Source organism: Macrobrachium nipponense, chromosome 1, assembly GCF_015104395.2.
Source record: "Macrobrachium nipponense isolate FS-2020 chromosome 1, ASM1510439v2, whole genome shotgun sequence".
In the NCBI taxonomy this organism is placed as follows: Eukaryota; Metazoa; Arthropoda; class Malacostraca; order Decapoda; family Palaemonidae; genus Macrobrachium; species Macrobrachium nipponense.
In genome coordinates, this window is record NC_087200.1 from 21,884,643 (window position 1) to 21,986,570 (window position 101,928).

The following is a 101,928-nucleotide window of genomic DNA, read 5'->3' on the forward strand; positions in this document are numbered from 1 at the left end:
ATTTCACTGTGGAAGAGTAATGAATGCTTGTTTTTCTTTTAAAGATTAACACCTTTTTAGTGATCTCTATTTCTAGTCAGAATTGAAACTTGTTTTCTTAGATTTTCTCAGTCAACCTGATACTGTATAACATATACATTTTGAGAACTAAGAAGAAATTCCTTCTTATTTTGATAGATAAGAATAAAATTTTCTTTGCTACAATACTTCAATTTTTTTGTAGAATTAATTATTTTTCAAGGAGACCAGAATTTTATATTATTTTTATGATTTTATTTTACTTTTCTGACAGTATCAGTGAACCTTTACTTATATTTCTGTATATTTAAGTTCATGAATACATAATGTTTCATCATTTCAGATATCTTCTCAATTAGTGATTTTTTATTTTTCATTAGTTAATGTAAAGATAAGAAATGGAGGAAGTTTCAGGGGTCTTTTTGTAATGTTAATTTTATTTTATAGACTGGGAATTTTTAGTTTTAAATCTAGTTTTATATGCATTGATGTCTACCTAACTGCCATTTTGTTTCTTTAGCTGCTGTCTTCTACAGCTTATTTGATAGGGAGATTGTGAACTTCATGCACACAAAACATCTAGAAAAGTTTTGAGTGAAGATTACATACAATGAGTGGATGCAGACATCAGCAGAAGAATTTTGTGAGGGACTGTAATCAATGTAAACAGTTTTACTTATTTTGTCAGGCATTTTGAAGAAGAGCTGACAGCTTTTGGTCAAACTCCAAAGGTATTTTTTCAATTTTATATGTGATGCAACATGACTGGGGTATCAACATTGTATACTCACTGAGCAGCAGTGGATAGATTTATGATGAAAGGTGGTAAACTTTGCTAAATTAAAAGACCAGAGTAATTTTACCGCTGTTGTTTATGTAACATGTACCTCTGTCTAGTGGAAAGGATTCCAAAATCTTTCTGCATCTGTAGACAATATATTCCTTCTTAGTGATATTAATCTTGTAAATTAGGTAAATAAATGCTTTTGTAGGATGTGTCGAATGCAACAATGTTCTCTTCAGAGTTGATAACCCTTATGGAAACACTTATTACTGGATTACTGTTTAAAACTACTTGCAATGATACTAAGTGAGAAAATATGGTTTATCTTGATGATATTGTTGAAGATAGGGATGTAATGTACATACTGGCAGATTTCTTACACCAAAGATGGGGGTAATTTTACATTAGTGTGTAATTAATAAACAATAAGGAAACTTTCAATGGGAAAACACTGTATTTCACAATGTCTTTGAAAAAGCTTTTTTGGTTCTAATGGCTACTGTTGCAAATATTATTGAATTATTAAAAATAACTGTGATGCTTGTATAGATAAGAACAGGCAAGATTAATGATGTATTGTATTGTTTGCAGCTTGTAACTGATAAAGACCAATGAAATATATCCTTCCAGGAAGCAAAAAATGTGCACTTGATAGCTTAGCTTGTATATTTAAGTGAGATAGCGCATATGTTTCTTACTTATAACTTTAAGCTTCAAATAAAGAAGATATTGGTAAAGTATTTGTTTTTATATTTATATTAGCTATATAGCTTGATGGTGAAGTGTTGCTCAATTTTCTTCCTATTCACACAAACATGCTGTAGACTTCTTGGACCTTATTTTGACGCTTTGTCACTCCCAAAGACGTTAATGTGGATAAAAGTTAAGTAAGAAGGAGACTTTTTAGACCATGTACGTAATTGCAAATTTCTAGCCTGTTGAAGGGTCATGAAGGATTGGACTTTATGAGAGAAGCATAGAAATGGACACTCACTTTACCTAAAACAATTTTTTCGTACTATGGTAAGTAGTCACAAATACACAAGTAAGTTTTATTTCAGAGAATGAAAAGGTATGTATCAAAAGGTGGATATAAACAATGATAACTTTTCCACCCACATGACTATGTAATACAGTACATACCTAACTGGTGAGTGTCGAAACATCAACTAGACTAAGTATATATTGTCTGGAATGTTAGAGTGAGAAACAAATATATTCACCATCCTGCTGAGGGATTATCTTTGTGAGATGGTCTATAACATGCAGACATCTGATATTGCTGAAAATTGCAGCACTCGACTAAAATAGAATGCGGAAAGATAAGTAGTACAATGTATGGTCCTGAAAGAAGAGAGAGAGAGAAAAAAAAAGGATAGAAAAAATATATGGAAGGGTGTTATGAGGAGGAAAGGGCTGCCAGATGGTCAACTGGGAGAAAATAGTGATTAATATCAAGAAATGGATATCATGAGAGAAGATACTTAGTCCAAAGGAGGGAGAGTGGTGCTGGGTGGGTGTCATGAAAGAAATAAAAAAATAGTTTCTGGAAGAAAAAATTAAGGGAGATTTGTAGCGAAAGTAGAAGCTGCATCACGAGAGGGAAAGAGCAGGGGCATTATCTTCAAGGGGCTGGTGGAAGCACTTGCCCCGTTCAGGACAGTGATGGCCCCCCAAGACTTACTTCCCGCCCCCTAGCCTTTGAAAAAATAATGATAACATTAAAATTTATGCCAAGGTGAATCTCACATGGCTTCAAAATGCACACAAATTTCTAAAATTTTCCCTGGGAAGCTTACAGCATCCCCCCTACCCACAGATGACAGGGCTTTATTCGCTCCCTGCCCCATCCCACCCATACCATAAGCTGTAAACCTTTGCTCCCAAGAATAATCTAAAATGATGGCACTGAGAGAGAGCGAGAGAGAAGCATTACAATTGTCACGAAGAATACTATGTTTTTTTTATCAGTATAGCAAAATCCAGTTTTATATATAGTATTTAAAAGTCTTGCATCCTTACTGGAATTGTCTTTATCACTACACACATGGGGTAGGGGAAATCAGCTTGCGCTGAAGGTAATTCTTAAGTCCGTGGTTTGTATTTCTGTATGAACAATTATAGATTCTGTTTATGAGGAACTTGAACACTGAGTATTGGGAGTACTGCAGGCAAACACAGAACAGTAAAAAATGAATGCAACATGTTTCGTGGTCTATCGGAATTTTCGATTACTCGTAACTCGCCTGTCGCAGTAGGTCTTCCAACAAGAAGTACTGCTAATGGAGCGCAATTCTCGTTCTGTCTGATTAGACGTACCTACCTAACGTTGAGCTAAAAGCTTGTTATTTTAATATTTTTATACTTGTAGATGTAATTTATGAATGGAAATACACGAAAGCTTAGAATCGAGGACCATTTCCTAATATTATGCTTTATAGACCTTCATTTCCAAAGTTACATTTGGAAAATCAGACTTACATTATCTGGCAAATTACATAATTTACAGTCTTCTACGTAACGCAACTTGTTTATATCCTGTCGGATTATTAATGCAACAAATCTGATGCAATAATCATTCGTATTACATCAGGTGTCATGGCGCAGCCTTTGCCGCAGCTGCGGTAATATGGTTTGATCGGCGCCTTTCTAATACTCTCTCTCTATGTCAATGTGTAGATGTTGGGCCAAGTCCCAAGTGGCTCGCTCGAAAGTGACGTCTCGTCGCAGTCTTCTTCTTCTTGCGAAGTCTGGTGTCACTCATGCGGTTGTGAACCGTGTAGAGTTTCGAGCGAGTCAGCGTGAAGTTGGACTCGTCTTTGTCAGTTTGACGATACATGCTTCATTTTTTCCGGTATTTGAAGTAATCCATAAGGTGATTAGGTCGCTGGTGCACGTGTTTTTGTTGTTCGAACTGACCAAACATGCTTGACATCGTTTTGTTTCGGGTTGACCAGGTAAGGAAGTCGGAAATTAGCAATACTTTGTATGTAATAGTTATACTACTAGGTTAATGCAACTAATTCCTTTGCCACATTTTGAAGTTTCTTTTATCATAAGGCTAGCTGAGCTATTCTATACGTAAAGCGAGTTAGCCCATGGCTTTTAGCTGCTACTACTACTACTATTAGGCTACCTTATGCTAGTTTTTTACCGGTACGCCCAGCTAGCTATTTATGAAAGATTTTAATCAAATGAATTTATTTTGGTAAAAACTACTCAAAATCAATGATATACCTAGCTAGTAGGTATTACTTAGCTGTAAGAATAAAGATGACTTAGACATATCTAGTAGGTATAGGTAGGTATAGCCTAGGTAGGTACCTACTAGGTATAGTACCTACTAGGTAGTGTTAGACGTAGGTTAGCTATGTTAAACTTTGTTATGCACAGGAAACGTTCCCCTACCTCAAATGTCAAGGGCGAGATCATGCCTAACCTGATGCATGGTAGCTAGCCTAATATAGGCTACCTACCTATTAGAGTATTTAGTCCATTAATGTAATTTATCACCAAAAACTAGGGTGGTAAAACTACAGAACTGCTTCACATGGACTAGTATATAGTATTGGTACTAACTACTAGCACCTAGGCTAATAGGGTAAAATACTGAATGGCCGGCCTCTACTGTAGTTTGACCACCTTTCTGAAAAAATACTTTAACCTGTCCTGTAACTCAGGTTAGACATTAGTCAAGAGCCAGCATCCTCCGAAGTAACACTGAGACCTCCGCTTTCCTCTCGAAGTAAGTTTTTTTCTCCCAAGTCACAAATTATGGTCATATAGGTAGGTAGGTAATATCCGATTTTTGGGAAGGTGGTCGCACTATGGTAGAGGCCAGCCATTTGGTATTTTACCCTAATTTCCAATTTTAGGGAAGGTGGTCACGCTATGGCAGAGGCCAGCCATTTGGTATTTTACCCTAATTTCTGATTTTAGGGAAGGTGGCTGTGCTATGGTAGAGGCCGGCCATTCGGTATTTTACCCTGTTACTTTGGAAATTGATTTGGTCCACGTGGGTAGCCTATTCGGCTAGCACCTTGGAAATTCACTTTTTCTACATAAGTATTCTGGTTTCTTATTAAGAATTTACCATTTTATTTTGTTTGTCGACTGTAATTACTAACTGCAGAAGTTGTATCATCCTGGAAAGCTGTTGCGCATGTGCAGTGTTATCCTATGGGGGCCTTTTGGTAAACAGTAGTTTCTTCACCCAGGGGCTGGCCCGGCTAAAAAACACAGCCTGCTAGGTTAGTTTGATAATAAGTAATATATACAAAAATCATATATAAAAATGTTTTACATTGAAAATCTCATACTTCTTAAGTAGCGTGGCTGTACACTTTTAAATATGATATTTTTACCTGAATACTAGTTTCACAGGTTAGTTAGGTAATATTGGAAGGCTGAAATTTAATCTGAATGAAACATGTTAGCATCCTTGTCTACACACTTTACCCATGACCTTCTGGGCCTTCCTATGGGTTAGCGTCCTTCCACTCTCATATGCGTAAGTTTTTCACCACACACAACAAGGAGATGTGGCATCTTTGAATTACAGCAAGGGCTTTTTGATTTGGGCTTTTTGGTATCTTGGATTGAAAATATAGCACCTGCAATTTATGTATATAGAAATTTTACCTTTCATATATTGCTGGAATAGGCTCAGTAAATTTCCAGGATTTACTACAGTTTACCCCCAATATTCGAGGAGAATACTTACCACCCCCCCCCCCCCCCCCACGAATAACGAGAATCCGTGAATAGTTGAAACCCCTATGAAAATGCTTAAATCTGCCCATTTTGTTAGTGAAACTCAAGAAAAAACCATCAAAAAAGTTTACACCTGATTTTTTAAAATAGTTTTATCACAAAAAGTGTAATTTATGATGAAATTGATTTAAGAAAAACAGGTATTTGAGGATACTTCTCATGGGAAAATTCTGCAAATATGCAAAATTTCCTTGAATTATGGGTATATGTATATGTTCCTTAGAGAAATCCTCAAATACATGAGTCCTTGAATCCAGTGTGCAAATACGGGGGTTTCAGTGTATTTACTGTCACAGCCTTAAGAATCTTATGTTGTAAACCATGTTCCATTTTTATCTAAACTTAATTATTCAGTTCATATCTTTTGTTTGGTGCTTTCAGTAAAATAATTATACTAAAACTGTATAGCTGATGACTACACAGCTAGACATGACATACAGTCAACTGCACACATCTTGTACATACTTTTAGGTGTATTCCATGACTGCATTTCCATGAAGTCATAGGCAAGTAAAAGTACTGATAGCCATTGTTTATCATAAAGTTTTAGATATTCTTATGATAGGCATTAAGATATAGGGTGTCTTTAAGATTGATTTCCTTATACAGGCCAATTCACTCTGAGTTAGCAAAGCTTTACAGCATATTTCAAGGGATTGAGTTATCAAAGCTTTACTTTATATTTTAAGGGATTTTTAGCGATTAAGATATTTGAGGTATGAGAAATAATGTATTTATCTAATGAGCGTAAGTTGTTTGCTATATGAATTTTTATTGGCTTCTTCCTATTATCAGGGTGGTAATCCTGATCTCGTAAGGGAGTCTCAAAGACGACGTTATAAAGATGTTGGTGCCGTTGACAGAGTTATTGAGTTGGACACCAAATGGAGATCAGGTAATATTTTAGTAGGTGTTGTTTGCAGTAGGCTTACATGATATACTGTATGACAGTTCATTTAACTTTTTGTCTTTTTTTCTTGGGTGCTTGGTTAAAAATATTGCTGTAGTTACAGCAGTTGCAAGTTTCTTGGCCAGTGAAATATACTTTAGCTAATGGAATAAACAAGTGGGTAGTATGTATATATATAAAAGAGCATACATATTTAGATGTAAAATGCTTTGTGTGTGTTCTTTGAAAGAATACAGTGTACAGGCAGTCCCCTGTTATGGGTGGGGTTCCATTCTTGACGGATTGCTGATAAGCAAAAACTGCGATTTATGGTACCGATAACCAGTTAATGGCACCTCTGTTAGGTATGCTATGGTGCCATAACTCTATTATAGGCTCCTTATGGCGCCTATAATCATAAGCTGTATTATGGCGCCTATAACTGGAACATGCTGCATTATGGTGCCAAAAACTGCCTGGTTTTATGGTGTTAGACAAGCGCCATAAAACTGGATCGCAATTAACTGAGTCTGCTGATAATCGGGGACTGCCTGTATGTATGTAAATCGCAATTGAGCAATATAGTATATGTTAGAGTAAGACACAAGAAAATGGCACTGTAATTACTTCTAAACTTGACAAGTAACAAGATGGAATTGTCAGGAAGATAAGTCCTTGTTGATACTATAGGCATTGTTATTGGTTGATAATTTATAACTAGCAAAAGATGTTCCTTGATCTGTAGTGACCTCTTTCATTTTCTGTGCTTGCTCTTTGTGGTCTCAGAAAAAACATGGAGCTCTATCTATCATCACTGCTCATCAGACGCTTTTTACTTTGTATTTTGTTCATGAAACTTACCTGTCAGATATATATATAGCTGTATTTTCTGAAGTCCGACAGAATTTAAAAAACTTCCGACACACGCAGTGGTCGGCCAGGTGGTTAGTACCCATTCCCGCCGCTGGGAGGCGGGTATCAGGAACCATTCCCATTTTCTATTCATAATTTTTCTGTCGCCGGTGCTGAAAACACCTGTTTTCAGTACCTCCGTCTTAGGATTTTGGAAACTTCATTGCCGCTAAGTATCCTAATTGTCTTTTTGATTTATTTTACTTGGATTTGTGGCTAGGCATACGCTTTATAAATTGATTTGAATTTGATTCATTTTTGCATAAGATATCTGAATCTAGTTAGGCTAGTTTCAGAGGGTGTTGTCTGCAAAGATAGGGTGTGGCTACCGAAAGCTTCGGTAGATCCGCACTTGGTATGCACGAGGGGTTTGGGTCTTGCTTCTTTGTTGAGATTTGTCAGGTAAGGAGTGTGAGACTTTGTCTATTCCGTAAGGAAGACGTATGATTCGTATGTACGCAATTAATCAGTAAACATGTCTAATTCCGTAAGGAAAAAGTATGATTCGTATGTACGCAATTAATCAGTAAACAAAAGTCAGGGTAGTGAACCTGCTAACCTTCCTGTAGACTTTATTTTGCCTAACCCTATAGTATGGCCTACGGGTTATGAATATGTCTGCGAGAGGTGATCGCTCTCCTTCATTGTTGTGAAGAGTGCTACTTCTGTTATTGTTACTCCTAACCCTGTAATGTTGCCTTCGGGCCCTAAAACAGTGTCTGTAGAGGTTATTGCCCTTTTCTCTTATACTCTTTCGTTTCGTAACTTAGAATCGAAAGTGCTTGCTTTAGAGAGCAATAGTTAAGTGGTTAAGTGCAGTGACAGTGCCCCTTGTGTAGTGGAGGGTGCGTCAGATCGGCCTTATAACGCCTCTAGGTCTAGACCTCTGTCGGACTCCCAGGACCACAGGGAGAGGGCATGTCGAAAGCCGAAGGAGGGTTACGAGGAACCCCCACCGATCTGGCGTGCCTTCGGCAGTTTCTGATGAAAATCCCCAGACTGCCAAAGTTCGTGCACGTGCACGAATCCTGAAGGATTGCTTCTCGTCCTCCGAGGCGTCCTCCCTGCGCAAGGGTTGGAGCTCTCGGAAGGACTCGCGCCCTCTAAGAAGCTTTAGAGAAGAGGACGCTTCACGTCCTCTCTCTCGTCAGGAGGGAACGTCAGATCCGCCCCATAACGCCTCTAGGCCTGGACCTCTGTCGGACTCCCAGGACTAGGGAGAGGGCATGTCGAAAGCCGAAGGAGGGTTACGGGGAACCCACATCGATCTGGCGTCCCTTCGGTAGGACCTGTTGACGTTTCCCAGGCTGCGGAAGATCGTGCACGAATCTCGAAGGACTCGCGCCCTCTAAATAGAAGCTTTATAGAAGAGGACGCTTCACGTCCCCTCACTCTCTCGTTATGCGTTTCAGTGAGAAGTAAGAAGGCGAACGTCGCCTGATCACGTGTACGTCTTTCCACCGAGAAATATGAAAAAGAATGCAGTTTCTCTCGCTTGTTTTGACGCCGGTCAGGAGCGTGACGATTTTCTGCACGCTTCTTTTGACGCTCGGCTTGAACGGGACGCTCGGATGGACGCCAGGCGCGCGCCAGTGGACGCCGAGCGTCCTCGCCAGTGGACGCCGAGCGCGCGCCAGGACGCCGAGCGTCCTCGCAAATGGACGCCGAGCGCGCGCCAGCGCACACCAGGTTTGTCTCCTGGCTGAACGTTTCTGTTGAACTCTTCAGACTTCAAGCTCTTGTTTAAGATTTGAGCCTCAAGAATGTGAAGTAAGCAGTGCTTCGGAGGAAGCTTAAAGTGAACAGACAACTTCGTCTTCGAAACCCAGCAAGACCTCGGGTTTCGTGAATTCAAGAGGTCTCTGTCAATATTATATTGCTTTTCGCAAAGGTGGATGGAGTTAAGTTTCGAAAGCTCAAGGGAAGATCTCGTTTTCTCTACCGCAGTCAAGACTTTGCGATAAGGCAGTTACGGGTTATGTAAAGGCTCGACGTCTCGCGACGTTCAGTAGGATTCTTGCAAAGGCATTCATCAAAAGGACGCTTTTCAGGAAAGCGCAAGACAGGACTTCCTTTGCCACCTTTGCCATACTGCCAATAAATTTTAAGCTTTAGCAGGCATTAGTTGTGATACGGGAGAGGAAGCTGGTTGGAGAGTTTCTTCCTCTTCCCAGGATAATTTTGCAAGCTTTTTAGCCCATCTGAAAGGGTTTTTCAGATGATAGATTTTGTTAGTTTCTAGTCGGGACTACGCTGCCGAATTGAACATCGTCGTTCTACCTGCCGTAAGCCCTGTCTCTTAACAGGATTCTTGCCCCTTTCTCGTTTGAGACGGGAATCGGAAAAATAAAATGCTCGACTTCCTGGATTACGTTTTGTCAATTCAGTGACTTTCCCCCATTGACAATATACTATCGTTTTGTCAAGTAAGTGGGTATCCCCTCATTGACAAAATATCTCTTTGTCCCGTAAATGGGTTAGTTCTCATTGACAAACATCTCTTTAACTTGATATTGCGTAAGCGAATAAGCTCTTATTGACAAGATTCGGAAGAGCTCTCATTCGTCATTCGCAGACTCGTACAAGAAATAGACTTGTAGACTACGTCAATGAACGCTTATGTCCAATAACATAAGAAGCTTGAGCTGTCTGCTTCGATTCTCTAAGTTTTGTTCATGAAACTTGCCTGACAGATATATGTAGCTGTATTTCCGAATTCAGCTATATATAGGTCTGCCAGGTAAGTATGAACAAACTTTATTGTGATATAATAAAAATATTTTGCCTTGCGTTATTTTTCTACTGGTTGGTTCAAGTCATACACGCTTGCTGTAGTTACCTCTTCGGATGGCAACCGAGAGGTCTATTGTCCATTATTTTAAGGACATTTAATCGTTACTCCCTGCAGCCTTCCAGGAGTTTCCGATTTATCTTTTACCGTTGTATGGTAGTGTTCTGACGACACAAACGCATCTATATATTTTAGCGTTTTCTGTTTCGCTTAAATATACCAGCTTGAGAGTCTCTTTTTGCTCAAAAATAACGGACCTATTTCTTCGTAGAATAGGGTAGATGGCAACCCAGACATAAAGTTAAGAAGACGACGTTCGTAAGCTGCTGGCTGCTGCTGTGTCTGACTGTCCAAGTTCCAACCGAGCCAGTAACAGATCGTGCGCTGTCATGCGCCGTAGGTTACGTCTCTCTCTCCTGCGGGATTGACTGACTAACCGTATCTCTGCTGGCGGTTACGTCTCCTGCGGGATTGACTGACTAACTGTATCTCTGTCCTACAATCACGGACTTTAGCCTAAGATTGAGGGGATTTCTTACGTGAATGAATAAACGTTGCATTCGTTTTGCCTTACTATGTTCAACAGAGTTATCTCAATCCTTTCGGTGCTCGTTACCGCACGGTATCTAGAACTAGTACGAAGTCTACCGCAACATTGCACTTTTATATGCTCTCCTGCTTAGGCAAAGCGCAGCCTTATAGGGAAGTAAGCATACTCGGGGAGGGAATGGATGAGCTTGCTGGGACCATTTCCTTCCTGAAGAAGTTTTGTTTCCCCGAATAGACTGCAATTCAGACCACAGTTTTTTCCTACCGGGAAACTGAAATATTCTAGATCTAGGAATTATTCTGAACATCTCTCGGTGCGTCATGATAGAAAGGTGCCGGACATCTGGATAGTGTTTCAGATGTCCTGGATCTTAATCTGAAAGAAGTAAATGCAATTCGGTCGTCCCTCCAGTCCTCGAAACGAGTTTTTGGAACCAGTGGTCCACATCAACTCTGATATTCCACAGCTCTCTCATATCTTAAGAAGTATCTTCTCTCGGTCCCTGCTCGAGTTTACGAGAAAGAGCCTATTATAACAACAGGCGTAGAATGTAACGATCCTCTAGAGGTTCATTACAGGATTGCAAAAGTCCGTACGAATCGTCTCGATCGACGGCAGCAACTTTTGACTTCCGAGTGGAATCTTTCTTTAGAAGTATGTTGAGAGTTGTGGAGACTTTAGGGACGCCCTTCATTCTTCTCTTCGATATGTTGAGGACGAAGAGGCTTCTTCTTCTCTACTCCCTTTTTCTCGATCCGGGATCGGTACCATTAAACGCCATCCTATGATATTAAACGGGGATGGATGTTTTAGTCTCTTTTCCCCTTTTTCAATCGCTTAGGAAATGTAATGAGGATTTATGACGTCACAGGGAGCGACAATGACGCTGATCGCCCCATGTTGGCCTTCAGGATCCATGGATTCACAGAGGCCACATCCTTCCTAGTTCACTTTCCAAGGACCTTTTCCGAGAGAGTCGGTCTACTCTAACTCGAAAGGTACCTATAACCTCTCCGCTCTGAGTCTGACAACGTTCAGACTATCGAGATGTTGACAGGAATAAGATTACCGTCTTCCATTTCCGTCTGAAGAATGGGATAAGCTGGCAGTCACAACTATTAAAGAATACGCAAATATGTTGTTGACGGCTTTTGGGCTCAGAGATTTGCGTCTGTCAACAACAAAGCCCTTCACGATCTTTGAGTTCTGTGGAATCTCGAAACTCGCTCACCATCTACTTTTTGTCTCACCTGTTTTCTCGGAGTCAGACACTCGTGCGAGATCAGGCGACATATAGTAGCCCTGAGTTTCTTGTTGACGAAGTCGGTTGCGTTTATACACCCACCCCCGATGATCGTGTAACATGAGACCAGGTTGGACTGTCAGGCATTCTTCCTTCGGGACTGAATCGCCTTTTTGCTCCTTGCTCCTTTCTCCTGGCACCAGAAGCTCGAGTCAGGAGTTGATTCGCTGACGACGTTGGGTTGCGGTTGATTACACCCCCCATAAGGTTTGCTTAGATTGAATCGCCCAGGCAGTCCAGACACTCATCCTTCAGCGAAGAATAGTGCCTTATGGTCTTCAGGGTACAGCCTTGCTGTCCTTGATTCGTCTGACTGGTCAACTGGTCGGTCACCTGACTTTAGTACAGACGGACTGACTGTGCATGTCCAGATCGAAGCTTTCAATATGGAACTTAGACGTAGTCTGAAGTTCTTGATGTCAAAGCATTCGAACCTCTCCTACCTGTTAACTTCTTGCATGTGATCAGGAAGGCCTTCTTCTAACCACCCTAAGATACGACAAAGAGGGTTAGTGAGATTTTAAGCCATCGTCACAAGTTTTGGCTTTAGAGAACACAAGGCGGTGTGCTCTCTAAGCCTTTCGTTGTGGCCTAAGAATGGAAACCCGTTTTGTCCTTGGGCCAGGAGCTTGGAAGCAAGGATGGCACAAGTTAGTGGGCAGGAGCCAGAGAGAGTCCTGTGCCCTGTCAGGTCTCTCAAGTTTTATCTACATAAACACTCAAGAAAGTCGAAGTCATTCGGGCAATCTGCAGTCCGAAAAACCGAAAAAGACCAGACTTGCCCATATCGAAGAACACCCTGGCTTTAGTGTTAAGGAGTTCTTTCAAAAATGCTCCTTCATTGTGTTTGCACAAAGATTTGAAATCTTTTTATCTGAATGCTCACGAGGTGAGGGCGCGGCCTCGGAAGCATTTCAACAGAGCATGGCACTCAGCAACATCCTGAGTACCATGTTTTAGCGAAGCAACTCTGTGTTCACTTCACACTCCCTGCGAGATGTGAAGATGGCATATGAGATCTGCTGCTCGCTAGGGCCATACGTGTCTGCAGACACAATCTTGGGGGCAAGAAGTACCACTCATCCTATCCTGTAGAAAATGGTTAGGAAGAGCTCTTAATTTAGTTGTTGAGTCGCCGACAACGGCGACTTCTTAACTCTTAAGCCTTAGTTAACACACCTTAACTTTGGCTAGGTTGGTCAGGTGGTGATATATATATTTATATATATATATATTTATTTTTTTTTACTTCTTAGCCCTCATGGTATGGTCAATATGGTCTAGTCACATTGTGGTCACGCCCCCGTTGACAGATCATCTGGAGTGCACCAGCTTTATAGGTCTCTACTTCGCTGGCAACTCTAGTAAAGCAGAAGCAGACTTGGGTGACAGTAATCACGAAGTCCGCTATGCTAACAGGTGGAACCAAGATGTAAATCATCTGCATGCATTTGTTTCCCAAAATCCTTCTATTCTGTCCCTTCCCACCTCCAACGGTGGGATTCAGCTATATATATATCTGACAGGTAAGTTTCATGAACAAAATGATATTGTTATGATACAATAAAGTTTGTTAATACTTACCTGGCAGATATATATAATCAGTACCCACCCACCTCCCCTCAGGGGACAGTGGAATAAAATTATGAATAGAAAATGGGAATGGTTCCTGATACCCGCCTCCCAGCGGCGGGAATGGGTACTAACCACCTGGCCGACCACTGCGTGTGTCGGAAGTTTTTAAATTCTGTCGGACTTCGAAGAAAAATACAGCTATATATATATCTGCCCAGGTAAAGGTATGAACAAACTTTATTGTATCATAACAATATCATTTTTTATGTACAAAAGTTTAATCAATTTGTAACAGAGTTGTATTAAAAATGTTGGTTGCATGAACTAGGATGTTTATTCACAGAAGTATCTTAGATTGCTTAAGCAGAAATTTTTGTACAAATAACTTACCAAATAATTACTTAGCTAACGATTATGCCTCACACAGCATCCTAAATTAAAAAATTTGCGAACAAGTGACTTGCAATGCAGGGGTGACAGGCCCTGCCCTCTGCAACAGGGGCTAGCAAGCAACCAAAGCCAACAGCATCATTCTTGTTTATGCCGCGCAATCGACAGCATATCTTGCTTGCTCCTGAATTCGTGTTTGCTGGTTTTTACTGAAGTCGGTGACATACTCTCTTTGATTTCCTTTTTTCAACTGTTGTCTTCGGCTTGGTTTGCTTTGCTTCTTTAGCTTTTTTCTCAGTTAGCTTAGTGAATTAGTACCGTATATTTTGGCGTATAAGTCGACCGGAAGATAAGTCAACCCCCCAATTCTGAGTCAATTTTTATGATTTTAACTAATATCGGGTATATTAGTCGACCTTTATTATAAAATGTGAGGCCAACCGTACGCTCAAAATAAGCAGCAGGGTAAAACGTATCAAATAAAATAACCTGAATGTTATTACGGTACATATTTTGCTCTACTTACCCTAAGAAATACAGGTAATATATTCGGTATATTAACAAATCTGTGAAATATATAAAAGTTGAATACCGGCAAATATGATTAGAAATGACGAAACGAAAGATACGTTACTCGAGTGTAGTGTAAACAAACAAAGTGCTAACTAACGCTGCATAACAGCCTACGTATATATGTATGTACAAACTGCCACTCAAGTTAATGTTTTAATTCGGTTGTTAAAACGACGTGTCGGTATTTTATTATTATGTTGGAATATTCCTTGACCATTGGTTCTTCTATGGCATAAACAGGCTCATTTGAGGGAAAACGAACATGCAGTTGATTCACCAGATTCAAACTGGGATTCTTTAGATGAAACCGTGAATGATAATTTGTTTGATGAATTGTTTAATTCAAGTGACGATGACTCAAGTAATTTTGAAGGATTTTAAATACATATTTACTATTAAATACAATTTTTTTTATTTAAAGTGATAAATAAAGATTTCATACCATAAATGTTTTTGAACAATACCCCGGTAAATACAAAACTGTCAGAGTGAACGCATCCTTCTCAATTACTGTACTACAAATGGCTACGCAATGTTTACGCTTGCTGTGCAATTGGGGTTTCTTCAAGTTACTTTGATTTTTTTCATTTTATTTAAGGTAATGGATGTTCTAATGTATTATTATTGTCGTATTACAGTGTGGAATGTTTTTAATACTGGTATTTACATACATAGTTACCTCAACAAGGCTGTCATTGTTATTAGCCAACTATAAAGTCTGGATTCCTGTACCGATATGCCAAAATATTAAAGATTCACTTTTTGTTACCGTTAGATAAGTCGACCCCCTAATTTTGGCATGATTTTTTGGGGCTAAAGGGTCAACTTATACGCCGAAATATACGGTATGTCTTGATTCTTGAGCTTTCAGCCTATCCTCAGCCCTCTCCCCCCTCCTACTCCTGTGCTCAGCTCCCATGCTTCTGAACCCGATGCCGTTACCAATCTAGAATCTAGGATTACAATAAGTTTGATAAGAATTTTAACCTAGTTGTAAGTTCTGTTTTGGATTTGGGGCTTCTCTTTGAGTTTTTATAGACAAAGTGTGCAGTGATAAAGTGCCCTAGTGTAATGTAAGGGGAGGAGGTAGTTTCCCATCCCTTTGGTTCTCCTAGATGAAGGTCACTGTCCTGCTCCCCTTCATTAGGGAGAAAACATACTGGAGGTCTAAGGGAGACTGATGGGGTTTGCCCACGGGTTGCTGGCCCCTCTATCGATCCTGTTGCGAAATCCCAGGGTGCGACCAACTGCTGTGGGAAAGGCATGTCAGTGGATGTGCACCATTTATCTTCCAGTTCAGGCTTGGAGTCCGATCATGGGCGTTGTAGACAGTACATGAACTCTTCTAGACCATTGAAAAGGCATATGCATGATTTGGCTCCCAAGTCTCCTGTGCTGGTCCTTTGTGTAGTTACGGGGTAGATCCCTCAGTGTTTGATCCTGTACAGTTGCCTCTTCATCCATGGGATTCACTTGTGCTGCTGTCTCCGAAGGACTCCAAGCGCCAGAAGCTCCGTGCTAGTCACCTGTCACCTTACCAACTGTCTTGTTGTGCAGCTCCCACACCTGAGAACCCAGTCCCAGGTGCACTTCCATCCGCGCTTCCTGCTCCCGCTCAACCTGTATCTGCCTGCTATGAATTTGCAACACTCGGTGTCTTCTGCTTTGAGACAGTGCACCCATCAGCAAGAGCAGACTCAAGCTTCTGAATCGGATGACCCCTCTCTTGTACCACTTGAGAGTCAGCTTGCGGAGATCCTGAGTTATATCAGGAAAGCTCCTCCTGCAGGAGGTTCCACCAAGGCTGCCAGTGACCTCTCTGGTTTCTTTGGAGGATGAAGAGGATACAGATCAAGATTCTGTACAGCTGATAGCTTAGAAGCCTTTGCTATGTTTTCTTTTGGAGAATTATCCTCGATTTTTCTCACCAGCTACTCCTCCATCTCCTGCCTCCACGTTCCTGATGTCGAAGACTCAGCTTGAACTCTCTCTCGTGCTCAAGATGGATCTTTCTACCTCTTCCAAGAAAGCCTTGAAAGTTGTTAAAAAGTGGCTCTTGATGAAGAGAGAGTAAGAGAAGGCTAATTCGCACGCCCTTCCTTACACCTGATCAAGAGGACCTATAGGCCTTACGACAGAGGAGAAGGCCCCCTCCCTGGGAGTTGCTGCCTCCTCCCAAGGGAACTTCTCCATCCTTATCAATTCTTAATGTTGCTGAGCTTTTACCTCGGCCAGGCCTTTGTTAAGAATATGTTCAAGATGTTCAGTTTCCTTTACTGGATAGTGGGTGCTCTCTTAAAAGATTGAGAACGCTACAGGGATAGTTGACTCCTTTTCTGCAGACCTCCTGGGGTGCTTTTGTGTACAGATAAAGCTGTTTGTGACGGTTTGAGAAACTTGTCTCTCTCTTCACCTTCAGGCTCCTGAAGGAGAGGGACCTTTGGTGTTCGCTTGCTTCGCGAGGGGTTACGCCCTCACAGAAGTCAGCCTTGCTTTTTGTGCCTCTGGGCCCCTCCCATCTCTTCCCACAGGCCATGGTAGAGCAGATTGCTTCAGATATGTAAAAGTAGTCCACACAGGATCTTCTGACAGTCTTCACATCCCAAGCCTTCCTCTTTGGTGCCCTTTCGTCCGAAGTTCGTCTCCGCTCCAGTAGCACCCATTTAATGGAAAAAGACCCCAGTCTCAACCTGGACCTCGCTCTGAACTGCACTTTCAGTCGAAGTCCCTCAAGAAACACTGCCTACAAACCCCAACCCTAAGAAGTGAGCCAGAAGTCCTTTAGCCCCAGTGGGAGCCAGGCTTCTCGCATTCTGTGAGGAGCAGAGCCATGGATCATTAGGGTATTAAATGAGGGCTACTGCATCCTGTTTTCGGAGACCCTTCCTTTAGTGTCCTCTCCCGTCGCATTGACGGCATACTTGAGAGGGTCCGAAAGGCATGTGGCCCTTTTGAAGGAAGTGTCCTCCCTCCTTCTGAAGAAGGCCATAAAAGTAGTAGTCGATGGCTGGAGACCAACACTGGATGTAAGTGCCCTCAATCGCTTTGTAGAAATGACCAAGTTCAAGATGGAAAAAAGCCAGTCAGTCATGACTTCTGTCCATATCCCCATTCATCCAACATCCAGGAAGTACCTCAGGTTTGTCTTCCAAGGGAAGGTCTTTCAGTTTTGGTCTCTCTTCTCCGGCCTCACCATGGCCCCTCAAGTATTCTCTTGAGTTCTCTATCCTCTCACCAAATGGCTTCACCTAGTAGGCATCAACATCAGTCTCTATTTAGACGATTGGCTTTTTCGCTTACCATCGAAGGAACTGCACAAAGGACCTTTAGACAATACTTCATCTCTCCCAAGAATTGGGAATCTTTCTAAATCTGCAGAAGTCCCAGTTCATTCCATCTCAGGAGATTCTTTGTTTGGGAATGATTCTCAAATCTTGGACTTCTCAGGCTTTTCTGTCCCCCAAGGGAGTCACAGACTGTTTTCAGTCGTTCAACAAGTTCCTCTCTCTCACATCATGCTCAGCCCTGCAGTGGATGAATCTTCTAGAAATGAAGTCTTCAACTGAGACCTTTGTTCCTTTGGACAGGCTGCACACGAGAAGTCTCCAATTCTTCCTAAAGGCCAACTGGGATAGGAAGACTTAACCGAACTGGACAGTCTTTCCTGTCACTCAGGAGATAAAGTCCAATCTCATGTGGTGGCTTCTAGAGACAAGATTTTCACAGGTGAGATCCCTTCTTCCTACCAACCCCGACCTGGATTTTTACTCGGATGCCTCGGATTATGGAGGTTTCCGAGGTGGCCTCTAGAAGAGATAAAGCCCCACATCAATATCAAGTAGTTGAAGGCCATTCATCTAGGCCTACATCATTTCTCCTCATACATGTGAAACAAGACAGTGGTTGTGCATGAAGACAACACCACGGCCCTGTCATACATCAAGAAACATGGGTACGCACTCCTTTTCCCTTTGTCAGACGTCAAAAGAGCTGCTTCTTTGGGCTTATCAGAATCGAGTGACACACTTCACCACTTTATTCAAGGAAAATTAAATGTCCTGGCAGATAAGCTGAACTGTCAGAGACAAGTCCTTCCTACTGAATGGACTCGGGATGAGTGTTTGCACCTACCTGTGTAGATTGTGGGGCAGACCCCTCGTGGATTTATTCGCAACATCAATGAACGACCGCCTTCCTTTCATCAGCACCCCACTCCCAGATCCTCTGGCATGGGCGAAGGACGCCCTGCTGATAAGACTGGTTTGGCCAGTACCTCTATGCTTTCCCTCCCTTCAGCTTGGTCAGAGAAGTCCTGAAAAAAATTTGCATCTCACAACAATGTGTCAACTCATAGCCCTGTTCTGGCCCACAAACGAATGGTTCCCTGACTTCTTCGTCTTCTGGTAGACTTACCATGACTACTCCCCCAAAGACGGTGGCTACTCAGACAACTGCATTTCAGGAGATACCACCAAGGGTTGCCCACACTCGCTCTGACAGGCTTCAGACTCGGGAAACTCGTCAGAGCGAAGGGATTTTCAAGAGCAGCTGCAGAGGCTATTGCAAAGTGCAGCCTCAGGTCTGCTTGCAACGTGTACCAGTCGAAGTGGGTAATCTTCAGTAGATGGTGCCTCAGACATCACATCTCGTTTACTGAGACATCTGTAGCCCAGATTGTGATTTCTTCTCTACTTAAGGACTTCTAAGAACCTTTCATCTTCCACGACTAAAGGTTACCAGGCCATGCTTTCCTGTGGTTTTAAGCATTGCAATCTGGATCTTTCAACTAATCAAGATCTTCATGACCTCGTAAGGTCTTTTGATACATCCAAACAGAAGAAGTTGGCAATAGTATCTTAGAACTTGAATGTAGTTTTTAAGTGGCTCGTGGGCCCTCCCTTCGAGCCCATTAAGAAGTCCGCTTCCCTCAAGAACCTTTTGCATAAAATGCTGTTCCTAGTAGCCTTGGCCACGGCTAAGTGCATGAGTGAGCTACACGCCATAGACAGAAGAGTCAGATTCTCCCAAGGCAACACATTCTGCTCTTTCACCTTGGGCTTCCTAGCCAAGAATGGTGATCCAAGTAAGACATGGCCTCACTCTTTTCATATAAGGAACTTGATGGATATCGTTGGCCCGTACGAAAAAGAACAGTCCTTTGTCTGGTCAAAATATTGAGGCACTACCTGGATAGAATGGAGGTCAGGAGACTTTAGAGTAACCTCAAGTGTTCTGTCAAAAATCGCTCTCATCTGCTTTCCTAGAACACCCTCTCATTCTTCATTAGAAATCCGATATCCAAAGCTCATTCCTGGATACGGCAGAACTCTCTGCCATTGCTTAAAGTCAGAGCTATTGCCATATCTGTCTCCTTCAAGCATAACTTGTCACTCTCTGTGATCCTCCAATCAACTTATTGGAGGTGTAAGTCCATATTTGCTTCACATCATTTGAAAGAAATAGAAAGAGCGTTGGAAAATTGCAGTATCATTGGTCTGTTGATGGTGGCTGGCATGGTGTTGGGTGAGGAATGAAAGGAGAGACAATCTCTCTTCTATCTTTTTTCTTTGTAAGGATGTTGAGCACCAGTTCGTTGGTTGTTTAGTAGTTTTTATAGGGGTAGTCCCTGGTTATTGGCAGGGGTTCCATTCTCGGCTGGGTGCTTATAAGCGAAAACCACCATTAACCGAAACTCTGCCTGTTATGACGTCATGAATAGCGGATTTTGAGGTGCTAGACAAGCTCCATTAATCGAGTCTGCCAATAACTGGGGACTGCCCGTAGTATCATTTGATGGTTGGTGACAGGTTGTTCTCTGGTCTTGTTGTTTTTGGTACTACCCCTAGGGCAAGGGCGTATATTCTTTGTATTACGTCTTGTTGACAGTCAGCCAGCTCGCCTGTTGCAAGACTTCACTGATGTAGGGGCAACTCCCCAGCCTACTGCCGCACTACCACAGAATGAGATGATCACCACCAGAGGCAGCACCTCCCGCTGTAGCTTTCTTGTCTGGTAAGTAGCAACAAACATATTGTTAGTGTTAGCCATTCATCTAGTTCAGCAATAACACTTCTTAGTGCATTGAATTATTATAGTCCATTCATCCCACCCCCCTTGCATTGTGGGATTCAGCTAAGTTGTTACTTGGTAAGTTATTTATATAAAAATTATGTTTTTATAATAAAATGATGTTTTATAAAAATATTTACCAAGTACTTATTACTAAATCAGAGCCTTCCCTCCTCCCCTCTTGTTTTTTCTTGGACTATATGGCAATGAATAAGATTGACAGTGTTAGCTTCGGTCGTTTGCTGGTCCCCGTTGCAGTGAGCGGGGCTTGTCACTACTGCATTGCAACAGTCACTTGTTCGCGAATTTTTTAATTTATGATGCCATGCGAGGCATAATCGTTAGCTAAGTATGTAATTATTTTTTTATAAAACTTCATGGCGCTAATGTAGCACCATAAAACTGGATCACCATTAACTGAGTCCACCGATAACAAGGGACTGCCCGTAAATGGTCTGTTTTTAAGTCCATTTGTATTTTGTGCATGAAATAGATCTCTGATAAACATTATGTTTATCTTTCCACAGCTCGTCATAGAGGAGATTTGCTTAATCGAATGGGGAATGTTATATCAAAGACAGTTGGAGAAAAAAAGAAGGTAAGAAAATTTTTGTTTCAGCAATATCTTATGTTGGTAGCACATCATTTCCAGACTTGTAACTTTTGGAGGTAGTTTTTTCAGTGTTACAGTACATTATCTATAAAAACTTAAGAATTACTGCATTTTGTTGTATTATTACCTGATGTTATCCTACCTATTCAAGTTGTGCTGCAAAGGTGGTTTGATCATGAAAGTATATTTTTATATATGTGACTTACCCAGTAATTATTGCTAAGAGTTTCTACTCAACAGCAGCCTTGATTTTATGTTTCTTTGCTAGGATAGAACTGATTGTCAACACTGACTTGCAGTATATCCTAAACGAGATCAACTACATGTGCACCACTTTCATGCTTTGCTACAAGGTCTTCCTAAAACAATCATATTCCTGGTCTTTTTTACTGAAGGGATGGCACTTGCAGCTTTCTTTGGCCCCATGATGGCTACTTTGCAATTAGTTTTTAGCAAAATAAGTACAAAACAAAACAAACACGTGGTGATTGAACACAGCTGGAAAAGTGTATTAGTGAGTGGTGCTCAGTTCTCTTGGCAAGAAAGTTACTTATTATACAGTGGTCCCCCTGTATTTGCAGGGTATGCATTCCAGACCCCCCCATGAATAGTTGGAATCCCTATAAAAATGCTCAAAACCTATTTTGTTAGTTAAAATTCAAGAAAACCGACTTAAAAATTTTTATACCTGTTTTTTTTTTATAGTTTAACAAAAAGTGCATTTTATGATGAAATTGATGAAAATAAAACTGGAATTTGTGGATATTTCTCAATCTGGACTCACACATTCATGGATTTCTCTCGGGAACGTTTCCCGGCATTATTTGTGGCATAGAAAAATACCACAAATAATGCTGGGAAACGTTCCTGAGAGAAACCCACAAATGCGTGAGTCCGCGAATCCAGAGAACATGAATACGGGAGGTCCACTGTACTTGATTAGTATTAATTTTGAACGTCCTGTACTAGCACCTAGATGTTTGAAGCATTTTAAATCGCCTCTTGCTTCTGGTAGCCAGTCCTCTCCCAGACTTTTGCCACCAGGCGTGTTGACTTGCTTGCCTTCTCATATACGCTCTTATAGGGGGAACTACCAACATGTTGTCCATTGAAGAGGAAGTGGATTAGAACCCTGATCCTGCTATGGTATTTTGGAGTTTTGTACATGAAACTTACCCAGCAGATATATACTTAGCTATAGACTCGGTCGTCCCGACAGAATTTCAAAACTCGCGGCACACGCGACAGGTAGGTCAGGTGATCCACCATTCCCGCCGCTGGGTGGCGGGGTCTGGAACTATTCCCGTTTTCTAAGCCATAATTTCTCTGTCGGTTGAACGGACAACACCTATTGTTTGTTCCTCCATCTTGGATTTCTACTTGTTTGCCGAGAATTTGGATTGGTTTTTTGCTGACGTATTCTGTTTTTTCTCTGGCTTGTCATACGCTTATTGTGGACTGTTTTTCGACTTTGGTTTTGACTACTCTTTCACGATGTCTGACGCTAAGGCTTCACCTATGTTTAGAGTTTGCAGTAGGGAAGGTTGCAAGGTTAGGCTGCCTAAATCGGCAGTAGATCCTCATATTATTTGCGCTAAATGCAGAGAGAATGAATGTTCTTTTAATAACACCTGTGTTGAATGCGAGAACCTTACGGAGCTTGAATGGAAGGAGTTATCGTCATATGTTAGGAAGCTTGAGAGAGATAGAGTGAGAAAGGCTTCAGCTAGGTCATCTAGTAGATCTTGCTCCTTAGAACAAGAAGTTAACTCTCCTACTAACGATTTTCCCTTAGCCTCAGCTGCTTCTCCCTGTTCTGAATACAAAGATTCTTCTTCAGAGAGGGAAAATGTAAAAGCTTCAATCAAGAAACTTCAAGCTCAGCTACGAGCTCTAAATGAAGGTAAGAGTGGTGATAGTGACTTGTGCAGTGTCCCCAGTGCAGTGGAGGGGGCGTCTGACCGGTTCCTCATTGCTCCTAGGCCTAGACCGCTTCCAAACTCCCAGGACCAGGGGAGGAGGAATGTCGAAAGCCGCAGGGAGGATGCAGAACATCCCCAACGGTCAGGCGTCCCTTCGGCAGATCCTGTTGTAAAGTCCCAGGCTGCCTCGGATTGCCGCAGAAAAGGCGTCCTAAGGGAGTGTTTTTCGGCCTCAGACTCTTCCTCTCCTAAACGAGGATGGAGTTCGGCCTCTCTTTCGCGCCCTTTGAAGAGAGCCTGGAAGGCGCCTAAAGGAGACGCGGCTGATTCCAGCCCAGAGCGTTTTCCCGAGGATTGGCCTTCGGGACCTAAGAAGACGAAACAAGAGGAGCCTTCTCTTCAGGATCCTACGAAGAAGTTTTTGATTAATCTGCAAGAGCAGTTAGCTTCTTTAGTAGGCTCTTTGCTAAGGACTCAACAAGGAGGAAAGGAGGTTTGCTTCCCTGTTAAAGAGTTCCGCTAAGCGCCCCTCTTCGTATAGGAGAGAACCCTCACAATCTCCAGGGCGTTTATCGCCTTCGTCGAGAGACTCGTCCGATAGGAGTTGTTCTCCTGAGAGAAGAGTTCTTTCGCCCTATAGGCTGTCTTCTCCGAAGCGCGCTGAGACGCCGCGAATCGAGCAGAAGTCTCGATCGGTTTAGGTTCAAGGAACCGGAAAAACCAAAAGATTTAAGTATCAGGATCCTTTGGGTCTGCAGGACCAGGAGCCAGACAGGCGCAAAGAGGCAGCAAGACGCAAGAAAGGGCGTCAAGAGCCTCTCAGACCACAGGATTCAGGACGGCAGGATCTGCTAGAAGGCAGGAATCAGGACGCCATGAGTCAGGGCGCCAGGAAGCCAGGACGCCATGAGTCAGGGCGCCAGGAGTCAGGGCGCCAGGAGTTAGGACGCCAGGAGGCAGGACGCCAGGAGCACGTTAGGCGTCAAGAGTTAGGGCGCCAAGAGCCTGTTAAGCGTCATGAATCAGGACGCAGGGATCTTTTCAAGCGCCCTGAATCAGGGCGCCAGGAGCCTAGCAAGCGCCGCTAACCTGGCGAACCGGGCGAACCGCAAGAACCTAGACAACAAGAGTCTAGTAGGCGCAAGAGTGTTTCGGACAGGCAGGAGCCTCACTCTTCGTATAGAAGTGCTAATGTTCAGCGCTCCCCTTCTCGGGAAAGGAGTTCTTCTCCCGGGAAGAGCCAGATCACTCCCAAACGGTCTCCTTCGGTGGATCAGTTGGACCAGGTATCGGAAGACGACGAGCCAGTAGATGTAGCAGTTTCTGACTACAAGAGACTTTCACTTTTGCTGCTAAAGGAGTTCGGAGACTCCCTTCATCCTGCTGACCCTCCTTCACCAGGATCTTTGATGTCTAGCACAAAAGCTCTCAAGTCGTCTTCCTTCGTCAAGATGCGCCCCGCTCTTTGTATGAAAAAGGCCTTAAAGACCTTTTCAGAGTGGTTGACTTCCAGAAGGGAAGCGGGCAAGACAGTTTTTTCCTGCCCTCCTTCTAAGTTAACAGGCAAACCAGGAAGGTGGTACGAGACCAAAGAACCTATGGGGTTAGGCCTCCCTTCTCCCGCAGATGCGGATTTTGCTTCCTTAGTGGACTCTTCCAGGAGGAAGTCCTTGCTGTCTGCTAAGGCAACATGGGGCATGTGTGAGCTAGACCACCTTCTAAAGGGCCTCTTTAAAACCCTAGAAGTCTTCAATTTTATGGACTGGGCTTTGGGAGCGTTAGCTAAGAGAGCTCAGGACACTTTGTTTCCATGGAGGAACTTTCAAGCGTCCTGGCTTGCTTGGACAGAGCGGTCATGGACGGTTCCGTAGAAGTTGCCTCTCTTTTTGGAACGGGAGTATTAAAGAAGAGATCGGTCTTTAGCTCTTTTCTAGCAAGAGCCGTATCACCTTTGCAAAGAACATCTCTTCTTTTTGCACCGTTATCCCCGCATCTGTTTCCACAGGAGACTGTTAGAGAGGTTTCCAAATCTCTTACGGAGAAGGCAACTCAGGATCTCCTCACGCACTCAGCCAAGAAGTTTAGGCCGGCAGTGCCTATAGAGAAAAAAGAGAGACCCTCTTTTGTACAGCCCTTTCGAGGTGCCTCCTCTTCTAGAGCCCCTCTTAGAGGTCGCAGACCCAGATAGAAGGAGTAGACCCATCGTAGAAGGTCCTTATTCAGGGAAGTCTAGATGAGCAGGGAGTCCTCCAGACGAAAGCAGGCGCCAGACTACTCCACTTTGCAAAAGTCTGGGCGCAGAAGGGAGTGGACTCTTGGTCCCTCTCTATCCTGAAAAAAGGATACTTGATCCCCTTCAGGGAAAATCCTCACTTGACGACAACTCCAAGGGAGTTGACTGCAAGATACTCGGATCCGGTCCGAAAGCTTGCTATTTTGCAAGCAGTGGAACAGATGATTTCCAAGGAAGTGGTAGAACATGTTCAAGATCTCCAGTCTCCAGGATTTTACAATCGGCTATTCCTGGTACCGAAAGCATCGGGGGATGGAGACCGGTTCTAGACGTCAGTGCCCTGAATTTCTTTGTCTTGAAGAAGAAATTTTCAATGGAGACGTCTTCCTCTGTTCTATCTGCTCTTCGTCCAGGGGACTGGATGGTGTCCCTGGACCTTCAGGATGCGTATTTCCATGTGCCAATTCATCCGGCAGCAAGGAAATATCTGAGATTCATGTTCCAGGGAAAGTGTTTTCCAGTTCCGAGCGATGTGCTTCGGACTTTCGACTGCCCCTCAGTCTTCACGGACATCATGAAGAATGTAGCTTTATTGGCTACATCTGGAAGGGATCAGGATCTCGTTATATCTGGACGATTGGCTAATAAGAGCCCAATCGGAGAAAAATGTCTGGAGGACCTATTAGTTACTCTAAATTTGACAAAGTCCCTAGGACTTTTAGTCAATCGCGAGAAATCCATGCTGACTCCCCAGCAGAGTATTGTCTATCTGGGGATTCAGATGGATTCTCGGGATTTTCTAGCGTATCCTTCGCAGGAAAGGAGAGAACGCTGCTTAGAAAAGGTGGCAGTCTTCTTAAGGAAAGAACATGTTCCGCGAGGGATAAGGATGAGCTTACTGGGGACCCTCTCCTCGATGGAACAGTTATTTTTTTGTTTCCTTAGGAAGACTACACCTACGACCCCTTCAATTTTATCTGAAGGAGAAGTGGGATTGGAAGTCCAACAATCTAGGAGATACATTTCCAATCTCGAAAGGGATCAAGGAGAATATCCGTTGGTGGTTAGATCCACCAGAAACTAAGCAAGGGAATCTCCCTTCGCTTACAGAACCTTCGCCTAGCGTTGTTTGCGACGCCTCAGATTCAGGGTGGGGAGCGACCCTAGGTTCGGAAGAAGTGTCAGGCACTTGGGAAGGAGAACAAGTGTCCTGGCACATAAACAAGAAAGAGCTAACAGCCATTCATCTACTTTTAGTTCATTTCGAGGAACAGGGTCTCAGGTCTGGGGATTCAGATTCACTCGGACAACACAACAGCCCTCGCTTATATAAAGAAACAAGGGGGGACGCATTCCTTTTCCCTGTACGAATCAGCAAAGGATCTGCTGATTTGGGCTCAGGAAAGGAAGATATCTCTTCTCACAAGGTTTGTGCAGGGAGAGAAAAATGTCCGGGCAGATCTGTTGAGCAGAAAAGAACAAGTCCTACCCACGGAATGGACTCTCAATCCTCAGATTTGCCAACAACTTTGGCATCTGTGGGGAAGGCCCAATATAGACCTGTTCGCGACCAACAAGAATCACAGATTGAGACCTATTGCTCCCCGATCTCGATCCACAAGCATAGCAGTAGACAGCTTTCTGCTAGATTGGACGGGCTTGGACGCATACGCCTTCCCTCCTTTCAAGATAGTAGGGAAGTATTGAGGAAGTTCGCTTGCTCGGAAGGAACAAGAATGACCCTCATCGCTCCCTTCTGGCCAGCTCTCGATTGGTTCACAGAGGTGCTGGAGTGGTTAGTTAGATTTTCCAAGTATCGCTTCCACTAAGGAACGATCTTCTCAAACAACCCCACTTCGACAGGTTTCACAAAAACCTCCCCGCTCTAAGTCTGACCGCCTTCAGACTGTCGAAGGACTTGTCAGAGCAAGGGGTTTTTCATGAGAAGTGGCGAAGGCTATTGCAAGAGCCAGAAGAGTCCTCCACCTCTAAAGTATATCAGTCGAAGTGGGAGTTGTTTAGAAGATGGTGTAAAGGGAAAGAAAATATCCTCTTCCAGTACCTCGTAACTGAAATCGCAGATTTTCTCCTATATTTGAGAAAAGACTGTAACCTGGCAGTTTCAACAGTGAAGGGTTACAGAAGTATGCTGGCCTCAGTTTTTCGACATAGAGGAATAGATCTTGACGAATAATGAAAGAGTCTTCAACATCAGACCTTTAGAAAGGTTCTTTGAGACCACGAAAGACCATGTAATCAAGAAGCCTAGCTGGAACTTGGATGTGGTCCTCAAGTCCTAATGTCGGAAAAATTTGTACCGTCTCACGCAGCTTCGTTTAGAGACTATTAACGAGAAGTCATTATTCCTCTTTGCGTTAGCAACAGCCAAGAGAATTAGCGAGTTGCAAGCTTTGGAAGGTAAAGTGGGTTTTAAGAAGGATTCAGCGATTTGCTCCTTTTAAACCCATTTTTCTAGCAAAAAATGAAAATCCCTCAAAGCCTTGGCCAAGAAGCTTTGAGATAAGAGGACTATCTTCATTAACAGGGAGAGAACTAGAAAGGACTTTGTGTCCAGTCAGGGCACTCAAGTTCTACCTGGAGAAGAAGAAGTTGCTGAGAGGTACAGAAGAAAGTCTTTGGTGCTCTGTAAGAGATCCGAAAAGATCGATTTCTAAGAACGCCCTTACATACTTCATAAAAGATGTAATAAGGGAAGCTCACCTTAAGTGCGATGAAGAGCATCTCAAGGTTCTCAGAGTGAGAGCTCATGAGTGAGAGCCATAGCTACGTCTATGGCATTTCACAAAACATGGTCTCTTCAAGCTCTTATTAGAGTCGACGTTTTTGGAAGGATGTAAAATTTAATTCTGTGTTCGCCTCGAATTACTAAGAGACGTTAAAATTTTGTACGAAAAGAGCTTTGCTCTGGGAGCGTATGTTTCGGCGAATTCAGTGCTGGGAGAAGGGGCTGAGGCTAATCCTTCCTAATTTAGTTTAGTGTTTAAATTACTTTTTATTGGTGGTTGTTTTTTTATTGGTTAATTGTCAGAGGGAATAGGGAACCCTCTTGCAATTCATAGATTATAACAATACTAACATGGTCAGGTGATCGGGATTGGCTTCAGTGCTCTTTGTGATTTTTAATAACCTTAACTCTGTCATGTAAGAGGGCGAGTCTCCATTGATATGACAAAAGGTCAAGGCTCTACCATGTAAGTGGGTCAGCCCCCATTGGTACGATCCAGTATAGGCTCTGTCTCGTAAGCGGGCTAGCCCCCATTGACACGATCCAAAGAGTTATTCAACCATAGGTTCATTCCTCGTTGAAACTCTTGAGGCAGGCAGACTCATCGACAGTAGTCATGAAGTCTTCAGCCTAATCAGGTTAGGAACTATGGATTATTTTATCCAAGAACATAGGTTGTTTTTTTCCCTGTTTTTTAATGTATTTAGTTTAAGTATTATTTTGTTTTTAGCTGTCTCTTGCCCGCCACCAAGGGTGCCAATCAGCTAAGTATATATCTGCTGGGTAAGTTTCATGTACAAAAATGATATTGTTAAGATACAATAAAGTTTTGTACATACTTACCTGGCAGATATATACGATTAATGGCCCACCCATCCTCCCCTCAGGAGACAGGTGGAAGAGAAATTATGGCTTAGAAAAACGGGAATAGTTCCAGACCCCGCCACCCAGCGGCGGAATGGTGGATCACCTGACCTACCTGTCGCGTGTGCCGCGAGTTTTGAAATTCTGTCGGGACGACCGAGTCTATAGCTAAGTATATATCTGCCAGGTAAGTATGTACAAAACTTTATTGTATCTTAACAATATCATTTTTCTCAATGACTTTTGCCCTGGTGCTCATCAGAATAATAGCTATTCAAGCGTCGGTCTCCATTCAGGCGCTTTGCACCATCTCAGGAGCCGCACTCCCTTGCTCCAGCTCACTCGATGCTTTCCATGCCTCCCCTGCACCCACTGTTGATTGTTTGGTGCTAGCTGTTGAATGCCCAACAACACGGTCTCCTTGTTCATCTTCGTCAACGCTACAGGATCTTTCGCTTGCTCCTACGTGCTATCACTTGGACAGGACATCACTTGAGTCGTGCAGGAGGTTTTCTGTATAGTCCTCTTCGTGAGTTTTTTGATCACCGAGAAGGCATGTATGGTGGGATGTGGGCAGTTCTTGCCACCTTCGGTGCATTCAGCCCCACTCAGAACTTTTGCGTTTCCACAATCTTATTGTTTGTAGGAAGAGAAGGATCCGTTTGGTCTGTGAGAGCCTATGCTCTCCCTTCTGGAGGTGTTTTGCTGATGTGAATACATTTTCCTAAGTCTGTACTTTGCTATCATCACTGCAAGTTGATGATTGCTTGCATTACCGCCCCCTTCTTCTAGTTCTGAGATGGGCTGGAAAGAACAGTCAATCCTCCTCCTCTGTTTTTTCCCCCTACTTCCTGGGTTACACCGTGATGGATGAGGGAATAATAGGAACTCTACGGAGTCTTCTCCCCAGAGTTCAGATTCAAGAGCCTATGTTCCTGGTTCGATCTTAGGATCTCACCAGACGTACATTCCATATCTAAGGATGGGCATCACTAAGTAGTTTGAGCTCGACCTCTCCAGTGTTCCCATTTTGGGAACAACGAGTTCGTCCACTATCACTTTCACCATCTAAGTAATAGGTGCTTACCTTTAAGTAAGTTCTATTGTGTGACTGAGATGAATAGTACCTTCTCTTGATTAACCTGAAACTCAGGACAGCCTATCAAGCCTCCCAAAAGTTTCTGGTTTTGACTTTGAGACATCTAGTGGTATTGTTTGGCAACAACACAACATGGTTGGTATTATCACTGAACGTGAGGGTTGCTTTCCTTCTTGGCATCTAGGGAGGAAGCATAGGATGTTCTCCTGTTATCTCTTCATCTTTTCAGTAAGGTGCTGAGTTTGGAGAGCCAACAGGTACAGTATACCTGGAGTACCCACCACTCAATGGATGGGTCATGATGTTATTTCAGTGTAGGTGTCAGTGTTTTTTAGTTATATTTTGGTGCTGCACCCAGTGCAAGGGTGGGCACCTATCATACTTTGCTACCCATAGGAGCATTCACCTTGCTGCAAAGTTTCCCCAAGTAGGAAGTGACCCTTGGCTCTACCACCACGGTACTACGAGTTAAAATGAGCACAAACCAGTGACAGTCCTCATCTTCGTAGCCCTCTTAACTGATAGGAACGACAAACGTTTTTTTCACTGCCAGTAACTTTTCTATTTTGAATTCATTGTACATGATTTAATGCTTTGGAGTAGAATATGTCCATGATCCCTCCTCTACTCAGTGTGGAATCAGCAGTATGATTACTGGCTAAGTCACATATACAAAAATTATATTTTTATAAGAAAATTACATTTTGTATTTACTTACCCAGTAATTATATCATCAGAGCCCACCTGCCTCTCCTCTTATGGACGTTATGCATAAAACAGAATAAAGTGATTAACTAAGTTGTTCCTAGTATTGCCATTGGGGGACAGTACTGTATACCTACACTAAGCCATGGAAGCACTACCTGTGAAATTTGAGTTGAGGTCTCCATCAAGTAGGAACTCTTAGCAATATAATTACTGGGTAAGTATATACAAAAACTGATTTTTTATAGAAAATATAATTCTGTCTGGATCCTCTTATTTTGCCTTTCTATGAAATTCACTTCCTCATAGTTAAAGATAATGATTCTTTTAACTTTGGTTGAACCAATAGATCAGTGTTATTTAAAAAGAGTAATAATGTTTTGCATAATTTCCTGTAAAGAAGCAAAATCTAGCAGTTGTTTGTTTTGGAGTGTTAAACATTTTGAATATGGTACAGCTGTACTATTGCCAAATTTTAAGTTGAGGGGATTGTGTAGTATGGCTTAGATATCTTTGTGTAGTTTTTGTACTAGTTTATCCTGAAGTTTTAATATCTGTGCAACCTGAAAAAGAGGTCGAGGAAGAGTTTAGTAGGAGTTGAGGGAGGGATGGCATTAACTGTCTCAGCTGAAGTGAAATAGAGAGGCTATATTCATTTGGAATATCGAGGGAATGTTCAGATAAGATTCTGTAATTTCTAGTGGGGAGTTGTAGGTATTGTTGAAGACTATTTAGGCATGAACATTTGGGCTTAGGTTTTAAAGGTGCCAAAAATGAATTTTGTTAAGTCTGTATGGCTGAAACATGAGTGCCAACGAGGAAACGAAAGTTTTGAAAAGGTGTTATAGAATGGTCAGACAACAGTGGGGAATATGTATTATGAATGAGGAATTGGTGGAGAGGTATGGTGTCTGTTTATAGGTTGGAATATACAGTTGTTCCGACACGGCATACAAACCTTCGGTCCTTTTACAATAGGAAGGTACTAGCGGCAGCTGGATAGGTCGTAGCTTTCGAACAAGGGGTTCGGTAGTTAACTGCTTGTCCGACAGGGCGCGCGCGCGCGCGACTGGGAGGTAAACAAAATCACTTTTGCTTTCGGCCTGCTGGCGTGTGGACGTGTATCATCGCTCTCTGCCCGCTTCATCGTCGTTTGCTTTCGCATGATTGTGTTTTTCTTTTTATATGTATCTAGTGAAACTGAATGTAAGTACAATCATTTCATTGATTCAATTGTGAATTAAAGGATCTTGGTTCACAACGCCCTCCGATTACCCGAGTGCCGGGACTGAAGGGCGTAATTGCGGGAATTCATTTTCCCAGAATGATCCTCGGATTGGGTATGCTCGGTGCCGAGGGCGGGAGCGCTCGCTCCGAGCGTATATTGGGTTGGAAATGTGTAGATGAAAATCGTAAGTAATGCTCTTTTCATTTATATTTTTTTGACCTGTATGCCCGTTGCCGAACGAATGCGCTCGACACGGAAACTTATTCAGTATGAAAGTGGAATCGCAAGTACAGTATTCTTTTTCATTTTCATATATTATTTTTTATTGTAGCAATACTCATTTTGGATCAGTTTCCGAGCTTACCCGGAGATTGATCCTTCCCCCTTTTTATTTTTGAATGAAGTGAAATCGCAAGTGCAGTTCTTTTTCATTTTCATTTTTTTTATTGAGATTGCATTGTTGACTGGGATCAATGTTCCGCTATTCACGGGAATTGATCCTTCCCCTTTTTTATTTGTATGAAGTGAAATCGCAAGCGCAGTAGTCTTTTCATTTTCATATATTTCTTGATTGCATCAATTCATTATGATCAAGGTTTCCAGAACCTTGATCCATAAAGGTAAGGAATGAAAACCTTTCACCCTTGCGCTCGTGCCGAGGGCGCGAATGCGCTCGATCCGAGCCCTTATTCTTTGTGAAGTGAATCGTTTGCAAGATGCATTTTTCATTTTGTTCCTTATTATTGATTGCATCAATATTATTTGGTTCAAGTTCCGCTCAGTCAGGGAATTGATCCTTATGCCTTGTATTCGTGCCGATGGCACGATTGCTCTAGGGCTCTTATTTTGTTGTTGGGTACATGGGTACTGTGCGGGGGTGGGGAACGAGACCCCCCCCGCTCAGTTCCCACAGATGGCTCTTCCCTTACCCCTTAGGGGGGGGGGGTTATCGGCGTTCTTCTCCTCGCCCGATCCGTCGAGCGCGGGGGAGGGCGCTCGGTGCCCGATGTACAATTGTATTAGGGGTCTTCCACTCGTTCGGGAGGGATCAAACCCCGCACGAGGGGGATTTCCCCCCCATTAATCGCTACTACTATTATTTCCGCAGGTGCTACTGCACGAGAGTGGACGTTGGTGAGGTATGGGCGTCCTTCCAATTGCAGAGCGTGCTGGTGTCCAGGGGCTGCGGTTCTATGTCTGGGCCTACTCTGCGGTCACCCATGGAGTGTGACCACGCAACCAGGTGACGAGTCCCTCTCACCTGTGTACTCGCCCTCACGTGGTAACAGTCTTGCCTACAGCCGCTGTGAAGTGCCGTTCACCGTACCGAGAGGGGGGCGTGCCGCCGCCGCTCGTGGTTGCCGCGCTGCAGCGACCACACTTCCGCTTGCCCTAGAACTCGCCCCTGGACCTGCCGCCGGTACCATGATGTTGCTGGCTGTGCCACTTCCTGTGTTTCCGTGCTGCCTGCCGTACCTGCCGATTCTGGGCTGACTGTCCATGCAGTTACTGCGCTGGCTGTCCCTGCCGTTGCTGCGCTGGCTGTTCCTGCCGTTGCTGCGCTGGCTGTCCCTACCGATGATGTGCTGGCCGTGCCTGCTGTTCCTGAGATGCCCATACCTGCTGATGTCGTCCCTGTTCGTGGTGGTACTACCCCAGACTTTGGTCTGTCTGTACAGGTGCGTCCGGGCCCTGTGGCTTCGGCTACAGCAGCCCCGGCTCCGCCCTGGATAGCAGATCTTACGTCTGTCCTGAGGAAGCTGACGAAGAAGAGGAGGAAGGTGTCGTGGTCGTCGTCTTCATCTTCTTCATCGTCGTCGGCCGCCGCCTCTTCCCCTTCGACTTCTAAGGCTTTACAGCCGAGGAAGAAGAAGGTCGCCTCCTCCCTCCTAAGAAGCTTCCTCGGGAGCTTCTCGGGACCCGTCTCACCTCGGTGGGACGGAGGGTTCCTTCCGCTGGTCCTCCTGCTCCTTCGGGAGCGGACCCGTCTCTTCTTCCGCAAGGAAGAAGACTACGGGGACCAGAGGGGTACCGGCTAACACCGGTACTTCCTCGCCTGGTGTCAGTGGTTCTGCCACTGCATCAGGGTCCGTCTCGGCCTCCCGTTCGCGGGAGGTACCGAGTGTACGGTCGCCTACCAGCGACCGTGCAGCCAGGAACCAGACCTCTGAGTCCGCTCAGCGTCAGGTTCACGGCACGGGGCGGAAGACTGGTGACAGCCGCTCATGCGACTCTCACCAGACCAGCTCTCACTAATCGCGGTGAACAGCTGGCTACCCGGGGACGTGGCGGTCCACGACCGACACGGGCTGAGGCTGGGAAGAGGTCCTCCCGCCCGTTCGCCGGTGCCAGCCACGGCTGGAACCAGCGACGTGACGTGCCGTGAGGACAAGCACCGTCTCACTGCGACAGTGGAGCCTGCAGGTCGCCTGAGTCGCTCTCACAGAGAGCGATCGGTACGGCAACCAGCACCAGCTCTTCTGACACTCGAGATCAGTGCCGCTGTGCTCAGTCCAGCCGTTCTCCACAGCGAGAGGTTCGACCAGGCCTGCAGCTCGATCGTCACCGCGGGTTGACGATCGCCTGCAGCCCTCCAAGCCTGCTGGTCCTGCCAGCGAGCGACGAGGGAGCGTCAGGTCTGCCTCTCCCGTACCTTCAACCTCCTCGGGTTACAACCGGGAGGAGCGAGGTATTGAGGAGTGATCGTGGGGGGTGCGCCCCTCATGATCCCACCACGACGCCCTACGTGCCAGGCACGGTTCTTGGACCGGCCAGGCGTATGCGCAAGTGGATGGGGAAGACCGAGAGGGCTGTCGCTGTTCCCCCTTCTTAGGAGGAAGGTTCTCGGAATATTGCTCTTGTTCGAAGGGCTTAACGTCCCACTCTGCAAGATGCTGTGACTTTCGAGATCCAGAGGAACTTTGCCGAGGGTTACGGCGCTGATTCGTCAGCAACAATGACCTCGGGGAAGGATCGCCGCTTCCCACCAGCAGAGCCACGTCTCGGCTCGAGTCGTTTTGGGGCCCGAGAGGGAATCCAAATCGACGGTTGGGTCTGCCGCGATCGGAGCTTGCCGACTTGGGTTGAGCCAGGTAGTCTCTCGTCTCCGGACAAGGAGGCTCTCTCGGTTCTGGACGGTCGAACAAGCTCCCTTCACCTCCTCTACTGCGACAGCGTTTCTTTCTACGTGTCTTCGGACATCGTATTTATATATCCCTTCGGTCCTCCTGAGGTTTCGACCTCGACGAGGACTGGAATGAGTCGGAGCGGTATCGGCTCTCCTGTCAGGTCTCGATCAGCCCCAACCAGGACGACGTTCACATGGAAGGACGGCATTCCCCTCACCTGCTGCCGTAGTGGGGGTGTGCCTGCCAAGCCCCATTGGGACCGCGGTCCACAGCAGGCGTACGTTCCAGGGGCTCGAAGGACGTAGCATTGAGACAAGGAGATCAAGACCATGCTGAGCAAGAGAACTGTAGAAATCGGTATGGATCAGTCACCGGGCTTTACAGCCGACTCTTCCCTGGTGAAAAGTCTAACAGGCTGGCGCCCAGTGATAGATCTCTCTTCCCCGAACCGGTTGGTTCGCCAGACCCGGTTCACGATGGAGACGGCACGCTCAGTGCTCGACTCTATCAGGGAGAACGATTTCATGCTTTCAGTGGACTTGAGGATGCGGATCTACAAATACCCATTCATCAGTCCTCCAGAAAGTACCTCCGCTTCATCCTCGACGGGACGGTGTACCAGTTCAGGCCACGTTGCTTCGGTCTCAACCGCCCCACAGGTGTTCACGCGAGTGTTCACTCTGGTGTCTGCTTGGGCCCATTCGCACGGGATAACGTCTGATGAGGTATCTCGACGATTGGATAGTCCTGCGAGCTCCCGCTCGCAGTTGCTACAGGACAGGGATCGACTGCTCGAGTTCTGTCGCGATCTGGGGATCGTTCTGAACTTCGAAAAGTCCGATCTCGAGCACAAGCAGAGGATGAAGTACCTGGGTATGCTGATCGACACTGGTAGCAGATTCAGGGAGGCAGCCAACCAGTTCCTGTCTCGGCAGGAACAGGTAGCTCAGCAATGGCAAGTCGTGATCGGACACCTGTCGTCACTCTCGGGAAGCCAGTCCCTAACGGGCGTCTTCACCTGCGGTCTCTTCAGGGAGACCAAAGGAGAGTTGGTCACAGGCGACGGATCCCCCAAGCCTTCCATGGTCACTGACACAGGAGGTGAGGCAGGACCTAGCCAGGTGACTGGACGACAGGAACCCCTTAAGAGGAGTGCCCTCCGGCACTCTCCCCCCGGGGACATGCAGCTGCTCTCAGACGCATCGACCGAGGGATGGGGTGCACACCTGGAAGAGTTGCGGACTTCAGGAGTGTGGTACGAGAACGACAAGCACCTTCACATCAATGTACTGGAACTAAAGGCAGCGTTCCTTGCTCTCCAAGAGTTCCAGGACCCGCTTGATGGACACTCAGTGGTGTTGATGTACGACCAACACCCACGGTGGTGGCTTACGTCCAACAAACAGGGGGGGGCCTAGTGTCTCTCCACCCGTTGTATCAGGTTGACTGGCAGGTGCACGAGGTGGGCCGAGGGCACACTCAATAGAGCTGTCCGGCCACGCTACATTCCAGGGAACGGAATGTAGTAGCAGACACGCTCAGGCCAGGCCGTCCGGGATCAGGTGATAAGGACCGAATGGTCTCTACACCAGGACGTGGCGGAAAGGCTCTTCGACCTGTGGGGGCGACCAGTCGAGGATCTGTTCGCCATCCGGCAACATCAGGAAGCTCCAGGTGTTCTTCTCGGCCGTGCCGGATCCATGGGCAGCTGCAGAGGACGCTCTTCAACACCCGTGGGACAACCTCTTGCCTATGCCTTTCCCCCGTTCAGCCTGATTCGCAAGGTGATCAGTTCGACAGCACTGGTCATCCCGAATCTCAGGATGATCCTGATGGCTTCCAAATGGCCACAGGCCATTTGGTATCCGGACCTGCTGGCTCTTCCTCGCAAGAGAACCGAGAGAGATTCCCCTTGGCACATAACCTTCTCGGCCAGCCACTACGTCGAGCGGTACCACCGAGCAGTCCAGTCCCTACGTCTTCACGGCTGGATGTTTATCCACCTCTCTGCGTACGAGAAGCTTTTTTCGTAGCGCAGCAACAGAGATGACTGGAAACGTCCGTCAGTCCTCTGCAGCTGTGTACCAGGGGAAGTCGGCCGTCTTCGGTGGTTGGTGTTGTAGACGGGGCCTATCTCTTCTCAGAGCCAATCTTCAGCAGGTAGCGGATTTCCTCGTTTTTTCTTCGCCGAGGAAGCTCCTCTAAGTTTCCACAGTCAAGGATACAGAGCCGCCTTGTCGCTCCTCCTGAAAATGACGGGATTGGACATCTCGAACTCGTTCGAGATCTCCTTGCTTAGGAGCAGCTTCCACAAAGGTCTTGCCAACCCAGGGAAACTCAAATGACCCTCGTCTTGCTGGACCTGGCATCGGCGAAAGGCCAGAGTACGGGAGCGTCATGCAGATAATGATGTGGATGAGATGCTGCTTTGTCCTGGGAGGACGCTACGGCGCTATCTGAAGAGAACTCGACACCTCGGGCCTGAGTGTCGACGCCTCTCCGTTAGCAAAGGGGTCAACAAGAAAGAAGTATCAAGAACACTCTTTCGTCCTGGCTGCGTGAGGTCTTCAGGAGGGCGTAGGAGGCTGATGGTAGTGACGACATCCGTACGTCCCGTCCGAGAACTCACGAAGTCAGAATATTGGCCCCTTCGTTGGCGTTTCGTAAGAACTTCTCCGTGGCGCAGGTATGGAAGGCGGGGGTCTGGTACAACCAGACCACCGGCAACTTCCTTATACCTCTTGGATATTGCCCATAGGTCCTTGGATCGGTTTCCTTAGGACCCGTGGTGGCTGCTCAACACGTCGTCTAGCTAACCCAGACCCTAGCAGGCTGAACAGCATCGAGTCCTGGTGTGACTGTATGAATAGATAGTGATGAGAAAGTGACTGGCTTCTCTTTCTATCTTTTTCTTCCCCTCTACCTGTGGGTAGAGGGATACGGTCATCACCCTGCTGGATAAGGACGAGATGCCGGTGAGCTATATGACAGAGCCCCATCCTATCCCTTTCACGAGGGATGGGAGCAGAATATCCACCACTTCCTTCTACAAGGGGGTGGGGGGGAAGTGGATGCCTACAAGAGTCAAAAACCATGACTTAACTTTGCTCCTGTACAGGAACAAGTTCTTACATTGCTGGTACGAAGAGATACGCTTGCCTCTCTCTTAGTACTCGGTCCAGAGGTCTGACCATTGATCCTGGCGGTGCACACCCCGATCAATCGGACAGAGGCTTGGATCCCTCCCTCGCTCTTACGACCAGGGAGGCTTCCAAGGTTGGGCGACACCAGTCTGTTCACAAAAGACTCAGATTCCACCCACCAAGAAGTGAGTCTTCCTATTGTAAAAGGACCCGGAAGGTTTGTATGCCGTGTCGGAACAAATGACAATTTGTCTAAAATTGCATTTTTCCTAACTATACAAACCTGAGGTCCTTTTACACATACCCCAGTCCCCCCACCTCATGCCACCCCTGCACCCCTCACTCTGCAGTTTTTTGCTTGGGCCAAAAGCAAAAGTGATTTGTTTACCTCCCAGTCGCGCGCAGCGCGCCTGTCGGACAAGCAGTTAACTACCGAACCCCTTGTTCGAAAGCTTACGACCTATCCAGCTGCCGCTAGTACCTTCCTATTGTAAAAGGACCTCAGGTTTGTATAGTTAGGAAAAATGCAATTTTAGACAAATTGTCATTTCTCAAAGATTGAGATGGTTTGGCCATGTGATGAGAAGGGATAGAGAACAGTTGGTTAGAAAAGCCTTAGATATGGAAGCAGTATAGTGAAGACCTTCAAGAGGACCCAAGAAATCCTAGAAAAAGGGATATAGAAAGGCTTAGACCTAATGGAAGTTCAAATCAAAAGAGTACAGGACAGAAGAGAGCGGAGAGAACTCTTTTTATGTTCAACCCTGGAAAGGGAAAAGCTCATGTAAAAAGATGTATATGATGATGATACAATCTGTCTGTGAAAATGCTCTTGCTTTAAAATTTTAAGTAGTACTTTACTGTCTCATTTTTTTTTCTACATAAGTCTTATGCACTTACCAGCACTATTTTCAGTTGTTATACGTACAATATACACATTGAAATGCACAAAATTGCCCAAGAGTGAAAAGTATGCAGATGACGCAAACATTAAATGTTCTAGGGTTGGAGTTAAATGCACCAATAACCTCTGCTCAGCCAGGTAACCTCACTCAGCACTGTCTGTAAGCTGATTGGCATAGTGCTAATGCTTTGTGCTGTTTATATGAATGTCCAGGGGTCTGGTGGGTGAAAAGATTAGTTGAGTTTGGAGGTTTAGTAGTCATTTTGTTTTTAAATTATAATGGAAATGGATTGGCAGTGCAGAAATTTTTAGTAACTATTGCACTCCAATTCTGTTCCCCAGCATGCCATCATTTATAAAAAGAGCAACAAGGGAGGGGATTGGGTAAAATGGTGCATATTTTTCATGACTTGAACTACTAATTTAATTTTAAACAATGCCAGTTGAAAGCATATACTCTAGCATCAACAGTTAGTAAGTGGGCTTGTTTTCTTGTTATTGAAAAATGAATTGGGATCCTTTAACTTGACTAAATTTCAGTTTATCTGTGGTGGTTGTATTATTTGAATTTATTCGCAGATGTAAGTTTAATAAATACCACCTTTTTAGTTCTATGGTTTTTTTAAAAAAATACGGTAGTGCCTCAGGTTACGAAATTAATCCGTTCCGAAGTGGCCTTCGTAATCTGATTTTTTTTTTATCCAGAACTACGTTTTACATGTAAATTGCCTAATTCGTTCCAAGCCCTACAAAAACACCACAGTAAATTTTATAATAAAGCTAAATTGACCAATAAACAATAAAATACAACAATTACGACCATTCAATACCTAACCGTTACTGTACCTGTCAATAAAGTGCATTAGTGTACAGGGTACAAGAAATACTGTACATGTGTGTACGTACGTATGTAGTAAAATGTGGAACCTTGCCTTTCAAGTGAGGCAATGTCCAAAATTGGCGACAGAGGAGGAGGACAAACGGCAGAAAACATGAAGACTTAACTTTATGAAACATTAAAAAATGGCAGAAAACATGAACACTAAACTTTACGAAATCACTTACATGAATTTAAGTTAACGAACAAAATCTACGTGGACGAACGAATTCCACGTGTGTACGATAATGCTGCTGAAACGAAATGGTCGAGGAACTCCCTTACATAGATGCATGATTGGATAGATGGTGACCAATAGGAGAGCAGGATCTTACGGCAGTAACTAGCATCAGGAACCAATGAGAGAGTTGGAGGATTGTGGCAAGTCTACTGAGTTGGCGGCGCGCAAGTTTTAAAATTGTTTTTGGCGGCCCGGGTGAATCTCTAACTTTACTGTACACCCTTTTGCGACCTGAATTATTTTCATTCACAGAAGCAAAAAAATCTACGTCTTTGTGTTTGTAACCTGGATTTTTCGTACATAGGGACTTTCATATGTAGGGGTATGACTGTACTGTATTTGCTGGCATATGTGATGCACCCTTGCATAAGACATGCCCCTTTTTACAAGGATATTTAGCAGAAGAGAACTATTATAGTATGTTGCATGCATCGTACATTTATTGAAAGATATTGTAAAGTAATTTTGTAAGGAAAAATTTTTGATTTTTTGTATGAAATATATTTTGAGAGTATACTGGAATAGATACAAAATATTTGTGTGTTACTTTCATAAGTTTGTTATTTATAATAAAATATTGAAAACCAGCAGAATTATCAGTCTGTTATCACAAACTTATGAAAAATTACTTACGGTACGTTGGGAGTTAGCCTGAAAAATTACTTACGGTATGTTGGGAGTTAGCCTGTCAGCCGATTGCAGTGAGTTGATGTAAATAAAATCATACCTCCAGCCTGGTGGCCTGTAGTGGTAACACATAAACTTGGTTTATTTATGGTAAATTTCATTTAGTTTCCTTTAAAGGTAAGTGCAAATTTACATATGATTTCATACTTTATTCCATAACACAATTTACTGTAATAATTAGGCTTGCTTTTCAATGTTTTATTATTAGCAACAGTTTTTGTGCTTACCCACTAGGCGTAGCCTACAGTGCTTGGTCTCCCATCCGTAAAACGGCCGCATTGGACATAGGGCATTTTTTTGGTACATTTAAAAGTGAAAAGTGTGTGTAATACGCTGGCAAATACGGTAATTGTCCCAGTTCGGGAATACTTCTTGTTTGTATTGATTGACCTAGCTGATTTTAGTAAGGTGACTTTCCATATAGTACAGTACATAGTACCTCAGGATACAAAATTAATCCATTCTGAGGTGGCCTTCGTAACCTGATTTTTTCGTATCTTGAACCACATTTTACATGTAAATTGCTTAATTTGTTCCAAGCCCTACAAAAACACCCCAGTAAATTTTATAATAAAGCTTAATTGACCAATAAACAATGAAATATAACAATTTGGACCATTCAATACCTAACTTAAACTACATATACTACTAATATGTACTACATACCTGTAAATAAAGTGTATTAGCGTACATGGTACAAAGAAATACTGTACGTACATACGTACGTATGTAGTAAAATGTGGAACCTTACCTTTCGAGTGAGGCTATCTCCGAAAGTGGCGACAGAGGAGGAGGACAAATGGCAGAAAACTTGAACACTTAACTTTACAAAAAACTTAAAATTAAATTTATTTTTTAATTTTTGTCATTTTGATTTTCACATTTTTTATTTTTACTTTTTTATACTTTAATTTTTTTTTTTTTTTTTTTTTTTTTTTTTTTTTTTTTTTTTTTTTTTTTTTTTTTTTTTTTTTTTTTTTTTTTTTTTACAAAATTTCAATTTCTTCACCACCGAATGGATGCCAGTCCGTTTACGGAATTTATCAAACCACGCCCGAGAAGCCTTGAAGTCTGGGGTTGCCATTGATGTCCCTTCTCCTTCGTCGTCTTCGGCCTGGGCAATCAAAAAGCCGAAAATAGCGCTGGCCTTCTGGCAGATTGCCGTCTCAGTTATTGTATCACCAGCGATTTCTTTGTCCTTAATCCATAAAAGAAGCAGCCTCTCCATCTCATCATGCACATGATTCCTCTTGTTGGACAAAATAGTCACACCCTTGGAAGGTGTAGCTTCTTTGATGGCTTCCTTCTGCTTAAGAATGGTTCCTATCGTCGACGGATTTTGGCTGTACCGTATTCCTTAGCAATCACACTCAACTGCATGCCAGCCTCATACTTCTTGATAATCTCCATTTTTGTCTCCATAGAAAGCATCCTCTTCTTTCTGTGAACTTCAGCAACTTTCTTGGGACCCATGACTCTACTGTACATAATTAAGTTATGTACTAAAGTTCTCACACAACACGATAAAGTACAAAGCGAAATTACTAACACGAATTTACGTTAACAAACGAAATCGTATATGAATGAATGAATTCGACGTGCTTACGATAGCGATGCTGCTACCGAGTGGCTGAAGAACGCCTTTACATAGAGCGCTATGGGAGAGATGCTGACCAATAGGAGAGCAGGATCTTCGGCGGTGACTAGCATCAGGAACCAATGGGAGAGGGAGGATGGCGGAGAGTCTACTCAGTTGGCGGTGCGCGAGTTTTAAAATTGTTCTCGGCGGTCCGGGTGAATCTTGGGACTTTACAGCAACACCCTTTTGTAACCTGAATTATTTTTGTATGTAGAGGCAAAAAATCTTTTTGTTTGCTTTCGTAACTTGAATTTTTCGTAAGTTGGGACTTTCATATGTCGAGGTTCCACTGTAGTATATTCAGTTAAAATGAACTGAAATGCAGTTAATTGTTTTATAATTGCATTTTATTTGGTAATATATCGTCATTGTAGTATTTTGTTAAAATACTGTATTCACTCTGATCTGCTTACTCTTATCTGTAGTCTGTTCAATCTGGATATAACGTACGGACATGCCCCCTCATATACTATATGTTTATTAATATTTTCAAATAATAATAATAATAATAATAATAATAATAATAATAATAATACATAATAATATACCTTTAACAAAATGATGCATATAAAGAATTTTTTCCCTCATCTTTCTTTTCAACTCCACAGAAGCTTGAAGTCCAGAGCTGTCAAATATGTCAAGTACTATGACAGGAGGGAATGTTGCCCATTAGCAATGAATGATTTTTGCATAATACTCTCTCTCTCTTCCTTCTTTTTTCCTCCTCTCTTCTCTTCTCCTCTCTCTCTCTCTCTCTCTCTCTCTCTCTCTCTCTCTCTCTCTCTCTCTCTCTCTCTCTTAGTTAGCATAGGGGTTGATAATTTTTAATTTATCTTATCTATTTATAACTTCACCATCTAGAACTGTAAATGTGCTGTTTGAAAACACATATGATTAAGAGTTGTATTAGTCCAAACATAAAAGCAATGTTTGTTCATGAAAAAAGGAATTTCAGAACAAAGAGAAAGAGACAGAATGAAGAATTTCTTAACCCCTTCAGCACTGGGACGTACACATGTACGTCTTTTACGGCCCAGTAATAAAAGACTGCGACGTTTGCTTATATGTCTTTCATCTCTCCTCGAAAATCAAAGCTGTTTTCTTCAGCTTGGACAGGTTCCAGACACAGTATTGCGTACGAGAGAGGTTCTGAAGCTCCACCCACTATTCATTCTAGCCAATGAGTGTCAGATGGTCGTCATGATGTCATTTTCATATGGTATATTAGGAGAGGTACTGGCCAACACATGCCAGTGCGCCTTAGGCTATTATCTGAGAAGGATGATCATGTAGATTTGAATTCTAAACCTTTTTCCCTTTTGATTGCAGTTATTTATTTATTTATTTATTTTTTTCAGTATCATGTCAGTTGATAGTGTTTCAGAATCAGGGTCTGAGTACCTGCCAAATCTATCAGATGATGATTATAGTGATAGTTTCTTAGAGGATGACAGTGACAACAAGTGTTTGGAAGACATTGAACATATTGTCGATGAAGGTTGGCGGTTCATAACTGTACTGTATTTGCTGGCATATGTGACACATATACACACAACCCCCCCCCGCCCGATTCATGGAGGGCAACTATGGGATTCCTGCTTACACACCGGATTTCACCTGCTTTACGAAACACATAAAATAATGTAAGGAAAACTAAACTAAAATTTACGAAACACGTTAACAAAACTGTAACACTAAACTTTACGAAAAACTAAAATAAAATAAAAAAAAATTTTTATTTTTTATTTTTTATTTTTTTTTTACTTTTTTTATACTTTATGTAGGTTTTTTTTTTTTATACAAAATTTCAACTTTATCACCACTTTCAACTTTCTGTTTTTTAGTATCACTTGGTTCTTCCTTTTTACTTACACTTGCTAATACTAAAGGCCTCTTTAAAATATAACTATCCAAGGAAGATTGCTTCTGCCTACTTTTCACAATGTTCCTGAAACGACTCAAGCAAACGTCATCGAACTGCGCAAGCATACGACTTGTGTTAGCCTTTTCGGGGTGTCTTTAATCTACAAACGATTGCACTTTATGAAAAGCGGCTAGAACATCCTTAATTTCTGCCGTTGTCTTAGGGTTGTCCTCCTCCTCCTCGCCGCTGCTAGAGAACTCCTCTTGAACGACGTTATGTTGCATGGCCTCCAACTCCTTCAGGTCATCCGTCGTAAGCTCCTCTTGGTGCTCCTCGAGAAGGTCGTTGATGTCGTCCTCGTCGACGACCAGCCCCATGGACTTGCCGAGTGCAACGATCTTGTCAAGATCTGGTTCCAAAACAGTTTCAGGATCGTCAACTGTTTCTGAATCTGCAGCACCTGCTTCGCCCACATCGAATCCCTCGAAGTCTCGGGCGGATACGGCATCCGGCCAGAGTTTCCTCCACGAGGAATTCAAGGTTCGCCTCGAAACCTCCTGCCAAGCTTGGTCGATGAGTCGGATGCATATGACGATGTCGAAATGCTCCTTCCAAAATTGATGCAAGGAGAAGTTTGTGGTATCGGTGATGTCGAAACATCTCTTGAAAAGATGTTTCGTATACAGCTTCTTAAAGTTCGATATCACTTGCTGGTCCATGGGCTGGAGGAGAGGGGTGGTGTTAGGTGGAAGATAAAGAATCTTGATGAAGGAATACTCCGCTAGGATATCTTCCTCGAGGCCAGGAGGGTGGGGAGGGGCATTGTCCAACACCAGCAGACATTTCAGAGGGAGGCGCTTCTCTTCCAAGATTTTCTTCACTGTCGGGCTGAAACACAGATTTACCCACTCCGTGAACAAAAGCCTCGTTACCCAGGCTTTTGCATTAGCCCTCCACATCACTGGAAGCTTCTCCTTAAGCACTTTGTGGGCCTTGAAGGCTCGAGGAGTCTCGGAATGATACACCAGTAGGGGCTTCACCTTGCAATCCCCACTGGTGTTTGAACAAAGTGCGAGCGTAACAAAGTGCGAGCGTAACAAAGTGCGAGCGTAAGCCTGTCTTTCATAGGCTTATGCCCGGGTAGCTTCTTCTCTTCCCATGTGATGTACGTCTGACGAGGCATTTTTTTTCCAAAAAAGGCCAGTCTCATCACAGTTGAAGACTTGCTGAGAACTGTAGCCTTCCTTGGTCATCATCTCGTCGAACGTCTTTTTAAAGGCTTCGGCCGCTTTCATGTCCGAGCTGGCAGCCTCCCCATGCCACACCACCGAATGGATACCAGTCAGTTTACGGAATTTCTCGAACCACCCATGCGAAGCCTTGAACTTTGGGGTTGGCGTTGATGTCCCTTCTCCTCCTTCGTTTTCGGCCTGGGCAATCAAATTGCCGAAAATAGCGCTGGCCTTGTGGGAGATTGCCGTCTCTGTTATCGTATCGCCAGCGATTTCTTTGTCTTTTATCCAGACAAGAAGCAGCCGTTCCATCTCGTCGTGCACGTGGGTCCTCTTGCTGATGCAATAGTGATGCCCTTGGAAGGTGTAGCTGTTTTGATGACATCCTTCTGCTTAAGGATGGTGCCTATTGTCGACGGATTTCGGCCGTATTCCTTGGCGATCACACTCAATCGCATACCAGCTTCATACTTCTTGATTATCTCCATCTTTGTCTCCAAAGAGAGCATTCGCTTCTCTCCGTGAATTTCAACTTTCTTGGGACCCATGACTACGTTATACTGTACGTAATTTACGTATAAGTAAAGTTTTCACACAACATGATAAAGTACGTATACTGCAATGAAATCACTAACGAATTTACATTAATAAACGAAATCGTTAGACCGAACGAATACCGCGTGCATACGATAACGATGCTGGTACCGAGTGGCCGAAGAAGCACGCCGCTACGTATATGCATCATGGGAGGGACGCTGACCAATAGGAGAGAAGGATCTCATGGCAGTGACTAGCATCAGGAACCAATGGGAGAGCAGGAGGATGGTGGCGAGTCTACTCAGTTGGCGGCACATGAGTTTCAAAATTGCTATCGGTGGTTCGGGCGAATCTCGGACTTTACAGAAACCTTTCGTATCTTGAAAACTTTTCGTATGTAGAGCCGTTAAATTTTTCGTGTTAGCTTTTGTATCTCGAGTTTTTCGTAAGTTGAGCCTTTCGTATCTCGAGGTACCACTGTAATTGCTTTATGCCCCTTTTCTGTCACCCTTTTGTAACATTACAGTTCCTAAGTGAGAGATGTTACTGTGTGATATTCCTTAGGATTGTAGAACTTCATTAGATTTTCAGGTTTTTAACAATGTTGAACCCCATTATTAAAGATCTGAAGGTGGAAGTACATAATGCAAGTGTATGGGAAGATGATCTACTAGTGTGAAGGCTTCTGTTGTGTTTGCTAATTCCATTATCAAGGCAAAAATCGGATTAATAGTAGACAAAAACTGTAAGGCAGATACTGGAGTGGTTTTAAAAAAAAATTTTAGGGAGTGCTTTTCCTTTATATTGAGAAGTACACATCCTCAGTCAAACATTCTTATATTTGTTTTCAGTTCCATTCAAGACATTGAAAATTTTTTTTGGGTCATATAACATGTTTTATTTACTTCAGATTTTAAATCTTGAATAATTTTTGTTTGCGTTGTGTGCCTTTTTGCTCTTGATTGTGATGGCTATTCTCTGCTGTCATGAAGGTACTACAATATGCTTGAAATTTTATTTGTTAGTAAAGTGTTTGTTTGTTGGTGTACTGATGTTCAGTTGATTAATAGTTGGTGCAGTTTACAAAGGAGCTCCATTAAGTATGCGTAATCATTTGTACATATTTCTATTCAGATGTATTTGGTTTGTCCTTGAAGTTTGTTATTGACACTGCTGCTTTTTTGTTTCTTTTGAAGATGTTGATCATGTAGATGAATATGCCATTGCTATTAATATTACAGCAAGTTATCTTTATTACTGTATTACAATACACAGTGGTACCTGTCCATATTCACCATGTTTTATGTATGGGTTAGTTGCTCATAGATTCATATACGTATATTCTTTCTAAGTACGTATGGTACATTAGTTGCAAGTGGACAGATGATCAATAGCCCGCATAATTATTACCTTACCTCTTCTCCTTAACCTTAAGCACATGTGTCTACATTGAATGTTGGTGCTGCATATTTATTAGTAAAATGATTTTGTTGAATGGCATATGAGTTGATGCTAGCATAAAAATAAATAGTCCTTGTAATGTGTTATTAAATCGATAATGTGGAAAATTATGCAGCAAAAGCTGAAGAACTTAAGATTCTGTTACTTTTTGGGACTGCTATCCTCCTAACCCATCCTTTTGTTAAACACTAACAGATCTTGGACATAATGTAGGAGATTTTTACTAGCAGGACACTAGTGGTGTGAATAGCATTTAGAGAAGTGAAAGCAGAGGTTTTATATTTGTTTGTAGTGAGGCAGGATTCAGATTGAAACTAAGTGTATCATAGACCATCCATATCAAAACTAGGCCTTACTACAATAGGATTGCTAGGAAAAACAAAGAAGGGGCTGTTCTCACTGAAGATGAAAATGCTACGTGCCAGATCTCCCTAGACAGTAGAATGGCAAATATCATATCATAGTTACTTCATACGTTAAAGATAACTGTATGCATAGGCACAGAAGCTAATTAAAGGTGTGTGTGTGTGTGTGTGTGTGTACGTAGGCACAGAGGCTAATTAACGGTGTGTGTGTACAGGCAGATCCCAGTTATCGGCAGACCCAGTTAATGGTGATCCAGTTTTATGGAACTATGACTCACTGGGTTCTGGTAATTAGCGCCTTATAGAGTTAAGGTGCCATAACATACTGAACAGAGGTGCTATTGACAATTTTTTTTTTTTTTTTTTTTTTTCTACCAGTTTTTGTTTATCAGCACCCTGCCAAGAACGGAACCCCCACCAATAACTGGGGACTGCCTGTATGCATAAAATTACTGAAGGACATCATTTACAGCAGCTAGTACATACAATGAAGTTGATTAATAGAAATTTAGTGGATGGGTTTCTATATAACTATATTAGGTCTGCAATATTAAGTACAAGAATGTATGTAAATATCAGAAACTATTGCTTGAAAGGTTAAAATGGAAAAGTGAAGAAAGAGGACAAGACATTCAAACCAATATTTTCAGTCACTTTGTTAAGGTATTGGAATTTCAGTATACTACGTATATGTTTTCTTCACAAATAGAAAATGTTTTATCATTAACCATTTTACAGTTTCATGTTTACTTGATTGAAAAAATTTAAAGAGGGAGTTGCCATCTTTTCTTGTTAGCAATGTAGCTGTATGATACTGTCGTCTAAATTACTGTGTACTTAACCTGATGGCAAATTTTGCAGTCAGTTGATCCTTACTCTTTCTTGGCATGAAAGGAATATGTTATAACTAATTTGCATCCTGGTCTATTCTTATTTCTCTTCTGTGTCTTCTATTTTACCATTAAATTTCTTTTATGTAGAATTAGATTGACTCCTTTTAGGATGATATGTTACTGAAGTAACAACTAACATGGATGTTCCTAGTTAATTGTTAGTTTACGTAAGAAATTACTTTAGCCTGCTGTGGTCTTATACCAGGCAATGCGTAACACTGGTGCTGAAGAATCTGAAAAGCCCCACACTCCGCCAAACCTGGATGCACTGGAGCATCAGTTGAGGGAATATAGCTATGTGCATGGTCACATGCCTTGTCAGGTTGATTTCCAAATACGGGATCGTCTGGCAGACCTGCCACAATCAGAAAGCCATCCAGCTGTATTAAGATGGTACAGCCACTTGTCTTCTTTCTCTTCTGAAGAAATAAAAGCTCTTCCTGACTTTGAACACCTCAGTGGCAGGGTAGATCTGGTAAGGGTTTGGAAGATTTACAAGTACAGTATCTTAAAATTTATTTTGCTTTGTTTTTTGTATAGTTGTTGCTTTACACCTTTTTATTGCTGAGGTATAATTATTTTATTTTAGTATTCCACTGTGCTTGTATCTGAATGATGGTAAACTGGAGTTATGGCATGTGGTTTGTTTTAATGGAAAGTTAGTCTTGATAGTCTTACAAGTTATAAAAATATTTTAGTGATTAAACTATTGATATAGTTTAGATAAATGTGAGTACTAAATGTCTTTTTGATGAATGAATAGTTTTCTTTGTTTTTAAGTGGAGATTTCAAGAACTGCATGCTAGCATGTGATTAAATGTAATGTGCAGGCAGTCCCCAGTTATCGGTGAACTCGGTTAATGGTAATTCAGTTCAGTTTTATGGCGCTTGAATTGGCGATCTTTGGCAACATAACGTGCTGAGTTCCAGTTATCTGTGCCATAAGGTGCCAAGAAGAGAGTTATGGCACCATTAACCACTTATTGGCACCATTAACCGAATATCAGCGCCGTAAGCGCCATAAATGACCAAGTTTTGGTTAAGGGCGGCTTTTGGTTATCAGCAATCTGCCGATAACGGAACCTCCGCCGATAACCAGAGACTGCCTGTATTATGAAAAGTACTTTAGGCTAGTTTTACTTCAAAATAATGAGGAATCATATTCAGTTGATCATAGTTTTCCATTTTTCTAGTTTTACTTCAAAATAATGAGGAATCATATTCAGTTGATCATAGTTTTCCATTTTTATTATTTATTGTGTAGTATATGGTTTGATTTGTGTTAATATGTCCTTTGAGGAATGTTACTTTACCTCCTCTGGCTTGTCAGGTTTTCTGCAGAAACTATCTATCCAAGATTCATTGTGTTTTGAACTTCCATTTCTTTTTGTATTAATCTATTCTTCAAAGAGTGATTTCCTTTTGTATTAATCTATTCTTCAAAGAGTGATTTCCTGTGATTTATTAATTTTCAAGACATCTTTTGACAATATATGTTGTGATATATGTGAGGCTGATGCCTTTCCATTAAACTTTTGGATGATATCCAAATATGAAATATTTGAATTTATTTGCATTGAAGTTTCTCACCTATTTTAACCTGTTTCAAGTTTGCTTTATGGGTATTAATTGGAGAATAGACTACATACGTACCTGTGTGGAGTAGTTTATCATCTTTACAGTATATTCATTTTTATTCTTTGTTTGTACTACAGGCAGTCCCCAGTTATTGGTGGGGTTCTGTTCCCGGGGGTGTGCTGTAAAGCAAAAACTGCTATTAACCAAAACTCAGTGATTTATGGTGCTTATGGCACTCATAACCGGTTATCGGTGCCATAAGTACCCTTATGGCACATACCAGAACTTGTCCCGTTATGGTGCTATAAATAGACAAGCGCCATAAAACCTGATTGCCGATAGCCGAGTCCGCCGACAACCAGGGACGGCCTGTAATGAAAGGTTGTAGAGACACAATGCTTACGCTTCAGAAGGTGGGATAGTAATGATGAAATTGAGTTCAATGCAATTATGTCTCATGGTGCTGAAAATATTCTTAGGGAAAGTTAGAATATGCAGAGCTAATAACCTTTGTTTATGTTCATAAATTTCACATAAATACCTACCAAACCATTACATAGTTGTAAGGTTCCTTACCTGGCAGTCGAAAATTTTTGGCAGTGCTGCCGTCATTAGTATAGGTGGAAAGGGACCTGCCCACTTTTGGGAACACCGGGTATTTCTGAGCCAACTGTCAACAATTCGTTTTCTGCCAAGCACAGAGTAACATCATTGGTTTCCACAGTCGATTTCATCACTTGTGTGGTTCATCTGTATTTTTTCTGAAGTACTCTTATGGTGGTTGTTTTGGATAGCTGTTATGTATTTAGCTTTTCAGTTAGCTAAGTCAATTTACTATGTCAGACTCTAGTTTGTCATCAGTTAGGTTTTGCAGTGAGGCTGCAAAACTAGGATGGCCAAGCTTTTTCATGATCTGCTCTCCAAGTGCGTTATGTGTAGAGGGCAAGAGTGCAGTAAGGACTTAACTTGCATTGAATGTCAAGGATTAGACAACCAGGCGTGGAAGATTTTTAAGTCTCACTTTGAGAAGATTGAAAAGGATAGGAAGAGAAAGGTGGCTCTTAGAGCCGAGAGTAAATCTAACATGGAGGTAACTCCTTTGCCTATAGAGGCAAAGAAGTCTACTTTCTCCTCTCGACTTTTGTCTAATATCTCTCCCATCATTAGCCCTCCTACTTCATTACCACTTGCTCCTGTCCAGGTGTCTCATGCTTCCAAGCTCAACATGTTGCCAGCCTACAGTCCAAAATTGATAAAAAGTGTGAGTTTTTAGCTAAATCAGTAATGGATTTAGGTAAGTGTTTTTGTGCTTTTATTGAAAAATTGAACAGTGTCAAAGCAAGTGAAATGCCTAGTGTCAGTGTTGTGCCTTAGGAAGTGGCTGTCCATCCCCCCATTTCTCCTAGACTAAGTTCACTGTCCTGCTCCCCCGCACCTGGGATAAGACGTACCAGAGGTCGAAGGGAGTCTGGGGGCTTTGCCCACGGGCAGTCATTGACTGTCGTGCCCATGGACAGTCATTGATTGTTGAACTTGTCAACTCATGGGTTTCGATTAAGTGCCATTGGAAAGGCATGGATGCGAGTGAAGTGCGCTTTTCGTCAGATTCAGAAGTGTTGCCACGTGAAAAGAAGCGACATCATTGACGTGCTGTAGTCTCTCGTCCTCCCAAGAGACATGCTTCGTTTGCTGGGTGTTCGACTCCTCCAGTAAAGAAGATAGAGCATAGGAGTCCACAACCATCCTGTAACTTTATGCTTGATCCTATTGCTCAAGATTCAGATCAGTCCCTTACTTGGGAGTTTCTGCCTCCTCTCAAGACTTCTCTGGTCTTGTAGACACCAACAGGAGGTCAGCTTTCACTGCAGCGAAAGTTATGTTTTCGACATTGGGCTTCAACCATCTGGTAAAGAATTTGTTCAAGGTCCTGGAAGTATTTAGTTTCCTGGACTGGACGATTGGAGCCATGGCCAGGAAGATCAAGGAATGCTAGTCCTTAGATGAGGAGTTCAAGGCGGTGAGAGATGGCTTGTGAGATCTAGTTTCCCTTTTCACTAAGGGGGTGCTGAAGAAAGGGACTATGGTACTCCTTCTCATCTAGGGGAGTGACAATGACTCAGAAGTCAGACTTGCTCTTTTCTCTCCTTAAGTTGCACCTCGTCCCAGAGGAAATGGTCCAACAGGTGATGTTGGATCTTGAATAGAAGTCGACAGATGATCTTCTAACTCAGTCTACAAGGCGCCTGAAGGAGACTCCCCCTACAGGAGCGACGTTGTTCCCTCTGCAGAAGCACCCCTTTTGGGGAGGCATGAACAAGATACAGACTGGACCCAAGTCCAACTTACAACCCCCTAGCTAAGTCGACCAAGAATTCCTCATTCAAGTTGACTTATAAGTAGTCCGAAGGTCCTTCACACCAGTAGGAGTGAGACTCCATTTCTTCTGGGAGGAATGGAGCTAGAGAGGAGCAGAACCATGAGTCGTACAAGTACTTCGGAAAGGTTACTCCATCACTTTCCTAGATCCACCACAATCCAGTGCTCCTATCGCATGGACAGCATGCTTGGAGGGATCAGAGAAAGCTTTGCTTCAGTCAAAGAAGTAGAGGCTCAGATCAGAAAGCAAGCCATAGAGGAGTTAAAAGACTCAGACTTGAAAGGATTTTACAATGGGCTTTTTGTACTAGTCCAGGCCTGTGTTAGATGTCAGTGCCTTGAACCTTTATGTGTTGAAGACAAAATTTTGCATGGAAACCAGTCGTTTCCTCTCCATGTCCCTATTCACCAGCAGTCCAAGAAGTTTTTGAGATTCATCTTCAAAGGAAAGACATTTCAGTTCAGAGCCCTCTATTTCAGTCTGTCTATGGCCCCTCAAGTCTACTCAAATCTTTGCTTCTCAGGGCAAATGGCTACATTTGATGGTAGTCAATACTTCTTTCTATCCAGGTGACTGGCTCCTTAAATCCAAGTCAAGTCGTCAGTGTGTGGAGTACCTAAACAAGACTTTATGCTTAATGCAACAGTTAGGTACGTATAATGATAAACCACAAGAAATCCCAATTTACTTCAACTCAGAGGATTCCCTATTTAAGGATGATTCTTGCCTAGCTTTTCGGGCTTTTCTCTCCCCGAAGAGAACAGAATCATGTCTGAGGACAGTCCAAGAGTTTTTATTTCATCCATCTTGCTCAGCCCTAGAATGGATGAGTCTATTAGGAACTCTTTCGTTGGTGGAAAGTTTCGTAACCTTAGGTCGTCTCCTCATGAGACCTCTCCAATTCCTTCTTAAGGGGGTTAGGTGGAATCGAAAGAATCAACTGAACTTGTTCGTCTTTTTATTATAGAGGAAATAAAGTTAGATCTTCGATGGTGGCTTTCTCAGGAGAAACTTCAAGAAGGGAACTCTCCTGTCACTGAACCCTGATTTAGACTTTTTCTCCTTGTCAGACAGAGGCTGGGGAGCCCTCTTAGAGGGCAAGAAATATCAAGAATGTGGACAGACCAGCAGAAGAGCCTTCACATAAAAGGGAAGGAACTGAAGGCAATCATCTTTGGACTCCACGCCTTCTCTCCATTAGTCACTGGGAGAAATGTAGCATTTATGCGGACAATGCCACGGCCCTGTTGTATGTCTCAAAGACTTGGGGGGAATCACTCTTTCTCTCTCAATGAAATAGCCGAAGATCTCCTTTTGTGCGGACAGGCATAACGTCAGTCTGTTCCCACGATCCCAGATCTCTTCAATCTCCTTGTGGACTTCCCCAGGCTTCTTCCACAAGATCGATTTCTTCTCAAACAACTCTACTTATGCAGATACCATCAAGGGTTATCCACTCTGGCACAAACAGGCTTCAGACTGTCAAGAGTCTTGTCAGAGCAAAAGGGTTTTCTTGCAGAGCTGCAGAAGCTATTGTACGATGCAGGAAAGCTTTTTCACGCAAGCTATACCAGTCGAAGTGGAAAATTTTCAGAAGTTGGTTTAGACAAGTCATGTCTCTTCATCTTTGACCTCTATAGTGCAAGTAGTGGACTTTTTGCTATTTTTAAGAGACGAGAAAACTGTCTACCTTGACTATCAAGGCCTATAGATCTATGTTTTCCTTGGTGTTTAAGCATAGATGACTCGACATTTTGAACAATCAGGACATCAGTGACATAATTAAGTCCTCTGAAACATCGAAGGTGGAAAAAGTCTTGGAAAGTCAACTGGAACTTGGACATTTTCTTGAAGTGGTTATCAGGTCCGCCCGCACTTTGAACCATTACGATCTGCTTCTTCGAAAATCTTACGAAGACGATGTGATTTTTAGTAACTTTAGCAACAGCAGGTAGAGTGAGCGAAATTTAGGCCATCAGTAAGGAGCTGGGTTTCGTGAGAGACTGTTTTGCTATCAATGAAGATCCTCTGAAGCCTTGACCTCTTTCTTTTGTAATAAGGAACCTGATGGATATTTTTGGACTAGAGGAAGAGGAACAAATGTTATGTTCTGTAAGTTTCATTTTAGAAGCTCACTCTCAAGTACTAGAAGTCCTAACTGCTTTTAAGTGAAAGCTCATGAAATTTGAGCAGTAGCAACATCATTAGCTTTTAGACACAATATGTCCATGGCTTCCATTCTTCAAGCTAGGTTCTGGAGATCGAAGTCAGTGTTTTTATCGCATTATCTTAAAGATATTGAAGCAACTTGAAAACTGTAATAGGTTGAGGCCATTACCTGTGGCTGGCATGGTGTTGGGAGAGAAAGCATAGGGTGACTTCTTTTCCTTTACTATCTCCTTACCTGGTATTTTTGAGGTTGTCGAGTTTTTTAGGAAGCCTGGGGCTGCAATGTACGTGGAGTACCCTCCAGTTTTTATATAGTTAGGGGTGTGGATTTTTTTTTTTATGGTTAGTGTTGGTGACTATAGTTTGATTGGCTGTCTGGTCTTTGTCCAGGGCAAGGGGAAACTGTATGTATTTTGTTGACCATGGTTACAAAATCCTACTATTGGTAGGGATGAACCTGGTCATTGTAGATGATGAGAGCACCGACCAGATACAGTATTCATCAGTATATGCTCTCTCACCATGTAAGGTACTGCAAGTGTTAATGCGAGCAATCTTATTTTTTCTGAACCATTAATTTAATTAATGTTGTAAAGAATAGCTGTACATTTTTACACATGCAACTTACCCGGCAGATATATACTTAGCTTATGTCTCTGACGTCCGACAGAATTCAAAACTCGCGGCACACGCTACAGGTAGGTCAGGTGATCACCCCCTACCGCCGCTGGGTGGCGGTAATAGGAATCAATCCCGTTTTCTGACAGAATTTTTCTGTCGCCGGTGCTGACAACAACTTTGTTGGTAGTTCCTGCTTAGAATTTCTTGCTTGCTTCGCCGAGGATTATTTGGGAAGTATTTGATCTTTGGTTGTTGGCATACGCTGTGTTTTGGATTTAGTTGGTTAATATGTCCGATTTAACACCTGGAACTCTGTTTAGAGTATGTGTAGATGAGGGATGCAAGGTGAGGTTGCCTAAGGCTACTTTGGACCCTCACACTGTTTGTGTAAAATGTAGGGGAAGGGATTGTTCGGTTAAGGATACATGTGATGTATGTGAGAGCTTAACTGAATTACAATGGAAAGAACTAACTTCGTATGTTAAAAAGTTAGAAAAGGATAGGATTAGAAAAGCTTCAGCTAGAAGTTCAAGTAGATCCTGTTCTGCGGAACAGGATAGTATTTCTAACCCTGCAGTAGCTTCGCCATCTTCCTTTTTGGTTTCAGCTCCTTCCCCCCGCAGCGAACCCGCAGATGTGTCTGCCGAGAGAGCCGCTGTGGAAGCTTCAATCCGCGATTTGCAACAGCAATTGCGAGATATAGACCAAGGTAAGGGTGAAGTGTCTAGTGATAAGTGCAGTGTCCCCAGTGCAGTGGAGGGGGTGTCTGACCGACTCCGCATCGCTCCTAGGCCTAGACCTCTTTCAGACTCCCATGCCCAAGGGAGGAGAATGTCAAAAGCCGCAAGGGAGGGGATGTAGAGTATCCCCAACGGTCAGGCGTCCCTTCAGCAGGTCCTGTAGACTCGTCCCAGGCTGCTGTAGAGAGCTATAGGAAAAGCTTCTTAAGGAAGTGTTTTTCCGACTCTGATTCGTCCTCTCCTAAACGAGGATGGAGCTCATCTTCCAAATCGCGCCCTCTCAAGAGAGCCTGGAAACCTCCAGGAGAAGGCGCTCTTGACTCCCGGAATCTTCACCAGAAGGGATTCGGTCCTCTACTAAGAAATTCCTGTTGGACCTCCAAGCGAATCTCTCTTCTTTAGTAGGCTCTCTTTCTACTAGTAGGCGCAAGGAACTTTCTCGCAGGAAGGACGCCTCTCTTCCAGTTAAGAGGTCTGTTAGGAAGGAGGAGTATAATAGGCGATCTTCACCAGTAAGAACCTATTCTCCCCCGAGAGTAGACGACTCCTTTGAAACTTCGTCCTAGACAGGGAAGATGGTATTCTCCGCGCAGAAGCTCTGAGGCTAAGAGTCATAGCACAAAGCGCCAAGAAGTAGGCGCTAGATCCTCTCCTTGTAGGAGTAAGGAGAAAGTCCCTTGCGAGAAGGCAGCGATCGGTTCGTATCTGTCGAACGATCTCCTAGGAGTAGATCTCCTCTGCAAGTGGAAGGAAGGAAAAACGAGAGAGGGAACGCTCTGCTCAGAGGGATGATCGAATCCTCGTTAAGTTACTCGAGACCTTATGATAGGCTTTCTTCAAGGGAGTCAAGCGCCTCTCCTAGCAGGTTCCAAGATTCTACGAAGAACCTAAACAGGGGTTCGCGCCCTACTCCTGGAAGAGTATCTAGAGTGGACGCTTACCGTTCTCCTAGCAGGCGTCAAGAGCCTGAAAGGAGCCTAATCTTGGATCTGCGCCCTACTCCTGTAAGACGATCAAGAGTAGGCGCAAGCTCTTCTCCTCAAAGGCAGCAAGAGCCTAAAACGAGCCTTTCCAGGGATTTGCGCCCTAATCCTGGAAGATCAGGAGTAGGCTCTGACGCCTCTCCTCGTAAGATTCAGGAGCCTGAAAGGAGCCTTTTGTCAGACGCGCGCCCTACTCCTGAGAGTCACAGAAGAGTAGGCGCAAGCGCCTCTCCTCACAGGCGCCAAGAGCCTGAAAGGATCCTGACTTTGGATTCGCGCCCTACTCATAGTAGGCGCTCGAGAATAGAAACGAGTGTTTTCCGGATAGGCGCCAAGAGCCTGATGAGGCAGGCTCTAGATCCTCCCCTAGCAGGTATCAAGAACCTGGGGAGCGGAGAAAAGCGGAGGTTTTTTCTTTACCGAGGAAACATATCTCGGGTATTGAACTGGCGGCTTCTTCTGACGAGCTCTTGAAGGATAAGAGTCGCATACCTGCCAGGACTTCTTCACCTAAGAAGTCTCCCTCTCCGAATGTAACCTTGAGGAAGTCTCGGAGGAGGAAGAGACGAAAGAAGTAGGAGTCTCTGATTATAAGAGACTTTCTGCATTACTACTTCAGGAGTTTGGGGACTCGCTGTGTTCGGCTGATCCTCCATCTCCGGGATCTCTGCTATCGAGTACTAAGTTGGCAAAATCCCCCTCTTTTGTCAAGATGCGGCCAACTCTCTCTATGAGAAAGGCCATCAAGAATCTGGAGAACTGGCTCCTGGTTAAGAAGGAGGCAGGTAAGACGGTGTTTTTGTGTCCTCCGTCTAGATGACAGGTAAGCCGGGGTGTGTCTGGTACGACACGAAGGAACCCATGGGGTTAGGCCTTCCGGCTTCGCAAACGCGGATTTTTCTGCTCTAGTAGAATCATCTAGAAGACGCTCTCTACTTTCAGCTAAAGCGTCTTGGGGAATGTGCGAGATGGACCATTTACTCAAGGGTCTATTTCGCACACTAGAAGTCTTCAACTTCATGGATTGGGCCTTAGGAGCTCTAGCAAAAAGAGCGCAGGATCCGGAGTTTGTGACTATGGAGGTGTTATCAAGTGTCCTTTCGTGCCTGGACAAGGCAGTCATGGATGGATCCACAGAAGTAGCATCTCTCTTTGGAGCAGGAGTGCTCAAAAAGAGATCAGTTTACAGCTCGTTTCTCTCCAAGTCTGTTTCTCCCTTGCAGAGAGCCTCTTTGCTTTTTTCCCCACTCTCGGAGTACCTTTTTCCTCAGGAGACAGTGAGGGACATTTCTAGATCACTGTCGGAGAAAGCTACGCAAGATCTTCTTGCTCAGTCCGCCAAGAGGCTTAAACCTGCTGTGCCGATGGCTAAGAGAGAGGGAACAGCGAATAAAGTGTCTTTCCAACAGCCCTTTCGAGGAAGAACAACCTCAAGACCCGCACCTAAGAGTAGAAGGCCGTTTAAGAGAGGACGATCTTCTCGAAGACCATTCTCAAAGCCGCAGTGAGACAGGAGTCCTCCAGACTCCAGTAGGAGCCAGACTTTTGAGTTTCGCGAAAGTCTGGGCTCAGAGAGGGGCGGACAACTGGTCCCTCTCGATCCTCGAGAGAGGATACCTGATCCCCTTCAGGGAAAAACCTCCCTTAACCACCACTCCAAGGGAGTTAGCGGCAAGATACAGAGATCCTTTAAAGAACCAAGCACTATTACATCTGGTGCAACAGATGCTAGAAAAGAAGGCTATAGAAAAGGTATTAGGCATTCATTCTCCAGGATTTTACAATCGCCTCTTTCTGGTACCAAAAGCCTCGGGGGAGTGGAGACCAGTGCTGGACGTAAGCGCTCTGAATCACTTTGTGATCAAAACAACGCTCACGATGGAGACGACGTCGTCAGTTCTTTCAGCGCTAAGACAAGGGGATTGGATGGTGTCATTGGATCTGCAAGATGCCTACTTTCATGTACCCATCCATCCCTCGTCCAGAAGGTATCTAAGATTTATGATACAGGGCCAAGTATTTCAGTTTCGCGCCCTTTGTTTCGGTCTTTCCACAGCTCCCCAAGTTTTCACGGGATTGATGAAAAACGTAGCACATTGGCTACATTTAAAAGGAATAAGGATATCGCTGTATCTCGACGATTGGTTGATTCGCTCGCAATCCAGGGATCAGTGTCTGGAGGACCTAAGGTCGACGTTGGACTTGACTCAGTCCCTGGGACTGTTAGTGAACCTCGGGAAATCCCAGATGGATCCCCAGCAAAGCATTGTCTATCTGGGGATTCTTATGGATTCTCGGGTTTTTCAAGTGTTTCCGTCCATAGAAAGACAGGAACGGTGCATTCTAAAAGTGAAGACCTTCCTAGAGAAAGAACAATGTTCCGCGAGGGAATGGATGAGTCTTCTGGGGACCCTCTCCTCGTTGGAACAGTTCGTTTCTCTAGGGAGGCTTCACATAAGACCTCTTCAATTCTTCTTGAAGGAGAATTGGGACCAGAAGAATCAGGATCTGTGGGAATCTTTTCCTCTGTCCAGAGGTACAAAGGAAAGCCTCAGCTGGTGGTTAGAACCAGGCAGACTGAACGAGGGACTATCGCTGCAGTTACCGAACCCCTCCCTAGTGTTGTTTACAGACGCGTCGGAGACGGGATGGGGGGCGACGTTGGGCCCGAGAGAAGTGTCAGGCACCTGGAGTGGGGAACAGGTGTCCTGGCACATCAACGAGAAAGAGTTAGTGGCAGTGCATCTAGCTCTCAGGCAGTGGGAATCCCAAGTCGCGAACTCAGTGTTGCAGGTAAATTCAGACAACACGACAGCTCTAGCCTACATAAGAAAACAGGGGGGACTCACTCCCTCTCACTGTACAAGAAGGCGAAAGAGCTTCTTCTATGGTCAAAGGAGCTGAACATCACACTCTTGACGAGGTTTATACAAGGCGAGAAAAACGTCAGAGCAGACTTGTTGAGCAGGAGAAATCAAGTCATTTCCACGGAGTGGACTCTGTACTCAGAGGTCTGCAATCAAATTTGGAACCTATGGGGAAGGTCAAACATAGACCTGTTTGCAACTCATTGGAATGCCAGGCTGGAGAACTACTGCTCTCCGATTTCAGATCCAAGAGCAGTAGCGATCGATGGCCTCCTCCTAAATTGGGAAGGAATAGACGGCTACGCTTTTTCCCTCCTTTCAAGTTCATAGGAAACGTCATAAGGAAGTTTGTTTTGACGAAAGGAGCGAAATTGACCCTAATCGCCCCATTTTGGCCAGCTCAAGAGTGGTTCACAGAGGTACTGGAATGGATGATAGATTTTCCAAGGTACCTTCCTTTATGGAACGATCTTCTCAGACAGCCCCACTTCGACAGATACCACAAAAACCTCCCCGCGCTCGGTCTGACTGCCTTCAGACTGTCGAAGGACTCGTCAGAGCGAAGGGGTTTTCACGCGCGGCTGCAAAGGCAATTGCAAGAGCCAGGAGACCGTCAACTATACGCGTGTACCAATCGAAGTGGGAAGTGTTCCGAAGGTGGGCCAGGAATCAGAATGTATCCTCTTCCAGTACCTCTGTGACGGAAATAGCAGATTTCCTGTTATATTTGAGACTAAAATGTAACCTTGCAGTCTCGACTATAAAAGGTTATAAAAGTATGCTTTCTTTGGTGTTTAGACATACAGGACTAAACATCACGGATGACAAAGATTTACACGATTTGATTAAATCATTTGAGACTTCGAAGTCCAAGACAGCCAGACCACCCAGCTGGAACCTGGATGTGGTGCTAAGGTTTCTCATGTCAGAGAAATTTGAACCTCCCAATAACTCATCATTTAGAGACTTGACTAGAAAATCTATTTTCCTCTTTGCATTAGCATCAGCTAAAAGGATAAGTGAACTCCAGGCTTTAGAAGGCGCAGTGGGCTTCAGGAAGGATTCTGCAGTGTGTTCATTTAACCCCCTATTTTTAGCAAAAATGAGAATCCTTCTAAGCCTTGGCCAAGGACGTTTGAAGTTAAAGGATTGACTTCCCTGGTAGGGAGAGAGATAGAGAGAACCTTGTGTCCGGTAAGGATCCTCAAGTTCTATCTAGAGAGGAAAAAGCAAATGGGAGGAAATTCAGAGAGCCTTTGGTGCTCGGTAAGAGATCCGAGAAGAACGATGTCAAAGAATGCACAGGCATTCTTTATCAGAGAGATTATTACAGAAGCACATATTGCCTGTGAAGAGGAATATCTCGGGCAGTTGAGAGTTAAAGCGCATGAGGTCAGAGCCGTAGCAACCTCATTAGCTTTCCACAAGAATATGTCGATAAACGACTTAATTGGATCCACATATTGGAGATGCAATTCTGTGTTTGCGTCTAACTATTTGAGAGATGTACGTGTAACTTATGATAAGTGCTTCTCTCTCGGACCTTACGTGTCTGCGGATTCGGTGCTGGGACAGGGGGCTGAAACCAATCTAGCTTAGTTTAGATAGATTAGGAATTTTAATCTTGTGGTGTTGTTTTTTATGGTCGATTGAAAGTGGTCAGGGAAAAGTACCACTTTCAATTCGTAGTGTATAACAAAGTAGTGTGGTCAGGTGGTCGAGATTGGTTGTTTTCATGCTCCTTGTAATGTTTTGGACCTAGGCTCTGTCTTGTAAGAGGGTTAGTCCCCGTTGATACGACAAAGGTGAAGGCTCTACCATGTAAGTGGGATAGGCCCCATTGGTACGATCCAAAATAAGGCTCTGTCGAGTAAGCGGGCTAGCCCCCATTGACATGATCCAGAAGAGTTCTCAGTGACAGGTCTCATCCTCACTGGAACTCTTGAGGCAAACAGACTCATAGACAGTACTCATGAAGTCTTCTGCCCAATAAGGTAGGAATCAAGGTATTTAAGTTTATTTATAGTACCTACAACAAAAGTTGTTTTCCCTGTCTTTTGAATTGCTATTCATATTGAGTAACTATCTCTTACCCTCCTCCAAGGGTGCCAATCAGCTAAGTATATATCTGCCGGGTAAGTTGCATGTGTAAAAATGAAATTGTTAAGATACAATAAAGTTTTACACATACTTACCTGGCAGATATATACGTTTAATGGCCCACCCATCCTCCCCTCAGGAGATAGGGGGAAGAAAAATTCTGTCAGAAAACGGGAATGATTCCTATTACCGCCACCCAGCGGCAGGTAGGGGAGGGGGTGATCACCTGACCTACCTGTAGCGTGTGCCGCGAGTTTTGAATTCTGTCGGACGTCAGAGACATAAGCTAAGTATATATCTGCCAGGTAAGTATGTGTAAAACTTTATTGTATCTTAACAATTTCATTTTCCCACCTTCCTAGGGAATGTGGAATCAGTTATGTATTTGTTAGGTAAGTCACTTATGTGAAAATTACATTTTTATAATAAGATAAAGTTTCACATATACGTACTTATCAAACAATTACATAATCAGAGCCCTTCCTCCTTCCCACTGATGGATGTTGCGGCTCAATGAATTGTTGACAGTTGGCTCAGCAGTACCAGGTGTTCCCAAAAGTGGGTGGGTCCCTTTTCACCTACACTAATGATGGCAGCGCTGCCGCCAAAAGTTTAAATTTTTCGACTGCCAAGTAAGGAAGCTTACAGCTATGTATTTGTTTTGGTAAGTATATGTAAAACTTTATTTTATTATAAAAATATCATTTTGCAGTGTGCATTTTTCTTATGTAAAAGAAATGGGAGAAAGACAAGAACTGTTCATCCATTTTTTTTTTAACTTCTTTTTGATGGCTAAGGTAATTTTGAAGGCTAAGGTGTGGGCCATTATATTTAGAAAATAGCTAGATAATCAGATCCAAGTCTGGCTTTTCCTGGGATATTGTGTAGAGTTTATGGTGTTTATTAAATGGCTGGTCTGCCAGTGGGTATATGGAAGATATACATTTTTCTGTGAAGTTAGTGTCTTTAGTCATCTCAGTGCATTTGTTTGAATATGAGTGTTCATTGTATACCATTATCATTAGTACATATTATTATTACGTTAGTTAAAGTATACACGAGGTTGGAATAAGTTGAAAAGAAGCCATTGAATTTTTTTTTTTCATGTTGGTACATATACACAGATTAGGGTATGCCTTTTTGGTATGCCTGTTTGGAAACCATCAGTATTGTAGTCAGTAATTTCAGTAACACTCTGTCATCTTAAACATCAGCTTTCTGGATTTTGTTTGCTATAAGAAAGCTCTGAATGCCTAGATGTCAGAAAAAAAAATGGTATTGTCAAATACATTAAAAATTTGGTAGGCTCTAAAGGCATTTTGGATGCTGAAATGAAAGTACCCAGTGTTAGCTTGGCTATTTTGTAAGTGTGGGTTCGCCCATCATGCTTTAGGTGGTTATGCTCCAATTCTTTGATTTTGTGAGATGTGTGTGCTGCATAGAAGTCGTTTCCTGCACGGAACACTGTCCTCTGCTGTGGTTTTATGAAAAGATTTGGCAATTTTCTGAGATTTGTTGTGCAGCTGGTGGTAAAAATGTTAAACATGAGCATCACATGTTACTTACAAATATATAGAAATATATCCATCATTCCTTGTAAATTTTGTATGCATGTGTTCTACGAGTTTTAACATTTTTTTGGTTGTCACAACATGGGACATAACTGCTCCCAACTTATTGTCTGCTAGGCAACATTAAGTAAGAAAACGTATATATGCAGCATGTGGTGTTGGTTATTTGTTGTATGTATGTGGTACACTAGTTATCTACATGTGTACTGTGCTCTCTCTCTCTCTCTCTCTCTCTCTCTCTCTCTCTCTCTCTCTCTCTCTCTCTCTCTCTCTCGTGTTGTCATATGATACTGAGAAAGAAACTATTCTTATAAAAAATTATTTTGGCCTGAACCTTAACTACTGTTAAAGCTAGTTTATATCTTTGTGCCATTAGGTATGAAGATATAAGCTAATTTTAACAGTTGGTATCCAGATAATTCATTTTATCATAGAAATATGGATATTTTACAGAATTTTTTTATATTTGCATGTTATACATCTTATAAGCATATGTAATTAGGACTCCTCAACCATTTTATTATGATTTTTTTTTTTTTTTTTTTTTGCTATCAACCACTTTATTATGATGGATTTTTTTTTTCGCTTATATGTGCTATGTTATTAATTGTATGAAGAGTGTTAAATACTGGCTAGGTTAGGAAAAAGATGATTTGGAATTACTCTATATGCTATGTCTGTTTGCTGTGATATCTTGAATATTCAGGTGTAGGCAGTATTTAAGGCTCATCATTACATTTTGGATATTGCCATATCAGTCCAGACTCATTGAAATTTAATAAGCTTGGCTTATTTAGTAGGATATAAAGGATTAATTTTAGTGCAATATATATATACCAACATAAAGTTAGCAGAGCGCCAGACAACAACTAATTCTTAATGTTAGATAACTATGCTACCATCTACAAACTAGATAATGTTACTGGCATTAACCACAGAAAATAAACAATGGCATTAAGGCTGGAAAGCAAAATCTTATGCCTCAGAACAGTAAATGGTTAATGAAATATGTACAGCACTACTGTTACATAAACTTGAACACACAATGAGCAACAGGGTATAGTAAGCAAAGAATTGAATGACATTAACTTGAAATGACTTACTTGTCTGAGCCTTCTTAGTCATTCATTTCCTATATTCCAGAATTAAAAAGCAGGGGTGTTTAGAAACTGAAAAACATTTTTCGAGCCAAATGAATAGAGCACTTTCCCTCAGATCAAGTATAAACAGTAATTAGAATACTTTCCATATGAAAATATGATCCAGTGTATTAGAGGAAGTTTTAAGATTTTGGGATTGTACTGTTTTGTGAACCCATGATTAAAAAACAGGATAAAGAGGAATAACATTATTTAGACGAGAGAGAAACCTTAAAAATATTGAGTATGAAATGTAGTGGCAAACTTTAAGAATATGAAGCTTGCTGTCAATAAATTATACATACATGCTGAAATTTATGTTCCTGCCAGCCTGGAACCTAAGGATCAGTGGGCTGAAGTAAATGATGAATTGGTTGTGAAACAGATGTAGTTTTTCCACTTGTTAACAGTTCTGCCAGATTGAGGGGTTCAGCTAGGTAAGGGGTTTGTTTTTAGTTGTCAGTTTTGATAAATTTTTGGAAATTGAAAGCTCTGAGATTAGTACTATATTTCAGTCATTTTTGTATTGTAAATAGTCTACCATTAGGTTCTGTTGAGAATACTCTAATAATTGCCCGTATGTAGCTTCTTTAGGAGTTTGAAGTCAGTGTTACATATGCTGGGCATTCCACAGGTGGTTAGTTATCATAAAGTATAAGTAGCCTTGGGGCGGGGAGCCTAGTTTAGACATCCAGAAATTAATGCATTAGTACTTCTCTTTCTCTCCATTGATTCTTGGAGTAGTAGTATTTCTTTTCACCATTTTTTATTTATGTTAAACAAAACTTGCTGGATTGAAGGTTGAAAGCTATAATAATGAAGTTACATTATCTTGGAAATCTTAAGAACTCCCATTTTACTTAAACTGTATTTCTTACAGTTATTTTGTATGTAATTAGATTGCATGTGTATTTATACAGTTTTATGTACCGTTATTAGTCAATTGTTTTATTGTCTGTAAATTATCTTTCTATTTCAGGCAAAGGAAGCAGAAGGGGATGAAACCAAAGTGCCTGAATCTGTCCGAGAGAAATTAACAGAACTAACTGTTGAGTTGTTAAGACCGTTGTCAATTTCACAGTTGAAGGAGGTATAGTAATTTTTTGTTAATCTAGTTGCAAAGGGATACATTTTAATCATGCAATTTTTCAAAGAAAGATTGAGAGGTTAGAGAGTGAGTCACTCACAGTTCTAGTATTAAAAGATATATGTATGTATGTTCCTATAATAGTACAAGCCTTGTCTTGTATGTGGTATAATTGAAGTTTGGCAACAAGGTAGTAGTTTACTAGTAGCATATGAGTGACAAGGTTGGTGACTTGCCCACTTATTTGACTGTTTGCAACACTTTATTTTGCCTGCCCTGCCATGTAGATGGCTGCTGCTGTTGAAGGGCTATATGTATGCCATGGTTTTTTGTTTTCAACTTTTGGCTTTCTTTTTCTTCTTGTAATGTATATGATTGTGGTTTGAATTTTAGTGCCTGATTTGTCTGCAAGGATGTACGAATAATAAAGGTGTTTATGTCATGATTATTTGTGTGAATGAATTTTATAATAATATGGTATTTTGTATATGACTTACCAAGTACTAATTACATAGCTAAAAGTTTAAAAGTACTGGTAGCTAAATTCTGAAATTTTTGGTAGTGATTCTTTTGTTTTAAAAGTGAAGGTAAGTGGCTCCGCTCACTTTCAGGAAAGAGAGGAACAACTGAGCAGAGAGAACCAACTTGTTTATGCTGGCTCTTGGCGAAGGTCATGAGCAGTAGTGATGTTTTGAAATTCTCTTCATTGAATGTTGTGGAATTATTTCACAAATTGGTGAAGTATTTTTGTTTCGGTAGCATTTCAGCGATTAGATATAGTATAGGATTTCCTGTGAATTTTTACTTTTAGTGACGATTATAGATAAAGGACTTGCTGTTTGACTTCTAAGTTTAAAGATGTCTGACACAAGTTCGACGAGTATTCGTTATTGCAAAAAAGGCTGCAATACTAGACTTACATCAGCAAAGTGTGATTTGCACACTAAATTACATCTTGCAGGGGACAAGTATGTTCAGCTAGTTTGACTTGTAATGAGTGTAAGGATTGGAAAAGCTTTAACTCTCATTTGAATAAACTAGAGAAAGACAGAAAGATACAGGCAACTGTTAGGAAAAAGTTCAGCTAGTCAGGAATTGGTTAACTCTCCAGTTGAATTACCTCTTATTTCTCTCTCTGCTTTGTCCCCCATTAATAGTCCTGCCTCTCTTCCACCTAACCCTGGACCCAGTTCTCACACTCCCGAACCCAATACCATTGCCATTCTTGAGAAAAAATTTGACATGCTAGTGAACACAGTTGCTCAAATTGGGGTTTCTGTAAAAGTGTTTATAGAAAATAAGTGTTATGAGTGATCATGCAGTGACAGTGGAGGCGCTGGCTACTCGGCCTGCCGATTCTCTTAGGCAAAGGTCCAGCACCAGGGAGAAGCTATACCAGAAGCCCAAGGGAGGTTGTTCGGGTCTGCCCCCAGGTAGTTGGTCCTTCAGTCTCACCTGCTGCAAATACCCAGGTGTCAACAGATAATCAGTGGAAACACGTGTTTCCTGAAACGCATCATCTTTCAGCTAGTTCTGATGATTCGAGTCTGGAACAGAGCGCCAATGGCACAACAGTAGTAAGTCAAGACCATTGAAAAGGTCAGCAGAAGTTCCTTTGCACCCCTCAGGTGCCTTGTAAGAAGTGAGGGAAGCTGTTCCTGCATGTAGATTTTGGGACAACCCAGAGTGTTTTCCAGGTAGCGTTCAGTCGAACGTCAAGTGATAGTGAGATGCCAACGTGCGGTAACACCTGTAGATTCAGGTAATGAAGTTTCTTCAGATTGACCCCTTGTGTCTAAACGCCAGCTGGCACCACAGCAAAATGCTCTAACTGAGCGCTCATTTGCACCTGAGCAATCTTATGCTCTTGAGCGCCCACTTGTGCCCAAACATCCACCCCAGAAATCAAGAACCTGCATTTATGGAAATCAAGAGACAGGTTGCTAGAAGGGAAGTCTCTTTTATCCTCAGAACCCAGACCTAAACTTCTATTTTGATGCATCGGATCTGGGCTGGGGAGGAGCAATTGCATTGGCATATAAACATCAAGGAGTTGAAAGCAGTACAATTTTGCTTGATGGCATTTTGCTCAGTAATGTCTGGAAGGACAGCTGCAGTCCACTCAGACAAGACAACTGCTCTAGCCTACATAAGGAAACAAGGAGGAACACACACTTTCTTCCTCTGCGAGGTGGGGAGAGACCTCTTTCTATGTGAGTATTAGCAGAATTACTTTGTCATTTCATTGTTTTTATTAACATTGTTTGGGAATAGAATAATCAATGTATCCCACCTCCTGTCAATATGGGAACCAGCTATGTATTTACTTGGTAAGTTACATATACAAAAATGGTATTTCTATAAAAAAAATTATATTTTGTATATAATTACAAAGTACTACAGTGAACCCCCTGTGGACTCACGCATTCGCGGATATCTCTCTGGAACATTTCCCCGCATTATTTGCAGAAAATTCGCCTATTCACATTATTTTTCTATGAGAAATATCCACAAATTCCAGTTTTTTTTTATCAATTTCATAAAATGTACTTTTTGTGATAAAACTATTAAAAAAAAGGTATAAAAATTTGTAGTGGGTTTTTCTTGAGTTTTAACTAACAAAATAGGAGGTTTTAAGCATTTTTATAGGGGTTACAACTATTCGTGGGCTCTAACTGTTTGCAGGGGGGTCTGGTACCCATCCCCCGCGAATACGGGGAGTCCACTGTAATTACAGAATGGGAGACCACCTGCCTCCCCACACATAGACATTTACATAAACAAATTGGTTCTCTCTGCTCAGTTGTTCCTCTTTCTTGAAAGTGGGCGGGGCCATTTATCTTCACTTTTAAAACAAAAGAATTGCTACCATGAATTTCAGAATTTAGCTGCTGGTACTTCATAAGGCTTTAGTAATGCATTGATGAAACTAAAGCTATTGGTGAAAGACAAGTAGATTGGGATTCTTATTTCAAGTGAATAATTTGCATTCCATTCTAAATCTTTACGGTATATGATATTTTTAATAGCTGATTTACTTTATTTTCTGCAGGTTAAAAAATTGGTTGATGAAGCTATGGCCCAAAATAATGAAGATTTGGTGAAGACTGAAAATGAAAGGGATGCAATTTTAAAAGAGATAGGAAATCTTGTTCCAGATGATGTACCTGTCAGCGATAATGAGGTTTGTTATTTTTTTCATTTTGGTGAGATATGGTGTGTGGTCATAAGAACTCTGCATAGCCAAGACTTGATTTGTGATTACAGTTAGATTTAATTTTATTTTCTTATTTATTTTTGCTTTGACACTCAGTAACATTTTATCATTTCTAATAGGCATTTTAAGAAGTTAATCTAGTTTTGCTTTTTCTGCAATACTTATCAACACTCAGATAAATATAAATTTTTATCAAACCAGATTGTGAGACTGGGTGCAATATTTAATTTTTCAGTCGAAATCAGTGGTTTAATTTAGCATTTTGTGCTTCATGAATCCCTGTAAACATGGCAAAAAGATAGGTTGTATTTAAACTCCCCATGGAGGTGGTTAGACTGGGAATCTTGGCACAGTCACTAAGTAAGTCACTTGGGAAGATGTTAAAGGCTCCCAATACCAACTTGTGTCAGTTGTCTGTGATGTATTTCATGGAGGAACCTCCCTATTGAATCAGTCTTCCCCAATGTGAAAGACAGAAGAGGGTGGCAGGGGTCAGGGTATTTTGATACTGAAAACAATATAGAAAAATACACTTGCAGTGCAAAATATATTTCTGCTATCAAAAGAGTAATGTACTAGATTGGTCAGAATGCTGGAAAATGTTATGTATAACAAAACAATGGACATAAAAGTAAGCAAAAGATAAACTAAAGTTAGTTTGCTAACAAGATGAGATTACAAGGGATGGCTTCACAAGAAAAAAAACTGTGATTGCATTAAATACTCAGAACTGTTTAGTATATATGAAGTGATATGGAAAGTTAAAAAAAAAAAGTGAGGCAGCAAGGAGATATCAGTTTTAAATATTGATGCTTTGTTTGTTCTGGTTGTATTTTTTAACTAGTCACCGTCATCAGAAACTGAAACAGTTGATACTTTGATGTGGTTGACAACACACAAGTTAGAGCAATCACCTACTATTGCCTAACATGCCCAATGCATGCTTGATTACGTCATTTTATAACAAATACAGAAAATAAACATTGCCCCAACAAGCATCACAACAGCATTGAAAAACTCCCTCAAATATAAGCATGTGCGTGTTCTCATCAACATGTCTGAATCCTCTAAATGGTGACTGGTCACTGTTTTCTAATTCATTTTCTGTAAAGAGAAAAATGAAGGAATAGAAAACAAAAATTTAGAAAAATGAAGGGAAAAGAGAAAAATGTAATAGGTGTCTGAATTAATGGCTTTATACATCCCAGAATCAGATTCACTAAATGACACTGCCATTCTTGAATGTGTCATCTCAGGACCTCCAGATAATGTGGAAAGCCTAGGATGTTCCAGGACATAGTCCTCTGGGGGCCCACACAATAATTTGGAGTTGCACGGCTAGGCTCAGGTATGGGGGTTTGATGCAGGTGAAGGGTTAGGCATAAGAGATAATGGTCTTAGTTTGAAGAAAGCATGTATAGTAAGGTGAGCATTTTATATTGAGACCAAAGGTCAGATTGGAATTTGAAATAAAAAAAATTTTTTTTAGTTATTTTAATTTATATTTTAGTTTATTTTACATTTCCTTCTTTAAACATAAAATATTAAATAAGTTTTACAGAACTTATGGCAGGATAAATTTTCTAAATTACTGTATATTTTCATGTATCAGACAACCTTTAGATAAGACAAGGTAAAAAATAACAGAACATTTTATGAATTTACCTCATATCTGTAGTATAGGATGACTTTTAAATTATAAGAACAAAATGGTTTCTTGGAGAAAAGTATAACCATATTTATAATGATGATGACTTAAATAAAGGTTGTTTTGCTTGTTGTATCCAATTACAGTATGACTATTATCATATTGTTAATGTATTAAAGAATGTAAATATTGCCATGTACATCTGCATTTGATATTGTTTACATTCTCAAAATCTCGGCTGATATGAGTGTTATTGATATCTTCATTGTCATTATTTGTTAAAAGAGATATTATTTGGAGATACCTTTTATCGTAAATTAACGAGGTTTGGTAGAAAACTTGTACATATTACTTCATTGTGTAAGCATTAGGTACAATGTCTCCAGTTCCAAAGATCATTTCCTCATGGCTATTATTTGTTTTATTTAGCCTCGGCTTTAACCTGCGGCTTTAATTTTCTAGTATTCTTTCTTAAGATCTCCATTGCATGAGGAATGAACAAAAATGTATTTAATTTTACTTAAGGACACCACCATTGAGAATCAGCAGGGTTTAACAATTTGACAATTTAACAAAGCTCTTAATGCTCGATAGTCACGGTAAATGACATCAGGAATCAGCTGTTACTCAATTCACTTGTTAATGTCAATTCACATTTACAGTAATTTGAAAATAATAATAATAATTTTAATAAAACTTAATTTACTGTAATCATATTGCACATATATTACAGACAGTCCCCGGTTATCGGCGGGGGTTCCGGTCTTGGAGGGGTGCTGATAAGTGAAAACCGCCATTAACCGAAACACGGCCCATTATAGTGCCATAAATCACCGATTTTATGGCGCTAGACAAGCTTCATAAAACTGGATTGCCGATAACTGAGTCCGCCGATAACTGGGGACTGCCTGTACAATATATGAAGTAGAACGGAACGATGCCGAATGTAACTTGATTCAGAGATACAATCCTTTCGTAGATTATCAAAGCTGGGTTTAACAATGCCGATTCTATATCTTGTTTTTAATACATACATTACCTAAAGGGGAAACCATTGTTTTTTTTACGTTTCATCGCCATTCTCAAACAACCTTTGATAACAATACAATAATGACTGGTAATTATCATATACAATTATTGTTCATATGACTGAATTGTTCTGAACAGTTACAAACAGCTTTGTGTGCTGCCTCACTTGATGTTCAATGCGTTTTTGTCATAAAAGCATGGGGGGGGGAATGTGAAAATAAAAAAGTCCTTAAAATCATTTGAAAAATGCCATGGATGGTACCGAAGATGATTTGTATGATATTGACAACGAAGCCTATGTTGACTCGCCAGAACCAGACAGGAAACCCTATGATGGTGGCATATGTGATCAATCGTGTGATATGTATGAGAAACTTTTAATGAAAAATGAATATTAAGTTATCCTAAATGTTGTTACTACCTTAGTTACACTGCCATTAAAATTTCTAAAAGGTTACCAAAAGATAAATGTTGCTGTGAGCACAACCACAACTCGATGTTTACATTTCTCAGCTTGGATCGTATAGATAAAAGTTTGTTTCATTGATTTAGAATTATTCCTCAAATAGGATATTTATTGTGAAGATATGCCAATAATATAAAAGGTAAAAATTGTTTTATTGCTTGTTTTATCAGTTTATGTATTTCATAAAGTGAATCTTCATTTATGTTGGTAGTTAGGCTATAGCATGGAGGCTGAGGCTAGCCTACCGATACACATCATAGAATTCAAGGTTTGATTTTTTAGAATTGTAGTACGTATGTATAAGATGACCACCAATTTTTAAGGGTGAATTTTAGGATTTAAAGGTCGTGTATATATAGATACTGAAAACACAGGCTTTAGCTGCTGTTATTGTGATATCTTTTATTTTATTCTTATTCTTATTATTCTTTTGTAGGATAATAATGCAATTGTAAGAACATTTGGTGAAGAGTCAAATAAGAAGTATTCTCATGTGGATCTTATTTCAATGATTGGTGGAGTTGACTCTAAGCGTGGTGCTGTTACCTCAGGTAAGCTATCAACAATTTTCCATCAAATATATCCCTATGGTTTATTTTTTAGGTGTTTCATGATGTACATGATGTTCATACACAGAACAAACCCTAATTCTTAACAGTAGGTTAAATCTTCTGGAGCCAGCTGGAAACCGGTTAAAAACAATAAAAAATTATAAAAGCAAGGTATCTGTAGTATCTTGCATTCAATATGTAGTTGAGGTGGAAGCAAGTCAGAGACCATGCTTGAACCTAGTCATGCATCAGTTGTTCTCCAATCACCTTGGAGAGCAGATGTTTGCTTTGCTCTCTTTCCCAAGCCAGTTTTTTTACCTAACCCCATACTGTTGATTCATATATTCTATCCAGCCTAAAAAGTCCTGTGAGCATCAACATATTTTTCCCAGCCCTCCAGAATTCCTGTGTTAATGCTTCCTATAAGACAAATGCAACTTGCAGTAGATGTGCTTCCAGGACTATTCCTACTGCTTTTCATCATCAGCTGGGGCAGAGGACTCCCTTTTGCATTCTGGAAACAACCTGGGAGGTAATGCATTTCTTCCATTCTGCCTGTTCCGTCATGTCCTGAACAGAATATGTAATGGGACCCAAAGTCTTAGGATGACCCTAGTAGCTCCTTGTGGCCCCAAGCAGAGTGGTTCCAGGGTCTTTTTCTCTTCTCTCAGCAGTACCAAGAGAGATTCCACCTTACCACAACCTTCTCTGCCAACCTCATGTGGAGAGATACCACCAATCTGTAGGATCTTTATCTCTTCATGTGTGGAGTAAGTCTAGTATTTCTTTCGAGCAAGAGTCTTTCTTCCGGAGCAGCAACTCAGTTGTAAGGCTACTTCAGAGGATCTTCGTCAGCTGTATATAAGATGAGCTGTCTGCTGTGATTGGTGTCATCGAAGGGATTTCTCTCCGCTCAAAAGTTTCTGTTCAGTAGATAAAAATATTCTGGCTCTTTTTCAGAATGCAGGAAATTCTTTCTGTTTATACTGGCAAGGACTATAGGACTGCCTTATGATTAATTCTTCATCTGCAAGATGTGGACATTACTTCACCCTGGGAATTCTCTTTGTGGTCCAAGAGCTTACTCTTGAAATGAGTAGTCTGACTCGAGCTCTATTCGAGCCCATGCGTCAATTGTCTTAATGTGAAACTGACTTCCAAGGGGTTGGGGTCAGTAGCTTTCAAACTTGTCCAGGAATTTGTGGCTAAAACCCAGATTTCCTCAGTTCATGATAACAGATTTGCCTCCCTTTCCATTCCTTACAATGTGGAGTTTGTTATCAGCAACCTTCAAGAGTTTCTGCTTTCCCCTGTCAGAGCACTGCATTATTATTTAAAGGACTCGTCATTGGGCTTAGATGTTGTAGACTTTATGTAAACACGGGCCAGTCCAAGGAGAAGGTGTCCTAGAATACCCTTTCTTTAACTATATGAGGTGATTAGGCAAGCGTACTCCTCAACGTCAAGTTGCGTCACCAGTTCTGTGCATGCAGAAACACATGACATCAGAGGAATAGGTTCCTCCTTAGCATTTAAGAACAACTTACCTGATCTTAGAATTCTGAATGTTGGTTCTGATTATATATTGTATAATTGTTATGGGTATAGATAAGTGTGATTATATATTGTATAATTGTTATGGGTATTTTATGCATTGTTGAAATATGGTGGGTGTCCTATATATAGACAACATGTGGTAGATTCTAGAAGGTGTCTGTTGATGTATTTAAGTTGTGTTGTGACGTCATAGGCTGTGACGTCATAGACAAGATGGCGGCGGCGTCGGCAGGGTGTAAACAATAACACGGGGCAGTAGAAAGCACGTGTTGGTGGTGTGTGGTTGGTAGGGGAGAGCTCTCTGTCTGGTAGGAGTTGTTTTTTGGGTCGTAAGTCCTGTGGTGCTGGTGTTTTAAGGTGATTTCTGGAGTGTACTGGAGTTGGAGAAAGCGTACAGGTGGGTAGATTATTCATTTTTATAGAGAAAGAAAGGAGTTAGGCTAGGCCAAAATTCAAAGGTTCTTGACTGCGTTAAAACACTCACTTTCATCTTCCTGAAGGATGTTGCCCATAGATCCTTGGACACTTTTTCCTTGGGTACATTGGTGAGTGATCAACAAGTGTAACTCATCCAGTGCCCCTAGCAGGACAGTTGATATCTTGCCTAAGATGATTGTGAGTAGGGAATGAGTGAGATGACTGGTCTCTTTTTCTTTCCCTTTTCTTCTTTCTTAAGTACCTATGAGCGGTTTGAAAAATAGACACATCATACACTGGAGCTGGCTTGATGCAAGTTAGCATTGCAGCCATACTGTTACAGCACTTTTTATGTTCCATACAACATACAAATCTGCTTCTCAGTAGCTTCAACTCCTCTCCAGCAAGGTGAGTGAGGGATGGTGACAAACATGTTTCTTGTGGCTAACATGGTTTGCTGCTTGAACAGATATAGTTCTTTTGACTTCTGTATGTGCAATGAATCTGGACATGTTCCATTGCATTTAAACCCAGTGGACTGGGTATTAGATACGTATTCACATATCTAACATCTCAAAGGTTTAGGTCCTCTTCTTTAGAAATCTCATTTCTAAGAAGAATGATATGTGCCGAACCTCCATTTGGTTCAGGATTCTCATATCTCCCTCCAAGTGTGAGTATCCTGCTGTTAACACTGAAGGTTTGTTCCATGTATGAACAAATGACAAATTTATTGTTAATTAGTACTATTATTCATAGTTAACAAACCTGAGGTCTTAACATTGACTCCTCTCCTCTAGCCATCCCTTTTATACTTCTTCCATGTGTCACTAGGATCAAGCGTGGGCTCTTGACTCGCTTCCACCTCCCTTATGGATCGGATGCCAGACGCCACAGATTCCTTGTATTTACAGTTTTTTATTTTTTTTTTAACCGGTTTCCAGCTGACACCAGAAGATTTATCCTATTGATAGGACCTCAGGTTTGTTAGCTCTGAAAAATACAAATGAATTTAAAAATTTCATTTTAATTTTAACAAGAATAAAATTGTCAAACAACATTTGGAGAAAATATGATAGTCAAAATGTGAATCCCTATAAATTATTACTCATTGTTTTTCTGAGGGAAAACCAAATTACATTTGGTAGTTTGGAGCTATTGAATTGTAAAGGCACACTGATTTTTCCCAAAGATTTACAAGTACTAAAAGTCATTGTATTAATAACTGATTTTGATAATGTTAATGTAACAAAACTAGCTAATGTCATTTTGTATGTGCAAGGAATCTGGACATGTTCCATTGCATTAAACCCAGTGGACTGGGTATTAGATACGTATTCACGTATGAGAGGAAGTAGTAAAAGGTAATTTAATTTAGGAATGGCTGCATTGTTAATAACATTATAAGATGTGATGGGAAGAATTCTTCAGTTAGTATATTTAAACATAGTTTCTCAAATTGCTACAGAAACTTAGGTCTAGTTTTCTTTTTAATTTTTCTTCTTTATACAGTAGACTTTTTATTCACAATTTCATTTTCAGAAGTAATTTTTTAAAAGTTACTCTGTAGTTTGGAATGTTTACATAAAATTCTGATTTTGCATTTATTGTTTATTTCAGGTGGTCGAGGATACTATTTAATGGGCCCAGCAGTATATCTTGAGAGAGCTATTGTTGAATTAGCACTGAAAATGCTCCATGAGAAAGGCTATCAGCCTCTGGTCACCCCATTCTTTATGAGAAAGGAAGTTATGCAGGAAGTGGCCCAACTCTCACAGTTTGATGAAGAACTTTATAAGGTAAATTTATAACTTTTTATTTTAAGCTTTTATACACGGTAAGATTACCTGATACCAAGGTTTTTACTCAGTAGGATTAATACTGTATTTTGGTTAGTATTTCATATTAACTGGATAAATTTATGGACATGCACATATTGTTTTTATCTACAGAAATGTCATTATTACAGAATTTATTGCAGTAAGTGAAATTGGGATCTGAAGGATAATTCCAGTACTCAGCAACAGAGAAAAGAAACCTAGAAAATCATCCAATCTGAAGATTATGGGTTTTACAGATACTTTTCATACATCAGTAATCTGACATGTAATTTTCTTTCCTCCTGCTTTCTTGCACTCCATTCATTTTCATATATACTGTAAACACCCCTCCCCCTGTGTATTTGCAGACTTGCCTATTTGCAGAATTTTCTATGGACTATATATTCATTATTTGCATAAAATTTGTACATTAATTTTTTTTTTTTCATGGCATGGTCCTGTTGCTGAAATACCACTGGTTCCATGCAATGTAAAAACACCATACAAACAAACAAACAATGATTTTTTCAATGGAAAATATTCACAAATTACTGTATTTTTATATAATTTTTGTGACTAAATGCACTTTTTTTTATATATATATATATATAAAACTACCATATATACTCGTGTAATGTTTCATATTTAAAGACCAATTTTGTGGCCAAAAATTTTGGGGTCGAGCATTGCATAGTTCTGGAAAAGTGTAAGATTTTGGAACTAGGCTAAGCCTAAGCTTTGGATTTCCCGACAACAGACAATATAAATACAAATGTTTTACCTCTGAGAATCTTTTATTATTATTTTGTTAATTGGAAAAGTGCAAACTTTTGGGACTAGGCTAAGCCTATTGTAGGCTTTGGATTTTTTGACAACAGAAGTTAACAAAGTAGCATATCTTTCCACAGAAGTCAACAAACTATTTTTTTGATAGTAAAGACATTAAATATAAATATTTTACTTATCTGAGAGTTTTATTATTGTTATGTTGTTTCAACATTTATGGCTGTTCTAGGCTATAATAAGTGTACCCTACATTTCCTGTATGTAAACAAAAGTTAGTTGTTCAGCTGATTTCTCTTCACTTATGAGTCACAAAGAATCGTATATTTTTTCTTTTGGTAAAAAGGATGTGGTAAATTCCAAAACGTGTAGTCATGTAATACATTTAATGAAAAAACAAACATTAGTGAATTAAATATTGTGAAATAGAAAATTATGTACTTGAATTACATCAAAGACACTGCTCTCATCAGAGCTAGCAAATATTTTCTTGATTTCATCTTTTGTTATAATGTCATCATATGTTTCATTATTGCTATTTGTATCCCCATTGGGTAAAGAGAGATTAAAGAATAGAAATGAATGGTTATTATAGTGCTCACTAGTTTTAGGGTTAAAGAGAGATTAAAGAATAGAAATTTATGGTTATTACTAACGGTTTGCTAGTTATAGAGGTTGCTTGGTAAGCTTTTGGTAGTTAATGACAAAACGATTGTAAACAAAGGAGGTAGGAATTTTTTGTTTTCCCTTTTTTTTATTGTAGTTAATTTTAATGATTTGAAATGAGTATATACTGATTTTTTATTTGTTTTATTGGCATATTCTAAGCTTTTACCTTCTTAGTTTTAGATGTCAGAATCTTAGACTAGGCTATGGTAGTGACTGCTAAAATAGCCTAGGCTTGTTGCCCGAATCAAAACTCAAACATTACAAGGGGTATATGCTAAAATCCTAATATATGCAGTAAGAATTGTGCTCGAACATTACATGGGGTCGAATATAACATGAGTATATACAGTATTAAAGATACTCAGGTATAAGCATTTTTAGAGGGTTTTTTTTTGTTTTACCTATCAAAATACATAGGCAGTTCTAAGCATTTTTAGAGGGTTGTTAAGTATTTGCAGATTTAAGATATTCACGGGGGACAGTCTGGTACACATCACCCACGAATATGGGAGGGTTTACTGTACATCTCATATGTAATCCCCCTCAAATCCAGCATTGACCAATTAAATCCTGTTTTATTTTCATTATTTACAGAAGTTAATGGCAAAAACATGAGTTGCATCACTATTTTTATTATTATTATCATTATTATTATTATTATTATTATTTTTTTTTTTTTTTTTTTGCTCTATCACAGTCCTCCAATTGAACTGGGTGGTATTTATAGTGTGGGTTCCGGTTTGCGTTTGCCTCCTTAGGAGTCCATCACTTTTCTTACTATGTGCGCCGTTTCTAGGATCACACTCTTCTGCATGAGTCCTGGAGCTACTTCAGCCTCTAGTTTTTCTAGATTCATTTTCAGCGATCTTGGGATCGTACCTAGTGCTCCTATGATTATGGGTACGATTTCCACTGGCATATCCCATATCCTTCTTATTTCTATTTTCAGATCTTGATACTTATCATTTTTTCCCTCTCTTTCTCTTCAACTCTGGTGTCCCATGGTATTGCGACATCAATGAGTGATACTTTCTTCTTGACTTTGTCAATTAACGTCACGTCTGGTCTGTTTGCACGTATCACCCTATCCGTTCTGATACCATAGTCCCAGAGGATCTTTGCCTGATCGTTTTCTATCACTCCTTCAGGTTGGTGCTCGTACCACTTATTACTGCAAGGTAGCTGATGTTTCTTGCACAGGCTCCAGTGGAGGGCTTTTGCCACAAAATCATGCCTCTTTTTGTACTGGTTCTGTGCAAGTGCTGGGCATTCACTTGCTATGTGGTTTATGGTTTCATTTTTCGTATTGCACTTCCTACATATGGGAGAGATGTTATTTCCGTCTATCGTTCTTTGAACATATCTGGTTCTTAGGGCCTGATCTTGTGCCGCTGTTATCATTCCTTCAGTTTCCTTCTTTAGCTCTCCCCTCTGTAGCCATTGCCAATTGTCATCGCTGGCTAGTTCTTTAGTCTGTCTCATGTATTGTCCGTGCATTGGTTTGTTGTGCCAGTCCTCTGTTCTGTCTGTCTTTCTCCTGTCTCTGTATATTTCTGGGTCTTCGTCTACTTTTATTAGTCCTTCTTCCCATGCACTCTTTAAGCCACTCGTCTTCACTGGTTTTCAGATATTGCCCCAGTGCTCTGTTTTCGATGTTGACGCAGTCCTCTATACTTAGTAGTCCTCTGCCTCCTTCCTTTCGTGTTATGTATAGTCTGTCCGTATTTGCTCTTGGGTGTAGTGCTTTGTGTATTGTCATATGTTTCCTGGTTTTCTGATCTATGCTGCAGAGTTCTGCCTTCATCCATTCCACTATTCCTGCGCTGTATCTGATTACTGGCACTGCCCATGTGTTTATGGCTTTTATCATATTTCCGGCGTTGAGTTTTGACTTGAGTATTGCCTTGAGTCTCTGCATATATTCTTTTTTCCTGATCGTGTCCTTCATCTCTTTGTGTTTTATATCCCCTCTTTCCATTATTCCCACGTATTTGTATCCTGTCTCATCTATGTGTTTGATGTTGCTCCCATCTGGTAGCTTTATCCCTTCAGTTCTCTTCAGTTCTCGTTACTTTGCCTTTTTGTATGTTGACTAAGGCGCATTTTTCTATTCCAAACTCCATCCTGATGTCCCCAGATACAATCCTTACAGTCTGGATTAGGGTATCTATTTCCTTGATGCTCTTACCATACAGCTTGATGTCGTCCATGAACATCAGATGGTTGATTCTGTTGCCTCTTTTCTTGAGTTGGTACCCGGCATCCATCTTCGTAGTACTTTTGTGATGGGAATCATGGCTACTACGAAGAGTAGTGGGACAGTGAGTCGCCCTGGAAGATCCCTCTCCTGATATTAACCTCTGCTAGTCTTATTCCAGAGCTTGTAAGTATTGTATTCAGTTGCGCATTGTATTTTTGAGGAAGCTGATGGTGTTTTCCTCTGCCCCATATATTTTCAGGCATTCTATTAGCCATGTGTGTGGTAGCATGTCGAAGGCTTTCTTATAGTCTATCCATGCCATGCTTAGGTTGGTTTTCCTTCTCCTACTGTTCTTCATTACCATTTTGTCTACCAGGAGCTGGTCTTTTGTGCCCCTACACTTCCTTCTGCAGCCTTTCTGTTGGTGGGGGATGGTGTTTGTCTCCTCAGGTAGTTGTATAGCCTTTCACTGATGATACCTGTTAGTAACTTCCACATTATTGGTAGGCAGGTGATAGGCCTGTAGTTACTGGCTATATTTCCCTTACTCTTGTCTTTTTGTACTAAGGATGTTCTTCCTGTGGTCATCCATTTGGGTGCTTGGTGATTTGAGATACAATGCTGGAGTTGTACTGCTATTCGTGGGTGTAGGGCCTTGAAGTTTTTGAGCCAGTATCCATGACTTCATCGGGACCTGGGTCTTTCCAGTTGGGCATTTTCTTTAGTTGGTGTCTGACTGTGTCTGTCGTGATCTCTGTGAATCTTAGTTTTATTCTCCCTGTTTCTTCTTCCTTGACTTCCTGGAGCCATGTTGCATGTTTGTTGTGTGATACTGGATTGCTCCATATGTTTTCCCAGAGTCTCTTACTTGGTTCGGCTTCAGGAATTTCTGGTGGTTGTCTTCCCCCTCTTAGTTGGCTGTATAGTCTTTTCTGTTGGTTCCGAATAGTTTGTTCTGTTGGTATCCCTTATTCCTGTTCATGTACCGTTGGATCTTATGTGCTTTGGCCTTAAGCCTCTGTTTTACATCTTCTATTGTGTTGTTTAGTCCCCTCTCTTGTACTTTGTATTTCTTTTCTTGTTGAGTTCCTCCCTTGTTTTCTTGCTTCTTAGCCTTTTTTCTGCCATCTCTTTCAGTTTACTCAAGTCAGATCTCATCACCATGATCTGCTTTTCCAGGCGCCTTTTCCAAGTAGGTTGCTGTTTTGGTTTCTGTTGGGTTGGTTGTGCTGGTGGTGTTGGTGTTCGAATCCCCATCAGTTCTGCTACTAATCTTGCTCCTGCATATGTCAAGTTATTTGTTTCTGTGATACTGGTGGTGTGTATTATGCCCATTATTTCATTGACCTCACTTGTTTTCTCCCTTAATTTCTTGGTGTTGTAGGCTTTCATGGAAGGGATCTTTGTTCTCTCTGTATCTGGCTCCATCCATTGTCTAATCTTTTCTACCCATTCCGTCCTGTCTGTTACTTCGATGGTATTTCTTCGTGTGTCGTTGTTTGATACCTCATCATCCCTGTTGTCTTCTGTGGCATCGTCTCTCAGTTCATCTTCGTGTAATTCGTTGTCATGTGACATTTCCCTTTCCAGTTGTTCTCTTTCTGTTGGGGAGGGCCAGTTCTTTTTCTTTATGTTCCTTACTTGGTCTGCCAGCCTCTGCTCTGTTTTGGGGGTGTTGTTATTCCTCTCATTCCAGATGTTGACCAACCTCCTTCTATATCCTCTCTCCGTCGGGTTGCTTCTGATGTAGCATCTCCATATTTCCTTATTTTCTTCTCTTGTCCATTTCTTCCTTTGGTTTGCTTCTGTAGCTCCAATCTCAGGCTGTTGGTTACTGTCGTTGTGGTGGTCAGTTGCTGGATGATGACCTCCAAGTACCTGACCGTCTTCCCCTTCAATTGGGTTGAATACCTGGTTGCCGGACGAAGCTCCTCTGTTGCCAGAGTTCCATTTACGTCGTCGTTTATTCCTTCATTTCTTGACATCATTGCCGAGTTTTGCTATTTAACCCTAAGCTGGACCCTACCCCATCAGTGATAGGTACTCATTTACAGCTGAGTTGACTGAGGAAATTATGGTAAAGATCCTTTCCCAAGGAATCAACGCCGAGGAGAGCGGTCACCCATCCAACGACTGACCAGCCCCAATGTTGCTTAACCAGTCCATTGACGACTTAACCCACTCTGCCACGCCGCCACATATTATTATTATTATTATTTTTACTTTTTACTATTATTATTATTATTATTATTATTATTATTATTATATTATTATTATTCTATCATTTGCTGAAAGAAGACCATTAAATGAAGTTTTATTGAAAATAATGGCTATTTCAGCCACATTTATTTTGTATAGAAGTTTCTTTATTCTTCTTATTACTGACTTTTCTTCTGTATTCAGATTGGCTATTAAAATGCCAAATGGGGGATTCATGTCCAAAGTGTGGCATTTTCAAATTGAATGTATACAAAATGCTCTACAAATTGGATTGTAAGCCTAATCAACAGAAGATACTAAATGACTCATTCTGGATTCCTATATCTCTCTCTCTCTCTCTCTCTCTCTCTCTCTCTCTCTCTCTCTCTCTCTCTCTCTCTCTCTCTCTCTTCTTGTAACGTTTTGTCCGTAAACCCAGAAAGACATCGTCAGGCAGGTGTTGTGACACTGAAATTCTTGTAGGAGTCCTACAGTATGTATAGTATGTTGCACAGCATGGGGTCCTTAGTGACAAATTGTGATTGGCTAAGTGAGACAGCTGCTGATCCCCTGTTGGCTGATGCCTCAAGATCGAGATACTGCAGAAGCCACTCAGACCGTTGTAAGGGAAGAGCACCTCTCCGTGCAGAATTCTGAATGGTTGGAGGAGGCAGTTGCATGATGTCACTACTTGCCGAATTTTGATTGTCTAGTTGCTGTCGCGTGATGTTATGCCTGGTGTAGTCTGGTGTTGCTTGATCTGGGGTGTCTTGTTCGGTGGTCACATCCAGTGTGGTATTATGTAGTAATATCATGTCTTGATTTGGGGTTCTCCGTACGCTAGTAGGGACAAAGGCCTCTTGAGCGTATTCAAAGAGGTCTTCTTGTCAAGGATGAGGATAGCTTCCAGCAAGCGTAGTCTTCTTGTGTCTGGAGCATTTTCAATAATGGTGGTGTTGTTGATAATGCTGTCATGGGATGGAGCTTAATTGTGACAGGTTAGGGCATGGTTCTTGGTAGCACCCTTTTGTACATGACATGAAATCCTCTTTGCGAGCCGCATAGTAATCATACCAATAGTAATGTTCTGGGACATCCATCGATAGGGCATTGCTATTGGTATACTACACTGGAACGCTTCAGGGGGTCTCTTGGTGTGGTTGTCCTGCATTATCAAGTCCAGAGTTCTTGTATTCTTGTGATATATGACAAGCTCTGTGTTTTTTCTTTCCTTGGTGGGAGTGACATTTTCCATTATGATCTTCTTAATGGCGGTCTCCTCCTCCCAGTACTTCGAGTACATAAAGGCCTTGTAGTATAAGGTGATGTCTTGTTCCTCTTCAGGTATGTCTTCATTATTATACCATTTCTCAAGGGCTTTCTTGGTCTCATGGTTAATGAGCTTAATAGCGTACCCATTGTTTACGAGTACTTGGGAAGCTCCGTCTAATTCCTGATGTGTATCCTGCTAGGTGGGACAGGGCCTGTTCATATGTAAGCCCTGACTGTGGAGCTCTTGAATCTGGCAGGGTACTCACTTTTGCCATTAAGGCACATGCCTAAATTAGTTTTCTTCATGAAGACAGGCTGTTTTATTATTGTTGTTTTAGCTCTTGGTTATTTATTCCTCCTCACCTGCTCTACTTTTTCATCCAGTATCATGCTCAGTTTTCCTTATCTTTCACACTTTTGCCACTTAAGGTAGTGTCGTGTAGTTTTTTTTTAATATTTTATGGAATTTTATTTATAGTATTTACAGTGACCCTCCAGTATTTGCTCACTCCGGATTCGCAGACTTATGTATTTGCGGATTTCTCTCTGAAACATATACCCACATTATTCGCGGAAAATTCGCCTATTCCCAGTATTTTCCAGTGAGAAATATCCACAAATTCTGTATTATTTTTTAGAACTCATAGTTATGTCATTATTTCCTACTGGCTTTACTTTCTTAACTTTTTTAACTTTATTCCCCGTTAATAAAATAACTTTTTTCTCTATGTAGGTTTTGGGAAAAGGTGATGTTCCTGGATCTGATCAGGTAGATGAAAAGTATTTGATAGCTACCTCAGAACAACCTATTGCTGCCTTCCATAGAGATGAATGGATTCCCACAGATCAACTCCCTATCAGGTAGTTTGTTTTATATCATGTGTTATCAGGTCTCCTCTGCATTGCTATGTGATGAAGTGATTTGAAGGAGAGTATTTTTACAAGTGTGTTATGAAATATTTTACTTCACATTAAATTTTATTGGTCTTTTTGCATCATGACAGACCAATCAATCACAATTAGCTATATTTCAAATTTTCAGATTCCTCAGACACTAAAATTGTGATATCTTGAAGACAAAGTATAATAGCTAAAAGTAACTGTTTATGTATGGCCCCATTTATATTCAGTTTTCAATCTTCTACATATCTTGTGCTAACAGCCATGAATATTCTCCACAGCTTTGCTCAGTTAAATTAGGAAGATTGACCTCTTCCTGCCACCTGTTAATCATAATTGATACGTTTTCATAAAGATAATTTTTATGATTAACTGATTTTATGTAAGAATTCAAATTCCCCTGCAGCACTTCCAATGTTCAGTGCAGGTGACTTGTCCTGCCCACTAAAAAGAGTATCAGGAATGATTTAGCAGACAGCCTTCATTTTGTTTCTGCCAATATTTACATATGAAGTATTTGCAGCAGCTTTGTTAATTTTTTGCATGTTATTTAACCATATTTTACAGTGACGTTTTTTCAATTTGAGTTATTTAATTTTAGATATGCTGGACTCTCGTACTGTTTCCGTCAAGAAGTTGGGTCTCATGGCCGTGATACAAGGGGAATTTTCAGAGTCCATCAGTTCCAGAAGGTAAATCCGTTGTTTGTATTTGCATGCTATCCAATGGTGCCTTCGCTTGAAACAATTTATTTAATGTAAATTTCATAATAAGGTATGAACAACTTGCTCAGTTCATTGGCTTTCAGGAGTAAACAAAGAATATATCTAGAAATTAATAGCAAGTTGATAGTGAAATGGATGTAAAGCACCATAAATTCCTGCATCTTATACTATTTTCATTTGCTATCTATTTGGCTCATATTATAATTTGGCAATTTACTTTGCTGTCAAGAAGATAGGCATAAATGTTTTATTAAATCAAGAATTATTACTATTTTACAGTTGTCAAAGTATGCAATAGAGAACAGTGGTAATGGTTTTCCTCTATGCATTAAAGAAGGTGGATGTAGCTATTCTGGATAATGTAATATAGTAGATATAAGCAGATGTGAAAGGTTCCTTTCCACTTTTAGTAGTTTTTAGGACTCTCGTAGCCAGCAGAGTAGAACCTTAGACCTTGACGCCAATCCGTTCTAGAAGAAGCGTTGAGATGCAATTCAATCGAAATCTGATGCAATTCAATCGAAATCTGAATCAACTTTTGCCATAAGAAATAACTGAAAATGGATTAATCCATTTGTGACCATCACTTATTATCATAACCTTGCCTTTTTATACAAAATATTACACTTAAATTACAATTAACCCTTAAACGCCGAAGCGGTATTTTAAAAATCGTCTCCCGTATGCCGGCGGCGTTCGAACAATGTGAGCGCCCGAAGCAGATTTTTTTTTTTTTTTTATTTTTTTTTTTTTTTTTTTTTTTTTTTTTTTTTTTTTTTTCCTCAAAAAATCACAGCACGCTTAGTTTTCAAGATTAAGAGTTCATTTTTGGCTCCTTTTATTGTCATTGCCTGAAGTTTAGTTTGCAACTATCAGAAATGAAAAAAATATTATCATATATAAATATTGGGATATATGACAGCATGAAAAAAATTTCATATATAATTGTATACAAATCGCGCTGTGAGCAAAACGGGTAAAGCTAAAGTTATTTTTTTTTTTGTATTGTACACTAAATTGCGATCATTTTGGTATATAACACATTGTAAAACGATCAAGGCAACACAGATAAAATGTTATCACAAAATGATTCATGAATTTGTAACGCGCGGATGTAAAAAAAAAAGCTGTTTTAAAAAATTCACCATAAATCGAAATACTGTGCTAGAGACTTCCCGTTTGTTGCAAAATGAAGGTAATTGATTGAATATTACTAGACTAAGTGTTGTAGCTTACAATTGCAGTTTTCGACTATTTCGGTCGAGTTAAAGTTGACCGAAGGACGAATTTTTTCTATTTATCGTTATTTATATGAAAATATTTCAAAACTGATAAAAGCTACAACCATGGGTTGTTATATATTTGTTGTATTCTACATGAAATTGCACACATTTTTATGTATAAAACTATGTAACGGCTAATTTAAAATGGTGCAAACATTACGACAATCGGACAATAAAATTTATGATTTTTTTGGAAGAGTTACCGCGCGGACATAAGGAAAAAGTTTATTTCATAAATTCACCATAAATCGAAATATTGTGCTAGAGACTTCCAATTTGTTGCAAAATAAAGGTAAATGATTGAATATTAATAGAATGTAAGAGTTTTACCTCACAATTGCGTTTTTCGACCATTTCGGTCGAGTCAAAGTTGACCGAAGGTTGAAATTTTGGCACTTATCGTTATTTATATAAAAATATTTCAAAACTAATAAAGGATACAACCATGGGTTGTTTTTTGTTGTATTCTACATAGAATTGCGCACATTTTCATATATAAAACTTTATGTAACGGCTAATTCAAAATGGTACAAATATTACGACAGTCGGGCGAACAAATTTCTGATTTTTTTCGGAAGAGTTACTGCGCGGACGTAAGGAAAAAAATTTTTTTTTTTTTCCCATAAATTCACCATAAATCGAAATATTGTGCTCGAGACTTCCAATTTGTTGCAAAATAAAGGTAAATGATTGAATATTACTAGAATGAAAGAGTTTTAGCTTACAATTACGCTTTTTTACCGTTTCGGTCGAGTCAAAGTTCACCGAAGGACGAATTTTTTCTATTTATCGTTATTTATATGAAATTATTTCAAAACTGATAAAAGCTACAACCATGTGTTGTTTTTAGTTGTATTTTACATGAAATTGCACACATTTCCATATATAAAACTTTAACGGTTAATTTAAAATGGTGCAAACATTATGACAATCGGACAAAAAAATTTATGATTTTTTCGGAAGAGTTACCGCCCAGACGTAAGGAAACAGTTTTTTCATAAATTCACCATAAATAGAAATATTGTGCTAGAGACTTCCAATTTATTGCAAAATGATGGTAAATGATTGAACATTACTAGAATATAAGAGTTTTAGCTTACAATTGCATTTTTCAACCATTTCGTTAGAGTCAAAGTTGACCGAAGGTTGAAATTTTGGCACTTATTGTTATTTATGTGAAAATATTTCAAAACTGATAAAAGCTACAACCATGAGTTGTTTTTTGTTGTATTCTACACAAAATTGCGCACATTTTCATATATAATACTCCATGTAACGGCTAATATAAAATGGAGCAAAAATTATGTCAAATTGACGAAATAATTTCTGAGATGTGGCGCTGATACTTCTTAGTGCGAGAAGAAAGAAATTCGCGGTTGCGCGCCTGCGTAACGATTGTAAACTAAACAACACCTTGATCCGTGAGCTCCCAGCATCCCCCAAGGCACGTGATTCAAAAGTTTTTGCCTAGTAGGCCTATAACTATTTTCCCGCAAATTTTTTAAACTTTTTTTATATCGACGTACCATACGTCCAATCGGCACTCAATAGACAATTTATATCAACGTTTAATACGTTCAATCGGTGTTAAAGGGTTTAATAAGTTCAGAGTTGAATAACAATGTATTAGACAGACTTTTTTTTATTTTTAAATGTATATTGCATAAAAAGCTGGCCTATGTCCAATGCGGCCATATTACTGATGGTTGACTGAGCTCCATAGGCTAGACTAGGCATAGTATGTACTGTAATGTAAAGGCACAAAACTTGTTGCTCATAATAAAACATTGATAAAAAAGCCTAATTATTATAGTAAATTAATTAGATATCAAAATAAGTTGCTAAATCAGTCACACACATGCCTCTTTCCTACTTTTCAATAATCTCCTCCTTAAGTTCAATTGTAGCTCTTACCATTTTCCTCCTCTGCTTGTCTGCAATGGCTGTCTTGGGACATGTGATTGAATTAAAAGACAGTTCAGAAAGCTACGAAAAGTAAGGAAATATTCCTTTACAAGTATGTACATACTTGCTCAAAACAATAGCAGCTGAGTGAGCTGGCTTTAAACAACAATGTCATTAACAATGCCAACTAGTGGCAACTGACCGAAACACTTTAGTTTACAAAAATTACATGGTTCACCAGGTTGGATTCCGGTTTTTTTGTTCGAGCTCCGATGTACGTATTATTTATATGAAATTTTGCGTCTAAATCTGATCAAGTCGAGTTCTAATACATCAAGGACTGGGGTTCTACAGCAATTTTCTCCACTATTGCAGAAGTGCAGTCAAGAGCATGTAAAGCTCATTTTGTCAATGGAAAAATTCATAAAGTTTATCTTTACTGTGTTCCTTATTATTTGTGTATGTTTTTGTGCTTTGGTCAAAAGTAAATGAATTTAGACTAAAGTTATTTTTCATATCTGAAGCATGACCAATGTTTTTCAAGTTTTTTTTTTATGTAAATGAAATTTTACTTTTTCTTCCAAAAGGTAGAACAGTTTTGTTTAACATCACCTCATGATAACGAGTCATGGAAGATGATGGATGAAATGATCTCCAATGCTGAGAACTTGTGCAAGGCCTTGGGTCTTCCCTATCGAGTTGTTAACATTGTATCTGGGGAACTGAATAACGCAGCTGCTAAGAAGTTAGATTTGGAGGCATATTTTCCAGGGTCAAGTAAGTTCTTGTTTATTATATTGAGCAACTGATCAAGATTTTGTATACTCAAATTGTGGTGCAGTTTTAAAACAGAATATATTTTTTGTGATGGGATAGAGTTGCAAATCTCATACATTGTGATGACTCAACCAGTTTTTTTCAACATTAATTGTATACATCCCACATTTGTGGTCTTTGAGTGCTCATACACACTGCCATCTTTAGTCTAAGACAGAAGTGTGGTAGCCATCTCAACATTAACTCATCTAGACCCTGAACATCTTTTCCCATACTGCTCACACAAGGACTGTTAAGAGAGTTTGTTATAATTTATTGTTGGTATTCATTTGTGAGCACTGGTAAGGAAGTACAGTGGTACCTCGGTTTTTGTACATAATCCTTTTTGGAACCACCTACGATATCCAAAACGTAGTAAAAGTGAAGCAATAATTCCCATAAGGAATAATGTAAATATTATTAATGTGTTTCAGACCCCCAATATATTTTTAAAAAATAGGAGGGGAGAGGAGAGGTTACGGTTTGGAAGGGGAATCCCCCTACAGAAGGACTTAAGGTATCATGTTCCTATCTTGGGTTACTTCTCTATGTTTTTTAGTGGCACTGTCAGAGGTTACTTCCCAACTTCGTTTTTTACTGGTACTAGGACCAGCTTGAGAGTCACGGAAGCCCTGCCAAGTAACAAAACTGTCCAGAGACATTTGTTTTTGATGTCTCCCAATATCTGCTAAAAATGATAAAAAGCGCTGTCATTAAACTTGTTAGAGACACGGATTACAATGTTTTTGTTAGGGTGGTATGTCTTAACAAATTTTTTGACATCACTCCACTTAGCAAACATTTCTTTAATCACTGAATTAGGTACTCTATCCCCTCTCTCTCTTCCTCCTCCTTGGATTCCTCATCTGCTGTCTGTTGCTGTTCCTGCCGAAGATCTTGCAGCTCCTCAGTGGTTAACTCTTCCACATCCAAGCCCATGGACATCCCCAGAGACACAATAGACTTCACAATAGGTGTAGGGTCATCGGGGTCAGCCTCAAACCCTTCAAAATCCTTCTCGAGGTAATACTGGCCACAATTTTCTCCAGCCAGAGTTCATTGCCCTGGAAGTCACTCCCTGCCAAGCCTTAGCTATAAGGGTTATGCAGTTGAAGATATTGAAGTGATCCTTCCAGAACTCTCTTAGGGTCAATTCAGTGTCTGAGGTCACTTTAAAGCACCTTTGAATCTGCCTTGGTGTAGAGTTTCTTGAAGTTTGAAATGATCTGTTGGTCCATGGGCTGAATGAGAGGATTGGTATTAAGGGGCAAGAACTTCACTGTGATGAATCTAAATTCATCCAGCAACTAGTCTTCCAAGCCAAAAGGATGTGCAGGACCATTGTCCATTACAGGAGGCACTTAGGAGGCAATTGATTTTCTTGCAGGTTTTTTTTCACACTGGCCAAAGATTTCATTGACCCACTCAAAGAAAATTTGTCTTGTGACCCATGCCTTTTTATTGGCCTTCCACATCACAGGCAATTTATTCTGTATGATATTGTTTTTCATGAACACTGGAAGTTTCACTGGAAGTTTCAGAGTGATACACAAGTAGGGGCTTCACTTTGAAATCCCCACTGGCATTCCCACCGACCAAGAGTGTTAGCCTACTCTTCATAGGCTTGTGGCCTGGCAATGAACGTTCCTCCTGTGAGATGTAGAACTATTTTGGCATTTTTTTTTTCCAAAACAGGTCTGTCTCAACACAACTGAAGACCTGTTGTGGGAGGAATCCTTCAGCCTTAAGATACTCTGAATTCGCCAATGAATTCTTTGGCGGCATGTTTATCAGAGCTCGCAGCCTCCCCATGCCATATGGATGCCTGTATGCTTTCTGAATTTTTCAAACCAGCCTCTGCTGGCCTTGAAATCACCAAGAGCATCACTCATTTCTGGCATTTTCTTACTTAAATCAGCATGCAACATCCTAACTTTCTCACAAATGATCGCTTCAGACACGCTATCCACCACTAACTGTTTTTAGTGATCCACGCCAACAGCTTCTCAACATCTTCCACTAGTTGCAATCACTGTTTCAATAATTATGTGACCCCTTTTGCATCATCAGCTGCCTTGATTTCATATTTCTTTGCTATGATAGAGCTGATTGTCGACACCGACTTGCCGTACATCCTAGTGAGATAGCTACAAGTGCAACACTTTCATACTTAGCTAGAAGTTCTTTCTTGAATTCCATTGTATTTATGATCATATTTACTTAAGGGGTGGCACTTGCAGCTTTCTTTGCCCTATGATGGCTACTGTGCAATGACTTATTATGGCAAAAGTAGCACAAAACACAACAAACACATGTGGTGATGCGGACTACTGGCACGGAGATGCTTGTTCAGTGAGAAATAAAGCCAGAATGGGTCACAAGAGAAAACAGATGCTTTGTTTGGGTGGTTCATTCGGGGCTGGGTTACGTGCTAGGCCCTGGATGGAGCATGTGTACGAAAACAGGAAACGTACAATAACTTAGACAAAATTTCGTCAAAAAGGTCTACGAAAACCGAAACGTACAAAAAGAGTGGTGTATGAAAACAGAGGTTTGACTGTAATATGTTAGTTAACTCGGTAAGAATGGAGTCAGTGTCTATTCACCCTAGTTTACTTAAGTTGTATATCTTTAATTTAGTATTTTTTCACTGGTTCTTTCCAACTACAGTATGTGTTCATGAGCAAGTATTTTTTAATCTTTGATAGTATGCTTTCAATGCATTTTTCTTTTGTACGCTATACATTGATTTTTTATTTTGTTTTGCTTTAGTTAACCTTTTCAGCCACTAGGCCTTTGTGAGTCCTATCTGTCTTGGTCAGAGCTGTGTTGAGCGATGTTCCACTTTTATCAGTTAAATTACTGTTTGAAGCTACAATATCTATTCTGGGGCCTTATTAAAGCAGAATATTCTTTTTATTCTTTTAATGTACCCTTGCTCATTTGGCAGCCTAATATGGGAAAGTAAGGCAGGGACTGATGGGTACTAAATGTTCAGGTGGAATCTACACAGAAGGAACCCCACTTCTGTCTGTAAAACAGAAGACTGTAGTATGTCTGGACTAATGAAGACTGCAAACGATGGCTGTATACAAGTTTTAGGGTTGTGCTGAAAAATTAATTTGGTGTATAGGAAACATTGATATTTATATATCTTGTTTCATGACATAATTAGTAATCCAGAGAAATGTTATGATAGTACACATTCTTGAAATATGATGATGGAAAAAAAAAAAAAAAAAAAAAAGTTAATATCCATTACATTTTTAGTTATATTGAGAGTAAAGAATAATTTATTTATAGGTTAATTTGTAGCATAATGGCATCACTATTTTTCCTAAACTTTACAATATGTAGAAAGTACCAAATTGTGATCTACAGTGATTTACAAGAAATTTTAAACTATACCGTACAGAAACCAGAAGAAATTATCTATTTCCTTACAGACTACAAAGTATGTTTATTAACCCTTTTAAAAGTAATTTCATGGAAAATATTCACTTGCATTTAGCTCATACCGTATATAGTCATGTAACACGCAATCTCGCATATCATGCGACCCCCAAATTTTCACTCTTAAAAAATGATTTTATCACGTATCTTGCAAGTTAAATTTACAAGACCAAATAACAATAGGATAACCTCTTTTTCTCTTCCTTATCTATTCCATTTTTTAGTTAGGCTAACTCCTTTTCCTCCATCTCGCTAATATCCCATCTTCTAGTCAAGTTTAAAAAAGTAAAAGAGAATGTCAAAAGTATTGTTAGTAATGCTATACTTGTTTTGAAAATGCATACTGCCAGAAACAGCTGATTTGCTATGAACAACTGAATCTGTTAACAAAAGCTTTTTTGCTTGCATTTCAACCACCGTACGGTAGTAGAAAATTACCGAAGTTATGTTACAAATGACGTTAAGGGGAATATGACTGATATATTTATACATTACTATATCCTTACTCGCTATGGAGAAAAGATTGGCAAGGGCATATGCTGCTAAATTTAATTCGTAAGTTTTAGCTGAAGTTGAGGAAAGAATGTTGATCCGCTAACGACTATTATCATGCATTGGCAACGTGGATGAAAAAGTAAACTTCGGTATAGTACCATCAAACCCGACCGTAAACAGAATTTGAGAGAAACGTGTTTTAATCAAAACTAAATACATAAAGCTTGCAGTATTCTGATGAGATCAAGTGAAAATATCACACAGAATCTGTTGATTTTTGTTTACGCAATAAACATGCCCTCAGTGCCATCTACAAACGAAAAAAATAACTAAATTTCATTCACAAACTATATGTTTTTAAGTGATATTTCGACTTGAAAACACTTCGTATAACGTAAAATAACCTTGTCCCATATAAATAGAGTATCTTCAGATTCATCTGCCCTAACGAGAAGCAACAAAGTCACTCTGATTTGAGTTCAATACAGCAAAACAAACTTACCTTGCAATCGCCCTCAGCTGATTTCCAAACCAAAACATTGATTGCTATGTTTGTATTTTATAATACAAACAAATAGTAATATGAAAATACATATGATATTATTGGATGCAGTGAAGTAAAGCATAACTTTTTAAAAGATCTAGGAAAATATGCATATCCATTATGTTTGTATTTTATCATACAATAATAATATGTGATTATTACATACTCGAATTTTATATCTCATGTATGATGCGACCCCCTTAAAATTAGCTCCAAAATTAGGTCTTCAAAAGTCACATGATACGCGAGTATATACGGTATATATTTTTACTTTACCAACAAATACTAAAACTATCTATGTAACTTATAGGTAAATGGTTATTCTATATCAATTATTAGAGTGATGCAGTTATTATGGAGCTTTGATAATTTTATAAAAAGATTTACCATACCAAAAGTAACTTCATTTATCTCAGTGGCATACACTGTATTTCAGATGCTTATAGGGAGCTTGTTTCTTGCTCCAACTGCCTTGATTACCAGTCCAGGAGGTTGAAGGTTCGCTTTGGAGCAACAAAGAAGATGAATGCTGCTGTAAGCTATATTTTTTGTTTGAAAAGAATGTGGTGTAGATATACATACAATGCCTGTACTTTCTTCTTTTGTATATATGGATGTCTGTCAGTTTTGCTTGTCATGATCACATGTTCATGTTCTCTTAATTTACCTGTTGCTTTGTATATTACAGGTTGAGTATGTTCACATGTTGAATGCTACAATGTGTGCCACTACTCGCGTGATTTGTGCATTGCTCGAGAATTTTCAGACTGAAGAAGGTATTGCTGTTCCAGAAGCTATTAAGGAATATATGCCTAAAGGTATGTTTTGAAAAGTTCTTAGAAAAGTGTTAAAGATATAGACGGAAAATTTTTGTATTATTTTTAATTGATAATTATATTTTTTATAGCATAGTCGCTGTTTTGTCCTCAAAGGGTTTACCCTCCATGGTGTGTGCCAGCACCCCATGGTGACTAGACTAATATCAAAGAAATATCTTTTAGCCTGGTCTTGTAGCTGGAGCTGGCTGGGTATTATGCCATAATGATAAACACTATGACACATGATAGAGTATAATGGACCATTACTCTGGTCAACACACGATTAAGTGTTCACAGCCAGTGCTCCTCATATTGAAGCACCGAGATCTTATATTTCCTCCAGGAATCATGGATACTGAAAGATCCTTGCTAAATCCAGAAGGATCAGGGACACAAATTTCAACTAGCCATGGGGGAAACATTATGGAAGTAAATCAATCTCCCATCAGCTTTCGGAAGCTGATCAGGATCCTTCCCCCAAAAGGGATATAAGGATCCATGTGAACCCAATGGAAATGGCAACAATTTCAGAGGGTCATAGTAATTCACCCAGGACTTCTGCCTGCCCCATGGGGAACAGGCAGCTGCAGCTCAGCTGTAGATATTCAGTCAGGTTATGCAGGCTTCCCCAAAAGGGATCCACAGTTTGCAGTATTTGATCAGTTCCGTAAAGAAATAATGAGTAACATCAAAGATGCCTTTGCCAGTGAATAGCAACAGATAAAGGACATACTGCATGATTCTGGACAAGAAATTGAAGAAATAAGTCAGTAATGAGTACACCAAAATGTAAACATCTTGCATCTTGCAATAAAATAGGGAGAGTTGAAACCAAATCTGCCCAAACAAGAATTAAGAGTAGAAACCCAACTGGAGCGAACAAATTGCCCAATTCAGGTTATGAGTCTTACGACCAAAATGTAACAGAGACTAAAAAATCCCACTCTGATGCCGATAATCTTTGGCGAGATGCCTCAGTGTGCACTTTCTCTCCAGATGGCAAGTATCAATTTAGCAGACAGATCATGATGCCCAGTTCATGCACTAAAGGTCTACCTAGAGGTCACGGCAAATATTTCCGAAGGTCTGATTTTTCTACACCCTTGCACGAACAAACCACTCTCTCTACAAGGGCTAAGAATAATTTTAGTGTCCCTCATTAAAAAGGCTAACCCAAATTCCTTGCCTAGATCACATGATATTAGGAAAGTAAGTAGTACATCTATGGCCTTCTTCAGACATGTATCTTTCGAAGAGGTCTCTTGAATGTACTGGGTGATCATTAGAGTCAGTATTCTTCAATCACTACTGCCATGAGCTGGAATAAATTCAACTGCACTGTGTATCAGTAGGTGGTATGGTTAGTCCTGACCCTATAGACACTACAACAGAAAACCAGGGGTCTCCCTAATGGATGGGCATGTTGATTATAGCTGGGAAGGTGCTTCAAGATTGCAACCATACCCAGTATGCTTAGTTAAGTCACCATAGAACTTTACGCTAAAAGTATATCTAATCATTTAGTTCCATTCTCTCCTTTTTACTGAAAATTGTGGCTTGACCTCGGACCAGAGATGATAGTTTTAATTTTGAAATACTTGGGATGTAAATTTTGGGAGCCTATGGTTCTCATCACCTGTCAGTTTCTTTGTAATGCTCCTTTGAGGACAAAACAGCGACTACACTATAAAAAAAAAACAGGTTTTGACATAGGAAAAACTTATTTTTGGTAGTTGCTGTTGAGTCTTCAAAACCCTACCACTTTCGTGACAAAAAGCCATGGGATTTGGGTCAAGGTTCATCCTGCGTTGACCAACAGAGTACATAATGATTCTTGGTCTTTTAATTGGCCCGATCATAAAAAAAGTTGGCCGATGCGCATGAGCAATAGTCACTTTTGCAGTCTTGATGTAGGAAAACTGGGTATAGTTATGCTGAAGACAAGACAAAATGCCTTCTTGTCTTTGAGTCCATTATTCTCGTATCACGTGTCATAGGGTTTATCATTATGGCATAATACTCGGCTTCAAGACCAGGTTAAAAGATATTTCTTTGATATTAGTCTTGTCACCATGGGGCTCTGGCGCACACCATGAAGGGTAAATCCTTTGAGGACCCAACAGCGACTACCAAAAATAGGTTTTTCCTATGCCAAAACCTGTTTTAGCTTTAATGTGAAATGCTGGCATGATTTGATAATTGGGTAATTATATCACTTTCATTCCATGTTCTCTCTCCTTAAGTGTTAATTCAGTTAGTGCACCTAACATGGAGCCCTGTAGGTATTATGAAAGTGTTCATAGCATACCTTCAGGCCCTAGCAGCACCCTCATTTTACTTCATTTTTCATATTCTGGATCTCTTCATCCTGCTTTCCATTGATTATTACTCCGATTTTTCCATGAAATGGTGAAAGGCTTAAAGAGTTACAGTGCTTGTCTCTAGAGCTCAAAATTCATAATTCATTATTCCACAAACTGTAGCCTTGTGAAAACCCGAGAAGGGAAGAGTTTGGACCAGAAAAATAGTAAAAAAGTATTGTTGTGTAAAGGAACAAGGAATGTACTCGAGCATGGTTTTAGAATATTGGTAAAGGTGCTGAAGGAAGGAATGAGAAAAATAATTCAAATTCATAATGGTGTTTTTGACTTCAACAACAAAAGCCATCTTTGTAATAGGAAACTTCACAACTTCAAGAAAAATAACGTCTTGAAAAGACATTTGACATTACTGAGACAAATAATTAAATGGATATTATAAAAGCAGTGGGTAATAGAAACACTTGCTGAGCTTTTGATGTTACTTTACAATAGCACTTGATCTAGAGTAAAGAAAGTGGAAAATGTAGCAGAAGAATGTAAGATATGATCCATCAAGGATCATTGCTGGGCCTTTTGCTGTTTATCATAATGATGGTAGAAGCTACAAAGGTGTGCAGAAAAGGGCCCTTTGGAAGCTGCTTTATTTAGATATCGTGTTAACAGCAGAATCTAGGGAAAAGGTCGTGGAAATGTTCAAAAGTCTGAAGAATGGAATAGAGAGGAAACTGAAAATAAACAGTAAGTAAAGCAAGGAAAAAATGGTGAATGAAAGGAAGCATAGGAAAAAGTACACTTCGGAAAGTGGCTGTTGTAGGAAAGGTGTTACATAGGTACTTTATAATAAATGTAACAGATGGCTTAAAAAAAGGTTCTCAGGATTACAAAATAAAAATGAGATTTTCTATGTCCAGAATGTATTACAAGAGCAAATAAGAGATGATTGGGGAGTAGAGAACTCTATTGTGATAGATGGGCTGGTTTTGGAAGGAGCTTATCTGTTACTAAGGGTTACACTAATCTATGAAGCAGGAGTTAGAGTGGAGACCGGTAGGAAAGAGAGTAGCTGCAATATTGTTGAAGTAGAGAGATATAACTATACTGGAAAATAAAAATGTCCTAATAGTAGAGAGAGCAAAAGTAAAAGATCGGTCTTTACTACTCTATGGAGCAGAAACATGGGTGATAACCAGCATTGCTGGATTTCCACAACCTCATTATTCCAATATCCTCCAACTCCTGCAACACAATTTGTTCCTAACTACATGTAGAAAGAACTTTATTGTGGCTCACTGTAGATAATGTTTGACTTCCACTGTTAAATGTTAGTTTGAAATTTCTATGATTTCACCATGCTGGAAAATAGATAATTTTGAAAACATATGACCATAGAAAGCTAAAATTCATGACCAGAGCACATTTGGAAGAATATTTTACTTATGAGGAATTAGTGGAGAGATTTTGGTGCCCAGAGTCTGAAGAAAAAGACTTAGATCTTAAAGATTGAGATGGTTTGGACATGTGATGAGAAGGAACTTATTCCTATTACCACATTTTAATAACCAGGTATTGTTTATTAATTATTATCAAGAAAATATTGAAAGACTATATTGTACACACCAAGGCTTGAATGTGCACATACTTTTTAGGTAATACTGTATACTATGCCAACAAAAATAATGTTACCATGGTGTTAATGGCAGTCTGATGGAGTAAATATTAGGCCATAGTTTAAACTATTTTTTTCATAAAGACACGATGGTAAACCATGTGGAAGAAAATGAAGAGTTCACGTTATAAAGTTGATCTTGGCTTATGGCCCTGAAATTACTCATCCATAGACTTTTAATTGTTTTCTTGCTTACATTGAAAAGTATTTTAGTAAGAAGTCCTAACTTTTCAGTGATGGTGTAATTTCAACAGAATTCTATCACAATAAAAATTAAATATTTCAATAAAGCATTAAGAGTTGTGGTGGTTTTGCATATTAATATTAATTTTATTAAATTGTGATTTACATCAATTTTGGGGTTTTTGGTTGTATAATGCATTCACATTAAGCAATTTTTTGTTCCAGAATACAAGGAATTGATTCCTTTCAAGTTCCCAGCTCCAATTGAAGAAGAGGCTGCAAAGAAAAAGAAGAAGGGTGGTTCCAAGAACAAAGAAGAATGATGGTAACTTGTAGTAGCCTTAGATTTCAGAAGGGTTATGGTATTCTGTAGAAAACTATAAACATTCTTTTTGTAAGGCTTTGGTCTACTGGAATAAAGTTGTAAGAATTTTTTAAAATTTCTTTTTGTGTCCTTTATGTTTTATACTGTTAATAGATGCTGTACCTCTTATCATTTCACATCATGTATACACTGTACCTTTTAACTTTTTATGTTTATATCAGTTGTACCTTCAGGTAAGATTGGTTTTAGTTTTATCATGTTACTGTCAAGAGTTGAATTGGTCTACCCTTTTTTTTTTCTCAGGAATGGAAATCCTCTTAAGTTGCCTTCTAATTGGTGAAGTAGAAATGCGTAGTTCAGACTGAAGTTTGCACAAGATTTTTTTTAATAGCACTCTTTTCCTTATGATTTGGTTTCTATATAGTTTACTTCTCTGTAATATTCAAGTAATTTTCTTTGCTTAATTAGTAACTGAAAGCCAAAACATCTTGAACACATTTGGGTGTTTCTTCATTATAGATTTGACTTCAAAATAAGTATGTAGTGTTATCTTTCTTATACAATTTTATCTCGTCACTCATATACAGTAATGTGTCCTTATTTTTGTGTTAAACTGACAGAAGAGCCCCAAGTGCTTGGTAATTACCTTTTCTCTAGACTTTCCTCACCAACATAATTGCCCATTTTCATTGATATTTCTATTGTGAGTCCAATAACTCTTTAATTCCTTCCTTTGAATTCTTTTTCTACATTATTTCCACTTCTCAGTGATGTGTGATATCTACATCTTACCAGGTAGTTATCTATGGCTTACCTTTGTCTTCAGGATCTCTGGCTTTGCAGTAGCAGAACTAATTGTAAGTATTTTTAACCTTTTGTTTTCTGAGGCTGTCATCTCTTCAGTTGTTATTGATAGGCCAGTTAATTTTTCCAGTGAGATTTGTATGTGAGGGTTACTTTTTGTAATTATGTATCAATTGGGTGGGGCTGATTAAGAAGTTTTCAGCCAAGTAGTTAACTGGGTGAGTGTCATGAAGTAAGTTTACACCTTGCATTAGTTAGTTTAAGGCTGTTTTGTTTCTTGTTTGCAGAGAGGAAGTTTGACTTTTCTTATTTGTCTTACAGAGTTCTGTAATTTTTAAATTTTAACCACATTCCCATTCATCATAAATTAGTTTGCACCTGTGTGTAACACCCAGGTGCATGAAACTAAATTCCATTTTGCATGCTGAGCCAACTTTTCATTACTTAAGGTACTTAGGTGATGCTACTCATTCTATTGTGCACCTTTTATGAGCGTGGATGTTGTGCAGTGCTTCTAGTTATCCATGCTGCTTGGCCATGATCAGAAGCTGCTCTCCAACTTGTGTAATATGCACAAGTTTAATGCATATGGTCCTACTAGTACTTGTTTATCATTGCTAAGTTCAGCTTGCTTGTTTTGATTTGCAGTTATTCATTAGTTTGTACAGTAGTATGTTATCTTGATTCTCATTTATTTTGCTGTTTTCAAGTATTGTGTGCTATGTTTTGAAGGTTTTCCTATGTATATACGTATATCTCAATATGTTTATATGTTTACATCTCATTTCTGTTTTTTCATCATTAATTTATAGGGTTGAAACCTCTCTAGTTGCTATAAGGATGTTTAGACGTAATTTTATAGCAAGACTAAAAGAGCATTTAACAAAGGCATTATCACAATACCCTTTACTCTGTCTCAATCAATCTCAGTTACTGTTACCAAAAAGACCTTATTCTTGGTTTGATTTGAAATTTCTTGGCTTGGTATAGAACCTTGAAGAACATGTATTGTGCATGGTTGCATTTTTATCAGAAACTATTTGGTCATAAAACCCTTTATGACAAGTTTGCTTTTCAATTTTATGGCATTGTATCCCCCTATCCCCTTTGTGTTTGCATTATGTCAAGGTACGGTACTAAACTGTAAAAGAAAATTTTCACCTTCCATTAGCTTTATTGAAAATATGTGCATTATTATAGGTTTTGGTGATCCCTAGGCCCATTTGCAATATAAACTTGATTTTTTTAAAAGTGTAAAGTATTAACATGAACTTCTTCAATTGCAAATCTTTGTAATGCGTCAGTTTAATAATTAGCAGAAGAGAAAAATTCTTGGTATTGGATAACTTTTTTTTATATCAACCAAAAAAAATAGTATTTCTCCCATGAGCTCTGCATGTCAAAAACAAAGTGGTAAAAAATAAGATTAATTTAGATGTTATAGAATATTAAGATTGGATAAGTACGATCAGAGTCACATCTAGAGGTTTCAGTAACCTTAAGTTACTTATATTAACAATCGTTTCATATATCCATTTAAGCTGTTTTAAGACCATAATGATTTAAGATTTTGTTTTTTATTCTGAAAATATGCAGAAATTGAAATTATGAACTGAATCTAT

The 101,928-nt window shown here is 40.7% G+C and overlaps 2 protein-coding genes across 3 annotated transcripts in view; both read left to right on the top strand.

Annotated features, from left to right (window-relative positions):
• Positions 1–1,539, top strand: part of LOC135219166 (kinesin-associated protein 3-like) — a 77,261-nt gene extending 75,722 nt beyond the window's left edge. Inside the window, 1 exon segment of the mRNA XM_064255697.1 lies at positions 1–1,539. This exon segment is cut by the window's left edge and continues 1,732 nt beyond it. The gene's annotated coding sequence lies outside the window, so the exon portion shown is untranslated.
• A 1,949-nt stretch (positions 1,540–3,488) lies between these two features.
• LOC135219169 (probable serine--tRNA ligase, cytoplasmic) lies at positions 3,489–99,617 on the top strand. 2 transcript variants are annotated; one of them, XM_064255702.1, is made up of 14 exons: positions 3,489–3,759; positions 6,371–6,470; positions 21,155–21,225; positions 49,214–49,483; positions 66,133–66,243; positions 69,293–69,424; positions 73,037–73,151; positions 76,746–76,924; positions 84,802–84,929; positions 85,570–85,660; positions 89,469–89,658; positions 94,626–94,723; positions 94,878–95,007; positions 99,403–99,617. In XM_064255702.1, the coding sequence occupies exons 1-14, from the start codon at positions 3,727–3,729 to the stop codon at positions 99,498–99,500; spliced, it is 1,746 nt and encodes a 581-aa protein (XP_064111772.1). In that variant the 5' UTR covers positions 3,489–3,726; the 3' UTR covers positions 99,501–99,617. The 2 variants fall into 2 exon arrangements, with proteins under 2 accessions (XP_064111772.1, XP_064111773.1); XM_064255703.1 differs by lacking the exon at positions 49,214–49,483 and having other exon boundaries at positions 3,492–3,759.
• The last annotated feature ends 2,311 nt before the right edge of the window (positions 99,618–101,928 follow it).

What these genes read in the sequence shown, in the direction of transcription:
- LOC135219169 (XM_064255702.1), top strand. Translation starts at nt 3,727, where the DNA reads ATGCTTGACATCGTTTTGTTTCGGGTTGACCAG. An exon ending in TACCTGTCAGCGATAATGAG is followed by an intron (nt 69,425 to 73,036) that starts GTTTGTTATTTT and finishes ATTCTTTTGTAG; the next exon opens with GATAATAATGCAATTGTAAG. An exon ending in GCGTGGTGCTGTTACCTCAG is followed by an intron (nt 73,152 to 76,745) that starts GTAAGCTATCAA and finishes TGTTTATTTCAG; the next exon opens with GTGGTCGAGGATACTATTTA.